Genomic DNA, 140,592 nt, shown 5'->3' on the forward strand with positions numbered 1-140,592 from the left:
TTTATTCCAAAAGTTGAGAAAAATCCTGTCATAAAGCAGCTACAACACACACAAAAAAACAAAAACATTCAGCTCAGTAAAACAAAGGTGAATGAGGAATAATGTGAATATTAGCAAAACAAAATAAAAAGACAAAAAGGTATCTCTTTGCTATTGTTATTCAGTATCAGTTTTAGATCATTTTGCATCTATTTGTGTCTGTTTTATGTTCTTTATGGTTGCTTTTACAATTTAATTATTGTTTCCATCTTTGCAGTGACTCTTAGTCTCCACTTGGTTATTTTTAGCATCTCTTTATGGCGGTTTCGCATCCTGTTGTTTTCCATGTAGTTGTAATTTGCAGGTCTTTGTAGTCCTCTGAGGTCTGTGATGATGTCATGTTTGCATCTCTTGGTTTTACATCTGTATCTGTCTCCATCTCACCCTATCCCTATTCCCAGCATCTTCTTCTGCGTGCCCTCTGCACTACACCCATGAACCTCCTCTGGGGTGTTCCTCTTTTTCTCCTGTCTTACAGCTCCACATTTAACATCATTTATCTAGTAAAGTTACCATCTTTCATCTGCACATGTCCAAACCATCTCAACCTGACCTCTCTAACTTTATCTGCTTGTTTGTTTGTTTTTGTCTCTTTACAGTTATTTTATATCTCTTTGTGGTGATTTTGCCTTTCTCTGTTCATCATTTAGCGGTTTTGCATCTATTTGATGTCTTTTTACCCCCTTGGTTCCCTTTTCATTGCACCTTTTCTCAGGTTTTGCCTTTGCGCGCCACTGGGGGCGGCACACACCCTGACAGGCTCAGCTCAGGGCGCCCAAACCCTATCCCTCGTGGTGCATTCTGGGACTTTATGTAAAGCCAACATGGCAGCCTCCTGCGCCAGAACACTCACTAAGGTCGGCTTGTCTTTTCTGGAGTCTCCAGCAGCCCGTCGGTCCGGCGCCTTCTCCTACCTGCTGGGGAATGTGGGCGCGCACGGATCCAGGAGGGCGTACGGCACCGGCGGAGCGGGGTTCCGGTCCAAACTGCTCTCCGGTGTGCGCCAAGGGGGAGGCAGGGTGCTGGGCTGCGCCTTCCTGCTGGGTGGAGGTTTGGGTTTATATCAGACTGTGAAGCTGTCCGTCCAGCAGCACCTGGCCGAGGAGGAGAGGAAGGTCAGTGAGGTAAGTGGGTGTCTTTGATCATCACCGTCTGCCTGCAGTAAGCTCACCTGCCTGAGGTGTGTGCAGCCCGGGTCACTTGTCAGACCCCAGCGGCTGCGGACATCTGCCACTTCTTCTGAATACTGCCTTTTATTGTGTTTCTACTGGAGTAGAAACACAATAAAAGCTTTCAAAATGCGCTGTTGTTTAGTTTTAAAATTAAGTTTACAGATTTGTCTGTAACGTTTTGCTTTTACTGGATCTGCTCTGTATGAACTACAGGCGGTCTGCTTTACGGTGTGTTAGTGGCTGGAGAAATGCTGTGGATCACTGCTGTCTGTGTGTCTGCAAACGTTTCCAAACTCTGGGCCTGGATCCCCTTTATCTGTACGTGCACAGCTGTAATAGCCATCAGCAATAAACCTTTGCAGTCACTGTGCTTCACAAACGTTTGCTCTTGAAGCCTTGAGGTGTTCTTGCACATGGTTATATATATATATATATGGTTATATATATATATATATATATATATATATATATATATATATATTAGTGTCGCAGAATTGTGCACCTCACCCTCCTTTCTTTCCCACACACCTGCACTGAGTAGGAGACGCTCTGTATCTCATTGTACATGTGTATAGTGATAATAAAAGGTATTCTATTCACCCACCTGCAATGTGTTGCAGGTTTAACTTAGCATTTATAAGCAGTATTATCACCTTATCAAGCACCACTAGCTTTGCATAATTCACAGTTCATAATAATCCTTATCTCATACTTGTCTCTTATGCTCCCCCTCAGTAGCTATATTCAGGTCCTGCCTCTTTAAACACCTCCTGCCCCACACCCCTTATTAAAAGCCCACTTTCTTTTGATTGGCCAGCTTCCATTAGCCTCTTGTGGAGTAGTATTAGTTCTTTCAGATCCATAGACAGTATAAAAGATGGACAGAAAAATAAGCTTGCATTCTTTTTAGCAGCCCTTTGCCAAGCTGGGGGTGGCAGCTCTTAAGTGTCCACATACTTTAGCCTCATAGCGCTCTCCTTTCCTCTGCTGCCTCCTTCCAGGCTCCAGGAGGCAGTCTGAAGCTGACCCTGTACCAGTACAAGACCTGCCCGTTTTGCAGCAAGGTGCGAGCCTTCCTGGACTACCACGGGCTGCCGTATGAGATCGTGGAGGTGAACCCGGTGATGAGGAAGGAGATTAAGTGGTCTACCTACAGAAAGGTGCCCATCCTGATGGTGGATGGTGAGGTGGTAAGACATTTGATGTCATCTTAAATCTTTGAGAGGGGGGGGCACTGTTGAGAGAACAAAGTTAAGACTTGTTATGTTTTTATCAAACATTCAGACAGATTTTAATTTCTGGCATGCCTTCATAACCCTCACTCACCACAATTTATATATTTTATATTATTTTAAGGATATTGTCTTAAAATCCCAACACTAAGAGCAGTCTGAGGACTGGGCTTCTGGCTCACAGGAGTCACTTACTCACAGAATTTGTATGACAGAAAATAAAGAAAAGCATGTCCGCAAAAAAAAGAAGAGAAACCTTTGTCCAGTCTCTAATTAAGTACCTAAAAAATGTGCCGGTTTTTCCTGTGAAACCCTTCATGTCCTGCTCTATTTCCTTTTTTTTAAATCTGCAGCAACTGAATGACTCGTCTGTCATCATCAGCTCGCTCAAGACCTATTTAGTCAACAAGTAAGTTGTGACTTCCTTCACTTGTTATTTCATGAGGAATTTTGTTTAGATTTTCTGTTAATCACTTCGAATAAAGCTCTGAGAAATAATTTGATAGTGTAAAATCTATAAAATCTCAGGTGGGAAACTCTGTGGTTCAAATACATCCCACCCTGATCAGAGCATTAAAACTAAAATGCAGAAAAAACTATTTTAAAAGTCTTGTTATTAAAAAATGTTATTATAATGTTATTATTGTACTTGATGTATGTGAAGTTTATTTCTATATTTTACTGAGAAAATATTAGAATTTAGAAAATATGCTGATTGTTATTCGACTAGTTAAATCCTTGGTCTTGTGTTCTGAGGGCAGGGTTTCTTATTTTGGTTTCCAAAGAAGTAACAATGCAATACATTTAAATAAACCTCACAGTTTGGATGCTTGGGTTAATATTTTAAGAAAAACATTTGTAAAATTTCTGTGGGGGGGTTAAGTGACCCACTGCAGCAAGTGTGTTGTTATTTAATACTAATTGTAAAAACATAATTTAATGTTTCATTCTTATTTCCTTTGGTGTGGAATACACTTGGATGTGATTTTTATCCAGCTCAGTGTTCTTGTCTTGAAATGGCATCAGTAAGCCAGTGTGGCCACAAGAGGAACTGCAGTTCCTCTTGTGGCCACATGAGGCTGGATCCAAAAGTGAGCACGTCACTATAGATGCCCCGTGTTAAATGGTCAAACTGTACACTAGAAATATATTGTCAAAAAATAGAGTGGATAGTTTCTCTCTTCATAACAGTTCTTAGTGGGGCTCATCCACCTGGATAAATGAGTTGGAGGCATCAAAAAATCTTTACCTTTGGGGTTTTTTTGCAGGAAGAAGAGCATGTCCGACATCCTTCGCTGCTACCCGGAGATGAAGTCGGTGAATGACAGGGGGAAGGAGGTGATCGAGTACAACAACAAGTACTGGCTGATGCTGAGCGAGGGCGAGACCGTCGCAGTTTACCCACAGAAGGAAATGCAGAAGTAAGCCAAGCCCTGTTTCTCACACGCAATTATTAGCGGACTCTTATTTTGAAAGGTAGCACGTGGGTGTAACCCAAAGACTGTGGAGCATTATTGCTCTCAGGCTTGTGATTGGTCAGCTGATATGAAGCCTCTACTTTTAGCAATGGGAGATTTCTGTTTTCATCATTCTAATGAAGATCTGTGTGATGAGCATCTGTTGGAAGGAAAAATCTTAAATCTGCATGAAAATGTGGTGGTGGTGGAGTTTTCTGCAAACTAAAGTCATGTGGTCTGCATCAGACCGCGACTCCATCTTTTCTGTGGATCGTAAATGTTTTCTGCTCTGATTTCAGAGAGGAGATGAAGTGGCGTCAGTGGGCTGACGACTGGCTCGTACACCTCATATCTCCCAACGTGTACCGAACCACCAACGAGGCCCTGGCCTCCTTCGACTATATCGTACGTGAGGGCAAGTTTGGTACTTTTGAAGGCTTCTTTGCCAAATATGTTGGCGCTGCGGCCATGTTTGTCATCTCCAAAAGGCTGAAAAGTCGGTATGTGGTGTTAGATAACAGGCTATCGCGTTTCTGGTAATTTTAAGGTTTTTGGGGACGTGAGGTATTAATTTTCACTCCTTTGACCCAACAGACACAATCTCCAGGACGACGTCAGGGAGGATCTCTACAAGGCTGTCAACGACTGGGTGGCAGCCATTGGCAAGAATAGGAAGTTCATGGGTGGAGATCAGCCCAACCTGGCAGACCTGGTGAGGAAACGCAGCTTAGGTCCAGCTCAGGCTTGGTCCAGGGTCCAACTTAGGCTTGTTACTAATTTAATGTACGTAAATTAGCCTGATTAAAGCTTCACCACAGACCGATAGAGATAGAAAGAGGTAGTTTTCAGGTCTGAAAAGTGAAGCCAGTGTTGAAGCAACTTAAACCTGTTTTCTGTAATGGTCAGCAGGTGCTTGAATAATACATCTTGTTCTGCAGATGTTTTAGAAAACACGCACTGATGGCCTCAAATACAAATTTTAGGTCTAGATTACTAATATTTTGTCCATGTGCCTGTTCGTTGTGTATCTCCAGCTGTTGATTTGCTCCACCTCACTTAAACTCGGCAGGTGTGATGCTGACGAGCTGAATAAGTGCTGTAACAAGTTTAATGTTGTGTGGATGAGCTGTTCTCATCTTATTTTGGCTAAAAGTTGGTTTCTGTTATCAGCGTTTCCCCTGCGGTGACTACTCCTGCTCCACGCTGCATGTTGGGGGCGGGGCCTACATACACGCTGATCCATGTTGGTTTGATTGACATTGTGAGGACATTCAATCCCATTATTGCCCTCTCAAGCCTCTTACCACTAAGCTAACCCTTAACATAACTTTAAAACTAAGTCTTAACCCCCAGAAGCGAGAGCTCGCCACAGTGTGTGATGTGTTTGCAGACCATCTATAAAGGACAGTTACAAAAATAACTTGGTTACACTCCCCCAGATGGAGGCGCTGCATTGGTGCCCAGTTTGTTCTACGTTTACAAAAAATGTGTGTACTTTCCTTTAAACATCTGTAGTTCAAAAGGATCATTTTCTTGCTGGTGTTCACATCAATGTGAGTGCCATCAAGAAAGTTACTCTTTGTATTTGTGCTTGTTTTAAAGCATAATGTTTATTGTTACTGTAAAAGTAACACTTTAATTACACAATTTTAGTATTTTTATTTTAGTTACTTTATGTAACAAAACCAGGCAGATAGCACTGGATGGAACACTTTACTGTGTGACTGACAACCATTAGCCAATGAGCATGTAGATCTACCTCACAATTCTAACATCCAATTTAAAAACACGACAAAATGGCTTCACTATGTCCATCCTTAGTATACAGTCCATTATATCCACTCCTTTATGACATCACAGAGATCCAAGAGCAGAAAAAACCCCTGAAATACGGCATTTCGACCAGTCCCTGAGCTTTTGGCTCACAGGGATTGCCTAATTATTTGAAACTCTGGTCATGTTTCATACAAGCAGCCACAATTTTAACAGTGAGTAAACTTTAGGAAAAAAGTTATTTTTAATCTTCAGGCTTTGCACCTGTGCTCTTCTGTTACAGTCAGTGTTTGGAGTCCTGAGGGTGATGGAGGGCCTGCAGGCGTTTGATGACATGATGGCGAACACCAAAGTGAAATATTGGTACAGACGCATGGAGAGCGCCACGCTCAACCACGAGGGTCTTAACGCTGAGCCTTATAAACACTGAACAGTAAAAGCTCCTGAAGGACGGCAACCAGAAGACGACCACCGCCAGTTCTTGTAGTGGTCACTCAACTTCCTGAACCTGTTAATTCTTGTGAGTGGGTTTTTAATTGACTCCATCATTAACAGAGCTGCTTTTGTGGATCAAATCTGCTCGTTTAAAGGTCTGTCATTTTTACTGGCCTCTAGTGGTGAAATAGACGAACTGCAACAACAATATCACTGAAACACTTGATCTTGTTTTGTTATTTTTAAGGAACAGAAAAGTCACATCTTCAGAGTACGGTTAAAGGAGAAATCTGCACATATTCATGCAGCTAGTCTTCTTCATCCACATATTTTTGAATTACTTTAGGTTTTTTCCATTCTCATTCATCAGGCAGTCTACAGTGTGGCTATGAACAAAATTAAACTGATTTCCAGGTCGAGACTGGTGTGTGAAGGAAAGACGTGATTGTTCCCTACGCTGGTTTGTCCTTTTGAACATAGGAATTTAGAAACTGGCTGTATAAATTATTTCTTGTAACACTGTTTATTTCTGAGCTAGAGTTTTACGCCTACTTATCTCACATGGGAAAATCTTGGAAATCAAAATCGTCTGTGCTCAGGACTGCAGAGTCTGAGGCTCGTTTCTGCAGCTTTGTGTGGAAAAACGGTTCATGTTCTCTGTATTTATTTCAGATGATTGTTCCTCTGATGCAGTGTCGGTCAAGCCATGACGAATCGATATGTTCTGCGACTGTTTGGGTAAAAAATGTACGAATAATCATCGAGCTGGCACCGAATGTGTTTAATATGCAATATTTCAGCCGCAGCTGAAGTAACTGTAATAAAAACGACTCCGTGTGCATAGATGTAAAAAGGTCAAATAAAAAAGGTAAACATGAAGGTTGTCTCTTTTTAAACCACATGTTGGTGCAGTTAATGTGTTACAGTTTTATAAAAATGTGTGTTTCTGATCTAAAACCCGCAGCACAAGGGCCGGTGTCCTGCAGGCTTTAGATCTCACCCTGGGCCAACACACCTGAATCAAATGATTAGTTCATTACCAGGCCTCTGGAGAACTTCAAGACATGTTGAGGAGACAATTTAGCCATTTAAACCAGCTGTGTTGGATCAAGGACACATCTAAAACCTGCAGGACACCGGCCATTGAGGCCTGGAGTTCCCCATCCCTGGTTTAAGGGGTAAATTAGGTTAGAGTTTAAAGGGTTAAGCCACATGCTTGAATACCAGTTTTTACTGAATTACACTTCAGTCTCACTTCATCTACTTTAGGCATTTAAAATCTTACGAAAAATTGTTTCAGGACATTTTAATGCAAATTAAAATCTTATTTGTAGCATAAGGAATTAAGGTCCTTTTAGGACCATGTCCCCCTATGAAGGCCTTCCTGGAAACCCTAAATCTTAGACTATTCCTCTGTGTCAGCACCTTCACTTTGTCTTCTGGCGTTCCTTTTGGGCTCGCCATATTGGCTTCCATCTCAACCCATCCTAGCAACCTTTTCTGTCACGTCAACCGTCTGCATGTCCTTCACTAAATCTATGAATCGTCTCTCTAGAAGGTATATCCACCATTGTTCCTCTGCACTCATCCAAACTGCCCGGCCTCCGAAATACTTATTTCTGATCCTGGTCACTCCCAGTGAAAATCTAAGCATCTTCAGCTGTGCTCAGCTCTTTTCCATAGTGCCACCATCTCCAAACTACACATGACAGCAGGTCTTGGATCTTTGTGAAGACAAACATGTCGAGCCCCCTACATGCAAAGTGGGGCAGGGAGCAGTCACTGCAGATAAAACACTGCAAACAGACAACCTTTAGCCAAAATATAAGAACAGTTCATCCAAATGACCTCAAACTTGGCAGTAAACATACTGTAACCCTCTGAAACACAGCTGCCATGTTTGAAGAGGTTCAGTTAAATGGAAGCTAAGATACAAAGACCACATCTCTCAGAGAAATAGTAAAATAACATCTACAGTTTTGATCTTGTGTGAGAAGACAAGCTGCACATTCCTTCCAGAAATCAAAGCCCCAAATTGCATTCATTCATCTTCATCAGTGCATATAAACTTCTGACAGCTGTACATTGCAAATTTGCTCAAAATGTCATGTCAGACAGTTTAAAATACACAGAACAAGCCCCAAATAATCTGATTTTAGAAGATTAAAGCAAAAAAATAATAATAATAATAATGTGACAGACTTCTACAACGCGATGAGCAAAAGCAAGAAATCCAAAAGGGAAATTTTCCACTAAGTGTTGATTGATTTTATTTCATTTAGTTTGCACATTTTCAACAACTGTAGACTGCACTAATTCTGGTACCAATACATTTGTTTATTCTTCATCACATTCAGAAAACAATCACTTTGAGTTTCACTTTACAAAACAGTCTGCGATCATTTCTGGATCAAACCTTTGGTTTCTCTCATGGACAATGATTTAAAACAACACTTCAAACCATGAATTTTTGCTCCACACAGTGAAAAAATAAATAAAAAGTCCAAATCATTTGACACAATTTGATTTGAACAGAAAATATTAAGGCTGAATAAACAGATTTCTACCTGCTCTGCTAAAACGTTGCAAGTAAGCAGCTTCTCTCTCTTCAGGATGATGAAACTTATGTTGAGAGCTGTAAACAAAACGACGACACTGGAAACCTCACTGACTTGGACGCATTAAAATCAACACGTCCTCATTTTCTCATGTTTTACTCCACTCAGAAATCAAAGCAGGCACATCTGGCCACCTGAGCAGATGACCCGAATCTGCTTCTTCAGGTCGGATGTTAACAGAGCAGCCTTTAAAGGTAATTTTTGTAATTTGCCCTCTGCGGGATCTAAACCCCTCACCACCAGGGGGCAGCATTTTACCAGCAGCGTTGCTGAAGTGTTTAGAGACGTGTGCGGCTGCTCTTTTATTTTATCCATTTCCTCTACAAGCTTTGCCTTTTGTCAGGCTGTGTTTACCTGGTTAAATAAAGGTTAAACTTACTCACTGCACCATCTGGTGGTATAAAATTGATACTGCACAGCATTAGAACCCAGCCTGAGTTTAACTTCAGCAGATCTCTCTTCATCTCTAAAATAAAGTATGATAAAGTCAAAGCAGTTCTGCTGGTAGCTTCAATTTTGGAAGGTTTTAAAGCATTTTTAAAAACAGAGGGATTTTCAAGAAGAACCTTTAAAAGCATCAATCATTTGATTTTTACTTCATCGACAAATAATTTTGTTTCACTTTCTGATTTCAGTAGCTTTTAATCCAGTTTTTATTAATCAATCTCACCACATTTTGTTCCAGTATGTCAGAGATCTGAATGATCAAATGTTGCCAGCTGCCTACACAGACTCTGCGTGAGTAAGGCGATAGACGCGTGAGCAGCAATGGTGGAAATGCACCGAAGTATCGACAAATAAGACGACATTCGCCGGTGTCTGCGCAGCTGAAACACTTTAAAACTGGTCAGTTATTTTTGTAATAGAGATTTTGCTGTTTTTGTGCCACAAAAAGGAGAAAAACAAGAAGGTAAACTATTAAAAATTATTATCTGAATCAGCAAAATAATTTAACGTGAAAGTTAAGGCTGTGAAAGCGTCTCTCTTTAGGAGGAATCACTCGACACACCTGGGAATTAAAAAAAACAAAAAAAACAAAAACACAACCCTTAAGAAAAGCTCAAGAATTTCAGCAGAAAAGCAGCCAATGAAGTTAAGGTTAAAAGTACCCCACAGGTGTCTACAGGTCTGCTTCAGGTCAGCAGAAGCAGATGTGACCTCAAAAATGTGACCTCACAAACGCAGAGGACTCGTGAGGCTTCCAGTGTGTGTCGTCAGTGTGTGACGTCAGTGTGCTCATTTAGATAAAAACTAAAACCACAGGACAACTTTTTCCCCTCTTTCCACTCACAGATGCTCTCAATTCATTTCTGCCTGACTCAGTCCTACAATGGCGTCGTCACCCAGCGCAGGTCCTCATCGGTCAAGACCTCCAGAACCCGGAGCCCAGCTGGCCTCTGGGCGGACTGATCTGTCGTCTCTGCAGCGATGTCTGAGATAAAACACAAAAACAATCATTTCAATAAAAGCATAACACTGCACTGGTACTGTGTGTAATAACAGACAGCATCTCATCATTAAGCCCCTTAAAATGTTGAGCTGATGTTTAAACTCAGCTCAGTGAGAATACAACTTAATTCCAAAGTTTTAGTCCAGCTCAGCGTCACCCAGTTCAGTTCAAATATTACAGAATTTCTCAAATCTGTGCCATTTTTGCTCCGTCTGCTTTCAAAGTCAGAGTCTCTAAAATAAGACTTGTAGCTGAAGTCAAACCTTTTCTATAGCTTCACTTTTAAGTGCTCAAGTAGATTAGGCCACCAGTCTGTAAACACTCATAATCCAGACGAGATCTACTTCACACCCGTTTCTGTAAACAGTACACCGGTTTTAATTATGTTCCCTTTTGTTTTACAATCATTATTTACCCCCCAACTGTTTTACTGTTTGCCATGCAGCACTTTGAATTGTAAATCAACTTCTTTTTGGCCTTTATTTAATTTTATTTCTGAATAATTCAGCAGTTTGAATTATAGGAGGTGCAAGAAGGAGAAAAAACCCAAGCATGGAATTACAGAGTTTTATCAGGGAAGGAAATATTTCTCTCTGGGTTTACAGCAGATCGATATTAAAGCCGTTAATCTGCAGGTTTAGTTTCAGACGCTTCCCTTTATTTGCCAGTTAAATTTCACATTTACCAAACAGCTTATTAAACTCTTACTGTTTTGTTTTTTTATATAGATTACAGTAATGAGCACTGCTGTTGTTGAAGCATTTTCTAACCATCGTGTGGTTTGTTCGCTCAGTCGCAGCTTCATGGCTGCAGACCTGTGATGACCGAAGGGCTCAGCATGGTTCTCGCTGGCAGTGCCTTGGAAAACCGCAGGGAGCCTCGGACAGCCCGTCTACCCGCAGAGAGCGTCTGTTGATGGAGGCTGTGTCCGCAGTACGAGTCAACTGGTCTGGTGGCTACTCTCATTTGTGCCGTTGTCGGTCCATCAGCTCGCCGTGGAGTAGAGTGAAGTTAAAACACGCAAAGAGCTAAAATGAGGGAACCAGTTTAGCTCACGGGGTGAGCAGGCGACCATATGCCAGAGTGGCCAGGGTGTGAATCTGACCCGAGGAACTTTACTGAATATTTTCCCTTCACTCTCGACCATCTAATATCGGCAAAAAAACATTAAAAAAAAGAAAAAGAAAAAAGAAGAAGAGCTGAAGTGAAGCAGACCATAAAAACAACGTCTCCACTGCAGATACTGTCTGCAGTTTTCAAGCTGGATGTTTATTTGATGCTTTTCCATGTTTTCCTGCCGCTCCCTTCCCTGTTGCGTTTCCCAGAGGACTGCACAGGAACGTGTTTGTGTACACTGAAAAGCCCTCTCTTTAAATAACTACAAACTGCCACCTGCTCATCTGCCTTCATCTCACAGCATCCCACCATCCTCTGCATGTCACAATACACCCATGAACCGCCTCTGTAGTCTTCCCCTTATCCTCATGCCTGGCAGCTCCATATTAAACCTCCTTTGTCAAGTATGTCCACTTTCGATCGTGGCTCAAGAGTTGGGAGGTCGCCTTATAATCTGAAGGTTGCTTGGAAAGTTTCGGTCGTTGTGTCCTTGGGCGAGACACTTCACCCGTTGCCTACTGGTGGTGGTCAGAGGGCCCGGTGGCGCCAGTGTCCGGCAGCCTCGCCTCTGTCAGTGCGCCCCAGGGCAGCTGTGGCTACAATGTAGCTTGCCATCACCAGTGTGTGAATGTGTGGATGACTGGATGTGTAAAGCACTATACAAATACAGGCCATTTACCATTTCCCTCCTCTCGGATGCAATCGTGGTACCAGAGAACTAGCAGGAGTCACTTTTCATCAGTGTTATCAATCTTTTTATTTGGAAGAGCAGAGACTGCTTGGGATTCACTCACGTACTCATAAATTCCTTTACAGTCTGCACATGTCTGTTTTAAGGATTCATTGAGCTAACATCCAAACCTTCACAACATGTCGGGGGGGGGGTCACATACCTCCAGGAACTGTTTGAGTCTGATGACTGAGCCCATCTGTCCACTGCTGGTCACCGCTTCAATCCTGCACAGGAACACTTCTAGGTTAAACCTCTCACATGACTGCTGCAGGTGAAATGTTTACTGTTAAAACGTGCTTTCTACCTGGGGAAGTATTCCTCTTTCAGTAGCAGGATGAGCTTCCAGAACTGGCTCCGATACTGGTTCATCAGAGCGTTCCCACAAACCTGAAGGAAACAACGCTCAGGAGTTATCCACAGCTGCTTTCAGCGACAAAGAAACTGAAGTTTAGATTTAGGTTTAAAGAGTTTCAGGGACTGTGGTCATTTCACCTGACACTTTTTCATGGTTCATGGGCCGGTAATGCAAGCCGCTGATTGTTTGAAGCAACAAACACACCTGATAATGTGCAGGATGTGTCCAGACTCACCTCTAGAAAGTCAAACAGCAGAGTCGCTGTGACGTCTGCCAGAGGCTCCATGTTGAGCATCTGAGCCAACCAACGCCAGCCGTGGTTCAGACCATGAGGAACGGGCTGAAACAAAAAAATAAATAACTACATTTTTGAAAAAGTGAGGGACTTTTAGACATTATAGGCAACTTTAGGTTTAGCCTTGGACAATTCATTGCCATGGTAACTAAGATGCTCCAGAGTAAGTTACGCCCAATGATTGAGACCAATCAATTCTCCTGAAAACCTCCTCGATGCACAGAAATAATATATCTTCTCTTCCCCCGTTATTTGTTTGTTTTTTCAAACTGCGTCTTTAGTCTTTCTCGTTTCCTAATAAGAATCAGGAAGAAATCTCTGCCTCCTCAGTCTGAAGTTTTGCTTGTTTGACATTATAAAAGCAGGAAGCGGGACCGTTTTTACCCCTTGTTTGGAGCTGTAGGGCCACTTCAGCTGGATGATGGCGGCGTAGAGGCGAATCATCCCGGACATCCTCTTCAAGAAACTGTCCTGACCTTCGACCCCAGAGTCGTCTACACGGTAACCAAGAATCCTCTGGTATTCATCCACGGGCGTGCCCTCCTTCATCGGAGGGTAGTGAGGGATTGCATAGGGGCATTTCTTGTGCAGGTGGGCGAGGATGAGGTCTCCCACCTGAGGGTGCAGCTCCCAGACTCCAGAAGCCACCACGGCGATGGGGAAGGCCGCTTCGTGGTGAGACGCCACTTCCTCCTCTCCTTGTTTCTACACAGCCAAAATATAAATAAATAAAAGATATTAAAAAAATAATAATTGAAAAATCACAGCTTCTTCTTGCTTATACAAATACTACAAAATATATCAAATTAACAAAGGATTACTTCACAAACAAACAAAAACAGACTTCTGTGTCGAATCATTCGTTTTGTGCGCACGCTCACCACAAACTTCTCCGCCAGTTTGTAGCTGGCGAAATCGAGACCCTGCGGATGTTGTGAGGTGGATACCGATTTCCCCCCAGACACGACCGGCCGTCCCGACAGAAGCTTGTCGATCTTGTCGAAGATTTCTCGGAGCTGCGATCCGGAGTTGCTGGCGATCTGACTGACAGGGATGGTGGCAGCTTTCTGGAGCTCCAGCTTCAGTTTCTTTGTCTGGGAGAAATTAAACCACTCGAGTCATAAACAGACAGTGAAGACGTTTCGTGTGTGTCAGCTTGTGTTTGAGCTGCTTTTTAAAAATGTTTTAATGAAAGAATTAAATGAAGTTTTCAAACTGAGATGATTTCACACCATCAGCTCCTATGATAAAGTTATTACGGCTCGAAAATGGTAGCCAAAATAATAATAATTATTATTATAATTAAAAAATAAATAACCCAACTTATTATATTATAAGTTGAGTAATTATATATTAAAAAATAAATAAATAAAAATCTATACTATTAAATCCTCCGAATGTAATTCAGTAATTTTATTACGTGTACTTTTCAGTTTTAGCATCTTTTTTTTTCCCCATTCCCATGTAAATTTTGCTATTTATTAATTCATTTTATTTATTTTTCCTTCCCTTTCAATTTAACCTCTGTGCATTTATTTATTTTTATTTTATTTATAATTTGATAAATATTTTTATTTTATTCCATTTTATTTATTTATTCAAGGACAAACAGCTCTCTAGACTTTGAACAACAGAGTGCTGTGTCCAAGGAGTGCCACAACAGGGGGCAAATAACAAATGAAAGAAATCAATTTTATGAATTCATTATACAAATATTTATGTGAACTAATTGAATTGCAACAGTATATTTTTTTACTTTCTTTTTTGTATTTATTTTGGCAGTTTTGGTCCTTGGGTAATTGGTGAGCCTATAACTCAGATAACACTCAGTGTCAAAGCTAAATTTGAATTTTTAATGACCAAATGCTGTCTTTAATACTTTTCAGCTGAGTGGGTCAGGTGGGAACCCCTCATATCAAACATGGAAACATGCTTTGAGAACAATGGAAAGAGGCCAGTCACAGAGTTATTAAAAGAGGACGAAATTTCCTTTCGATGTCCCTGAGAATTCAGTGACCTGCGGTGTTAAAACATTTCTCATTTGCACCAGTAATGATACATGAACCAGGACTGAGATCTTTAAGGTCATCACTTAAATAATTCCTAGTTCAAAGTCCAGATCCTAAAGTAAAAGCCTACACAGACACAGAAACCATCAACCAAGTCCATCATTTCATAAATTATGGATTAATGGATTCACTACTTAAAGAATTAATCTATTAAATTAAAATATTGCTGGAATGGTCTTTGTTGGGACCTTTGTAGGTAAAAACCTTTAAGAATGTCACAGTCCTTCCTCCGTCATCTCAAAGTCTTTCATCTGAATGTGAACAAACCCACCTGTCCGTCTTTTGCAGAGCTGAGCTGTTCGAAGGACTGAGCGCACCGAGAGGCCGCCTCCTGCAGATCCTTGTACCACTTCAGCGTGACGTCTTCAGCGCTGTTCTGCAACCCTGCAGGAAGAGGTTCAGTATGAAATGGTGAAAACACTCAGCAATATATCTGGATAAGGGGGGGTAAATAAATAAATTAGTCAAAATCCATACTTTGGTCTATATTTATTCTCCAAATTATTTTATGCAAACAGGATGTTTTGTTTTGTGCACAAGCTGCTGACAACACCTCCAGCTGTACAGATGCATGACGCAGCTAAGCCTTCTCCTTCATCACCTTTCCTCTGTGCCTTCTCTTTGGCCAGCTGTGCCGCCTTCTTCTCCCCCTCCTGCTTCGCCAGCAGCTCCGCCTGTTTCCTGCGCTCCTCCTCCTGCTCTTGCTCCTTCTTTTTCTTCTCTCGAACATTGGCCGCTTCCTCCTGCATCAACCGAATAAGCGCTCTCATCTCGTGCAGGGCTCGCTCTGCCACAGTCATGTCCTCCAAGCTGGGGAAGTTGCCCTGAAATAGGCAGAACACACGCATTTCATGAGTACAAGCAGAAATTAGGAGGAGCATAAACCTTAAAAATCTCGATGTAAACCGACCTCTGCAGTCTTTCGCACCACCTCCGACACCTGGGAGCACAGCTGGTTCCCTCGGGTGCTGTAGGAGCTGAGGCTGGCCGGTGGGAGGTCCGTCTTGGTCTGGGTGGAGGGCTCAAGCAGCTGGTTGAGCTGCAGGATCTCCTCCTGGATGCTGTTGAGGCTACGCAGTCTCTCCCTGCCCTCCGCCTGCCTTTGCCTCTCGAGTTCTGCCTCCCGAAGACGCTGCTGCTCTGCCTCCCTCAGCCGTAGGTTGACGAGCTGACGGACAAACAAAAAGCATGAACAGCACAGGAACGAGATAACTTTTTCTACCCCACTGAGCACAAGAAATGCCCCTGTATGTGCAGGAGATCATTACTACAGCAGACAACCAAAAATAAAGAGCATCTACTTCTCCTGCTGCAGAGCTCTGCACATCCAGCATCTCACAATCTGTTTCACACTTTGAAACATGCACAATTTTTGTAAGGTTAACAAGCAAAATTAAAGACTTCAGTAAACAACTTGACAAACAGGGGTTTAAGCTTCACGTTTCCTGAACTTTCCACGTACCGTTATTCTACGCCGCTGCTCCTCCTTCAGCTTCTCTTGACGCCCGATGCTCTCCTTCGTTCTGCAGTACAGGAAGTGGAAAACCAGACCAGGTGTTTAATCGCATGTAACATTTCAGACATTTTTAAGCATTTTAATCATTTCGAATGAGTCATGATTTCCCTTACTCTCTTTCCATCATGTCCCTCATACTCTGGTACTCCTGCCTCTGCTTCAGCTCCATGAGCTCCTCAAAGCGTTTCAGCTGCTCTGACTCGGCGCTCGCAACCGCCGCTACGAGCTTCTCCTGCATCTCCTGCCGCACCCTGAGGGCCAACTGAGTCGATAGATAGAAGACAGTCTGGTGAGACCCTTACCAAGTATATAGTACGCAGGGGTCAACATGCAAAATATATAACTCTGATCAGCAAGCCAGCAGAGGTTAGTATGAAGAAGTTTAGACCCATTTCCAGTAATGTGTAAGCGTCTAACATTACATGCTTTTCCATAAACTGTAACTGGAAATCCTGAACATATTCATATGTTTAGATTACATGTTAGTTTCTAAAAACAAAAGCTGAAAGCAAACAAACTAAAATAAATACAATAAAACAAGTTGCTACTGACAAAAATCATAAGAGTTAAAAAAAAAAAAAAACATTTGAAGTTAGGTTTGCAAATAAAATTAAATGTAAAAAAAAGATGATCACTGTTAAGCTGTTTTTCAGTAAAAAAAAAAATTAAAATAAAAAAAACACTGTCAAAAACTTGAACCTTAGCCTTTTCTCGATGCTCCTCCTGAACTTTGATGATACAGCCAGCCATCTCCATGGCTTTGGGAGACAGGAGGGAAATGGCAGGAAGTGACGTAGGACTGGAAACTCCACTGACATCTGCCTCTGGACTTTCATCCTTCACCTTATCACTAAGACTCTACAGAGCATCAGCATGAGGAAAAAACAAAGCAAAAACCATCAGGGTCAGATATTCAGTTAAATTGGAAAACTGTTTTACAACATGACACATAAGAGAGACATTGAGGACTTGCCTGTTCTCGCTCATTCTTTACAGACGCTGCTGCAGAAAATGCAGCTGTCCTGGCGCTGACATCGGCGACAGATCCGGTAGAAGAAATAGAGACTTCTGAGAGAACAGGGCTGGAGTCTCCGGATCTGGAGCCCAGGAAGGATGATGACTTCTGCAGGGGAGCCGAGCTGAGACGCTCCAATATGACACCAGCGATTGGAGACAAGCTTGGGGAGTCTTTACAACCTGCTAAAAGAGGCTACAAGAACACAAGCGGGCTTCGTTTACAGATGGTTTATACACAGAAACTGTATGCATCACTTATGTTGCCATATCCTTTCAGAAAGTAGGACTTCTTAAAGCCTGAAATGATTTTAACAAAACAAAACAAACACACTGGATTTTCCATGTAACACCTTCATGAGGAATCAGTGAGTTCATACCTCTGCTTTTATAAACATGGAGTTCAACAACAGAAATCTGTTTCAAATCACCCCTGACACTCGTCCCCTGCCTCCCCTTTCTTGTGTGCTGTCCATTTCTTTGGATGGTTTAAAGTCCTCTACCTTCACTACCTCTGCTCCTTACATCCTCACTGTTGCACCAGTCTCCTTCTCAAACACACACATTCCTTTTCCCTATATCGCCACCTACTCCCTCCTCACTAGTCTCACAATGTCATCCCTGAACCTCACAGTGTATACAGACTCTTGCCTGACCTCATCTGACAGCCTGCATGTCACCACCGCAAACAAGAAGAGCGGGATTATAGTTGACCATTGTCCACTGCCCTTGTGTGAAAATCTGGAACCGAAAATGGAATTCAGCCTCCCAAACTCGAAAAGCGCCATAAAAATCAACTTTGGTCTTTAAAAAAAAAAAAAAAAATAGAATAAAAACCTTTCAAAGAAAGTCCTACTGGTCTTTGCGAGATAGATAGATAGATAGATAGATAGATAGATAGATAGATAGATGCTTCACAGTTTATAAACGGAAGTCACGAAGTCACATTAGTTATCTGTCAAATAAAAGTAGCAATAAAAGTAGTCATTTGATGAAAATCCATAAAAGGATGTCTGAAGATTAAAAATAAAAAAAGTACGCAACTATACTACGTTATTTGCGTAAATGCCTCTTAACACTTTGTTTTCAACCACTGTTTATTGATTAGCTTCCGAGCTGACGTCTTACTGCCTGATCTAAATGATTAAATTGTCACTTTGAATAAAATCCACCCTTGTAGTGATTATTCTAAACAAGCGTAGCGTGCTAACTTTAACTAGCTACCGTTTAGCTAGCTCTAGTTGTTTTTTTTTTTAGCTACCTGGCGGCAACTCACCTCTCCCCTTTCCAACCAGAATGGGTCGAAGGAGATTTTCCCCTTTGGTGAATTTTTTAAGGCCTGTAAAGTTTCCCATCGTAGACTTTCAGAAGGCATCGCGAAACACAAAAAACTACAACTGATTAGCAGTAATGCTAGTCAAGTTTGAATCCGCCATACGGCGTTACATAAAATACAATCCGAAGAGAAACCACCGGACTTTACTAAGTTCCCATCTGGGACCTTTATATATTTATTTCTTTGCTATCTGTATAATCACACATCACAAAATGATAGAGATAACTCTATTATGCACTGTGATAATTTCTTTATTAGGTTCCCACAGTCCATTTTGCTAAGAAAGATTCCTAACTGAGTGACGTGACCCGAGGTTCACTTTCCTTTATTAAGAAAGGAAATTAGAAAACGCCTTCCTATCCGATTGTTCAGTCTGACGTCACTAGCCGTGTCTGGGTCTAAACTCCGCTGCAGCTCCATATATCAAACGATCACTATGGCATTACTGAGAGTTGAAAAACTGTCTAAAGTCCTTCATCTTTAATAAAATGATCAGCGTTCTGCTCTACCAGGTGTAACAATTGAGTTTAACATCCAGGCATCCATGAAAACGGAATTTATGACATTTAACGGAGTTAGAAGTTAGCAGGGAGTTAGCTCGCTAGCTTCTATCTAAATACAATATAGCATGACTGCGGGGTTTTGGAAACAAATTCAAACGTACAGCTCTGCTATCACTTCCAGCATAAATGAAGACAGAAAACTAAACAGCAGTGACGTTTGTAGGGTTACTGAAGTTTGGCTAGCTGGTATATAATGATGTGCTACGTGACCGCTAGCGACACAGCTATGTTAGCATAATATAAACAAGCTAACTTTTTTTCCACTCGATAAAAGTTAATGTGAGTGTTCTCGGTGGTCAGGAACAAATGTAATCGCATGGCAGGATGCTGTAAAAGGACCAAACTTCAGCCAGGAGAACAACTGAGATAATCCATCCACAATACGAGGTTAGTCATTCATATACTGCTGCATGGGCTGGGCTGTAGTTACATCCTAAGGTTTTAAAAACTGAGCTTAAATAAATGATTAGCGGTAATAAAAGCCGAGGGAGGTCAACAGTGATCACTGACTGTTTTAGGAGCTTTTTGAGATAAAATAGAAGAAAATACATAACATTAAACATGTTAACAACACAAAAGCCATATTAAACGCAGACTACTTTAGACCCGGAAGTAGGATTCGTCGCGTCATCACTGAACAACCGGATAGTTCACAGCTGAACTGCTGTAAGAAAATCTGCTTCTTTTCCAGTTGCTTCGCGTGAAGAACATAGATTTATACAAACTCTCTAAATCAAGATTATGAGCTATATTAACTGATCAAAGTATTTTCAAGGTTCAGTATAACTCAGTTTGGATTGATAAGGTCTATTCTTGCATTCGAGCCTGTAGGATTATCATGAATTAATGTTTACTGTGATGTTTGACTTCAGTCATAGAAATCCTAAACAAGGGAGAAGAAAAGGGTTTTACTGGCTCAGTACTCAGCAGGAAAACATAAGAAAATAACATGTGTTTCATTACATGCAGTCGCAGGGTTCTCTAGTAATATTTCTATAATTTCTATACGACTATCCAGTTTACTTAATCAGCATTCTACCAAGAAACAAGTTCATTTCTGCTGCTTCATAAAAATCCAAGTAGTACTGATCATAGGACTGGAAACTGAAAATAAAAATAAAAAACTTCTAGAACCAAACATCATAACCATAACAGGTATAAAACATGCTTTTTAAGGCCAAAAGAAGACTGCACTGCCGCAGACCGTTAGCAGATCAGGCCCTAGATGTTCCTTCTTTTTTAAACATCCAGTCTTTGTATTGATATGTTTCACAGACTGTTCTCGTTTATCTGACACGCATAAAACAACAGGGTAAAACATGCTGTGGTGAACTAAAACGCTGGTTTTTTAGTCCAATTTCTCTACATTGTAGTCTTACAATGTAGATATAATGTTCCAAAAGTACCTCCTAACATAAATGAAACAAGTCTGTTTTTCTTCTTTTTTTTTTACATTGACTTTAATGACACTCTGGTGTAAAATACAAAATGCTATAATATAAACCACATAATTTTTTATGTTTGTAAATCTGAAAGAATATTGTAAATCATAAAAACTCTTATTGGAGTTTCTTATCTTGGCTTTGCAGTTGCTAAGTTACTGGTAAGTTATACATAAATAAAATGTTTGGGCTACTAATAACTGAGAATTTATCCATAAATTCAAATTTATTCATTTCATACAAAACATGAAACCTTCAAGTCAAAAGCAGACCTTTAATAAATGCGGTTTATGTCCCGTACGATAGTTCGGGAGGATCACTGCTGGTCAGGCTGGATAAATTTTGCTTGTCAGCTTCCAAGCAGAGAGTCACCAAACACATTTCCGTAGGAGGTTTTGAGAAAATGGACGTAGTTCTGCAGGCTGCGGTTTGTCGAGTCCGACTGCTCCAGCCGGTCCTTCATGTTCTGCAGCTGGCTCTGGAAGCGCCGCTCCATCTGGGAAACAAAGGCAGGGATACACTTCTACATCACAACATCACCTTTTTTTCTCTGACCATCTTTGAGCATCATTATCATGTGATGTATCAGTTTCAGTACCAAAGCTGCCTTAAATCTGCCCAGATTTACTAAAGGGACAAAACCAGTGAAAGCAATAAGAGTCTCTGTGTGTCTTTGGACAAAAAAAAACAGGAGTGATGCGCACATTTACACGTGTCACAGCAACAGTAACTTCTTCAAAGCATTTATGGGTGAGGAGCTGATGGTAATTAATGAACAATGAACCAGAGTAACAGAAATATATAGAGAGAAAGTGAACAGCTGCTGTCAGCCTGCAGCAAAGTTTACAAAGACTTCCAGATTTCCAGAGTGAGAAACCGAGCTGGGAGTTTGTCTTCATGCTTTTTCTTCATCCTGAAACTCTGTGAAACAGCGAGCAGCTGAAAGGATGACTGTCTTCACGTTTATGATTGCTGAACAGGTGGTTTAATGAAGGACCGTGATTGGCTTTTTACCTGCGAAGGTTTTTATAGTGATTATAGTAACGAGCGCTGCTGCTGGAAATTTGAAAACACATTTACGTTCACAACACCTGAGCTTGCTGTCTCCGTCATGTTGCCACTTGCTGCGCGAGGCTGGAGCTCCTCAGTGAGCTGTGACGGAGGAGCTGCTGTGTTTTAAACTTTTTTTTGAAAGGCTAGTTGGCCTTAATCTTAAAATATTTTACATGAACACGTGGTCCTAACTATGTTTTTATTTGCAAATGAGCGAAACGTGAAAAGTGGCTCCCGCTCCACCTTTCTCCATGTTTGCCACAGGTTTCAAACACCTCCTCTGCTGACTGCTGTAGAAAGTTGGTGGAACTGTTGCCACTGACCCAAATGGGCCAGAAGGAGCTTTCCTGAAATACTTTTGTGCTGGCCTCTTGGTTTTATCGAAGTCTGCCTGCATATGTAGAAGCATTCAGCGGTGACTTACTTCCTCCTTGTTTCGCTGCAGTTGGCTCAGCTCCGTTTTGGCTCGGCTCAGCTGGCTCTGGAGGTCCAGGGCTTTAGACTGAGACGATCTCTCTTTGGCTAAAACCCTCTGCATGCTGTCGTCTACCTGCAGGCCGAACGTGAAAAATAAACATATGAGCACCGAAATCCTTCAGGGAAAAACTGATGATTTAGTTTCTTTGACCTTATCTTTAGTGAGTGTGTACAAACACCTAAATCAAAGCTTTAGTTTTTACCCCAGTTTAACTCAATGATCAGCAGTCAGTGTGGACGTGGACACAGCTCACACAGGAGGTGTAAACTCTGGATCATCAGTTTAATACAGAACAGAAACACCAACCAAAGTTTTGAGCCTCACCCACATTAGCAGCACTAACACTTTACTAACAGGATTAATCGCGCAAATATATAAAAAAAAGTCTGATTTAATTGACTTAAGGACAATTTTGCTCGATCACAAGTTAACACATTTGTTTCGCCATTTAAGTTAAAGATTGCCTGCTGTGTTCAGCTCTGACTGACCCACAGACCAATGAAGGAGAGATGGAAATCATTAGATTTTTTGACCACATCAATGTGAAATTAAATGTACTGATTTATATTGCCTGCAATAAGTAATGTATGTAGTAACAAAGTCGACTGACTGATTTTCTAATCTCAATTGCAGTCTAAGTTTTTACTGCTTTAATTGCAGACTTAACAGCAGTCTAAACACCTTCTGCATCACCAAGTTAATGCGTGCAAGCTGTGTGTCAGTGTTTGCACTGCAGGACTTCACTCAGTGACGTTAGTGAGATACAGATCAGCAGTGTGCATAAAACATCCATCCCTCCCTCCCAATCCGGGGACAGGTATAAAAGCTATTAAATCAAAATAAAAGAATTAGTGACACTGTGGAGCCTCCAGCTGATTTTAAACCAAAACTCCAAACGCAACCTGCTTCAGAAAAGCTTAAGTGTTCAGCACCAGTAACCATGGCAATCTCTTAACATCCTCCAGGTCACTGCTGAACACTTTAGAGTTTGGGAAGTCCAGGATCATGAGTGATGCTACCTGTCAAATCACTTCTCTTACATGCATTTCCTTTTACAGTTATTCTATTAGGAGAATTTTATTGGGTGAGGTAGATGTGAACCAAACTCCACTTCTAACCAGTTCAGCAGCATCTTGGTAGCTGTTAAGAAGTTGAAGGAGAGCCACCGTCTTGATGCTGAAACCTCTGGCTTTAAACTCATCGCAGATCGCTAACCCATTCACCCGTCTGGTGTGTGATGTTTTGTGGAACTGTGAGACCTCCGTGACTCCACGTGTCTGTACCTGTTTCTGTACGTCGTCCAGAGTTTGCTGCAGTTGTCTGGACAGGACGCTGCACTCGTGACTCTTCTCCTCCAGCTGCTGCTGGATGCTGTGGATACTGGCTTCCTTCGAAGCGAGAGATTGAGACATCTCTCTGTTTTCTGCCTTCAAGCCCTCCAGCCTCCTGCAACCAACACACAAATCTAGTGTCTCAGCTTGGAAAAGATCAGATATAATACAGATTTATCTGTATTACTGTTGTTGTGATTTGGCTCTGCAGTATATAAATAAACTTGAATTGAATAACGTCCATTAAATGCAGTTTCTCTGTGACTGTTACCTCTCGAAGTTGTACACTTTCTCCTTCAAGACGTTGTTTTCCTCCTGCAGCAGCAGGTTCCTCTGCTGAAGCGTCTCCAGCTGAGTGCCTTGCTGCTCCACCTGCAAAGGAAAACGTTTAGTGGAACATGTCAGCCATGACGGGTTCCTGGGGACACTCTGCATGGATTATATTCATCAAACTTGTTAATCTTTCCAGATTTTTAAGTATGCTGGGTCTTTTGGGTCTGAATGAAACCTCTACCTTGTGCCTGACTTCAGAGAGGGCGGAGTTATTCTCCATGTTCCTCCTCTCGCGTGCGTCAGCCTCCTGCTGGGCTTCTCGGAGCTGCTGCTCGGTCTTCCTCAATCTGTCCGGTAGAGTCTCGAGCTCTCTGAGCCGCCCCAGCAGCTCCCGCCTCACCTGCTCCTTCTCCCTGTCCAGGCTGACGTGCACGTCTAGCGCCTCCTTCTGCACCGCCTCCAGCTTCAGGCAGTACTCCTCGGACTCCAGGCGAGCCTGCTGGACCTGCAGAGAGGTTTATCACCCCGACACAGGTTCGATTTCAGCACAGAGACTTTAAAGTCATTTTTAAAAGTTATAATATGTAAGAACAAAGTACCATCTGACTTTCATGTTAAATCTGTATTTAAAGTGAGCGTATCTGTACCTTCTTCTTGTACTTCTCCACCAGGTTTTCATACTTCCTGATCGACGCTTTCAGCTGACGAGCTTCAGACTGAAGCCCTCGCTGTGTCTCCTCAGAAGACGTCAGCTGACTCTAAATGTGAGGCATGTTTATCATAAACTACACATAAATACATTTCCCTTAGACCACAGAAGCTTTGAAACAACATTAGCTGTTGGTTTTTCTTTAACAGTTTTTATTTCATATCAACCAAATCCATAGCGTGCTGCTAACTCTCCTGAACATACCTTGAGACTTTGATTGTGCAGCTTGGTGGAGGCGTTTTCGGCACTGAGATGATGCAGCTGATCCCGGAGCTCCTCCCTCTCTGTCCGACTCTTCTCCTCCGCTGACTGAAGCTGAGCGTGCAGCTCGATCACCTGACTGTGACATAGACAGGTATAAAAGGTTACTTTACTCAACAACCACAATTTTCTAAGTAACATTGTTTCAGTTTCTGGCCATAACACAGATGCTGCAGCTCCAAAGTGTCAGTAGCCTCAGTTTCAGTACCAGTTTGTGTCAAGTGACATCCTCTGGGCCTGAAAAATGGAGCCGATACAGAAGTGCCAAATAAATAAAAGTAAATAAAAAAGCGCCGGATACAAAGACGTTTTTGTTTTTTTCCGGCTTTTTCCCTCCTTTATAAAAACTGTGTGATGGGTGATTTTGTAGGGTGGGAGGGTTAGTAGTCATCTTACTGCTAGTGATTTCAAGAAGCAGAAAAAGAGACACCAGAGAGCTGATTTCCCAAGTCCAGCATGAACAGGAGGAACATAGATTATACCAGTCACAGATCCCTGTTTACCTACAGTAATGAACAACCTTAAGTGAACGATATCAGCTGCTGAGGTGCACGAGTCCGCTGCCACCTGGGCATCTCTACGGCCTCGTGCTGTGGTGGGATTTTTCGACAGGGTTACAGTAAAAAAACACAGTCAAGAGTCTGTGGTCCAACCAAATGACCCCACGCTGCCCACCACTTCCACATCCTTTTCTCCTCATTTCTTAAATTGGGTTTCCATTTAACATATGTTAAGGGAAGGAAATTCCCTGTAAAAAAAAAGTTTAAAGTCCAGTAAATGTATGCTTGTCTGATATAAGCACAGCTGGTTTCACCTGCCTTGCACACTGAAGCATCTCCAAAAGTGCTACAGACTAAGCTGCAGGGTTGTCAGTGTGTTGCCACCCCTCCCCCACCCCCGAGGTTTCTCCTTTAATCCTGGAAGGTCTCGGTGTGTCGGAGCAGCCCCTGCGGCCTGTCCTAGGATCCTCATCCCACAACATCATTCCTCCACAGACTACAGCTCCCCTGCTCTGGCTCCTCTGTGCGACCTTAGAGAGCTCTCCTCCTCATGCGACCTGTGACAAAGACATTTAAGAAACCTCTGCATCCATCTCCAGCTGGAAAGGTGAACGCAACTCCACCCTGTTTGTCAGCATTTGGCTTTTCTCTCCAAAGCCACTTCCATTTCCTCCTCCCATGGAACAGTCGGCTCTGTCACCATGGCTTTTCTGGAGGACGTGGACCAGACCAGGATATCTGGCTGATATCTGGAGGAACTGAACCAGCTCAGTGCGAGCTCAGCCGTGCCTGGGGAATCCTCCAGATATGGACCATGTGATGGCCCCGCTGCCCCCAGCTCTCTTGCTAATACTGGCTCAAAAAAAGTTCTGTTTGTTGATTCCCCAGACTGTCCCATAATTATAAAAACAACATTTCTTACATATCAAATAAGGAGACAGACATTTCTATAGTTGATAGTGAAAAAGCAGGGACTTTTTGTCATGTAATTGTTTATCTGTTACTTAATTACTTTGGTGTACTATGAAATAGAAATGGGGAGGGTTCCTTTATCAATAAGAAAAGTTGTCCAACTTATGAAAATACAGTTACAAAGTCAAAATCTATGTACTCCTTCATATTTTCCAAAGCTGTCTAGTGGGCCGGATTTGAGTCTTTGCAGGGCCGATTCTGGCCCTCAGGCCTTATGTTTGACACCCCTGCCTTACACATCTCATTGTTGTCATCTTCCAGGTCTCCAGCAAACCAGACAAAGTTGGACTTGAAATTCCTTATAAAGACATAAATTTCAAACTGACCACGGCCGCCTTAATTTTCAGGGTGACTCACATTTTGTCCGATGATGCTGGGCTACATTTATCGATTTATTTACAGAAACAAGAACTAAATGAGTGTTTCCATGAATGCACTCACTGTTTGAGAGCAGAGATTTCCTGTTCTAGCTGTCCTTTAGCCGCTGCCTCCTTGGAATGACGGAGGCACCAGTCACTGGATGTAGAGAGAGCCTGAGCCAGCTGGGACTCCTTTAAGAAAAAACAAAAACACTCACACACTTTCTTCTTTTGTTTTTGACCTTATTTATTATTTCAAGTGCTCCTCATAAACAAGTCACCTTCAATAAGGTGAACAGGTGAAAGAGAATGAACAGAGTAAGCAGGAAGTGTCTGTATGCCTGTTACAGGCTCAGTCAGACTGCTGTTCCTTCAGCAGGCAGTCCTCACCTCTGTTGCTTGCGTGTTTCACTGGAAACTTGCCACTTGGCCAAGCGGCTCTCCTTTGAATCAGATTTGCATAAACCACATGATCGGACAAGACACCGCAGAGAAAACTCATTTGCATGCAGAAGAAACCACACAGAGGTGTGACGGTCACACAAAGGAACCAACATGTTTTCTCCACCACCTTCTCCATCTATAATCTACTGCAATACCAGAAAATGATGAAATACTGTGAAAAGATTTTTAAAAATATGGATTGGAAAATAGCTTTTAGTTCATCACAGGATGTAATGTAGGTAATGTGTGACTTTAGGAAACCAGTGACCAGGTTTAATCACACGAGCTGCACATACTGACCTTTTCCTGAAGTTTGTCCGCGAGCCGCCTGGCGGCCTCCTCGGCTCGCTCTCCCTGCTCGGTGAGCAGGGCCAGACTTCTCTCCTCGGCCTCCCTCTGCTCCCTCAGAGTTTGCAGCTCCTCCTGAAGCACCTGGAGCTCCTTCTGCTGCTGCTCCTGGCTCTGATGCATCCTCTACAGAGAGAGAGAGAAGCAGGAAAGCTGGTTTAAAGAGTAATGAATGCTAAAGGGTGAGTTTAGGATTCTGAATTACCTTCACTGGCAAAGTGTGCACATCAAAAGACTCTTGTTGTTACTTATTTGACATGCACTGTTATGTGGACAATTTACAACAGATACATGAAAGAAAACATATGTTCAGAACAAGGACGAGAGAAACAAAGCAGCTAAAGTGCTGCTATAAACTTTAAAAAGATTGTGCCAGACTTACTTGTCCTGGGAAAAGCCTCTTTTGGCTTAAAGAAAGAGCTTCAGTGTCTGTTTTGTAACTGAAAGGTGTGAACACTTGTATATTTGTGGCCAGTCTAAACCCATTACTGAACCACACTCATGAAACCTGAACATGAGCGTAGTGGAGGCTTCATTGCTCCAGGTTTTAGTCACATTTCCACAGAGATCATCCATAATGAAAACTGTAGTCGCACAAGTTTCCCTTCTGTATCAGATCTGTGTGACTCAAACGTTCACAGAGCGCGTCAAGATATCTCAATCGTACAACATGTAATACATGCAGCCTCGCATGCCATGCAAAAAAAATACAGGAGCAATGCACACACTTGGCATGATAACTGAGAGTCAAAGAAATATTGTTTCATGTTCTTACACATACGTAAGTCAGCTCTTACTCACAGATTTCAAGATTATGCAGCTGTAATAAATCAGCCCTCCTCTTTCTGAGCTGTGAGATTGATCCAGAGCCTCGCATTTATCCGCACACAGTCCCAGAGGAGTTTGCCTTCATGTTAGAACATACTGATTCTCCTTCAGCTGGCGCTCACTGACCCTAACTGCTGTTTCTGGGGAGAAACATGTGCCAGTGCCTACACTCCATTATTATTTCAGTAGATTTGTTGCTCCCTCATTGGGTCAATCTTTTTTTGACCTGCTAGTTTGTGCTGTTTTCAGCAGATTGCAGATTCCTCCAGGAATTGCAATGGTCATTTGGTGTTCAGTTGGTGTTGATGTCTGGAACAGTGTAAACACTGGATGTAGTAACTTCATCCTGGGGGTACAGGTATTAAGATTAGTCATATATCCTGTTTACTGAAGTTCACAGCTAAACAGGTGGAATGAATTAGAGTTTGGAGGAAGCCACACAGTGGCTGATGGTCTGGTTGTGTTTTTACTTTTACTTTTTTATTCTTTACAACCTTCATTTTATTATATATTGTATATTCATTCAGTGTAACTTGTTTTCAGGCATTTTTAAACGTAGATGAAAATAAAGTGTTACAAGTATTTGCTATGGCACACCCCAGGTTTTGCACCAAATATGTCTTTAGATTCCTTCATGTGGCATTTTTGGCAGTTAAATTGCAGAACTTTGCACTCTCACTTGTGCATTTTTTTGCGATCGCATTAATTGCATTGACTAGTAAATGTGGCCTGAGATATCAAAAGGGTTTTTAAGTCTTTGGTTGTAGTCTATGTCTGCTTGTTCCAGTGTGTTAATGCATATGATCGCGTTCTGTGTTAACAGACCTGAATCTGAGCGGCCAGTCGGGTCTTTTCTGCCTCTGCTCGGCTCAGCTGAGACTCCAGGTGGCTGCGAGTTGACTCCAGGATTCTTGAAAGCTCCTCGGTTGTCTTCACATTGTCCTGCAATGAGAGAGGGAAGCAGAGGATGAGCGGGAGAGATCATTAAGGGTGCGCACGTCTGTCTGAGAGGTATCAGTTAGTTGTGGAAAACCTTTTCAAAGTCCAAATGCTCTGCAAGCTTTGAGGCCTCTTTCTCCTTGTGGGTGAGTTTGGCCAGAAGGCGCTGCAAAAGAAGAAACGTCTTCTCAGAAATTTTCTCTGATGTAAAATGAGGTAAAAAGCGGGTGATAATCACTCACCATGTTGTCTGCTTCACTGTCGGCCAGTCTCTTTCTCAGGGTGTCTGTCTGTTCTGACCTCACCAGTGATTCCCGCTGTGGATACAGTAAAAGTCAGGAGTGAATGAAGGCACGCTGACAGTCCCACTCCTTAATCTCCAAAAGTTGATTCTGTTCATCTGGATGTAGCGTTTTGTGGGAGTTTCGTCACTCATCCAAGTGACTTCTTCAGTCTCAGCTGACTGCAGGTTTCCCCGATCTTATAAACAGTACATTTGCATAATGACTGAAACCAGCCCACTGAAGGAACAGTGGGCTGGGAATGTTTGTCTTCTTCCTGTACCTCATGTTCACTCCACTCTCTGAGGAGCTGTCGGAGGCCGTGGTGTGTGTTATCAAACATCTCGATCTTTTCCAACAACAACTTCTGCTGCCGTTCCAGAGAAGCTGCGTGCAGTTTTGATGGCGTCTTGTCCTAAAACATAAATAAACATGCACATCCAAACATGTCCTAATCTATTCCTTCTGCCTCATTTCTTCATCCACTTGATTTATCAGTAAAATATCTTCCAGTGCAGGTTTTACCTTGGCAAAGCTGTCCATAGTTTCCTTCAAAGCTGTCAGCTGATTGGCTACAGCTACGCCGTCAATTTCTGCTTCAACGAGGGCTCTCAGGAGCACATCTGCCCCTCTGTGTTGACCTCGAGAATCTGACCTGTAAACAAAGCAGACCTGAAATATCATTGTGTGCATCAGCAGAAAGTATATTGGAGTAAAAGTTGGCCTTATTATTCTCGTTTCCTCTACTAGAGTATCGTTGCAGGAGTCACTGAAAGCTGAAACTTGTATTTCCTTGTGCTAAATCCACTTGTTCTCCTTCTCTTCCCCTGACTGCCAACACTGTGTGATTCCTCTGGTACCCAGTCCCCGTTCCAGTTGACCTGCATCAATCACACCACCTGTTTAAAGGTGCAGCAGTTATTCAGGGCACCCTTGATTCTGGGTGAGCAGCCTTCTGCTACGCCATCTTTCTCAGTGTTGTGCTGGTAACCATGCACACTGGTAGTTTATCAGGCATTTGACATACTAATCTCTACCAATACAGGTGCGTATAGTTCATTAAGTCCACAGGTGTCAAACTCCAGTCCTTGAGGGCCGGTGTAGTGAAACTTTTCCATGTGTCCCTGCTGTAACACACCTGAATAAAATTAGTAGGTCATTAGCAAGACTATAGAACTTGACTGCTGGCCCTCGAGGACTGCAGTTTGACACCGCTGGTTAAGTCCATTAAATTGTAAAATAAATAAAATTAACTAAAACACCTTAATCTACGAACATTAGCTCCCAAGAGGTAACTAACTCACTGTTAGTTCTCCTCCTTTTATTGCTTTACAAAGATATGTGTAAAAACTTGTTGCCACCCATTAAAGAGACTTCTGCAACGCAAAGATTACAGTAGAAGACTTTTGTAGTAAAAAGTTTTTTTGGCAGATTTACCAAATGAAAAAAAATCTGATTTAACTGCATATTCTTCCATTGCAGCTTTTACATTATAGGAATAGGAGAAATGGCACTCATCATCATTAATTTCATTATTCATTTTGCCTAATCATTGCTATAACATGAATTCGTTCAGCATTTGTTTCGTGCTCCTGTGAGAAGATTCAGAGAAACTGTACAACTAAACCAGTTTGGTTAAACTTCCTCTGGATATGAGGTCAGTAGTACAAATGTTTGTGTGTCAGACTGCTGAAGCTGTACGTACTTCCTCAAACGGCGAAAGCTCTCTTGCTCTCTAAGTAGGATGCTGAGGTCCTTGGACACTGCATCCAGCTCTTCCTCCTGCTCCTCTGCTTCGTTCTGATGTCTGATCCCATTTTCTGTCTGATGCCGCACTCGGCTCGTCTAATCACGACAAACAGAAATACGGTTCAGGGATCAGCCTCAAAGAAGACAGAAATAAACTGAAAACAGCTGCACCTACCAAAAGAAACAAGGTACATGTTCATCAAAGTATCCTCGACTGTGTCTTAGAAAAAATAAAATTATGTTTAATCCTCAAATTAAAGCCAAAAAGGTGGTCCTGTCTTAGGCTCTCTATGATTAATACATCCCAGTCAGTGAGGGGTTGACCAGATGTGTCTGTCATATGCAAATATTATTTAGGAGGGGAACTCCTTGCTCTCTATGATGTGCAGGGTGTTGTGGGAGTTGAAGTCTTTTAACGCCTGCTACGTTAGCCACTGTAGCAGTTGTTCTTTGTGTGATTAAGTGTTTGTGGGTTAAAATGTATCCAACTCCTTTTATTCAGCTCACTATTTTTATTTTTTCTATGTCTGTGGATATTTATGACATTTTTCTCTTGCTCTGGACATCATTTTTAAAATCCTCAAGTCCCATGGTTGTAGTTTTTTTTATGTCTTGCTTAAATTCTACTTATTTTACTTCATTTCTACTTTTTCTTGTAAATGGCCCTATGTTGTGCATATTGTGCCATCAGTGGCAGGTAGACAGCATAACAGAAAAACATCGCTCGAACATGTCAAAATAAGGAATATAAGCTCAAAGTGATATGTGAATACTCTTTGCGTGGGTAGTTCGGATGGTCCATGGTAATGGATATCAGCTACCTTTGTTAATTTGTAAATCAGCCCTGAAATGAGAGTATAGGTTCTGGTTGTAGTCTTTTTGATACTTTCGGTACATCTGTTTTGTTAAAGAAACAAACTGCTGCCAGAAAATCTTTCCTCTCCACAGATCCCAGTACATTTAACAGAGATGAACAGTAATAAGAGACCTGGCACTTGTGGGAGTCCACATCTCTTCTGCAGGACAGCCTTCCCGGAGGAATCCACGGCTTCCGGACCTTTGGTCTACCTCCGTCGCCCTTCACCTGGGCACCTTTTTCCCGACTCTTTAGAAAAGGTAAACAGATTCAGGTGAAACGCTTCAAGACTTAACGTAGCGTCCTGTTCCTCTGGAAACTCTTTGAAAGCTTGCGAAAAGGTGGGGCGAGGGCTGTCTAGAAGAAAACTAACAAATCTTTGCAGCAGAAATACGACATGTGATTAACATCAGCAGTATTTTCCCCGAATCTATAAAGTACAGTAACCTGTGGGGTTTTGCTGGGACTCCTCCTCATGTGAACATGTATAGGTGTAGTCTCCAGTACGTGGAGGTGAACCGGTGGCGGCGACGGAGGTGAATCCCGGGTTTTCATTCTCATAGACCCCGTTTGGGCACATTAATGACCCGTTAAAATAAGTATTAAAAAGCACATTTTTATCATGATACACAGTCTGCTTCCAAGATGAATCTCGGCTTCTCCCAGTAAAGAAAACGGTTGTTTGGCTTGACAAACGACCGGCCTGATGATTGGCTCGGTTGCAAGATCCCGCTTTGTGATTGGTTGAGAGGAAAGTTTTGTGCAAGCGTTGTCCGTGGTAACCATTAAAAGTAATCGTGAAGTCCACGCTGCCTTTAGGTGGTGTCGGAAAAAATCCAAATAAATTAATACCCTTCTTAAATGGTTTCACGCTTCAATTCTAATAGGAATAATCTATCTCTTAAACTTTATAAAATGAGATCAGTTGTTACATATTTATAGCAACAATGGAGCTGCAGCAGATACCTTTGTTATGACGGTTTCGGGAATTCCGTTTAAAACCATGTAACGTGAACGCAGCACAAAACCGTTATAACAAAAAAAAAACCCAGACCAAAAAAAATGAACATATTGTTAAATGCTTTACTTTTCAAATTCAGATCATGTATACTGGTGGCTTTTCTGCTAAAGTAAATAGCCGTTTTCCAGTTAAATAACACCGCAGTGCTCGACGTCTGAGATGAGCTAGAGATGAATCCACTTCCTGTTTATTTCTGTGGCACTTCCGAATCTTAAGCTAACACGTTTATACTAGCCAGCCGCTCCAAAGTCCACCAATCGAAACGATATAATAAATGTACACAAAAATTTAGTGGTCAGAGATTTATATGTTTTATCATTTGTGCTGATATCTGACAGCCAATTATTGATTCTCGCTCCATGCGCCGTGTCAGCTAAAAACAAAGCTGCTAAGAGTTTCAGTTAGCTTAGCTTGTGGTTAGCCTTCCATGTGCGCGTGGCTGCTAACAAACATGCTGGGGCAGTACGTTTTCTTTATGCTCCTGTTTTACCCCAGTGCCCACAAGCTCGGTGAAGCGTGTGTTGCGGCTGCTGCAGCGGAGGCACAGGACCGAGGAGCTAGCAGCACGGACACCCTGATCCTGTGCAGGGCTTGCGGACACGAGTTAGCACTCGGGACGGACATCCGCTCCGTGCCTAGCCGGCTGGCGCTCTCCAGCCGCAACGACACGCTGCTCGGGGGTCGAAGGGTTAACGTTCAGCTGTTTGAAAATCCCCACGGACACCGGTTTGAGGTGATCACGTTCAGAAAAGCCGACGTTACTCAGCACTGGCCGTCAGACAAGCGCTTCTCCTGGTTCCCGGGGTTCTCCTGGACCGTGGCCACCTGTCCCAGGTGTAACACTCACCTAGGTGGGTAAACCTACACATCAGGGTTATTACAGTTAACTAAACTCATGTGTGAGAAAGCTAAATCGAAACGTCGATCTACTGATCGAGGAAATAAAAACTTAAAATAAATTAGAAATAAACAACTATAATAACTCTGTTTTACGTCTTTATATGTTAGTTGTATATTTTTGTGCTTTACAGTCATATAAACAAGTTAATCCAATATATTTTAACTGTATATTAGTAGTAAAACCTTATCTAAACAGATGAAAAATTATTGTTTGCAATCTGCCAAACTATTTCCTATCTGCGTATCCTGGATAATCTTGACATTTTGAATGACCCGTTTATGAAATGTTTTATTATGCCCCAAAATGAGCGACTGAGCCATTAGCGCACCACAAAAAAAAGTTTTCCAGGGGCAGAGCAGAGGGTAGTTTTCCCATAGACTTGTAAAGGACCAGAAGTCCCGTTGAGGCCACAAGATTTACCCCCCTGGTGGCCTTTGAAAAGAATGCAGGTTTAAGGCCTTGTGTTATACCATCTGTGCCACAATCTGAAACATGAATTTGATCCCTTAGATGACTGCAACTCAGTCACATATAGAGCCCTACCTGGCCACAACTTTAGAGATATGACTAGGCCTTCTTTTAAGATGCTTGTTTTGAACAAATTTATATAGGTTAGATGTTTCCTTAGATACTCACCCCTTACTTTTTAAAGGTACGGCTGACTGCATTTGTGTGTAATGAACGTTGAGACATGCACATTTCTTTCAAGTGTGTTTTTTATCCAAGCTAAAGCACTTGAAGTTATTAAATACAGATCTGGAAAATAGTTCATTTTTAAGTCGGGATTTAGTACATCTGAATTCAGGCTTTTATGGTTAACCTGCACTGACATGTATCCCACTTCTCTGAAACACCTGAACAAGTTACATCTTGCTTTCAGGTAACTGATTTTGTCACTTTTCTCTAGGTTGGGCCTTCCAGCCAAGTGACTGGCCTGACAGGATAACAAAAAGCAAATTCAAGGAATCGGAGTACACCTTCTTGGCTTTAATCACCCATCGCCTACTAACAGAGGACTTTGCTTCCAGCCTGCTTATGACTCCAAAATCCTTCTCCAGCTGACAGACTTTACAAGTAGTTAACCCTGGTGCCTTTGCCACTACCTGAATTATATTTTCTTAAATTTGAATGCACCCACACATTTATACACAGTAAGTTTTATTATCGTAACAAAGCAAGTTGTACACCTCAAATTTAAAACAATTTCTTCCCCCCACCCCAAGCGAAAAAGGAAAAGGGGTGATTAAATGTAAATTCTGAGATAACAAGTCCATTTTTTAAACCCATGAAGCAGTGGGGGGCAAAATTTACAAGCTTGTTTTTTTTTCCATTTTGTTCTTTATTAAAAATGTCATTTCAAATCTCATGGATATCTGTAAAACAATACAATGAAAAAAAAAAAAGTCCCATAGAAATGGTGTCAAAATAACCACTCTCCCCAATATCCAACATACTCCTGCCCCACCCTGCCCTCCCTCTAAACATTACAAGTCAAAGGAATGAGCTGGTACTCATTAAGCACGTAGGGGAAAATAAGTTTTAAGGATTCAACATCCCAAATGAAAAAAAATAAAATAAAATTAAAAAAAATGAAAGAAAAAAAATATTTAGAGGTCTGCTAGCGCTAGGTCACTACACCATGGCTTTAATCAATTTACCACACAACCTTGAACAGAAGAACTTCTGTGTGAATAGTCTTCAAATCTACTTAGGATGCCGTGCTGATTCTATTTTTTAGACTTTTTTATTATCATTTTTAGATGACTTGAGGGGGATGGTACTCAAAATTCAGGGCAAAGTGCCATTTGCCTTAGATGAGTCGAGGGATAACAAAAAATGGCACCAACAAGTGAAAGAGGCTTCAGAATGGAAAATGAAGCACACACGGATTAAAAAAAGAAAAGAAAAAAAAAGTAACAAAAAATAAAATAAAACCTTTGCTCCCGAACATGAGTGGAAAAACTGAACAGGGAATAGAAGGTCGAGGGTCTTGGTAAATGGTGGTTTTCTTAGTCATCTTCTCCCTCGTCATCCTGAAAGAGCGAGACATCACGCAGTTAGCAAGTGAAGAGGGAGGGGAGGTGACCCCGCACCACTCACATCAATTTTCTCAGCTTTTAGTAGATTACCTCTCCATCTTCTCCATCATCCTCTTCATCTTCCTCGCCATCTTCATCTCCTTCCTCATCAATGTCCTCCAGACCCTCCTCATCCTCTTCATCTTCCTCACCTTCACCCTCTTCATCCTCCATATCAGGAACCTAGAGATGAGGAAATCTTAAGCATTTTCTTGCTCTGGTTCTTACATTGTTATCATTTCATGGATTGATGAAAGATGTGAGAACATTGTAATACAGACTAAACATCATAAACATACCAGGTAGTACTGCAGAGGGTTTGGCCAGATGTCATCCTTGATGACCTCCCCGAGCTCATCAGCGCCCGCGTCGGCATGATCAGTGAACCAAGTGAAGAAGCTCTCTGGTTCTTCGTGTTGCCTCTTCCTTCCTGCTTTGTTCTGTGTCTGGCTGGAGCGCTTGGTCAGGTCCTAAAAACATCAGGAGTTACCAAACAGTTTGTGACTGGTACAGGAAAAAAAATTCTCAGCACTACCCATTATCAGCACATTACATTTAAAACTAACAATGTGAGATATAAAAGTCACAAACTCACTACAATTCTGAATAAAATCTATAAACTGTAGATTTAATAGCTCTGGGTTATGAAAATAGAGTAGTCTTTAACCTGCATTACTACTTCTTTGCCAGCAGAGGGCAACTCCTTATGATCACATTTCTGACTTATCTCTGGTCTCTGTAAACACCTCACTGATGAGTCTATGGTCCCAGTTGTAGGTTTAAAGTCTTATCCAAAACAAAAAATTAACTTCATTATGTCAAACAGGAGTACTGTCAATCGTGAGTGTTTAGTCAATGAGCTTGCTCTGGCACTGATAAACATGATAGGTCAAAGTGGTGATCCACTCATTTACTTTGGTTGACAAACTGAAAGCTGTGCATACCTTTCCTGATTTCCATTTGATTTCTGTTGACTTTGAAGATGGGTCTCCGCTCTCATTCAGATGGAACTCTTTGGAAAGAACTTTGTTTTCGAAGTACGGATTTTCATCAAAATACTAAAAAAAGGAAAAAGAAAAATTAAAAATGCACCCAGGTAAGAAAACTTGCAAATGAAGGAAAAAATAATTAAAAAAAATAAAAATAGTCACTAAAGTGTTACGTGAAACCATTAAACACTTACAAAATCTATTCTGTAGCCTGACTTGATGTCTTCAAACTCCGTCACCTCCACTCGGCTCAGGTAATGAAGCGCTTCCTCATCTTCCTCCCCCAGTAGGGCTGATACTGTAGGAAGAACATATGGTTATACAGATTTAAAACTTGATTCACTGTCCACATCACTCACACTTGGCACTGTGATGCCATTTTTAAATATAGACAAATTAGAGTAATAAAATTTCTTAGATTATCTGCTTACCCTGTGGATGGTTGACAAATGTGGTGACCCAGAAGTTGGGGATTTTGGCGATCAGTTCTGACCTCTTTTGAAAGAATGGCTGACGGAGTTTGTTGTATTTCTGTTCTACTTTGAGGATCTCCTCACTTGCTTGCTCATTCAACCTGAACAAGAAAAAGAGAAGTTTAAAATTTGCACAATCCAGGTAACCAAGTGTAATGTCAACATATAGATAAATGCTATATTTATTTACATATGCGTGTCCAACAGTGGACAGTGTTGTGCCCAAACTTTATTTGCATTTTGGATTTATTGATTATTTAAAAAGGGTTTATTGTCTCATATGCTTTCAGTTTACCTTTTGGAACATCATCCAATTTAGCTCAATTCACATTCATTTGAGTTGTACTTAAAATTGAAGGAAAACCATTCAATTTAAAAGAAAAGTTTCATTTTTCTTCAATAGAAGAAAAGCCCAAACTCTGCCTTACACCAAAACAACCCAATTTACATTTCGACATATGCCTATTAAATCCCTCACTAAATTATATTTAGATGTTTAATTATATTTAATTGATATTTTACTTTATGCTCTAGTGTCATTTTCACCACAATGAACAATGCTGCCTTGCATTTCAATTTATTCAACCCTTCCACTTTAAGCTATGTCATATTTAATATTCTGGCTGTTCACTATAATAACTGCATCTTAATGCAGTTCAGTGATTATGCAGGTTTCCAGATTGTAGCATGTTAATTTAGCGACATAGTTCCTCTTTTCATCAAAACATGTAGCAAACATCACCGAGATTTCTAAAAGGCAGAAAATCTACCCCTATAAGGACACGTTTAGCTTAAAAGGTTTATTACCTGTCAATTTCATTTTGAACTTCATCAATGTGTTCAATAGCTTCTTGCTGCTCTTTCTCTGTGGGAAACAAAAAATTGTTAAAAGATTATTATATGCAAATTACACACAGCAACAGTCAAGTAGGACCTCGATTATCCATTTATTTATTTTTTACTTTTAGTCAGTCCTTCATACAAACTTATTTTACAGAGAAACTAAGTTTGCCATTATCTGAAAATTCTTTTTACACCAAATGTAATTTTATACCAACACCTACCGGAGCGCAAATAAAACCCAACTTAATTCTGCGTTAGTACAGTGTAAGTAAAGATATATGCCTGATTAAATCCCCCGGAGGTTAACGTAAGGTAAGCGGCCAATAGCTGCAGCTCTAGCGGCTCAGACACTCACCGTTTCCTGCCGGCTGCTACCTATAAGGCCGCGTGGTTTAAATGTGGGACATCTGAGTGCACACACACACACAGAGCCGCGATAACATGAGGGACCAAAACCGGGGACAGATGCCAGAATACCCCCCATTACTGTGAAACCGTCCCCCATACAGTAGAAATCCTGTGTGTTTTCGTCCACATAAAATAATTATCCGGTTCACCTGACTGCGTGACCAGTTGATTTAAATGCATCTTTAGCGGTAACAAAACACAGCGTCGTCTGCTAGCATTAGGTAACGTTACAACAACAACACACAGGCTGGCTAACTGCTAATTGAAACGGCCAACTTTAACCCTTTTAAAACAAAAAATAATTAGCTGCAACCCTTTATCGGATAGTGTGGAGTGATTTTACTCCCAAACACAGAAAAATATTCTTTCAAGATTACACACGGACACTCAGTTAGGAGCCTTCGACATCACTGGCCACGCTGATGATGCTAAATTAAGGAGCTAACATGGCCTCTCAGCACCGGTCTGAATTGAACAACAGAAGGCAAGAGAAGCGGCATGTTAGCTGCGGAGCTAGCCACCGTTAGCGCAGCGCGAATACACGCAGCAACCGCCGTGGCCAACCATGAAGAAGCTCCCGTGGCGTGATGCAAAAATCAAAGCAGTGCACAAAATAATTAGCAGGAATAATGCACAAAGTGGCAATGCAAAAATATGTTAAGAGAAGAAAGTGAAAATGGCGGTGAACAGGAGGCCGCCATTCCCCTTACCGGAGGTCTCATCCGCTCCGTCATGGTTTGAGTTCAGCTCCTTTTTACTCACTTTTGCCGCCGAGGCCGACATGTTTTCGCAAGCTGGGGTAACTTACAGACGTCTGAGAAAATATCTGGTAGCTTTGAATCCGGTTTCTCCTTAAACAGGAGAACGTTTATTCGGCGTAAAGTTCAGCGTGCAGAAGCCAACAACGTGCTGCTTTCCACACAATGTAGCTGCCGATGAGCGAGGAAGTCAGAGCAAGCGCCGCTCACGCGCTCCTTTCATTACGAACACGCCTCGCCGAATGGAGAAGACCAGCTCCGCCTCTCAAAATAGGTCTTACTACTTGGCTCCAATTTGCTGATTTACCGCCGTCTCTTCTCTTAAAATAACACCAGAAATGAGCAAAACCTGCAATTATCACTTTTATTAATGTCATATTCGATTATGAAATTAACTTGTTGTAATATGTTAGATTTACTCAGGCCAGGCCGAAGCTGCCGACTCACACTTGCGCACTTAAAAAAAAAAGCTGAATGTCAGTTGGAAGAGCCTCATTCTGGTGGTCAGTGCTAATTAGCTGTTAGGAACGATTTGACTCCAGTTCAAGTGTTTTATTTAGTTATGAATACAAAATATATTTTGGTTGAGGTTATGGCCAGAAGGTTGCTTAGTTCTCCACTGTGCTTGTAAACGAATGTATGATAATATATTTGTATTTGCTGGTTTAGTAAGGAAAAAGACAAGCTAGTTGAAGTGTAACTGCATAATTACATGTCTTAGGTTCCTATTTGCTCATCTACTGCCATATATATATATGTGTGTGTGTGTGTGTGTGTGTGTGTGTGTGTGTGTGTGTGTGTGTGTGTGTGTGTGTGTGTGTGTGTGTAATTTCAGATGATCAAATTAACCGGTCATTTGTTGTGTGTACTTCAGCCAGTGCTAAGCTTCTAACTTAAAACTAACTGTAAGTTGGAAAAAGGAACCCCTTAATGGTGATCTGTGTTAATTAACTGTTATGAATGGTTTTGACTCTAGCGCCATTTATTTTATTTAAATTTGGATTTGAATAGAGAATATATTTTAGTTAAGGTCATGCCCGGGAGCTTGATTAGTTTCCTACTGTGTTTACAAATGAAGCTATGATAAAATTTATTTGTATTTGCAGTTTTGGCAAGGGGGAAAATAAAATACAGGTAGTGGATGTAAGTAAGTAAGGTCCCTATTTACTGATCTACTGCTATCTGTTCGCTTTGAATCCCAACCAAATAAAAGTGTAAAAAACAAAAATGAATAATAGCTTAATAATATCATATTTGATCATCAAATTAACTACAGTCATCTGTTATATTTACTCAGGCTACGGTTAAGCAAACTTAAAATAAAGCTGTAAGTTGGAAGAAGGAGCTAGTCTGTGCTAATTAGTATTAGAAAATTAGCTACATTTTTAAAATTTAAATTGGAATAAGGATGATATTTTATTAAGGCTATGTCCAGTATCTTCCTTAGTTATCCACCACATTTATAAACAAATCTATGATTAAAACGTATTTGCTTGTTTAATAAGGAAACATTAAAGCTGGTAGCGGTGTACCACACCTATTAGTGTAGTCTCTTCTTCTTCTGAGCTATTTTTTGTAAATGTTTAATTTGATAAGAATAAAGAACATACTTTAGGTAAGGTTATGTCCAGTAGCTTTCTTAGTTATTCACTTTACCTATAGACAAAGCTATTAAAAAAATAAGGTTTCCATTTGCAAGTTTAAAGAGTTGATAAACAATGTACCATGTGTAACAGCCTGATTACAACACGTGTATGGTCCCAAACTGCTCATTTATTGTCATCTCCTCTACAGATCACACCGCAAATGAACAAAAACCTCCAAAGAATTAATTGTGGTCATCAATTAGGTTTATTACATCTGAATGGAAGTGGAAAGTAGAAACTTCATTCTTGTATTCTTGTTAGTTATACCCAAAGTAATTTTGTGATTTACGTATAAAAAAATCTTACAATGTAGTGATGGTTTTGTCGAGTAACTGTTGTAGTCTTCACTGTATAAGCAGGGTTTACGACTACAAACACGTTTGGTATGCATGCCAAAAAGTGTCTGTCTGCCAGAAAGTTATTGCCAATGTTTCTGTTTGTTATTTATGCCTAATACCTTTACTGATATTGGTAAATAGACTGTAGTCGACAGGATTTATGAAAGCTTTACTTATAAAATGAAGAAATTACCTGTTTAGTAAGTATATTTAATACAGAGTTATTGTACCTTCTATTGTTCTACATTATAATTAATCCAGTCCTTTTTGGCTACTTTACTTAACTTTTTAGAACTGCTATTTTATAACTTTGTGGCGCCCTCTTGGACAGATCTCTTTTGGAAAATTGATTTTTAATGTAATTTACATTTTATATTTGGATAAATAAGGCATATGAAATAGTTACTTTGCCAAAAACCTACCTTTTGATAGGAATGTTCTTTCTGGCTCAGAATGACTCATTATAATTCATGAGACATATGTTGGACAAATTATAGGCCAACAAATCATTTACAGCACTTTAAATACTCACAATCTTTTTTAAAAAAAATAAAAAAAATACTAGAAATCACCTTTTGGCATGTACACGTTTTAATGAGACAATTTCAAGCTGGTGGATGTGTAACAGCCTAATTAGGGCAAGTGTGATGGATTGTCTGTTCAAGTGTGTTATTGTGTAGCTACGTTAATTGCTTTCAATTTGACAGGCAGTAAAGTGGGAGACCACAACCACAGAGCTGTCATGCGTGACTGTTAATCCACGCTGTCAGTAAAAAACAGCCAGACAGGCTACATCATTATATCCAGGAACTCATTTCCCACCTCCTGCTATCAGTGTAGTTATTTAAGTCTCTCATCTCATTCTTGTTAGAGGAGGTTAAACAAATCTCCTAAGCACCGCAGGCTCTTCTCTGCTTTGTCCCAAAGAGAGCACCAGCAGCTCTGCTTGCCTTTTGGTTGGTGGCAGAGCAGGAACATGTGGTCATGCAACGGCCAATGCCGAGCCCTGAGAAGGCAATCGGTGCTGTCAGAGCAGCAGCAGCAGCAGCAGCAGTGCTGGCACTGGAAAGGAACTCTGCAGAAAGAAACCCATCTAAAAGAGACAGGGGAGGGGGGGTTGGATTTGATTACAGACCGGAGGATGAGGATGCAGTGGGAATGGCATGTTGTAGAGGAAGAAAGAAGAAAACAAACAAGAGGACAGGCTGTTTGATCAAGGTCTAAAGATGTAGGAGCTGCATCCCAGGAAGCAGGCAGTCAGTGTGTCTGTGAACGCACCATCACATCAGGGGACTTGTTGTGGTTCAAGGATAGTGAAGGTGGAGAGGCGCAACCTGAGAAGTCCCCTCCCGCCACTTCCACAGAGGATGACAGATTAATCCTTATTCAGCAAGGAGCGAAGAATCACCCCGAGGTGAGTGAAGTGCAAAGTCATAGTGTTTCCATCTGATCTGTGCAGGTTATTCACACTTAATCCATGTCTACTTTCGCTCTTGTTTTGGTCCAATATGTAAATGAGTTGTGTGTGTGCAACCCTCTCTCTGGTGAATTCCTCACGTTACACCACACGTTCCACTAAACTCTGTCTGTGTTCAATCAGCATGCTGCTCCAGTCCCAGCTGACCTGTCTGTGATGAAGTGAGGCTTGTTGTCTCTTGATGTGATGTTGTTATCCAGGATCAGATGTTGTCCACGGCTCAGCAGATGCTTCAGGATAGCCGCTCTAAGATTGAGCTGATCCGACTGCAGATTATAAAAGTCGCCCAGGCTGGAAGCAGCAGCAGCAGTGGTGTTGATGGTGGTGGAAACCCTAACAGCTCCACTCATGGAGGTCAGAGTGCTGGGACAAGTGAGTCCCCCTATAATACTCTGTTCTTCTACTTTATTTAAGTGTGCAAATTACCTTGAAAGAGGCGTGAAATCATCTATTATATTGCCCGTGGCCAGTCACAACAATTCTGTCAGATTTTCAAATAACTTGTCTCGTTAACCCAGAAGGAGCAACCGAGTTTCCAGTGCATGCAGATATGTGGTTTGAAAATTTAGCGCTTTAATGAAGGTTTTGCCAGAGCTTCCATTTTTTGAAAGGGGATTATCTGTTTGACTAATTTTTTCCAACAACAGATCACAATTCAAAAGCTTTTCTTGTAAGTGAAAAAGTATGCATTTTTGATCCAGAGATACTGTGACGTGAGTACTTTAACATTTCCTGCCAACAGTCTCCTGTCCCAGTTATGATGAGAGTATATTGCACTAGTGAAACTGCTCTGACAGGATTATTAGAGACAGAGTGTAAGTGTGACATTTAATTCTAAACTGGCGATACGTGCCATTTGTGAAACTCTGAAAGTAATGTTTAAAAAAAACGATTCCTGCCTGACGGAATATGAGACAAGTAACTCTATACCATGGCTCCTCAGGTCCCATTTCCTTTCTTGGACCTCTGACCTCTTTTCCTCTCATTGATTTCTTAAAATGTTATCATCTACAGCTAATAAAGGCCCTCTTTACTACAGCAGGCAGTTTCATTCACTGTATCCAAGTGTCAGCAGAATGTGTAAAAGCAAAGGCTGACTCTAGCAAATGATTTTCTCAGTCCATCCATCCATCCATCCATCCACCCATCCATGCGCCTCCTTCACCTGTTTTGATGGGAGACTGATGGATTTCCAAGCCAGTCAAGAGACATAATCAAGTCCGGTTGGATATTCCTAAAACACCTCATAGGAGACGTCCAGGAGGTATCCCTAAACATTAGCTCCTTTTGATGTGGAGGAGTAGCAGCTCTACTCTGAGACCCTACCAAACACCAGACACCCTTTGTAGAAAGCTTGTGTTCGTCATTTGAATCCGTGACCTCATTATTTTGGTCACTGCCAGCAGCTTGTGGCCATAGGTGAGGGCAGTAATATAGATCGACACCTTTGCTTTCAAATTCAGTTCCCTACAGCAGACCAGTACAGCATCTGAAATAATACAGCAGCTGCACAAATCCCCCTTTCAACCTCTATTTCCCTCCTTCCCTCAACAAGAGCCCCAAGATACTTCAACTACGCCTTCAATTAAGACAGCAACTCGTTCCCAACCCCAAGTGAGCACTCCTCACTTTTGACTGAAAACCATCACCTCAGACTCAGAGGGGCCAGAAAAAGTGTGATTCACTAAGTCACAGGCCAAACCCAGAGACCAAGACAATAATAATTCATTGACTTATGGTTGAGTTGAGACCATACATTACATTGGCATTATTGTTGCGGTAGCAACCTTTCCATTGATGTTGCTTTGGTTAAATTTATTGATACCTTTAATTCTCAAAAATATTCCTAAATATATTTCATGTTTCAGGTGACAACAACAGTCATCCGAGCCAAGTTATATTGTTAAGTAGACCTCCATATGTATCCATATTAATTAAAAATACCCTTTTACTCTTTTTTTAAAGCACTTCCTCGTCTCACTCTAGTGTATATGTCAGACATGGTGACAGCGAATGAACCAGTACAACCCCTTTGGTCATCCAGCATAAATCTACTAATAGTTAGGTACTCCTTATTCACAGTGGGTCGCCACAGCGTGCAGCTCCACTTTTTGAGTGTTGTACAGTTTATTCTATTGCACAATGATTCTCTCTGTTCAGTATTGTATTTTTTTTTTGATTGTTTACAGTTTTATTTGGTTCACTTTAATTATTTAAAATGTCTTCGATGTTTCAACCACTGTTTTAATTTGCCCATTTTTGTTACATTTTGTTATGTCTTATTATCAGTAATTAGGTCAGTCATCCGTGAAGTGTTCTGAACTGCATTTACCTCTATGCAAGGTATATAAATAAAAGAGAGAGATCTCTAGTGATCTGATGATCCCTGTCAGCAAGCATTTGGTGAGAGTGGGAAGAAAGAACTCATTTTAATAGGAAGAGAACCAGACTTGTAGGGGTGGGGGCAGGGAAACAAAAGAAAGAAGAGAGAGACAAGGACACAACACCAATTACAGGAGAGAGAAGACTCGAGTTAATGCAGTAGTGGTGTGTAAATGCATGGGCATGGTAGAATAAATGCTACCTAAGTGCATCATGGGAAGTTCTCCAACTGCCTGAGCCTATAGCAGCATAACTAATGGATGATTCAGGGTCACCGGATCCAGTTTGCAAACATCTACTTTTAGTAGCAGACTAATGAAAATTCAAAACAAAATAAAATCAATTGAATAGAACACAAGTGTAATTACTCTGCAGCTCTTGTCAGTCACTGGTTTTGATTAATTTTAAGAATTACGTTTAAACCCCCACCCCAAAAAAACAAGCAGCAAGAGAAAACAGGATTCTTTCACTTCTGGGTTTATTTAGTATGCAGTGTTCTTCTTCTTGTATCAACATAGCAACATTTGAAGGGTCTTCCCTAGCTGCGATGTTTTAATCCTTCCTTTTAGAGCTTTTCTACATTTCAAAAAAGTGTCAGCTGAATGCCAGACACATAGAAAATGTAGTGTTTTTAACTCAGTGACATTTAAGACAAAAGGGTTTACTTCTTATTTAGGAATACTGATAGCAGGTATCAAGACTCTCTCTTTCTCTTCCCTCTCAGGGATATCTCCCCTCACTGCGAGTCTCGTGGATGCTCGCTTGGTAGAGTTGCAGCACTATGTGCAGAGGGAGTCAGATGCATTGGTGCTGGCCAAAGATGTGGTGAAGGAGCTTGAAGGGATCTCATCGTTGGACCGGAAGGCCCTGGCTGAGGTAGGACTCTCAGTCACATTTATTTTAAAGTACGTCAGAGGAGAAAGGAGTTTGTTTTAAGGCATGTCTAAAAAATCTGAAGAATTTTCTAAAAAAAAAAAAAAAAGAAAGAAAGAAAGAAAAAAATTGAGACTGGCTGTACTGTGCAGCTAAAACTGCTTTTTCAGATAGAGGATGAACTGAGGGGCGGCACCAAGGTCCAGTATCAGATAAAGAAAGATGATTTTGAAGTGTGATTCATGCAAGACTATTATAGTATAGGGTAAGAAAAAACATGGGGCTGGAAATGTTAAATATTAACTTTCATGTTTGCTCTGGTTTGCGTTTAGTTGTGTTCTGAGCATCACTTTCACTGATTAGCTAATATAATAAAAACACAAAATAAAGCAAAATAAATAAAAATATAAAATCTAAAGTCTGAAAAATATATTTATGTTGGAAGTAAAGCAGCACAAACAATATCCAAAAATACTAAACAGCCTATATTTAAAAGGCCCAAACAACAATATAGTCTTTATCTTCTTTGCAGGCTCAGGCTCGGGTGCAGGAATCCTCCCAGAAACTGGGTCTTCTGCAGCTTTCCCTGGAGAAATGCCTGAAGGAAAAGAAACAGGAGCCTCTACAGCAGCCTGCAGGAGGGGGACCTCCTTCTACCCAAAACCCCACAACTGGGTGTCCCCTTTCCACCTCGCCATCCGTCTTCTCCATCAGACCTGCCTCCTTAACCGGTACCAGCACAAACTATGCTTTTTCTGAGCAGTACCTACATTTAAAAGTGTACTTTTAGAGACAGCTCTGTTTGCAAATTAATTTACTAGATCATACCTCAGATATAGGTATAGTCATGGGTCAAATGTTTCAATAATTTGACCCCAAAAATCTGTAAGAATATACATAACACAGTTTTTAGTGAAGGTTGCACAGTGCATTAAGTATGAATTAGCCTGTCAGCATTATCTAAAGCTAAAATGGACAGTGCATGAGAGGGGGGAAGGAGAGTGTGTCGGCAGGGTGGAGTGAGTGAAGACGTGTGTCAGGTGGGTTTGTGGCAGGATAGAAGCGAGCGTGAGAGGGAAGGTTTATAAGATGGTAGTGAGACCTGCTCTGATGTATGGTTTAGAGATGGTGGCACTGAGAAAAAGACACAAAGCAGAGCTGGAGGTGGCAGAGGTGAAGATATCGAGGTTTTTTATTGGGAATGACCAGGATAGACCGGATTAGAAATAATGACATCAGAGAGACTGCTGAGGATGAGCGGTTTGGAGACAAAGTTAGAGGCGGGACTGAGAGGATAAACTGGAGGATAAACTGGGCAATGGATGTTGAATGTGGAGCTTCCAGGCACCTGATGTAATAAAGGATGACATGTAGAGGTTTAACAGAGGGGATGCCAGCGAGAGGCTGAGATGTAGACAGATGATCTAAATTGCGACCCCTAAAAGGAGCAGCTGAAAGGAGGAGGAGCCTGTCATTATTAATGATGGTTTAAATACCTGAAATTGAAATCTCTCTCCATGACTACTTTAAGATTGACTATCATACACGTCACATCACCAGCAGCCTAAACCATCAATACAATTCTTGTTTATGTCAGATTCTGATCCCACCATCTACTCATACAGCAGACCAGGAAACGTTGCTCCAATCTGGTCATTCTGCTCTTATCGAATTTATCATAATCAGGTTGTTTTTAATCTTTATTATAGTCTGTTGGCCATGGTTCACTACTAAACATAATGTGGTGATCAGAAGTGGAAAATTACAATAAAATAATGTTAAAAACAAAATGCGTGCATAAATGAACCCACTCAGTCATTTGGAGATTATGAGACAGACCTGATTTTCACGTTTTAAGGGATTATTCAGCTTCTCGTTTTATTTTCTTTAGCTCCATAATAACCTCCTGCTCCTGGAAGAAACTAACAAACAAGCTTACAGAGGAAACTGAATTTCATGAAGGAACGGCTCTCTTTAAACACAAATCATTCACTTATTACAGAATCATATGTTTAATTATAGACACATTTTATGTGTTAGTACATTCAGAAGACCGGAAGATAACTGGATTTAACTAATTGCAAGTCTACTAATTAAACACTATTTTTAAGTAGTTATTCCCAGGAAATCTGTGTGAAATTATTACTGACCTTTAAAAATCAAACACCTACATCTCAAAGAAAGCTTTGTTTTTTTCCTCTCTAACACACAGCTCTTTCTAGCGGCACCATTCCTGCCCAGTGTTGGAACATGGCTAACCATACGCTGACCTCTGGCAGTGGATAATCAGACATGTAATCTGCTGGTTTTGGACAGTTCACTTGTAAGCCCATCTCTCCCTGCTGGAGACTAAAAAGGCAAAAAAAAGCCTCATGATGATGATGTAACGAGGAGACAAATCCTGGAGTTGCTCTGTATGCGGCGAGCATTCAGATCGGGTCTCACTCGGGGTTAGGGCTGAACGATTATGGAAAATAATCTAATTGCGATTTTTTGCCCCAATATTGCGATTGCGATGCGATATGCGATTATTTTTTAAGGTCTTTGTCTTCTGTATTATTAAACAAAGACAAGCAATACATCATATAGTATGGCCAATACTATATTACATTAATTTTAAACTGTTCTTTCCTGGAAGACAGACCTCTGTTATGATGACATGAGGTGATGCATGAATTGATGACTGACATTTTTATTTAACTTCTTCAATCACAACAGTATATTTGAACATACACAATAGTTTATTTTTAGCTTACAAACATCTGAGCATAAAGTGCTGACAAGGAACCCTGGTGTAAACATTAAAATGAAAGTCAGTACAATGTGCAGATTGCAGAAATATACATAAAAAAAAATCAGTGGCTTTACCACACTCAGTTTTTCGACATCTGTGAACTACTAGACAGTCATTCAATTAAAAAATAATATTAAATAAATAAAACTAATAAATAAAAAATACACACATCTTACTGATCTTTGCAGTCAGTAACATTACACATAAAGTGCAAACATAATAGCAATTGTATAAACACACACACAAACACGCCTTTAAAATTTAAAGGCGTGAAATTGGACGGTCTAGCCTTCTGAATCAGAAGGCTAGTTCTGATTAGCGTCACCGCTGTCTCGGTGGAGTTTATTAAACTCGGCCGTCTGCTTCTTGCTATCTAAAATATAACCAGACACTGGCGTAAATTCTCGACTGTCTCATACTTCTGTTTAATAAGTTTTCTGTTTGACGTTTAGTCAGCTGTGTGAAAACCAAGGAGGAACCCACCCGGGGGATTAATAAAGTTTTATTTTATCTAATCTAATAACTTTAATCTCAGCCAAACCGATTTACTCACGAACAAACAAAACACTGAAAAAAGCCCAACAATAACATTTTTAGGTTGTCTAAGTGACTTATATATTACGTTTAACCCGAGCAGCGAAACTCCGCGGTGATCTGAAAATGATGTGCCGGGAGTTGTGCCGTTCTCGGCCGCATCAGTAACCCTCGAGCTCCCAGCTAGCTGTCGAGCTGGTGGGTAGCAGACGCCTCTGAAAACGTCGAAGCACTTTTGCAAATATGGGATATCTTGATAAACCGAGCAGATATTTGATGTTTACACAACTACTTTCTCGCCTGAAAATATGTTAAAAGTTTATTTTGTGACCCAGAAAGATTAGTATGAGTAATTTTAAAACTTAGTAGCGGCCGCCATTGCTGGAAACTGGAGTTTGGCTGGGCCGCGCTATGAATTCTGGGATATGGTAGTAATTTGGACAGCCTTCGGCACGTCGCTGTGACGTAATCGGTCTACAAATGCGGCCTCAGGAGGATGCAGCCCATGAATTTGGACATGTCCAGAGTATAATCACAGCCTTTGCGGTTAGAAAATTGCACTTGATCATGTCGCGATATTATCGCAAATGCGATATATAGTTCAGCCCTACTCGGGGTGATTTTGTGCTTCACAGCTGTTAGCAGTACGGAGAAAGGGAGAAAATGAGGATGTGAATGCTCAGCGAGCAGCTCCAGACAGCGCTGATTAGAAGCATGAGAGATTTATTCATGCAGAAAAAGAAAAGGTTTTATTTTAAAAGGCTCCATTCATTTTGGTCTTAAATGCAATTCATTACTAAGGACTTGGGAAGGGGAGGCATTGTTACATAATGTAGTGATTAAGTATTTTGTGAGAATATAATCGTTTAGTGATCATTTCAGGATGTTTTTAGAATCTTAAAGTTTGTTTTGTTTTTTAAAAATGTCTTTAGGCAAACTTGAAGTCCGGCTTCTTGGATGTGAGGATTTACTGAAACCTCTGGGAGATTCAGAGCAAGAAGACCATCCAAACCCTGCAGAGACACCAGCTGCTCACAAACCAGACGGACCTCCAGGTAAGCAGACATTTTGCATTTTTAAAATGTTTCCTTGGACACGAGTGATTTCATCTTAGTTGGAACAAGGAAATAATTAAATTGACGTTTTTATGTTCATTTATAGTGCCACATTTTTGCTTTTGCACTCTACTAGGATAGCTTTGCATCATTAACAATTCAAAATAATTTTTATTTAACTTACACTGAGCCTTTGTGCAGCACTTCAGGTCATCTTCTGACTCAAACAAGCTCAAACAACATCCTAACTTCTCCAACAAGCCAACTTTCTTCTGATTGGCTGTCTCTTGCAAGCAGAAGGTTTGACAATCTGGTCACTTTTACAGTGTTTTCAAATCAAAATCAAATCAAATCAAATCACTTTTTATTGTCACATCACATGTGCAGGCACACTGGCACAGCACATGCGAGTGAAATTCTTGTGTGCGAGCCCCACAAGCAACAGAGATGTGCAAACACAACAACACAAACGAGCAAAATACAAGAATGGCCAACCTGAAACTAATAAATATATGTACAATATATAATAGTGTATGCATTTCTGGATGTGTATACTAAATATTTTCCTACGTGTGTGTGTGTGTGTGTGTGTGTGTGTGTGTGTGTGTGTGTGTATACACATTTTTACAAATTAAATAGTAAAAAAAAATAAAAAAAATAAATAAAAAATAAATAAAAATAATAATAATAATAATAATAATAATAAAATATACAAAATATACAGAGTTGAATATGTGCAAAACAAGTGGCATTTATATACAGTGTGGAGTGGAGTGCATAATGTTGAAATTCTAAATGGATTCAGTAAATGCAAACACTTTAGAGCATACTCTGCACAATAAAAGAAAGATTATTAAACAGCTTTATTAATTCCAGCTCACGTGAGATTACATTTAGCTGCATGAATAGTGTGACTCCCGGTCTCTGTTTTAAAAAGACATTTACATCAGTATGAGTGCCACAGTGTCACAGCCGAACACTGAAATCTGGTGCCGTGCTCAATGGGTTAACCTACTTTTTTGTGAAGTATGGAGTGCTTTTAAAGGTAATCTATTACAATAAGTGAGCTTATTACTTTAAATTATATCATATCCTCTGTCAAGGATGTTGAAAGGTCCTTTGTTAAATGCCCTGACATTTAGTTGTTATTTTCCTAAAATAGAAGATAAATAAACCAGCATGATTTCATAAGCTTGATCTTTTGGAAGGCGAACCGTCTGGCTCCAGTCAGATTCACATGATACTCTCAGAAAAGTACTTTTGTACCATTAAGAGTACGGTGGATAATTACTGGGAGGTACCCTCTAAGGTAGTGCTGCTGGACCATTGACAGGTGTTTCTTATTCATTAAGGTACAAAGCACCTTTATGCGTTGCAGCTGCTCAAAACCAGCCTTGAACCTTCAATGTAAAGGTACAAAAAATAATATCTAGAAAAAGTTGCGTGCAGGGGTACGCATTAATTTATTGTTTATTACTCATTCATCCATATTCTACTGCTTTGGTGGGTCCAGCAGACTAACCCCAGTTTCTGAAAATAAAAACCTTTTATAGAAAGCTCTCAGGTTGAATGTTGGATTTTCAAAATTTAAGACTTCAGTTAGTAATACAAAATTTATCAGGATGATTTAGTGTCATATTTTCAGTATAAAAGCCCCTGATTAGTTAGACAAAGTTGTCAGAATTATTAGAATTATGTTGGATTTACAAATTAAAAGCACCTAGTAAATAAAATGAACATTCATGTAAATCTTCACTGCTGTAAAAATCAAGCCTGTTCAGGACACAGCCAGTAAAACGTAAATGTTTGTCTCACCGCAGAGATCAGTGGTGTGCTCAGGCTGGACGGCAGAGTGGTCGGCCGGACGCGCTGGGCATCCGTCAGCAGGCTGAGCTGGGACCAGACGTTCTACATCCAGCTAGAGCGGGTGAGTCCCTACACACCATCAGATACTTAGTTAACCACGTTAACTGAGGAGTGGGAAAACAACAAAGTAATAGTCCATTTTTATTTCCTAGCATAAATTATGTCAATTTATCAGACTGTTGCTCATCTCTTTTGTCATAATGGGTCTCATTCAGTGAAATGTTAATACACTAAACACAAAGTGCACATTCAAAATTACCATCAGATTCATGAAACATGTTCACTAGTCATTTTTGTTCTGACCACAGAGCTCATGTTAGTGAATCAGAATCATGTTTCTCACCATCTGCAGTCTGCCACGTCACACAATCAAACATATTTACCTCAAGCTGTGGAGACGAAAGCAGTGAGGATGGTTTAAAAGAAGCCTGCACCAGTAAAACAAAAAAATTCAATCAGAATCAGATTTTGAACCAAGGAAACGGAAACAACAGGTTGGCATGAATTAAAGCAACTGGAGTTTAAGCACCAGGGGACTGTCAGAAACCTGGGCTTTGTTCCAGAAGCAGGTTTAGTGAAAAGAGTTTATTAATCCTGAGATCAGGGAAACTCTAGGTTTTCTGTTCCAGAAAGAGAATTAACGTAAACTCTGACTCAGTTACCATGTAATCTGTGTGATCTACACGTCTTTACTGTCAGGCTACAGCTGAATAATTTGATTTACAAATGAAATGTAAAATCTGCTCAAATTCCAGTGGTATATATTAAGAAGTGAATTCTGTAAAACCAGGCTTTCTTTGTGTTAGCTGGCTCGACAAAACGAAAAACCCCAGTTGAACATGGGTTATGAATGGTCTGTGTCAAACCAGGATTCTGCTTCAGGCTAAAAGGGGGCATTTCATGTTTCACATGACTTGTCTTCTGCAAAAAGGGATCGCTCTTAGATCAATCATCGCTCAAACATGCTGTAAATACAAGAATGAGTTAAGAGGAGACGCTTCCAATTTTAAACTGAAAGAAGCATAACTTACCGCGGCCACCCTTGTAAAACTGACTTTAAACTCATCGTTGCTCCCTAACCCACCAGTCTCACTCCGTAGTACACCCCTCGGCTTCATCTGTTAATGAAAATTTGGGTAAATAATGACTGGACGACGCAGAAAAAATAAAAGGCCCTACCCTTTAAATATTTGCTGCCGTGGTGAATTAAGTTACCCGAGCTCCACTAATGAGGGCTTTCTTTCATTACTCATGGCCTTAACTCAGGGTGACGATACTCAGAGTTGATTGAACTAACTCTGATCAGCATTTCTGCAATCAAAAATCTCAGGGCTACCAGTCGCAGCATTAATTAGCTCCGAGTTTCTGGAACATCATGTCAGGGCACGCTCATGTTTGGCAGCTTTTACTAAACTTTTTGATCATATCAGTTATAGTGGGAAGTTAAACTGCAGAAAAACAGAGTAGCACATATTTTCCTCTCGTTTTCCCCATGATTTAAACCGCTGCGACGGCGAGCCAGCTTTCAGCATTTGTGAGTCATTTTTCATGTTCGCTCTAATCCACACCGCCCACGTTCAAACTGGCCTTCCTGCCCATTTACTTCCCTCCCAATCATCCTGTTTCTAATTACAGAAATGAGGCGCTGTTTGAATACTGTTCAGTTGCTGTGCAGCACACTTCAAGGAAACAAGATCCATTACAATCTGTTCTTCTTGTTATGACCTTTGTCTGTGTGACATTGATGCAGATAAAAACAGCATCAGCAGCTTAGTACATGCTGTAGTAACACTTCATGTGCTGACAAGAACAATATAGCAAGCACCCAACCATATAGACTGTACAAGGGCGCTGTGCAGGTCAGAGAGTAATCAGACTACACACATGTATCGCAATGAGCAGGAATAAGAACCCACATGTAGGAGGCAGAAGTCAGAAAGCCCCAACAAATAGCATGCTTTGATGGCCAATGAAATGAAGTCCAAATGAGAACAAAATCCACAAAAGCAAAGAGGTCAGCAAAGGGCAGGCACATCAAAAGAGGGAAGATACACAGATACACAGAGTGCTGATTAGGATCAGACACAGGTGAGGACAATGAGACAGACAGACATCTATCAAAATAAAACAGGAAAGGAACAACCAACCATTTCTGAAACAAAGAAAGACTAAACATGAATGGACTAATTCGGGGGGAACAGAAGGACAATGATAAAGAAAGCTGGACTAAAGAGAAGAGGGTGGAAACAAGAAGACTAAGAAGAAACGAATAACAATAAAAGAAACCAGAAACACCCAAAGTCACTGTAAGAACATGAAAGTTAAAGAGGAGCCAAAACACACAAAACAGAAAGCTATTACCATGAAAACCTTAAAGTATAAAACTGGAACCAAAGACTGAATAAAGATAATAAACAACAAACACAGAAATCTAAAGTCCAGTCTATAAACCCCAAAACAGAAACCCAAATATGTTAATTAAGAATTCAAAACCCCAAAACAACACAAAGCCAAAGACCATGACAGTATGAAGAGGCTCCTCTCAGGGACATATGAACTGGGAGAAACAACATAAAACCAAAACACAGCCCCAAGGTCTTAACGAGTTCCTTTGGAAAGAACACAATTAATTGAAGCACACTTCTTGACTATTTTGAGTTTAGTTCAGAAGAACTGGGACAAAATAGACAAAGTCAGGAGTAGAAGGATCTTGTCAGATTCACCTTACACTGTGTGCCCTCGCCCAGCCCAGCCCTCTCTGTTTTTCACCCGGCACGGCTGCAGTAGGTAAGTGCTTCTCTGCACAGCACATTAGGCGACTTCCAGCGTAATGGATGGTCAAATGAAAAGTGGAGATGAGAGAGGGGGAATAAAAAAATAGATGCAGCTAAATGGTGAAAATACATCTCAGAGAGCAGGTCAGTCAAAAAGTCCAGTTAAAACAAATAGATTAAGCTTTTATGCATTGTTGTAGTTTAAATTCGTTGAGTGTGAATGAAGTCTTACAATACTTTGGCTGGATGCTTTACTATAAACATAACCATCTGAATGCTTATAAGACGTCGGCTGATGGTTTTGCATGTCAGTGTGGGACTGATGTGTTCCTGGTGAGCTTTTGATTGGCACTTTCAGCCTTAGCACACATTGACAACTCAGTCAGTGCGATCTTTTCTGCAGTTATGGATACAGATGCTCTGCACATCCTCTTATTTTGAGTGCAATTCTTTTGCCATGAGGAAGAAAGAGAAAATCTGATGTGGTTGCAACCTTAAATAACGCAGAGCCAGTGATGGAGTCGAGTTACCGTATTGAATTATTGTTTCACTCCACCCTTGGATGCTTCTTTACACTTCTGTGCTGCTCTGAGATTTTACTCTCAGCGAGCGCCTCATTTTGCCTCAACCATATAAGCCACGAATCCCAGCTTAAGAGATTAAAATATCACCAAATAACCATGAAGAACGAGAACAAAGGGGTCTGAAAATAATTAATAAAATTCCAAAAACCATCACAACAAGTCCAGCACCATGAAAATTATATCTAATATAATAGTTATTCAATAAATGCTTAACAATTACAGTTAAAATCTACAATCTACACATGTATAGATATGACCTTTAAAATAAAGTAGCTGATTGCCTGATGAAGGTCTTGTATTAAAATCTTGTAGATGAATACAGTTTTGTGGGCAGTGAGTAAAGCGACCCTGACGTATCTGCAGCCATAATAAGAGCTGCTTGTAGCTTCTTAAATATGCAGGAAAGGTGCTTCAGTGCTTCATTTATTATAGCAGAGGATACACTGAGCCATCATTAATGTGTTTTCCATTTCACATGATAATCTGAACCTACAACTGCAGGTAATAACCACAGATAAATTCTGAACATTACTTTGCTGTGACAACATTTTTAATGTATAAAAATCATGATATAAATAAAGATTAAGAGCTATAATTGCAGTCTTTAGGGTTATAATGGAGTTTTTCCACTTTTTTCACTCATCTTTTCACTCTATAAGCTATTTCATTCTTTCTTTCTTTTTTTTATTACAGCCTTTGTTATGTTCCTTCACGTCTTTCCTTGTTTTTGCCACTTTTTCCATGAAGTTAAAGTGACTAGTAAAATGAGTTTTTTCCTCATCTGCTGAGCCCTACTCCATGTTTCACTGGCAGGAAGCCATTAAATTCTAGTGTATCGTGGGTGCTGTTGTGCATCATGATGAACCGAACCCTCCTACCCATTACTCCAGCAGTGAACATTCTTGCGCCATAGACTAAATTGTTGTTGCAGTTCAGTCTGAGAGCAGCAGGGGTCGCCCTCTACCTACAGGTATTAGTTCATCACAGCCTGAGCTAAAGACATGCTTAGTACTGTAGATGCTTGTTTGTTTCAAGAACTTGGTTTCCAATTTGCAGTACAGTAAGAAAAAGAAGAACATCCTGAAATTAGCAAAGAACAATTAACTTTGCTGAAGATATTGTGTGACATTTTGATTTTTAAAAACATCAACGATTTATTCACTAACAGCTGCAAACAACCTTTGGCTCTATTAATTAGAAACACTCAGTTAAACTGAAATATAATAAGTAACTTTACTCCTCTCACCAATCCACAGTGAAACTTTAAAGACTCCAGCAAATACTCACAGGCTTCCTTTAATCTGATAAAAACAGCCTCACAACAATGAGTCAGTGATCACAAACATGATTGAACCTCTTCTAAAGATTCTCAATTGCAACAGAAATGAATCACAACATGTTGCTACTACCATTTCAGTCATGGTGGTGCTCACTTCCCGCTCAAACCTTCAGTCTGTGTTTTCTCTGCTGGTCCTCGCTCTGCTGGCAGTCCCGGGAGCTGGAGGTCGGTGTCTTCTGGCGGGACCAGAGGGCGATGTGTGCAGTCAAGTTCCTGCGACTGGAGGAGATGATGGAAAACCCAATCATCAACCAGGGGATAACTTTAGAGCCACAGGGCCTCCTCTACACTAAGGTACATACAACCACCTGCCTTGTGTACGGTGCAGTGGCAAAGAACAACAAAACATAGATGCACACATACAGCATAAAGAGAGCAATCGGCTTAATCATATTATACTAGATATACACCAGAAAAAGTTGTAGTAAATGCCGACATTAAGCCTGATAAGTCATCCACTAAAGTTAGCCTCAGCATCAAACCAAGTTCCTACAGGTCACATCCAGAAAGGCAGGAGATTTTAAGATTTTAAACTAAACACTAAACCTGACAGGAAGTCAATGCAAAAAGACTGGAGGCGATTAACAGATGAAAAAACAGTGGATTACAATAATCCAAGTGAGAGGAGATGAAGGCATGAACAAGCATCTCCAAATCACTTTTTCAGACTAAAGTTTAACAAGATTTACTAACTGGAAAAAACAAGAGTGGGTCAGAGACTTTTTGTGAGCATCAAACATCAAGGACTGATCAAAAATGATCCCACGGTTCCACATGTTAGAGTTTACTGTGAATGACAGGGACCCCACTAGCTGCTTGAGCACTGATGTTCTCAGGGGCAATTATTTGTCACCTAGCCTTGCACCCTGATTGCATTAAGACAGTCGATTGAGCTGGATATCCAGTTCGTGAGGTTTCAAAGAGAAGTACAGTCGAATGATCTTGGCATAAAAATGATAAGAAACTATTTCAAAACTGCTGATAATATGACCTAATGAGGATATACAGTGAATATAAAAGAGAACTTAACCAAGAAAACTGAATGATAAAGAAGCAAAATCAGACCAAAACTCACCCACCGAACCCAAAAATCAGTAAACCAGTGAGGTAAACCAAAATCACTGCCATGCTGTTTGACCTGTGGATCAAAAGCTGATGATCAGCGGTTTCAAAGGCTGATGAAAGCAAAGACTTGGAACAGTCATTCTTATCTGCAGCCATCAAAAGGTCATTGGAGACTTTAATGAGAGCTCTTTAGTGGAGTGTAACTCTCTGAAACCAGACTGAAAGAATACTGTGCATCTCCAAACCTTTTCTCTTGTTCTGGAAGGGTTATAAAAGGAGGTTTTTAGATGTGGTGGCAAGTGGTAAGTGGCAAACTTAATCTGCTCAGTCTTTTGTTAGTCATCCAGCCCTGAGAGGAGGGAAAATCAGATGCAAACGTGCTTTAAAAGTGTTCAGTGAGCTGTTTAAAGTCAATATTATTTCATTTTAACATTCTCACATTAATCCAACACACTTCAGAGTCCCATAAAGAGCTGCATGTTGACAGATTTCAGTGTGGTTGTAGGAAATCTAATATGCTCCACATTATGTTCTGATTCAACAAAGTAGAGTCTTATCGAGGAACAGAAATCTAACATTGGGTGAGCTTTGGCACCACACTCACAGCTTTGAGCCTTTCACTGTGACACTTTGCCTTTTTTCTGTCTCAAATTAATCCACACATTAATCAGATAGTGCCAACTATCACAGCCAATAAGGTGCAATATTAGCCATGCTTCTTCATCCCAGTTGGATAGAAATGCAGTTAATTTCTCAAAAGTTAAAAGAAATCTGTTTGATTTGTATTTTACAGCTTCGATTTATTGACACTGTGCTCGAACGGCAGCCAAAGCTGAGACGTCAGCGGTGCATCTTCACTAAAGAGAGAGGTACAAACACAAAAGCCCCCAAACAGATTTATTCAGACTGAATTTGTGTTTCTGCAGTGAAATGATGATTTGATTTGTTTTCTTTGTCAGGGAAGAACTTTCTCAGAGCAGCCCAGATGAACATGAACTTTGCCACTTGGGGTCATCTGATGATGAGCATCCTCCCTCGCTACAGCTCCTTCACCACATTCAGCTCATCTTTCTCTGCGACCCCTGACCTGGTGGCCAACAATGCCCCCCATGCAACTGAAAAGGAGCCTCAAACTACCACTTCACTGCCAAGGTATGAACTAATCATAAGTTCATCTCACATTGTGATAGATAGTTCTTATTGTGTATTTTAGCTTGATTTTTTTTATTTTTATGTATATAGTACTGTGAGGAGATAAAACTTTTCCAATGATAATGTCAGTAGTTTGCCTCCAGGTCCTGGCCTCTCTTAGTATTTTTTGACTGTCTACTATCTCACTACATTTTTCAACACTTGTCTCTGTGGGGCTGCAGCGAAGCTCCAGTAATCAGACTGAGCATCACTGAGGATCAGCCCTCTCCCAACATCCTCGACCAGGAAGAAAACACAGCTGGCATCATCAGTGCAGTGCACCGAACATCATCTGTGCCCACACTGCAAGAAAAACTGGTAAGTCATTAGCAATAGTTGACATGCCAGTGCATTCAGAGTTTACACATTTATATATGTAGCGAGAGACAAATTAGCTTTAGAAGAGTGAAACCGTATCCAGTAACAGATTATAAGCACTAAGAGTAAGGATCTAAAGCCACACTGGCAGCTTTGTGATGTGATAACGGCCAAAAACATAAATTTTTCTGCTGATATCACAGGTTTAAACAGCAGCTTTTAGAAGATCTAAACATGTTCTTATTGAGCTCTAATTTGCCATTGAATTTTTATTTGCAGTCCTCCGTAGAAGAAAGCGAAGATCAGCCTGTATCTGCTCTAAAGTACACACACACACACACACACACACACACACACACACGTCTTCACACACTTCACTCCACGTCCTCTTCTAAAAATTAGGAATTAAGCACCATCCTTGTTTTCTATTTTTGTTCTTTTTTTCCCAAAAGGATGCAGGTGGAAGATTTTAAGTATATCTCAGTTCTTGGCAGAGGACACTTTGGGAAGGTAACAGTTTGAAGCTTTTCTGTAAAACACTGTGACTGAGCCAAACGTCTTCTCTTGTTTGTCCTCAGCTGATCAGGGTTAGATTTGCTGTGAATGTTTTCCAGGTCCTGCTGGCAGAGTTTAAGAAGACCGGAAAATTGTATGCTGTCAAAGCTTTGAAGAAAAGAGACATTGTGACTCGTGATGAAGTGGACAGGTGAGTGGAAGGAAAGACAAGAATGCTTTAAATCTGCATGCAGGTGCACGTTACGTGATTATCAATAAGAAAGCTCAGATTATAGATCAATGGGATGCGTTTGAGTTTTGCCTTCACTCAGTGTCTGTTATGGCCTATAGATAAAGGCCCAAACTGTTTTTGTATCTAGTTTCTAATCGTGCTTTTTAATGCTGTAAAGTTGGACATTTAAACACTGGAGTCAAGGGGAATTGACTTCCTTTTGGAGCCAGCCCCAAGTGGTCATTAGTGGAACTGCAGCCATGGACGTTATTACTGAGCTTGACAAGAAAAACTCACTCTTTGCAGCTCTGAGGATAATAGCTGAGTGATGTATTTTTTTCTGCAGTCTTATGAGCGAGAAGAGGATCTTTGAGATGATCAACGCGTCCAGGCACCCGTTCCTCGTCAACCTCCACGGCTGCTTCCAGACCAGCGACCACGTCTGCTTCGTCATGGAGTATTTACCCGGCGGTGACCTCATGATCCACATCCACAATGATGTGTTTAACGAGGCTCAGACCAGGTGTGCATAAAAAGAGTAAACATACTGCCTGAGGGATTTCCAAATATTGATTTGTTTTCTTTCCCTGACAAAGAAAACAAATCAAATCAATGTATTTTTTAAGGTGTTGTTATCCAACATCTCTGATCTGTTGTTGCTATCATGTACAGGTTTTACTCAGCATGTGTCCTGCTTGGTTTAGAGTTCCTGCATCTGAATAAAATCATCTATCGGTAGGTGATAAGTGCCAAAGTGATCTCACGTTACAAGAAAACATTTGGCACCCTTCAGTTTGTGTACTCTGTGTTTTACACAGAGATCTGAAGCTGGACAACCTGTTAATGGATGCAGATGGATTTGTGAAAATCACAGACTTCGGACTTTGTAAAGAAGGTGAATCCATTCAGCACACCTGTCTGTACTCTAATTTCTGGCTCAGCACAAGTAGCAGTAGCCACATTCTTACCTTTTATACTACTACCCAAACAGAATCAGTTTTATGATTTAAACTCTCCATACTTCCATCTGAGAGGACTGAAGTGTGTGATGTATCGGCAGGGATGGGACACGGCGATCGGACCTCAACTTTCTGTGGGACTCCTGAGTTTCTTGCTCCTGAAGTCCTGACAGACGACAACTATACGCGAGCAGTGGATTGGTGGGGGATGGGCGTCCTCATCTACGAAATGCTTGTTGGAGAGGTTATTCATATATAACCTCATATTCAGTTCAGCTTTTGCTGAAAGCTTTTAATATCATAGTGATCAATGCAAAGTTCCACAGTTCATCTCAGTTAAGCCTAACTCAGCATCTTTCCGCCCTCCTGCTAGTCTCCGTTCCCTGGTGAAGATGAGGAGGTGGTGTTTGACAGCATCGTTAATGACGACGTGCAGTATCCAACCTGCATTCCTCCCAATGCTGTCGCCATCATCCAGAAGGTATTTGCCTTCATTTGACCTCTTGCGTCCTGCATTTCTCGATTATTTTTATAAGTCACACATCAAGTTGTGACAGGATTTTAATTCATTTTGGCCATTTATGAAATGTTAAGTACAATATGCATAGATAACTCTTCCATAAGGCAATAGAGACTCATTGCTTTATCTAAATGTCAACCAACCAGCTGTGCAAATAGGGCGCTATGAGCCACAAAAACCCCAGCATCTATTTTTATAGCCATTTTCCCATCTAGGCTAATAAACACACATTATCACATCAGCACCTACAGCATGTTTAGAATCACCCGTAAAAAACATCTCTTATGACTGTAAAAGGCAGCTAGAGTTCACAGAGAAAACTCACTTCATCCAGGAGTAGGGATGGGTATCGTTTAGGTTTTATCCGATACCGGTGCCAAATCGGTACTTTTGAAACGGTGCTGGTGCTTAAATGGTGCTCGAACTGGTGCTTAAAGAATGGAGAACACAAACTTTGTCCAAAAACCTCTCATGTTTTTATTTTTAGCAGTCTCTTTTTATCTGCAAAATGATAAGCACTGTCCAGCCCCACGCACGGGGCTATCCGCGCTAACTCACTAATGGAGATTTACCACACCCGCAGTAGATGTGCACGGTGTGAGGTCTCGCAGTAAGCTATCAAATACGGCGCATTTCTCGGCTTTTAAAAAAACGCTATGCGTCGCCAGGTGTTTCATCAGATTCGAGGTGTTACCTCTTTTGCACAGTATCACCTTAAAGCACTTGTTGCAGGCTGCTGAGTTTGCCTCTTTTGCTGTGAAGTACAGCCAGACTTTTGATCGCTTCGCCTTGGGCATTTTTAATCTGTAGCTCTGCTCTAAAAGAACATACGTACCTGGGCCCGCCTACTATCCTTGGAAAGGTAAAATGATTGGCTAGAATCCAAAGTGTATGACAGCTCAGGAAAAAAAAGCACAGAAAGAAAGCACCGAAATGTGCGCTGCTTTTCGGTCTGGTTACTACTGTTTATGTCAGATTATGGCACCGGATACCGGTACCCATCCCTACTCCAGGAGGTTCATATGTAGATCCTTTTTGCAATGAGGTGATCGAACTATTTTTTTGCATAACTCATATTTACTTCTGAATAATATTTCAGAAAGATTCTGGTGAAAACGTCATAATGCACCACACACTTTTTAGAACCTAATCCTAGAACCTGTAATTACTGATTTAAATTTGAGTATAAAATACGGCGAGTAATGTATTTCAACCAGAAACCTGAAAACATCCGTGTTTGTTCACAGCTGCTGAAGAGGAATCCACTAAAAAGGCTCGGAGCTGGAGAGAGGGACGCAAACGAGGTCAAAGGAGAGAAATTCTTTGAGGTATCGGATCCATATCAACTGTTTGTCTTTACTTTCTTTCCACTGAACTACTCTCCGACACGTAAACATCTAAACAATATGTAAACAAGCTGAGTAGTCGTTATAATCAGTGTCTACTACTCCTAATTCAGCCTGATGAGTGATGAAGCACTGATTAGTACTGATTAGACGGTGACTTAACCTGTGCAGACACATCAAAGCTCTATAAGCACCTCTATCTCCTAAATTATTGATTGATGAGTCAAAGTACTAAAGCTAACCTATTATTGTTGTTTTCTGCTCCATGTTTTTATTCTCTGATTCTGCTACAGTAGCTTTGCATGATTCACAGTTCAAAATAATCCTTATTTATCTCAAACTGGGCCTTGTTGCAGCCACTCCATTCACAAAGTAGTTGTTTTAGCTGTTTTTAGCATTTTTTTCTTACTGCCTCACCCTCGACAACACAAAGTTTGAACTATTTTCTTGATGACATCATACACTGCCAGGATTAGAAAAAACTGCCTGAAACTGAGGAGGTAGCATAGTCTCACAGGGATAACCTGTTTTTTTTTTAACTTTGTGGCTCTTTTGCAGACCATCGACTGGGAAGCCCTGCTAGCGAAGAAAGTAACGCCGCCCTTCCTGCCGTCGATCAAGGAGCCCACTGATGTCAGCAACTTCGACAGCGAGTTCACTCAACTCCAGCCAACCCTGTCGCCTCCCTCCAAGCCCTTCAGCCTCTCCGCCGAGCACCAGGAAGTGTTCGCGGACTTTGACTTTTGCGCCTTGCATGGGTGAAAATTAAACTGACGTGACCGCAGGGGTAAATTACAACCAGAATGTCCAGGTTAGTGTCCACACTGGCAGGTAACCCACGTTTATCATAACCACAACCCTCCTATGGCAAGCTACTTTATTTATATATTTTTAGATAAAAAGCATTAAAATGCATTAGTAGGGGTTTACAAGAACAATGACAGGACTTTTATATTTTTATATTTTGGTCTGCTGTTGTGTTAGTTGATTGGTTAATCAGTCAATCATTAAAATTGATCAGTTATGAGTCCTTTATTGAGTACAGAAGATTAGATTAGATTAGATTAGATAGAACTTTATTAATCCCTCGGGTGGGTTCCTCTGGGAAATTCGATTTCCAAAAAAGCACAGCACCGACAGAAGTTACAGAATATTATAGATATATATATATATATATATATATATATATATATATATATATATATATATATATATATATATATATATAAATACAGAGACAATATAAATAAAATATACGAAGGGGATAAATAGAATAAATAGGAATAAAAATAAAAATGAAACATTTGCAGATTATAACTACAGCTGTGAGGATTGCATTCCTTTTACCATTTAATTTCAATCCCTTTTTAAGGTCTGACTTCAGACTTGTGATTGCCAGTGGCCTGTGATTGATACCTTTTGACAGCTTAGAGATTGTAAATAAAAACTACAAAAAAACGAATGAGTAGGTTAAACGAATAGTTCAATATTTTGAGAAATAAGCGCAGCGGCTCAGACAGTGATATCAGTCGATTTCGAGACTCTGCACTTTACAGATTTGGTTGCACTTCATTTTACGCCGCACTGATGAGACTTAACGAGATGGCAGTAAGTTCAAATCGTTCCCTGTGAGTGCCAAGGCTTCCATTTGTCATCCATTCTGTTCAAATCTTCTTTGGATTGAATTTTAAGGCATGCACAAAGGGAGGAGGGTGTAAGCATGTCAGTCTCAGGATCATGTCTCTGCCTTAGAGATACAGCGAGGAGTTTAGTCATTCAGGAGCAGCTTAGAGTAGAGCCATTACTCCTCCACATGGAAAGGAGCCAGGTGAGGTGGTTTGGGAATCTGACCAAGATGCTTCTTCAACACATCCTAGTTGAGGTATTTTAGGAATGTCTAAGTAAGAGGAGACCCTGGAGCAGACCCAGGACAGGCTGGAGGGAATAAATCGCTTGGCTGGCTTAGGACTTGCCTTGCTGTCCCCCCAGAAGATCTAAAGGAAAAGGTTTAGTCTGCTGGCTGGATGGATGGATGGATGGGTGGGTGGATGGATGGATGGATGGATGGATGGATGGATGGGCGGGTAGGTGGGTGGATGGATGGATGGATGGATGGGTGGGTAGGTGGGTGGATGGATGGATGGATGGATGGATGGATGGATGGATGGATGGGTAGGTGGGTGGATGGATGTCAAATCCCTTCCAGCCTGGATGTTGTTGTGAAGTTTGTAAATGTAATATAATTATCTGATCAGATACAGGTCATAACTCTTGGATGATTATCCATGGTTGCCAATGTCCATACTCATATTTATTATTTATTTTCTCGTCTTACTAGTGTGCCATAAAATAAAGTGCGAGCATAAATCTTGCTTGATTCCAGCTCAATGAAAGTTTCCCAGCCTGTCTTGATGCTGACTCTAAATGTTTCTGCAGCTCCATCATGTTCAAACTGATCCCATGGCTAAAAACGCTGACTGTTCATGCTGTCATTGATCTGACAGCACAACAAAGATAAATAAATAACCAGGCAGCATCATTTTTTTGTGTTTCTGACTGAGCAAACAAAGTGATAGTGACCCTTTATAATCTCTGCAGAGAGCCAAAGTTTGCCCGGACCGCCAGCCTGCTCTCACCTCCTCCTGCTCGTAGTTTATTTCGGAGATCTGGTGAAAGGTTGAAACAAATCTGATAGAGACAGACACGGGATGCTTGAAGAGTCTATACCTTTATCACCTCTAGATAAATATGCTATGTGCAGATCAAAAACAGGAGGTTCAAAATATAGTTCTGAATTTACAGTAGCTAAACTCTAATAATAGATTTTCATTTAAACTGTTGAGAGAAATGCTGAACTATAAATATCCTGGCTTGTGTCAACTAAGCCCTCACATGTTGTTATTACGACTTCACCTCATGTCGCTGTTATTTCCTCTGCGACACTACACGGGTTTCTCCTTTAGCGGCTACGTCAGAGGGTTGTGCATAAAACCAGGCATGTGCAGCTGCCTGCTGTGGCGATCCTTGTGAAGTAGCTTTGTTTTACACTAAGTGGTTTTTGTAAATTTGCCTCTAATACAGCAACAATTTGGGTTCCTTCATGTTTATTTATAAATGAATGAAGTGAATAACTGTCACACACTTCCCCAACTGTTCATTCTCACTTGATCGTGCATCAGTGCCAAGCAATTACCACATGCATGAAAGACGAAATGTCTCATGTATGATGACATGATATCACAACAAGCATGATGATATCACACAGGAAAGCTACAAAGAGGAAGACCGCTTTGCGGTAACTTACACAAAAACACTGAAGAAGACTCAGATTAAATCGACAGCCTGAAAATTAACCAAAGTTTTAGAAAATGTGTTTGAGCAGCAAATAGATCCCATCGAAACTTTATTAAAATGAGTAAAAAGAACACTAGATTATTCCAAAGGAAAATCATGAGCCATCCCAAAGCCATCTGTCAAGTCCTGATTTTAACACTAAAGAAACCAAAGCTAGGAGATAATCAAAAGTAACAAATTTAGTAGTAAATGTAGGTAAAAAGCTGACTTCATATGCTATTACTTGTTCTGAGCAGCTACCTGTCCCAACACTTGTTTCTGTTCCTCTCCTGTATGCCACGGACACATTCAACCAGAGCAGGTTTACTATTGAAACTATGATCATTTACATGATAGTGAAGTTCAGATTTTGTAGTATAGAATTAATTTGGTTAAATTTCTCATCTCTGGTACTTATAAAGTTTGAAGTGGGCCTGTAAATGTGGACGTCATAATTAAACAATCATCTGATTCTGAAGGGGTCAGATGGGATTACCTCCTGGTTCTTCCTGATGCATATTTATCATAAATGTGCTTGCAGTTTGATTATGTCCACTCAGATGATAACATGGATAAACCTGGGAGCATAAAGTCATCTTCATAGCCTCTTCAGGCCTCCTGTGCGCTGGCGACAGATAGAGCTCGCTTTGTGGCCTTTGCTTATCATTTTCTTCTCCTGCAGAGGTTCAGTATGTGCTGCCGTCTCTATGCATCACTGTGACAGGCTTTGCCCACTGCCTTGACCAAACAGATGAAACAAGCTACTCTGACTTCTGGTTTAAAACCTTTTTTAAAAAAAGTGTTAATTTCAGTCCAACATGTGTGAAGTCATTCCTTTGTTACAGCAGTAGGAAGCGCATGGCACTGTGGTGAACTCGTGCACTAGAAAATCCTGTAATCACTAGCAGTATAAAAGAAGCCATAGATAATCTATTATAGCCATACTAGTGATAAAGTATCTGTATTTTGAATTTAGTGACTCATATTTAGTGAGCTCTACTGATATCAAGGCAATAAAAAATAAAAAGAGGAGGAAAAAGCCCTGATTTTGTTCATGTGCTCCTAGAAATCCTGGAATTTGCCTGCAGCTGGTGACGAGCTGGGGTTCAGATGAGGCCTGGGGCTTTAAAGTGTAACTTAACACTAAATCCATCGTTTGATCAGCAGCATTTCATATTCAGTCATGTTTACTGTACAGGTCACTGATCCGGTTTCAGAGAGATATTGACGGCCTAAGCACGAGACATCCATGAATATTGTTTTCTGGGCTAAATCTGGTCAGTGTGTTACAGGCTTAAAAAGACTGACATCCAATAAAGTGAAAGATGAAATGTCTTTTTTGGCTATTACAAAGACTTGAATTCACAGTCACAGTTACTGAGGCCAAAATCCAGTCGAATTAGGTTCAGAAGTGAGCAGCAGATTACTCTAGCAAGCTTTCAAAACTGCATACAAGCCATTAATTTGAGCAACTCGTTGACAAAATTAGAAGTTTACCCAAAGGGTGAATGGGATTTTCTCCTGATTTGTTTTTTTTTTTTTCAATAAGGAAAGTCAAAGTTACAACTTCAAACCTTCAGAGCTTCTTTATCACATTTGTATTGTAAAAAAAACAGATAATTACAAAGATACTTATTATGACACACTGAAGGGGCTTTGTGTCATGTTCAAGACTTGAGTCAGGACCTAAATGCAGCTTGCTCACCTGCTCAACCAGGTGAGCCGTAATGTGCCAAAGTGGAACTCTACTGGTGACAGCACCAGAATAAAAATTATCCAGGATTGGGAGGAAAAAGGGTTTATTTCACTGATTCTAGGCATCTTTTTAACAACTCAAGAGTTCCTATTTTACCTTACATTCACACCTGTGGTGCAGTAGTTAGAACTGTCACCTTATAGGCTGGGTTTTAAATTCAGGGTCAGTAGTTGTGCATTTCCCTGTTGATCCTGTATCTGTGGACGCCAAGTCCGAGCCCTGCAACCCTGACATGGGTAGAAAAAGAAAGATGGCTGGATGAATTCACATGCTGGGACATAAAGACTTCTAAAAAAGGCAGCTTTCCACCTTTCACATCTCAGTGCTGTTCAAGTTTTGTTTTGTTTTTTTAACTGGAGTTAAAGCCCCCAATAAAGAAAAATCTGCATCACTGCATCAACTTGGCACTGGAGGGCCTGCTTTCCCTCTCTCAAATATTGTTTTGCAGTTATTTAACCATAGCACACACCATTTTGATCATATAAAGGGATGTATTCAGGGTGTTATGTTGCTCTTTAACAGCTCTGAAGGCCACCTCTGAGCAGGACACTGAACGCTGCACTTGCTGTCAGCTAATTTAAGAAACCATAGCAGGGCAGTCAGGTGGTTTAACTGTTGTAGCACTTTAAGTTTATGCTGCTGAATATTACATGTTACTTCTGTGTCAGTACTGTATGTATTTATGTACTCTATGTATGTACGTGAATCCTGACTGGGAATGTCAGTGTGTACAGATGTACTCTATAACGATATGCATATCATCTGTGTTTTAATGTACTCTTTGTTGTCAATAAATACAAACAGAACATTACAGTTAAAACTTGGTAAAAAATGAACTTACTGACATCAGTTTACAGGCAGGTACCAAACATCAGCAGGTTTAAAGGCATTTAGTGTAAATAATGTGGGGTCACCACTCTCATCACTTAACAACAGAAACCTTCACAGCAGGGATGTCAAACTTCTCCCTTCTGTCAGCGTTACAAATTTCACACATGGACCAGATTGGAGTCTTTGCTGAGCCAATTCTGGCCCCCGGGCCTTATATTTGACAACTGTGCTTTACAGAGAGCAGTGACCAAACCTGAGTGTTTCAATCACATTTAGTGCTTATTTTTGTCTTTTATTCAACTTTTTAAAAAAAACCCAAACAACTTATGTGCCACTTGTACACTGATATTTTAAACACCACCTAACTTCAAGGCAAGAGAGCTCAGTTTGACATTCAGAAAACACTTAACATGGATCTGCTTTTCCTTCTCTTCCTCTTTCTGACTGAAGAGTCAAACATAACTGAGAGCCAAAAGCTGAGATTTCAGACTGCTCTTAATGCTCAGATTCAAACTGTTCTTCTGTTCTTTGTATATCCCTAATATATGATGATGATGCAGCGTGGTTTGCTTTGTGACTGGTGTCTGGTTTCAACAAGCAAAGACGATAGCTAGACAAAGAATAACTCTTCATTAAGTGTTCAGATGTCCTGTTTATGGGGGAAAGTGTTTAAGACGAGCCTTTGCAAACCAGTGGTCACATCACATCAACTAAATCCAACTTCTATACACAGCCTATGCTCTTTTAGCTTAGAAGCCCCGCCCACTGGGTGTTCAAACCTTCTGTTTGCAGATAACAGCCAAACAGAAGACAGTTGGTTTAAAGAGGGAGGAGTTAAAGCAGCTTGTTTCAGACAGAGAACGAACTGAGAGGCTGTACCAAAGATTATTTTGAGCCTTGAATCATGGAAGGCTAGTCTAGAATCCAAGAATAAAAATGAGCCCTTTAATGTGCCGTTAACACTAAGTGCATCTTTTGGTTCATAAAATCACAGGCAGCACTAACAAGGTGCTGAGACTGAAACAAGGTCCAACTCCAGTTATCCTTTCCATATTAAGAGATGTGCGGACTATCAGGTTCTTTTATTTATTTACGTCCGCTGACCTTCTCAAAGTGTAGCTGGAATAATCAAACGGAGCCAGTGACACACGTCAAAAACACCCCCACATGCAAACCCGTGACATCAGCTGTTGCGCATCACACGGTGAAACACCAACACTGAACGTGTGTTTCAATGTTAACTGTAAATACGGGTAAAGGGATTGTGTTAAGGCAACACTGCGCACAGATACCTCTGAGGTTTGGATTAATTTGTTACATGAAAACAAGTCCGAGTTTCCAGCCAAGAACAGGAACTGCTGGGAGCACCAGAGTGATTACAATCCTCCTGAGACGGTCTGCTGTTTCAGTCCAAAAAGTTTCCTTTTGATTTTTGTATCTGGATAAAACAATTAAAGACAAACACTTTCTCATTCTCCTGTCTTCATCTTTGTGAAAATACAAAACCAGTCAGAGATTAGTTGACTCCAGCCTCTGTGGGGTCAGACTGGATTCAACGCGTTTCTGTGGTAAACCTTCTCCCACATCACCGTCCTGCAGATGCAGAAGAAATCCCACAGGTTGCAGAGGACGCCACGGTCGAACGGATTCTCCTCGTCCTTGCAGGTCTTCAGGTATGAGATCCTGTGGCGGGACATGAACTCCCAGGTGGTGCAATTGATAGAAATCAGGTACAAGTGGGAGCCTAGCAGCACCACCACAACCACGGAGAAAATCCCGACTATGCACAACGCTGCCAGCAGAAAGCCATTCACCCTGAACCACTGCTCCCACGTAAGAGCAGGAGAAATGCCTGACCTGAAACACAAGGAAATTACACAACAGGAATAAACTTAGATCTGTTTGGCTATAACAGAAGTTCATCATAAGAAAAAAAATCTGGATTAATTCACTGGTTTGTCCCATAAAAAGTTGTTTATAAGAAAACTAAACATAATTTAGCAAGATTAAAATCATCATCAGTTTGGTTGTTCACAGAATTTGCTGATAAGCAAACAACTGAACATCATAAGCCTGTTCTCACCCTGAATACTGACTAGTAGGTATAGAATGCATGCTTCTTTTTTTAATCTTATATACAAACAAAGCAGAAGACAATGATGAAATGCAAAAAACTGCAGTTCCTCTAAAGTCCACTTGAGGCTTGCTTCAGTTTAAACAAACTGCTTGCCTTCTATGGATAGTCTGCAACCATAGTGAGGTCACCCACTGCTTCTGGATGCCATATTTTGAAACTGAAATCAAGGTTGAAGAAGTTATCAGCTTCTTGACGGTTGCAGAGCACAGCCACATATGCATCTGTTAATAACAAAATACTAGAAGCGCAACCACCAAAACTGAAGCACAAACTTTTAGTCAAATCCATTAAAAATGCTCGAAAAAGGCATCAAAAGCATAAAAACGCTCAAACTGTTCAGTTCAGAGGCCCAATGGAGAACTAGCTGCTACAGCACACCTGGATTAACTGGTGAGTTCAATAAAAATCCCATTTACTCATTACTATATTGGACGAACTTCAATTTTTAGTGTTGCCACAGAGACCGGCACACAGCAAAACAGCAACGCAGTGGTAACACAAAAAAAAAACAATGACTCTTTAAAAATGACAGCGTTGGTCACGTCACAGTGGTTATGTCCAGCGCTTATATACAGTCTATGATTTATCTTTGATGAGAAGCCTGCTGCCTGACAGGACAAAAACACTAATGGTTTCTTTTTTGGTTGATGGGGACATCGCTGTAGGCCAGAGGGAATACATGCATGTCTCAATGTTTAAACATCTGCTATAAAACTAAGCGGGATGTAGTACATTACATTACCTTGATAGAGTAATTTAAAATATTACATTTTTCACAGGGCAACACGAAATATCGGTTATGTATTTTTGAGAGTGAATGAATTAACAAAATCTGAAACAGAACATGCTACATCATCTTTGTTGTCACCAATTCTCCTGACTAAAGGCACATTTCAGATTTTATTTAGATGTATAAAAATGGGTGTTTAACAACCACGCTGCCAGCTGTTTGGCTGCCAGCTGTTTGGCTGCCAGCTGTTTGGCTGCCTGTACTCAGAAGCTTGCAAAGTGTAAACTGACATGTTTTTTTTAAATTCATTCTTCTGTGTCCAGGGCAACACTGGTTTCAATAAATGTCATGAAATATTGTTGAAAGGTTTGCCCACATTACCCCAAGTGTTTTCTTTTATGCTTTACTCAGCTGATAATCTCTGATTATTACCCAGTAAAGTTTAATTACCACAGAGCTTACTTCTGCCTCTGTGTGTGCACATAAACCTCTGCTCCACAGCGGTGCCTTTAACTGGAAACCTTAAAATGAAGACGACTTGAACTTTATAAGTGTGCTTAAGCAACCTGTCACAGATCATCCTTACACAATTTAACCACTCAGTTCAGTGATGTTCTCCAAAAGTCACAATTCTCCAAAAGTCACAAGTTACCCAATTCTTTCTAAAGATAAAGCGGCAGAGCAGAGTACACTCAGTACAAGATAAGTTTTCACTGAGTCACTGCTGGAAGGCAAATTGAGGCCACAAATATTCCCAGCAGATAAGGACATTTATCTTAGAGGCTGGAGACGGGCGGAGGCATTTAGCAGACGTACAGAGCGACGTGAAGGCCCGACAGCAGGGTGAGCAGCTGCACCAGCAGGTAGATGATGAACCAGCGGTGGTTCCTCTCTCCCACGCAGTTCTCAATCCACGGGCAGTGGTGGTCGAAGCGATGGACGCAGCGTTTACACATGTGGCAGTGCTTCGCTCTCATTGGCTGCTGCTTGACACACATGGAGAGAAAATAAAATAAAGGTGCTGTTACTAGGAAAGGTTGATCGCTCTCCACATTTTTTAGATGGTTTCTTTTGGGTAATGCAACCAAAAGAGAAAGTTAAATCCTTCTACAGCTGCACTGATTAGTTGATTAAAAGAAAATCAATCTGCAGCTCTTTCTGCAATTAAATCAGTGCTGCAAACAGACTCGCAGACAACGCCTCAGGGCCGTAAGAACATTTGTTGGGCTGTAAAAGTCCCTGATAAGGAAATAGGGGTAAGATACATGGGTGTGGCTGAGATCAACACAGAGAACATTTTTCTGCCACTGAAAAAATACAGTACAAAAGGTTTTGACTGAGCTTTGTCTGGCAAAACTTTCTTTTTCTCTTTCATGATGGAAACAAGCTTCCATACTTGAATGAACCAATGCACAGGGGGAATTTGGTTAATGCTGGCCTACAACTGAGTCTTTGCAAACTCTGACAGTGTCTGTGAGCCAGTTTGCAGGGCTTATTTAATTATAGAAGAAAAAATAAAATGAGACTTAATGTAGCAAATTTAAAAAACACAGTTTGGTTGTTAACCAAAGAAAATGACTGGACATCATAAATCTTTAAACAATGACAAAGGTGAGTCTGTGGCTCTTCTTGACTGGCAGGTGCAAAGTCTGAACTTCAAAGCAGAACATGTTTATAGCCTGGTGAAAAAAACAGTTTTAACCTTTTTAGATAATGTTTTTTATTTGTTTTTTTTATATAACTTAAACTCAGAGGTGTGGACGCTTTGATTAACAGGCGTGCCAACAAATAAAAGCTGGACAAAGCTGCGGTGACATTACCCATTCGATTTCACATTTTAAGACCTCGGCGTGTTTCATACTTGGGCAGATTTCTGGTGCACAAAGGCGTGTTAAAAGCAGAGCCAAAGCCACAGAAATGGCCTCTATTCCAACAGATACTTCTTTTTATTTACTTTTTGCTTTCCAGTAAGCTCAGCTACCATGTAGCTTCCATCGTCCCATCAAATACTTTCACGCAGTCCAACCAACAGTCAGCCTGAGGTCCTGTCCACACACACAGGTCATGTAAGTGGTGGTATTAGGCTGCTGAAAACTGAGCTTTTCATTAGCTTTTTGTCTCAGGAAAAATTAAGACTTTGTTTTGCAGTGTCACCTTTTTTGTGAGATGAGACTGTGTGTTGTCTTATTGTTTGTTAGTGATACACCTAGGCTTCTGATTGGTCAACATTCCTGTATGGTTAGAGTTATGTTACCACCTGTTGCTGTGGCACTTTTGACAGTTCATGGCCTCGTTTTGTTTTTGAGTTTTTTCTTGTGACTTGTGATGCAAAACAGTGTTGCTGTTGACGGGGTCTTATAAACAAAAGAGGAAAATTCCAGTTTTTAAGAAATCCTCGTGTACGTGTGGATGTAGCCTCAAATTCACAATATTTTGAAAGCCAAGTTTCTTTCAGGAGGAGGATGTTTGTGTCTTTGGCACCATTTTAATATCAGCTGCTTCTCCTGACATATGATGCAGAAAGACACCATTTAAACCCAACACACAGAATTTGATGAGTTGGAAATGCGGTCACGTCAAACTTGGTGAGCACTGGAATTTGGCAGCTGGCAGCAGCTGGCAGCAGCTGGTTACCTGCAGCAGGCAGTATCCACAGCGCCTCAAACGAGGGGTCGATGACTGAGGGATCATCGCCTCCATTTCTTCATTCGGACTCTGAGCGCCCTGTGTAACACAAACAGACGTCAGTCACAAGTGTTCACACGCACACAGAAACACTGCAACCTTTCAGCATTAATCACAGGTTAGTACAGGTTTTAGTCCATTTGCTGATAAGCAAATGCAGCAGAGAAAAGGCAGTTAGTGGTCACCACTATTACAAAACATTATGAAACCAACCTTTCACAAAGTGTTTTAATCCTTAAAGAAGGTCAATTAACTGCTTCTTATATAGTGCTTTTCAACTCTATTTGAGCATTCAAATAGCTTTACACAACATGTCTCATTCATCCATTCTATCTAATGTTCTCACTGACTCTGATAAACGCATCAGGAGAAACTCAGGGTCCAGTATCTTGTCCAAGGATACTTTGGCATGCAGACTGGAGCAGCCAGGGATTGAACCTTCTGCCTGCCTGCCTGCTGAGCCACAGCCAGCCCTCAAATTAGGATCTACTTTGAATTTGTAATCCAAGTCTTTTTAATTAAACTCACCTTGACAGTGTCATTGAGCACAAAGCCGGGGTCCATCAGGGAAACGGCAAAGTACAACAGCACTGACAGAACGACCAGCAAGAAGAAGAGAGCCGGCAGCAGCAGCTCTCCCTGCTCCTCACATCTCCGCAAGCCTACACACACACACACACACACACACACACGCACACACACACGTAAGAGCTAACAAAAAGTAAGATATTCTCCAAGATTTATGTAGAAATGTGGCAGCTAAATAATCTTGCCCTCCTGTGTAGAGAGAGGGCAACCCTAACAGCGGAAAGGACTTTGGGTCATAGCATACATCCACTGTTTTCATAGTATCAGCTGTTGCCTTCAGAGCGGAGGTATTCTTTGACTTGTTGCAGAACAAACAGATTTAAATTCTCACTTGTTCCTACCACTATTAATTTTTAATTATGTGATTTGTTGGGGTTTCAGGGTGTATGTGTTATCTATGCTGCTGACTACAAAGCACACTACCCCTCAGGGATAATATACTTTATTTTAATCTTGATATTGAAAATGTACAAGAGACAAAAAAACAAAACAAACAAAAAAATCTTCATATTCGTTGAGACTGTAAAGTCACAAGTTGTTAAAACAAATGGGAAATTACTTCTTTCTTCATTATAACTCTACTTGTATACAACTTAAAAAAAACCCATATTATTATATGGGTTCATATGAGTATATTAAGGCCACTGTACATCAGATATTGGATTTTATTTTTTTATTTTTATTTAAAATTTTATTATTTGAATATATATGACAAATTATTCAGTCTGGAAAGGCGTTGCATTGAAATATTTAATTTAAAAATATTTAATTATGATATGACCATTTTTAACCCCAAAAAATATATATTTATTGGAGGTTTATGTATCTATTTTTATTTAGGCTCATTTCTTGTGTTTTTAAATAAAAATATTATAATTTGTGGAGTAACTTGTAACAGCAACTGACAGATACATGTCAGGTGGTAACAACTACATAATTTCCCTTAATAAATGTAGGTAATATAAATAATAAAGATACTCGAAAATGCTCAAGTAAAATAAAAATCCTTGTAATTGGAGCCCAACTACCATTCAGCTCCATCCTGTTGCTAACGGCTAAAAGCTAGCTGGTTGCAGTCTGAGTGACTTACTAGTGTTGTGCAGGAACAGAATGACGGTTATGATCCAGGTGAGCAGTGTGTGAGCGACCCGGACCAGAAACCCGCTCCGAAACACGTTCTGCACCATATTAATAAAAGCACCTGTCACCTGTCACCGCTGCTAACGAGCCAGCTAAGAAGGTTAGCATTACCGAAATAAACACATATATATTAAATAAAGACCGAGAAACTTTTAAATATACTACAAAGCAAATGTAGAAATGTAGAAAATAATCTGGAGTCGATTACAGGCGTAAATACGCATTCAATCAAAAATAAAACAACCGACTTCTGTTTTTATGTTGTTCATTCAGTCTACTTCCTTGTTTCCCTACGGCGGCCTGTATAGGTCAAACCGTTCGAACTGACCATGCGCAAAAGGTTTTCGCAATAGTAAAATACGTCGGCTAATGTTACATTAAAGCACCGTTTATTTTAAGGAAGTCAGACTTGAATTTTGAAATGAAATTATGCCAAACTTTTTTTTAGAGAATTTGGCTATATTCCATTCAACACAGTGCAAATGGCTTGTAACTGAAAAACTAAAGGGACCAAAAATGGTCCCAGGGCCAAAGAAGGGTTAAAAAGATTAATTTCGAGTTTAAAAATCGTTTTTTCCCCATCAATAAAAATTCTTAGAAAACAGTGACGTCACTTTTTTCTCCCTTTTTGTGTGTGTAAAAAAGGTTGACACGAGCATCTGTTTCATTAACTCACAGGTAGTTTTGCGGGTAATGGCTAATCCATTTCTGTAATTAAGTGAGCGCAGAGAGTTTAGCCTGCTCTTTATCTTTGGCTGCCACCGAGAAGCTTCTAGAAACTGTCTGAAGCTTCTGGGAAGCAGCTGATTATCGGAAACTGCACAGGAAGTGTCAAGAAACGTTACTGTTAGAGGGTTAATGTGCCACACACTTACTTACAAATATGTAAGACTTAGTGGGAGGTTAAATCAACATCATTTTTATAAATTTGAGGTATTTTTTTTTTATTATATAGCACTTATTGAAGATGTTGTTATAAAACAATCTGACATATAATCAAAATGTTGTGTAAGCCACAAATCATCTTGCTGAGAGCGCCATTAAATTATCAAGTCAACAAATTTATATTAATATTAATAATATAATTATCGGGGGGGGGGGGGGGGGGGGGGGGTTGGTTTGGTGGGGTTTTTTTCCCCAGTGGTGGATATAAGTAGGTGCTTTACTTAAAAATAAAAATGCCACAAGGTTAAAGAAAAATGTCCTGTGTTAAGTAATCAAAACCGAAAGTATTCACTATGACACAATGTCTCTTTTCAAGATTTTAACTTAAGATTTGCAGCTTCCAAGTGTTTTTGTTTGCAAACAATAATAATTTGTCACATGCAAGATAAGAAAATAAAATACAGTCTTTTAATTTTGTTCCAGTGTGCACAGGGTGCCAATCCTTCTTTTCTTTTTTTCTTTCTTTTTGTTTTTGAAACATATGATAGGACAGAGAACAGGACAAAACCTGATACAGACCAGAACACTTACAAGATAACAAATACTGGTATAAACATTCAAATGAGTGTAGTCCATGCAGGTGTGTGTATTACTCTGTTCAGTGTGAAAGTCTTTTCATTTCTTCTTGTTTTACTTCCAAGGAGCCAGACTTTCTTCTATTTTTTTAGGTGCCCTTGAGCAATAGTTTTCCAAGCTTTTTGAATGCCCTGCTTTTTCTCTCATTTACAGTCCAGTACTCGTAACTGACCGTATTCAGGGAAATCATGAATATTGACCTATGAATCATTCGTGCACAAGAAAAGCAGAAGAAAATCATTGGGAACAGGTTTTATGAAGTGATGAATCCAAATCTAAAATGTTTGGTTTGAGTCAGTATGTAAGTGTCTACAGCCTCTGTCATGGTTCTGAGCTTCATTTGAAACTGTGAAGTTTGAGATGTGAAACTGGGTGGGAAAAGCATCAGATTTTCACCATGACAATGATCCCTAAAACACTGTCAGTGCAGTAAAAGCATGCCTGGATAGAAACACACCACTTAAAATATAAAGAAATTAGAAGTGGCTCAAGACTTTTGCACAACACTGCACATAATTACATTATACTTTCTGAGGAAATTGCGACAGGCCCAGTTACCACAAAAACTGCTAATTAACTTATACCGCTCCACCATCGAGAGCCTTCTGACCTACTGCTGTACTGTGGAGGACAAGAGAAAACTGTAGTGGGCAGTGAGGGCGGCAGAGTGGGCAACTGACACTTCACTAATCCCCCTCAGAGACATTTATACTGGCAGACTTCAACAGAAAGCCAGTATCATCAGCAAGGACCCCTCGCACCCTGGACACTGAAAATAAAAGGAATAAAAGAAAGGAATTACAAAGCTCTTCTTCAAAACATGAAGTTTTTCTGAAATAATCTCATAACATCAAATCCTCCAGGAAGGTTCCCAGGTGTGAAGTGACCCTGAAGAATCTGTAGCCACAATCAGAGCTAGTTAAAATCTCTAAAAAGAAAAAGAGCTTCAATGTTTCCTATATAACTGAACTGTTTGTGAAAGGAAAGCTTGTGATTCCAGATACTTTCACAAACCTTCCCAAGAAAAACTGACAAATGAGTTCAAGGAAAAGTGATTGGGAAAAGGGAGGTAGGAGGTAATATTTTGGACTAGTTGTCTGGAACCATGCAGTTATCACATCTGCCAGACACTTCAGGGTCACTTCACTCTGTAAATGTTGCTGATCGTAGCCATTGTGTGCATTTATATACCACGTAATCACTCAATTCTTGTTTTGGAAGCAATGAAAAGATCCACTTTTGGATATTACAGATGCACCACCCAGGCATGTGCAGTTTAAAAATAAGAAGCCTGTCTGCTGAGGTTCCACTTCTGTTTTCATCACATGCACGATCTGCATTAGGAAAACCCTCCAAACACCACAAATATGTAAGACTACCAAACTTCTCAGTCTGGAGGAGTTTGCCGTTTGGAGCTGAAGTGTACCCCTCAGCCTTTTTGAGCTTCAGTGTGTGAATTTCAGGGGAAAAGAAAAAAAGAGAAATGAGACAGATTTATAATTTCCATTTATTTGCATCGAAAATGGTCCATTAAAACACTAAGTCAGCATTGACAACATCATTTAGAGGCTTACTAGCTTTAATTAAAGTGCATTATGCCGTCTGTCTTTTCACTTTCTAAATACACATGCTCTTCTTTAAAATGAAGAAAGAAAAAAAAGCAGAAAAAAAAAAAAAAAAGCAGCCCTTTAACCTGAGGTGAACATTAAGTAACATTCAATTAAACAAGAATTAGGGCGACTAAACACATCAACGATCTCATTGCATCAGCAAAGTTTCTTTTCCCGCCCCGTTTTCACCATTTCAGACAACTACACGTAGTTATCAACATTAAGGCTGATTTATGTAGTTGCACATTTTGGCTCAAGATTTACTTCCCTTTCTAAATAAAACAATAAATACAGGACGGGTGGTAATAAATACTCCGGTCAGTCAGTCACTCAGTCATTCATTCAGGGGTGGAGAGAAATTCAAACTGTGTGCAAAAATCTTCCCGTCTGGGACAATCATTTCACTCCGTGCATTTTAATGCTTTATCCACCAAGATTCACTCAAAAGAGCAAAAATATTTGGTCCTTGCTTCTCATACAGTCACCGTTCAGCTTCTCTTTAAAGGTAATAGCAGCAGTCACGACATCCTGAGCTCACAGAGTCCATAACCTCCACCTCGTCGTGTCCTTTCTAGTCTTTCATCAGCTGACATTCACAGAATGAAATGGCTCCGCGAACCTCTGGAGGGGCCTGAAAGCCCCCGGGGGGATTCCTAGCATGAGCCTTGGGAGGGTGAGGGGTGGGGGACTAGGGAGCCTTATCTTGAGGTCACTCCCAGCTGTGTCTTCAGGTGCTCGTACACAACATAGCTGATGCTGACGGCAGGGATGACTTTAAGGAAGTTGGGGGCCAGGCCTCTGTAAAGCCCAGTGGGCCCCTCGTTCTGCAGGATCTGCCTGAAGAGGCTGGACATGGTCACCTGCTGTTGGCCGCCATCTACTGCAGCTGAAAGGGTTAAAAATGGACAAGCTTAGACTTGTGTTCAAATACAGTTACTATCCAGTTATTTTTAAGTTACTAAATGTATAAAACCGTCTGCTACTGATGGAGTAACAGGTCAGTATTGAGGCCTCACCTTGTGCTTGCATGCGGGTTCGGACCAGAGCCAGGGGGTAACTGGCGAGCTGACCGCAGGTACTGGACACTGTGCCGCAGGCCAGCAGGACGAACACACCGGGTTCTGTGCTGTTGGTGCCGTACTGCTGGAGGTAGGTGTTTTTTAGTGTCTATGGAGAGAAAACAAAAAGGTCAATCTACAGTCTCAGTTTGAATTTTATTTTGTAGGAGTTCTGGGGATTTCCAAACAATGTATGCTTGTGACTGCTCACCTCGTACACTGCGAGGTCAATGCCCGCATAGGGCACGATGCCCAGCATGTTGGGGACGTATCCTTTGTAAAACGCGCCGAGGCCTTCTCTTCTGAAGATCTGCTTGGCGCAGTCAGTGATGCCAGCATACTGGCCGGTCTTCCTCAGAGCGAGACGGGTTTTAAGCACCTGGAACAGATTCAGTACAGATAACGTCAGCTTTGACTGTACAGTCGCGACAGAGGCATCACAACGCTACAGGATAGATCTAATTAAAGAGATAATCACCTCCATGGGGTAGATTGTGCTCTGGGCAATCACTCCTGCCAAAGATCCTGCAACAAACCGCTCCAGGATGCTCAGAGCTTTCTTATCACTGCCGATTAAACGCTTAATCTGGAGAAGCAAGTTGAGAAAGAACAGATTAGCAAATGACATCAAGAACACTGTGCCTCGTCCATTAAACCCATCCCTTGATAAATCCATCATACCTGCTCGTAAGCCATGAACTTGAGGGCCGACTCGGGGGCAATTTTGAGGATATTCACACCATTTCCTCGCCACAAGGACCTCGTACCACCTTCTTTGATCATCTGCATGAGTCCGCTCATGATGCACATGTTGTTGGTTCGGGATCCGTAAACCTGGGGGAGGAAGAATATTGTATTTGATTAAACTACTACACTAATTATGGGATGACTTGGGCATGGTGCCATGTGGGTCATCATGTTTTTAACCAAATCTAAGCCAACTGGGTGAATATCTAATCAATAGGACAAAGTCTCCTGACGCACACCATGGGGATGATGACACATTTAGTATGGGTAGTTTGAGCTTGGATGACAGCGAGTACTATGAAGCCAAGGGTGTGACAGCGGTTTGAGAGCAGTCATTGGTCATTGCCTGGACTCTGGCCCCTTGCCGTTACACACTGTTAAACGTTAACTTGCTTGTGAGCGTTAGGTGACGGGCGCTTGAGCAATTTCAAACCATAATGGCCACAAATACTCAGAGCTAAAATCTCAGTAACGTTTAACATGTCATGCATCAGCGGACACTTTAAATGCCCGACAGCTTTAGTCATAAGACCCACAAGCGGAGAAATTTCCACAACTTCCTCTTCACAGGCCCATCATGTGCCTGCACTTGATCAACAGCTGCTTCAAGTGTATTAAGAGGTCCAAGTCGATCTTACCTGCATCGTGACTTTGAGTCGATCCAGGGGGGCAGTGCAGGTCCTCGAAACTGCTCCTGCTCCTCCACCTGCGACCAGATGTCTCCACCACATCCCAGTCTGCTTCTCCTCAATGGTGAAGTCATCGGGGACCATGAGATTCTCTCCAACATCGAATATCTGATCAGAAGATGACAGGAATGGTCAGATATAGAGAGCAAAAAACCCCTAGTAGAGGTTTTAGTCATTTTGTCTCGGCAACTAACAGAAATTACTCTCATTATGGAAACATACATGAAGAGATTACAAAGGACAGAGTGGAGGTTAGTTTCACATGGACCACTCTTGAACATTTTGGAACAGGACCCATTTTGTGTCAAGCTTCTATTCTTAACCAACATGTGGTAAAAATCCTTTGTGTTAACATCTGAACATTTCTCTCATGTGGGCCACATGATGGTGAGCTCATGTGTGACTGCAGGTTAAATGTGTAAGCATCCCCCCACCAGCACAGCAAATGTCAGAACACGGGGATTGTTTTCAAAGGAAGACATGTTGAGAATATAGGTCAGGGATCTGTTTAAAACCTCTAGCTTTCCCCCCTTTAAAAGAAAAAACAAAACAAACCTCAAGCATTTTGCCTTCTTATTCTCTCTCTGGGACTCTTATGGAGATAAAACTGTGCAGGTTGACATCTGACCTGACTTTCTGCAGTCTGAAATGATCCAGCACTTTACATCTCTGCTCAGCCTGAGGCCGGCTTGTGCCGCCAGGCGAGTCTGCTAGTCTCATTAGCTCTAAAATAACTTGTTCTGCCCCTGAGATCAGAATGTGTTCCTCCGGGAGCTGTGCTATATTACATCTCCAGTCTGCACCTGCTCTGACCGCTGCTGCTGCTCTCCTTTACATAACAGCACCGAGACAAATCCTTCCAACATAATCCTGCAGGAAAGAGCCCAATTCCTTTCATGGCCTAAGAGCTTAATTGCTGACGCATGGTTTGTGCTCATGGCCTTTCTGGGAATTTGCTCTTTAATTGACCCACTCAACAGGAGGGTGTAAGAACTTTTGCCTTTGCTATGTTATTGTTATCGCATATGATGATAAAGTTATCAACCAAGAATAGCTAAAAGTAGGACATGTGAAAGGTTATGCAAGAGCAGAATTTTCTACTTCTCTTTCATAAAGTTAATTTTGGCACATTAATGATTTGTCTCTAGTTTTAGGCTCTGAAGGTCAAAGCAGCAGATTTGTTCCCTTTTTTGGGCAAAACTTTTGGTTTCAGTGTGAAGTACTAACCGTGGAGTGTTTCCAGTAAAGGATGATCTCAGGAATGTTCTCCGTCTTCTCCACCATGGCATACTTGCTCCAGTCTTTACTGCCGATTGTTATCATGCCGTTCTTATCCATGCTTTAAAATAAATAAATGTATAAAATGATGAGACATTGTTTCCTTAAAATAAATAAATAAATAAATCAAAATCTAAAATCCCAAAGATTAAAAAGATATATACATATATTTTTTTTTTTACCTCTTAAGGACTTTCTCCGCATGTTGCAGAGAAATATGCACACCAAGGTCACGGAGCGACTGCATGAACTCTTTAGGGTCAACGCGGCCTTTAAAAGGAAGCAAAGACACGTTGTGAGAAAATGCGTCCTTCACACTTAAAGCTGCGGAAATGACACAAAGTGAAATTCGAAACCACTCGAGGAGTTTCGTGTGAAACAAAGAGCATGACTCTATCTCCTGCCACATACCTGCATTCTTCCTGTCGAGACTCTTCACCACAAGCTTCAGGTCTTTCTCGTAGTCTTGTAGATAGTGAACAAACTCCTCAAAGTCCAGCTGTCCGTCCGAGTTGTTTTCTTCCCTTTTTAATGTTTTCTGTGAAGAAGAAATAAAACCAGAGTCAGACAAGACGGCAGAATTTGAATAATCTGATTTACTGATGCCAATCCAGTGAGTCAGCTTCATGGAGGAGTAGAAGGTGACATTTAGCAATGGTATGCAGTAGTCATCTCCCCTGAGAGTTTAACAATGTCTTATGAAACAAGTACAGCAAGTTTGAAATGTACCTTGTAACTGATGCCTCCCAAATGATTAGACAAGTGACCATAAACCAGCCCTGGAGACCCACTGGCGCATTAAAGGTGTCCCCTCAGCTTGATTTTTATTACCCAAAGGGCAGCTATGACCATTTGCCAGGCCACAAGCCTCTTGGCTTTCTTGAATGACATCTATTTCTCCTGGGCCTATTAGGGTATTAGGTAATAACACCCTTGTCCATCTTCACCCTCAACTGCAGGCTGACCCAGCCAACTGCTTTAATCCATGTCTAGGTTGAAACCTGCAGGGCTAAAATAAGACCGGGATATACTGCTATCATTGACTGATACCGCCTGACCTGCTGCCCAGACCGCCTGTAGGCATATGACTGAACCCGATACCCCATCTGCAGATATTTGCAGCTTGCACCCTACTCCCTGCAGGAGTGCATCAGTGTGACTTAAAGCACAGCTAAAAGGGCCATTTTGTGCCAGTTCATGAAGCCTGAGATGCCAAAGACAAACTGCTGCAGACTTTAAGTCTTTGCATAACCTTAAAACACGTTTAAAAACACAATTATGAGCAAATCCTAATGAGCCCCAGCCTCTTGACCCCCCAAAAAGGCCCATAGATAAAATGTACTGGATAAGGCACTGGGCACCTTTTAAAACTTGAAATAATGACAGATTTTTTTTTAGAGTGGTTTCTAAACCTTTTCTTCCCAATAATTTAATTTGTGTTGACAGATGCATTTAAAACAATCACATTGTCATGAAATCGTGAAATTAAAACATGAAAAGTCAGTGGTGGGTCAGCATTCCTAGGATTACAGATGCACCACGAGTCATAGCTATATGGGATCTGCCTGCCCCAAAACCATCAGTTTCAGAGTAGTAAAAGACCTCAAGGACATCAGGGAGAAACGCATGACCTAGAAACGGGAACAGCTAATTAAACAACTTTTGTACTTATGCACACGATTTACTTTTTCTCAGTTACATATAGCGAATGATACCGGCTTCTAGCTGCCCTCTTTCAGTGTAAGCGCATGGCCGGAATTCCTTTTTAGGGTGGATTTTCCCCATGTAAGCTGAATGGCAGTCTTTTTCAGCCCGAACCGGCTCGGTTAAGTTTTAAAGTTTGCAGTAACAGGCTTAAATCAACAAATATTGATTACTTTTCAATGTCATTTAGGTTAAATACAGATGTTACGTTAAAGTTGCAGCAAAAATGCCCGGAATCTTCTCGTGAATTTTCTCGAAACCGGTCTTTTTTGCGGCCTAGTCGTAGGCTTTTACTACTGCGCGCTAATCTTTCCGGTCGCCGGAGTGAACGGATTTGTGGCGCTCAGACTAATCAATGTTACGAACTAGGTTATTCTGACTGTGTTAGTTAACTTATTTCCTACCTTTCGCCATCGTTGGTAGGCTGAAAACTCTTGGGACGGCAGGAACACGCTGAGTTTGTTAAAAAGAGACTTCAACTCAGATGGAAGTCCGTTAGACTCGAAATATTCCACTTCAATCGGGTCCGAGTTAGACACGGGGACGTAAAGGCACAGGCCGAGCATCTTTGGTAAATTAAAACTTCAATAAATAAATAAATATCACAAAGTTGCATCTGCCCTGTCCGGGACAATACTGAATGCCGGTAAGGAAGGACCGGCTACTAAAGAATGTCAGAAGTCCACGCCTCTTCCAGAATAGCTACGTAATTGGTCCGTCCCTCGTCAATGAAGACAAAACGTCATTTTTACTACGGACGAATAACTGAGGCCGCCCATTGATGGGCTGGACTCGGTCCCGCCTTTTCCTTTCTTTTTTTTGTGTGCGAGTGAGCGAAGGAAATTGACCAATCCTGTGGCCGGTTTAGTCTGCAATTTGAAATATTAACCAATCCTGTTTTTCCTTCCATTGGAAACTGGCGGCCACGGGGTTTACATTACGGCCTATGTGCAAGAAGCTCCGCAGAACGTCTACATAAAATAAAATAAAATTTGAAGCAACTAATTATTATATGACCACTTAATAGATTTTAATTCAATATAATAATTAACAAAAACATAAATAAATCTTTATTGATTGAAAATATAATAACAACAGAAAATCCACAAGTAGAATATTAAATTATTATAATAAGAAGAAAAGTATCTCTTTATTTGTACAGAATATTTTAAAAATTATTTTAAAAAAAATATGAAGAATGAATGATAAAGAAGAATTCAAGGTAGGTAGTTTAATAATTTTAAGGAGAATATTTATTACATTTTATTGTACGCTGAATAGATTAGATATGTATTGTCAAGAGTATTCAAATTTACATTTTGTTTCAATCACATGCACAGTATGGTAGTTTTTGCCACATTTTCTTCTATTGTATTTGACATATTTCTTGTGTAAGTGGTCCATTAACTATGTGACCTGAGTATTTCCATTCTGTGCTACAATACATAAACATAACTACAACAATGGGGAAACTTTTTTACTGTACTGCATTGCATATATATTACAGTTTTAGCTATGTTTTTAGCACTGAGATTTTATGTAGCTCAATTAAAATGTTTGTCAGGGGTTTCCAGCCCCCACGAAAAAACCATGACAGGACAAAAACACTTGTTTTTGCTCCTTATCACAGATGCTGATTACCTGTTTACAGCTCCACTGAGGAGGCCACAGCTTTGTTTTGCTTCTTTCATTCACAAACAATGGTCTCATGACCCCCCAGACTTATCTTATATACCCTTTGCAGGAGGCCTGACTTCTATAGGCTGCAAACAAATGGATTAAACTCCATACACAAAGTAAATTGGCTGTATCTCCAGCAACTCCAAAGGTAGAAAGCTTTTTAGAGATTGCTGCATATTAACTAAACTTTATTGGTACTTTTACTTTACTGGAGAGTCTGAGTATCTCTCCACTATTGAAACCCTGTGTCTGCAACTCATCCCCTCACATGATGTTCCCTGCAAAAAGTATTGCATCACTTTGTTTGGCTTGTGGTTGGGTTTTCTTTTGGGGGGGGGGGGGGGGGGGGGGGTTGTCCTCTGAGGCAGGCAAGCTGCTGGCCCATGAAGGCTGGACAAAATGAATCACAACAAGGACGAGCGCCAAAAGCCAAAAAAGGAGCTGAAGTAAAGCCAAGAGTGACCTGCTGAGCCCTTGAGGATGAGGCAGTCAGCTGATTCTGAATTTCAACAAACACACACACACACACACACACACACACACACACACACTGACACACTCCTCTGCATGTGTCTAAACTGTCAGGCAGTGGAAAGGTCTCAGTTTTGATGGAGACAGCTTTCCACTGTATTTTACAGTTTTTTCTGATTGCTTAAGCACATTTTTTGTAACTATTGGCTAATTTTGCAAAACTCTTCACACAAATAAGAAAACCTGTCACCCAATCATCAAAACATTGTAGTTCTCTTGCAAAAGCAAACACAGCTAGATTAACTCTTCACACCTTCGTAAAAATGGTGTTTCCGTATCAAACAGTACACACAAGCCATCATCTACTAAGCACACAATGCGCCAACTGCACACCGATGGTATGAATACAAAACACATCTGGCGTTTGCCTTCCCTGTGCACAAGGTAGGCTATGTCAGTTTGAGCTCATACTTCTGTCATAGATCCATAAGCATAGAGGGATCCAAACTTCAAGTACTGGTGTTTGGTCAAACACATCAAAACAAACACAAGTGTTTATTTCCAAGTATAGGATTATTTGCAATCGCCATAATGACTATATGGGTTACGTGGTCTGCAGTGAACATGCTTCCTCTGCCCCCTCCTCGTCTTCCTCTTGCTCCTCCTTGTCCTTGTCGTCCTCTTCATCCTACTTCTTCACCTCCACGTCCTCTTCCTCGGCCTCCTCTACTTCTCACTCTTTCTGCTCCCACCATTGTACTCCGCACACACAGCTTACCTGTATTATAGTGCTTAGGCTGATTGCAAAGTGAACGAATTATCTAAGAAAGTTTTCACATGTGAAAGTGTGCCAGACAGTTGGCAAATTAGTGTTAATGATAGCCATACATGTGTATACTTTTGCTAGGAGTGTGTTGGAAATTTGGAAATTGAGTGTTGTGCAGTGAATTGTGCCTACAGTCTTGCAAAGTGTGTGTTACAAAATTGCAAACTGAGTGCAAAGCAGTTTTTGTGCTTTTAGTTTTGCACACTCAGTGAGTGGTTTTGCTATAAGTCTGAATAGTTTTAGAGATTGTGCTACAGGAATCACAGTTAGTGTTTAGGCATTCGGTAAAAACTGTAAGCCGGGTTAAGTTTGACCTCTGCCTACGTGAGTGTTTACTAAAGTCTTTCTCTTATAATACTTCTGGCTGGGATTTGGAATGACTCTGCAGGCAAATATGTTGCTATAAATAGTGTACATAGTATTTTCTTGTGTCTTTGGCCAGTTGTATTTGTTTGTCCGCACTAACTGGGGGTGGGGGCGTGGGGGTATTTGTCCGCAAAAGTCTGGTTCCGTTGGGGTTCCCACTGTCTTCAAGTGCTTGCTAACAGGGCATTGTCTGATTATTGGGACTTTTTCTACAATGCTGTATAGTGTCCTGCTGTTGCTATACAACATACTGAAATTAAACTCCCAGCTTAAAAATCAGCATCCTTCTATCTGAGACAGTGTATTTTATAGAGCATATGAAGACTGCCAAGTTACGTATAGTTGTTTACTTTAAATGTGTGCAGCACTCAGAGGTTGAGTCTCTTAACCTAATGAGTGTACCAAAGAAAAGAAGCAAGGTTAATTTTAAGTTAAAAGCATTTTGTACAACAATAGTTGTTCATATAAATAATTTTATATGAAACTCAGAAAAACATCACAATACGAATGGCCTAAATTTTCCTTTAGAAGGCTAAAGTACTTCTACACAGTATTTACATTATGAGACAGAAATCAAAGTTTGTATTGATGGCAACACGACTAAATTAAGGATAAGACGTTAAACAGTCCCAGTCTTTGCTTCTACACTCAGAAAAATAAAGGTGCCAACTGGAACCAAAAGTGGTTCTTTAGACTGATGCCATAGAAGAACCTTTTTTGGTGCCACAAAGAACCTTTCAAACAATGGTTCTTTGAAGAACCATTTCTTTCAGTGGTTCATTGAAGAACCTTTAAAGGTGCCCCAAAGAACCATCAAGAAATGGTTCTTTGGGGCACCTTTAATGGTTTTTCAATGAACCTTTTTAAAAATGGTTCTTTAAAGAACCATTTTTAAAAAGGTCCTTCAAATGGTTCTTTAAAAGAACCATTTTAAAGAACCTTTTTTGAGTGGTTCTTTAAAAAACCATTTTAAATCTTTCAAAATAAAATGCATCATAAATTGAATTTGAGTAGGGTAAAAATAAATACGAGCACAGCATAGACATATATTAATGGTTTATTGTCATTTTGTAGTTACCAAAAGACAAAAAGGCATTTTAACCCTCAGCACAACATCACTACTAATACATGTCACATATTAGTGTTTTAAACAGTAATAATTAAATATATTTGCTATACTATAAATAAATATATATAAATACTATAGCTACAGATAACACAACAATACATTTATTGTTTAATTAATAAAACATCAGAAAGTGATAAAACACATTAGAAATAGCAATAGCTTCATAACAGACCAATAAATCAACACATTTTCATCAGCAGATGTTTGCATGTTCAGTAAAAATATTTCAACAACAAGTTTATGATTAAAATGATCAATGAACTTTAGCATTACGCTATGTAATGTACGTTTCATGTTGTACTCATGGTCTTTTGTTAGTCCAGTTTAGGATAATGTCTCTGACGTATGTTTCATATCAAATACAGGGAGTGCAGAATTATTAGGCAAATGAGTATTTTGTCCACATCATCCTCTTCATGCATGTTGTCTTACTCCAAGCTGTATAGGCTCTAGGGCTGCCACGATTAGTCGACTAGTCACGATTATGTCGACTATTAAAATCGTCGACGACTAATTTAATAGTCGACGCATCGTTTGAAGCTTTGTAAGATCACAAAGGACGCAGGAATGAGTAGTAGGATTTAAGAGTGTAATAACGGACTGAAACAGAAGATGGCAGCACTGCATGTACAAAGGATGCCAGCTGCCGTTAAACCCCGAAGAAGAAGAAGCTGTGTCCCAGAATTCATAGCGCAGCCCAGCATAGTTGTCAACAATGGCGGCAGCTAGTTAGTTTTAACTTTACTCTTATTATTCTTTCTGGGTCACAAAATAAACGTTTAACATATTTTCAGGCGAGAATGTAGCTGTGTAAACCTCAAATATCTGCTCAGTTTATCAAGACACCACATATTTTCAAAAGCGCTCCGACGTTTTCGGAGACGTCTGTTACCCACTAGCTCGTTAGCTAGGCGGGGGCAAGGCTAACTAGAGCCGTGAGAACACCGGACTCCCGGCAAATCGTTTTCAAACCCACCGCCGTCTTTCGCTAGTCAGGTTAAACATATATATGAGTCACTTAGATAACTTAAAAATGTTATTGTTTGGCTTTCTTTAGTATTTTATTTGTTCCTGAGTAAATCTGTTTGGCTGAGATTAAAGTTATAGTTTTTGCACAGCTAAAACTGTCAAGCAGACAGCTGATTATCAGAAGTGTGAGACGCTGGAGAATATACTCCGGTGTCCTGTTATATTTTAGAAAGCAAGGAGTTTATTAAACTTCACCGAAACAATCTGCAAATTTCATTAAAAATTAATAAACTACCATCTTGTCTTTATTTTTAGTTAGCACAAACACTTCAAGCTGTAAGCTAATGATAGTTATATAAGACCAGATGCTGCTGGTGCAATAAGCTGTACGCTGTACGTCCAATGGATGATGATCTGATTAGTCGACTAATCGCAAAAATAATCGGTGATTAGTCGACTATCAAAATAATCGTTTGTGGCAGCCCTAATAGGCTCGAAAGCCTACTACCAATTAAGCATATTAGGTGATGTGCATCTCTGTAATGAGAAGGGGTGTGGTCTAATGACATCAACACCCTATATCAGGTGTGCATAATTATTAGGCAACGTCCTTTCCTTTGGCAAAATGGGTCAAAAGAAGGACTTGACAGGCACAGAAAAGTCAAAAATAGTGAGATATCTTGCAGAGGGATGCAGCAGTCTCAAAATTGCAAAGCTTCTGAAGCGTGATCATCGAACAATCAAGCGTTTCATTCAAAATAGTCAACAGGGTCGCAAGAAGCGTGTGGAAAAACCAAGGCGCAAAATAACTGCCCATGAACTGAGAAAAGTCAAGCGTGCAGCTGCCAAGATGCCACTTGCCACCAGTTTGGCCATATTTCAGAGCTGCAACATCACTGGAATGCCCAAAAGCACAAGGTGTGCAATACTCAGAGACATGGCCAAGGTAAGAAAGGCTGAAAGACAACCACCACTGAACAAGACACACAAGCTGAAACGTCAAGACTGGGCCAAGAAATATCTCAAGACTGATTTTTCTAAGGTTTTATGGACTGATGAAATGAGAGTGAGTCTTGATGGGCCAGATGGATGGGCCCGTGGCTGGATTGGTAAAGGGCAGAGAGCTCCAGTCCGACTCAGACGCCAGCGAGGTGGAGTACTGGTTTGGGCTGGTATCATCAAAGATGAGCTTGTGGGGCCTTTTCGGGTTGAGGATGGAGTCAAGCTCAACTCCCAGTCCTACTGCCAGTTTCTGGAAGACACCTTCTTCAAGCAGTGGTACAGGAAGAAGTCTGCATCCTTCAAGAAAAACATGATTTTCATGCAGGACAATGCTCCATCACACGCGTCCAAGTACTCCACAGCGTGGCTGGCAAGAAAGGGTATAAAAGAAGAAAAACTAATGACATGGCCACCTTGTTCACCTGATCTGAACCCCATTGAGAACCTGTGGTCCATCATCAAATGTGAGATTTACAAGGAGGGAAAACAGTACACCTCTCTGAACAGTGTCTGGGAGGCTGTGGTTGCTGCTGCACGCAATGTTGATGGTGAACAGATCAAAACACTGACAGAATCCATGGATGGCAGGCTTTTGAGTGTCCTTGCAAAGAAAGGTGGCTATATTGGTCGCTGATTTGTTTTTGTTTTGTTTTTGAATGTCAGAAACGTATATTTGTGAATGTGGAGATGTTATATTGGTTTCACTGGTAAAAATAAATAATTGAAATGGGTGTATATTTGTTTTTTGTTAAGTTGCCTAATAATTATGCACAGTAATAGTCACCTGCACACACAGATATCCCCCTAAAATAGCTAAAACTAAAATCAAACTAAAAACTACTTCCAAAAACATTCAGCTTTGATATTAATGAGTTTTTTTGGGTTCATTGAGAACATGGTTGTTGTTCAATAATAAAATTATTCCTCAAAAATACAACTTGCCTAATAATTCTGCACTCCCTGTATATGTCATATCAAAACAAGCCCACACCTGCAGTTGTTTCAGTTTTTCACTGGTGTTTCCTGTCAGCTGGTCAACCTCACATCCATATCAGCCAACCAAATGACAAGTTCCTCCCTTTGTGCTTCAAATCCCTCCCACTCTGAGACAAGGAGCTGAAAGAGATAGAGAAAAGAGTCAATTATAAAGAAGAGAAAAGTGAAACCCTCCTCAGAAGGTCTGACTCGCATACCTGCAGTTGACCTGTGATGGACTCCAGTTTGGCGTTCACGTCATCCCTCGCCGATGCCAACAGCCGAGTCTGCAGGGTGCCCTGGAAGAGCTCAGTTAATGTTCGACTCCTCCTGGTCAGGCTCTCCAGCTGGATGAGCCGAGGTCTCCACTCTCGCCGCTGCCTCTGAACACAGAAACACAAATTGCATCTGAAGCAGGAGGTGCAGATTTTTTTTGCTATTCTTTTCTAAATCCAGGCTAGATCACGTGGAGGTATTTGGAAAACTTTTTTAGCCAGCGGACAACTGTTGTCTTGCAGAAAGTCAAATCAAACATATGCGATACACAATCAATTCACAAGAACACATAAAAAAATAAGTCCAGTTCTTGCCTGATTTCAAGTGAAATCTGCATCAAAACAGGGTGACAGAAGTAAAACGAGAGCACAAAGCCTCACTTTTTACAAGCCTGCTATTACAGTTCTCCTCTATGCAGACGACTTTCCTGTTTTCAAGGCACAACTTGGATCTGCTGTACGAATCTTATGGATACACACTAAATGAAACAATAGTGTGCATGACTCCAGATTCTGATCCCTCATCCTAATATGGTCCCAACATAGCAACAGCAAGAAAGCAAATGTTGAGGCTTCAAAATACAAAGTCCATAAACCAATGGCTGACATGGGTTTTATCATAAGGGTGATAAATATACAGATTTCAGTCTGTCTTAGAGATTTGATGTTCATTTACCTGCAGATGCACTATACGTACCTGCTCCATGGTTTTTCACAACATTTTGCACATCACTATTTAATACAGGAAGTAGGTGAACTAAAACAAGTCATCGTTCTTTGTGAGAGGACCATATTAATGAAACCAACCTCAATGACATCATAGGGATCCCTAAAGATGCTCCTGCTGCTTTTCTTCCTCCTCATCCTAAGCTTCCTACTCCTTGTCCTCGCCTTCCATCCAATTGTAATTCAACCTAATTGTGTTTCTCCCCCTCCTCTTCCTCATTTTGTTGGAGCTGTGAACACAATTAATGTGAATCTGGATTAATTTGTGCAAACAAGAAAAATCTACAGCTTTTTGGTCAGAGGTGCTCTTGTGATTTAAGCCGGGTAGAGTAGATTTATGTGTTGATGCTACCTGCTTCAGCTCTGGCTGCTGAGTGATATTTACACCCTGGCTGGATTACAAACTTTAACCATGTGCTCAACTTTGGCCCAGTGCTGATACCTCTTGTTAGTATAACGACCTCTTCTTAGCTTGTATGTATGATGTATGATGGTGGATAAATGAAATATACAAAAAAATTAACTATATTACAAAAGAACATCTACCTTGGAAACATCAAATGACTGGAGCATAACTTGTCAACTAGTCCGAAACTAAGTTATGCAGGAACAGTCAAAGACACACCTTCTCATGTCACATTTCTATTCATTTCTATATAATTCGATTAGACAATAAAGAGTTATCTAATCTAATTATTCATTCAAAACACTTATGCATAGCTGTATTTTATACAGCTCATACAGAATTCAAAGTACAGGTTCATGTGAGTATTTAATGTACGGCTCAGATCTACAGAATTTCAGAGTTTCTAGAGCAGACACAGAGCTCACGTCATAACAGGCTTCAGGCGCCATTTTAGTGACTTTAACAATATATTAAATTTTAATTTCGGTCTAGCTGACATTAGGTTATGTACGCAGCACGCAATTGAACCACATATTTTAGAAGCCAAAGGTTCAAATTAGCTGGGAGCAGCTTCACTTAATTATAACAGTGGTTTTGTTAGGAAAACAGTTGGATACTAAATTGCGCTGACCTCAACGGCTAACGTATCTAGCTAATCGCTACTGTTAGCACAACATTAACAGCAAGCTACAATGACGAGTAACAAAAACAAAACAGTAATAAGGTTTTAATGAAAATGTTTTACCTTTTCTAACAGTCCCAGAATCCACAGCTTCAAAGTCCGGCAGGTACTGAAGACTGTTATCCGTTTCGCTGTCACCGTCCGTGAGTTTTTTTTCCCGAAGGTCAAGGCCCGCCGCTCGCACACTCTGTCTGCGCATGCGCATCCCAACGACTAACCCCCTCCGTCCGCTCCCGGGAGGTTATAGTATGACGTGTTCTCTCTCTCTCCCTGTCATGTATTTGGCTCGAAACACATATTAACAAATTGATCAGTGATGAACAACTACTCAGATCATTTACCTAAGCAGTGTGCTTTGTCAAAACGAAGTCTGTGTCCATTACACTGACATTCTGTTCTGCAGTTGTTATTTACTTGTATTTTATAATTTGACTTTACATACTGCTGGGTGGTTTGTAAAGTTTATTATTATCATTATGCTATATTTTCAAAAATATATAATAATCTCAAAAGTAATGCCTTGGAGTAGAAAATAGTAATGCTTTATTAAAATTTAAAACTAAAGTACAGTATTTGAATGTGTGTATTGTGTCTATTGTTTGCAATTATTTCTAACTTTTATTTGAATATTCAGTTTCCTACCATCTTCTCTTAAAGGGTAATTGCCAGGTATCCCGCCCTTCCCCTTCGCACACACATGCACACAAAGAAAACACACAGTATAATTCACAGCCTCATTATAGTGAATAAATATTTATGCCATTTACACCATCAAACTTAGATTTGATAAAGAACCTTTTGTTCTTTAAAGAACCATTTGTAATAGCTGAAGAACCATCCACAAAATAAAAAGGTTCTTTGACGTATGATGGTTCTTTAAAGAACCATGAAGACATCTGAAGAACCATTTAAGAACCATAATTTTTCTGAGTGTACTCTTCCAGAACTCTGTCTTACACGGAAAAATCACGCACAAATTAACAAATGAAACAATTATGCACAACCAGTTTAGGTTATGAATGCTTATGAGGAAATTGCACCTACGTCCAGAAAGGATGGCTGCAGCTGCACGAGCCTTAAACATCTAATATTAGCAGCGGGTAGTCACAGGAACGTCAAGCTGCCCAGAGATGTTCCCGCAGCCTTTAACTTTACCCTGCTTGGCATTTCTGTACTTTCTCCTCTGTGTCAGTGTGATACAAGAGAAGCCTGGGATACTCCCTACCAAGAGATATCACACATTTTGTCCAGGCCACCTCAGAAGATCTTTGCAGAGTAAATAAGCTTTTTTTCTCTCCACTTTTTTTGGTTTGAATCTGTGACACACCAAAGGTACCAGGGCATGTATCACAACATCGCTTAAGAAGACTCTCCTGACTTTTCAAGCAACACTAAGCTCCAGCGCCCCCACATGCTTTTTTCAGCTTGATAAAGACAATAAAAAGATACTTTATATTTATTTGAATTACATTGTTTCAGTTCAACGTCTTTTTTTTAGGGCAGTAGTGACGGAATTGAAAATTCCAATGGTGCTCTAGCAAAAGTACAGACTCATGGGACTGTTAATGTTCAACTTTGAACCTTTAATTTAACGATGGTGTGATCTCTGATACATTAGCTGTTTTTAGACTTTGATTCTTGTGGATGCGTGACATGGTCTCCAGTCTTTGTGTGGCAGTGAACCGTGTAAACAAAGTATTACGATTCCCATTAGTCAATGTTCTTGTTCAGTTTTTGATCAAATATTAATAAAACCAGTGTCTGTGTGCTGCATGAGACACAGGAAGTCAATTAAAAACCTTGTGTACAAGTACTCTTAGTTTCCTAGTGACATATAAGGAGTTTATTCATTATACAATTTGCTGGACTGAAACCGCAACAACCACTTTTAACTTAATTAGAATTAGAAGTTAGTTTTATTTTGACATGTGATATTAAACTCATCTGGCTTAATCCACTTAAGTTGAAGCAGCAACATATACATATGTTTTAAAATGAAAGCAAATGTCTCTACACAGAGGATGCTGTATGGCAGTCGTCTTGTTCATGTTGCTACAGCCTTAATTATAAGTAAAATAAAAGCTTAAAAATTAACTGGAAAAGTTGTAGGGACAATTACCCATAGTCCCGATTGCAAAATGAATGAGGAGAAACAACCCTTAACTCCATATTTGGAGACAACAGATGCTTAAATATATAATTTTTGTCCTGTCATTGCCAAGATTTGGAAGAACAATATTTGAAAGCCAGAAGTCACATTTTCTGATACCATAGGGTTGGGGTTATTTCTCAGACCCCACAGGGTAACTGTGAGGGTATCAACAATAATGGCTATGCCTGTATGACAAAATAATAAACAGCAGTAACAACAGCACTGGTGGTAAGAGCAACAATAACAATATGAGGCTTTAATGCACGCATGTAACTCTGAGGTTCATGAACACGTCAGTAAAAGTTCACTAGAAGCATAAACACGTTAACGTGGCCACTGTCGTTGGATGCCCTGCGTCACACAGCAGCAGGTAAAGACAAACAGGACTCAGCAGGAGCACTTTAACCCGCACGGCTGCACAAACAGTCCGTATCTGACAGCAACAGGTGACAAGTGAGGGGGTGTTTAATCATGAGTAACTGGGAAACGTCACAGGGGGACAACATGATAATCTGTTGTTGCCTTCCTTGGAAAAGGCTTTTTATGTTGCATTGTTACTGATCGTTATCATCTGCGATTCACATTCCCATTAAGTCACAAGATTTACGACCTAATTTCAAACACAGAGGAAACATCTTGTCCTTTACAAATCACCTGGTACATAGCAGGTCTTAAAATTGTGTAAATTCAACCTCGGATGAACAAACCTCGTAACATATTACACCGCGTCATTATTCTATTTAACAAAACTTAAGCAAAAATGCAGAAACGGCGTGTGAAAAATAAAGTACACCCCATGATTCAAAACTTGCAGCACCACTGTTCATAGTAAAATGTGAAGGAATTGTTTTCTTAACACTTTATTAGTTTTATGTGTCACTTTGGAAGATTTTTGATCCACTCTTCTTTTCCTGCCACAGAATTTCAGTCAGGTCTGGACTTCAATCATTCTGTTGCAGATTTGTTGGTGTGTTTGTGATCACTGTCCTGTTGCATGAGCAGACAGATGGCTGCACATTTGGCCAATTTGCTGTTTATTTATTTTTGACAAACATTATGCTGTGGATTATAGCCACACATCTTCACTGTGGTTTCATCTGTCCAAAGGACATTGTTCCAAAAAGATCTTGTAGTTTATTCAAATGCTATCAGCCCTTTAGAGAGAAGAGGCTTTCTCCTGGAAACCCTTCGAAACAAACCTTAGAAAAAGTTTTTAAAAAGCCATCATTCTTCAGTCTTTTTTCTTTAACTGTACTGTCAGGAACCTTAACATTTAACATGCTAACTGAGGCCTGTAGAGTCTAAGACGTAGCGTTGTGGGGTTTTTTGGGTTGGTTTTTTTTTCAGTTTTTCGGAGCATTACACAATTTGACTTCAGGGTCAGTTTGCTGGGATGTCCACTCCTGGGAAGATTAACAGCTGTCTTAAATGTTTTCCACTGTAGAAAGATAAACTTAGCCTCAGAACCCTTCTTTCAGATCACTGCTGATGTCATTCAATTCAGTTCCCTTTATATTGTAAAATAAAGACCTGGCAATAATACAGAGAAAATAGAGAAAACCCCATATGAGCAAGCACTTTTGTGACAGTGGGAAGGAAAAACTCCCTTTTAACAGGAAGAAACCCAAGCAACCACGAGTAAGCCTGCAGTCTGAAAGCAAAGTGCTCTGTTGGGGTGATGTGCTCTCTTTCTAGATCCTCTCAGTACTCTTGCGGCAGCATTTTGGATCAGCTGAAGACTTTAGGAAGTTTTCTAGGACATCCTCCTCAGCATTGAGTTAACACACATCTGAATGCTTCAGACCTGCAGCCTGTCCTGTTATGCTTTTATAGAGTTGGTCACGCTTCCTGATGAGCATTTAATCAAATGCTTTAGGACAGGTGTGGGCAACTCCAGGCCTCGAATGCCGGTGTCCTGTAGGTTTTAGATCTCACCCTGGGTCAGCACACCTGAATCAAATGATTAGTTCATTGCCAGGCCTCTGGAGAACTTCAAGACATGTCGAGGAGGTAATTTAGCCATTTGAATCAGCTGTGTTTATCTAAAACCTGCAGGACACCGGCCCTCGGGGCCTGGAGTTGCCCACCCCTGCTTTAGGACTATAAGCACCTCACTTCTATTTACCCTCTTAATTCCTGTTGAAGCAGTCAGAATGGACAGGTTTTCAGAGCTTCTGCCTTTGGCCTGGTGTGATATGTCATGTGTTCATCTGAGGTTGCATTTATCCAATTTTAACACTTGCTAAGGACCAGATATTTTTTTTAAATGACCATTTACTGATACATAAAACGTCAGATGTGACAGGACATTAAAAACACAAAAAGAACATGGAAATCACATCAGCTCTAGTACCTTAAACCCTTCAATAATGCACCGTGGTATCTGTCACTCTGCAAACAACACCAACAGTTTGTTAGTGTGACCCCAGCCTGACCTCAGGACACCATCTTCTAAGACTGTCTCGATGTTTCATCTTAAAATCTGGAGGTAGCCATGATAACATGAACCATTTACTGCTTGGGAACATAAATGTAGATTTTTGACTGTTGACAAACAGTTACTGTGAGGTCCAGGTATTTTACTTTATTTCAGTAAGCTCCCTAAAGTCTACCACGAGGTAAATCAGCTGCACACATACACGGATTTAATAGAGAACTTTAAATACAGGCTGAATTTCTTCCAGATCTGTGCTGCCCTCTGTTGGCTGACTGTTTACTGACTCTTCTCATAGATGCACACGTTTCTTCGTGGCATACATTAAACAGCCTGTTTAATGTCAACATATCCTGTTTAAAACAGGATATGTTGACCTGCAGCCTGAAGTGCGCCCATGCAGACACATTAGCAGGCAAGTAAGTCCTGACTTTGATATGACACATCTTCAAATAAACCGAAAACAACAACCCAACAAATCTTTGTGCGAACTTTATTGAAACCTCCTACGACCTGGCGTTCACATATCAGCCTAATCAGCCCAAATATCAAGGAGAAATTAAAAATGCATGCCGAGGAAGAGGAGGTTAAACTTGGTCAACTTTATTTAAACTTTCCAAAGGTTTTAGAGAGTACGGATTAAATAAATAAATCAGTGAGCTGTAAAAATGATTCATGATGTCATCAAGTTTTCTTCTTTTGGTCACAGTGTCTGAAGGAAAAATGCAGAACTAAGGTGAAAAAGGGGAAAGACTGCGTAAATTTTATTTCCAAAATATTAATGTATTTCTAAAAAGAAAAGTTTTGATCCCTGGATGTTCATGGTTCAGTGGTTATTATTAGGTTTTTGCCACTTACAGCTAAATCTGCAAAATCTGCTTAAAGTGAAGTCTGAGCAGCGGTGCTGTGAACCCATCCAACCAAAGGAATTTATAAAAATTTATAAAACCCAGATGGGTTATGAAATCACTGAAAATAATGAAACAAATTAAGTTGCACAAATCTATTTTTTTTAAATGTATTGATTTTTTAAATGTAAAAATAAATTAATATTTATATAAATTTATTTATTCTTTCTTTATTAATGTGTGCTATTTGCAGGTTTGGGGGAAATATTATCAGGTACTTTCAATCCATGTAAAATTATCAGGTGCTAACTGGTGTATAACTAATAAAAACAGACACAAGGAAAAAAAATGCAACTTATATTTAACAAATTCAATTTGAATTCATTAAAATCTTCCGCGTAAAGTTGGTAAGTTTTGAGTTTTTGGATTCCAAGTCCCTGAAGGTAGCATCACTGTGGCGGTTTGTACCGCACGGTGGCGCTGTTTCACGTTGAACGCTACAGCATGACTGGCATGAATGAAAGTCCAAAAACTTTAGGCAAGTTCATCAGCTTGAACCAGTGTAGCACCGGAAGTGCCATGACTCACCTTTAAAAAGTCTTCCACAGATAAAATGTTTCGTGTTCAAGCGCCCAAATAAATCTATTACATCTATATTCGTTTCACTTTATATCAGTTATATATTTTTTTAAAGCAGAAACCACAAACCTAGCTAGTTAGTGTTTGAATAGTATCTTGATTAAGTTTGAACATCTGAATGAGTGTTGTGAATTTATTATAATGTAAAATTGTTATTAGCAATCACATGAATTCATTTTTAAAATTGCACATAAATTTGCAAGTTTTATAGTTTTTTTTTAAATTAAAAATCACTTTAAAACATTTCTGAAAAACCATCAATCATCTATTTCATTACAACAACAAGACAACATTATTCGGCTTATTTTTAAGTAAACTTTAATCTCTGCTTTTTCATTGTACTTTCCTTAACTGTCACTCACACAAGTTGAACAATTAGAGCTGTTATTAATGTATAATTATTTGTTTAAATGATTAGTCAGTGGTTCAGTTACTGAGTAATTTTTTTCTTTTTCTTTTTCCAATTTATGAACACTTTAAAAAAAAATCTTAATATTAAACATTAATTCCAGTAGAATGTTTCTTTTGATAATCACAAATGTATTTATTTATTTTATTTACATGTTAATATCTGTATCAAATAATACGATAAAAAAAATACTTATTTTATCTTAAGTTTGTATATAGTTTGGCTGCCGACAGAAAAAGAAATTAATGCATCTTTGCCTGACAAACATGGTTTAGACTTTATTCTGAAAGGTAAAAACCGGATATTCCGCAGCATACTCTCGTCAGCTTGATGCTGCTAGCTGTAGGTTCCTCCTCTCCGTACTCAAAAGAGAAAAGCAAGCTGAAATGTCTTTTTTCGTCATTCCGTGTTGTTGAACCGCGGCTGGTGAAAGCCAGAGGACCCAAAATGTCCCCAGGTGGGTTTTTTCATTACTTTTAACCAAACACCTCAAGTTTTTTTCCCCACTTTTACGGACATCTTTGAACGAAACGCTTAATTTGTTTTCAGATATCTGCGGTGAATCACGTCCTGAACAAGAGTTCTAATGAAAACACACTGAAAACACCAAGTCGGCACGTTTACTTTAGCACAGCCTTGTTTTTTACCGTTTACCGTGTTTTCCCCCGTTATTTTTGATAGCTTTGAGAGTCTTTTAAACTATGGCGTTCTTCGTGAAAAAGAAGAAATTCAAGTTTCAGACCCATCTTACCCTGGAGGAGCTCACCGCGGTGCCTTTTGTCAACGGCGTCCTCTTCTGCAAGCTCCGGCTGCTGGATGGAGATTTTGTCGCTACTTCTTCCAGGTAAATACTCCTGAAAACAACCTTAAACGTTTCTTCACACATGCAAAACATTGTTTAAAGTACCATGTTGTGGTCTCATACAGTTTGGAAGCAGTTACGGGAGGTTAAAGTGCATCTGTAGACTAAAGTGCATCTGTACATCTGAGCTTGCAATTACTGCAGTGTGTCTAAAATGTATGCAGGGTATATTAGTATATTATTTAGTACAGATACGGTGGTTGATTTTTGGGATAAAGATGCAAAAGTTTGCATCTTAGCAGTCTCTGTTATTCCCTGTGTTGTTTTTAAACCTGTTTCTGCTCTGTTTGTGTTGCACCAGCTCGCTCCATGAGTCAGATTTAAACGCTGGGTGTTGCCATGTTAAGTGGTCTATCTGTGTATCTGCATTGGCACCTCTGCTGCACTGGGCTGCCAGACTAAACACAGCAGCAGCACCTCTAAAACCAGCTCATACTGGTCAGATAATCTTGGTGTACCAGCTCTTTCAGCTGTGTCGGGGATGAGACGGGGAAGATAACTCTGATTTCTGGGCTTTTCATCTTCTCATTTGCGTCACATAACTTCAGATTTTCTTCTTCTGACCTTGATAACGTTCATAACTTTCATCTGTTTTTCCTTCCTCGTTCCTGATTTTCTAGATGAGATCAGGCGAAGGACACACAAGGTCTTTGCTTCAGTGTTTCACACTTGTTGGAGGTTGAATGGATACAGTGACTGTCTGAAGTCAGTTTAAGACCCTCCTGCTTCTCTCTCCTTCTTACAGACTGGCTTACTGAACTGACCTCATTGTGTAAAACAATATGAGGCACTACGCTGTTAGTCAGCTAAGAATCAGAATCAGAATACTTTATTGATCCCTGGGGGAAATTATTTTTTGTTACAGTGCTCCATTTTAAACCAACATTAAGACAAGACAGACAATACGCTAACTAAGAATAGTACAATATATACATATATATACATACATACATACATACATAAGTCACTTATAAATAAATATTTGGAAAAGAAACATGTGTAGTTGTAGCAGCAAACAGTGTGTTAAGTGGATGCGTTGTACAGGGAGATGGCCACAGGCAGGAATGATTTCCTGTGTCGTTCAGTGGTGCTTTTCGGTAATCTCAGTCTCTCACTGAACGAGCTCCTGTGACTGACTTTATTGTGCTTTATTTATTTATAAGTGCTTTATTGGCGGAGGATCTCTGAAGTGCTTTTAACCTGTTTATCAGATCCAACGATGAGACCACAATTTTCCAGATCTGCTTTCCTATTTCACTGGTTGAAATACTCTGCCTCTTTTTCTTCTATTACTGGGATGTTTCCTCACCCTGTTTGGACCTCATGTACATACAGGCCTGCTGAACTTCAAATCCCACAGCTGACACATGTGTATGTGGGGTGGGAGGGGGGGGTTCCTGTGCGTACTTAAAAAGCAGGTCATCCTCTTCATCTACCCACTCAGCCTCCCTGTTTGCACGTAGCATCACTGCAGACTGAGTGTGTGAGAGGGGCTCACAGAGGGGAAAGTAAACACACAGACAGATCGGGATCATCTTGATCAGGTTTCTTGTCTGCAGATGTTTCCGTTTTCTTACCTTTCATCAGTGTGGCGGGGAAAGCGGTTTGGGACTTCTGTGAGGAGCAGATAATCTCACGGAGGGAGCAAACCTCTGCGGTCAGAGCCCAAAACCTAGTTACTTTGGAGAACATGTTAGTAAATTCAATTACAACACATTTAAAAACAACAGACAGTGACAGCAAGTGATCAAAACATAAGAACATTTTTATTCATTTCTCATGATTTAAACAGCAACTCCCACTGATTTCAAATCTTAAGGGTGGCCTGGCCAAGGCAGTAGCCATACGAGCTTTAAAAAAAACATGAAAATGCAACAAATAAAACATGAAATAAAAGATCTCTAATGTGATATACTATATACAAATACACACAACAAAACACTAGTGGTTTCACCAGAAAAAAACATCAACGTCTCCTGATGATGCTTTTAAAATCATTTGTAGATATAATTTCCTCACCCAGGTCATTTCTAAAATAAGTCCTCAATAGTAACGCTGTGGGAATCTTTAGTTAGATCAATAAAATCAGATTTATGGCCATCTGCATAGGTGTACTGAGTTTGATTGTATTAAATATTGAAACAGAAAAAGTTTAGGTTATCTGGTAAATGGCAGTGATATTATAGTGCTTTTAATTTAACGTTAATGGTGCTCTTAACCTAACACTCAAGAACTTGGAGTCCAGTGGATGCATAAGGGGGAACTGTACGGTTCAGCATCTTGGCCAATGATACTTGAACATGAGACTAGAGGAGTCGCGGATCAAACCACTGAACTTCTGATTGGTAGACAAGCCACTCTACCTTCTGAGACAGCTTTATTGAGCCTCAAATTTGAGAAACGCTTGTGCAAAAGCTGATGAAACTGGAAACGTGATGTATAACAAGAAGCAAAAGCTACTCTAGTGGAATCCACTGACTTTTGCCAGTTTTGTGTTGTAATATAAACACAGAGGTCTCTGAGGTTCAGGGAGATCCATTGTTTTTATTTTCTGCCTTCAGAGGATTGCAGCTCTCACTAAAATGTTTATCTGTCAAACTAAAGCTCCCCTCTGATGAGGGAAAAAGCGAACTAAATGCCTCCCCTTTCCCTTTCTCTCGGCTCATGTCCCCTGGAGCAAGGACGGCAATGTCTGAGCCCTCTGTGCCCTCAGAGGTCACTCTCATCTCGGGTGGTTATATAACAGCTCAGTCCTTCCCTGGGATCAGTTATCATCTCTGTGACTGAAAACAAGGGCTCTCTCAGAGGAGGGGACAACAACCGTGGCACAGGGAGGCTCCCTCCACGGCGGACATTAGATTAGGGTTATGTCATAGATCTGACAAGCCCGGTCTTTGTATGCAAGGCCCCGCCTTGTTGAAGGTTGGGGACAGTTGGGGTGGGATTAACAGCGAACGTGTCCAGGGGACTGCGCTGTTGGAAGCACAGAGGGGATCACATGCTGCAAATGTGACTGTCTAGCTCTCAGAGCAGCGTGTCAGGGCTTTTTATTTAGTACAATTGGAAACTTTTTACTGAAGCCATAAAATACTCTAGAAAGTGTTTACTGAGGTAAATGGGTAACCAGAGCAGTCGCCCTCCTGTCTATGTGTCATCACTGTTTTAGCCGATGCTAGCTTGCAACCAACCAACGCTCTCCTTTGGAAACATGAGCCGAGAAACAAAGTGTTAACTGTGGGTTTTTTTTTTTTTTTTTTTTTACTGTGCAAAATCAGACTCGCTCAAGGCTGAGGTTTTTTTTTTTTTGTATTTTTTTTTGAGGGGGGTTGTGTGGCGTCTTTAAATGTTGTATTTTGTCTGAAGAGCAGTGACGGATGACACTAACTGGGGTTATCAAGTCAATTTCCACACTAGAAAAGACAAACATAATATATTTGGAGTCTTGTAGGCGGTGCTTCCCTGCTGGGGTGGTATTAAAGGCGACTGAGTACTATGAAGAAAAATTTATTATATCATGGATTTTAAATCTCATCTGGTGGTAAAAGACTGCCCTGTGGTTTCAAATATCTGTGCGGTTTGTTAATGCTGTTATGGTGGCTTTTACATTAGTCTGAATGACCACAGCAGTGCCTTGCAGGTGGATGTTGCTCAGGTTTAAGCAAAGGGTTTAACTTTTCTGCTTAATAACCTTGTGTTTTCTCCAGAGCCCCCCTAATGTCTGCATACCTGCTGTGTAACACATTGGAGCAACTGAAACTAATAAAGGAGTGTTTTTGCAGGGGTTACTCTCAGTCTGAACTCTCTCTAATGCCACAAAGTGGGTTAATGTGTATACCAAAATATTAAATTGGTAATTATTTTTAACGGGTGCAGTAATTGTTGCCAGCTTTGTGGTTGTTTCGGGACTTACTTGGATAGTTTCAGTTTGGAGATATGTAGCTGCACCCTCCCTGGAGCAAACTGTGCAGAGCTTAGAAGAAAATTGTGAATCACTTCAAGACTTTGCATTGTCTAAGGAGACTGTTAAACATGAGCTTTAAAGTCTAGCTATTGGTGGAATAACTTGGACCCCCCCCCCGCTTGGTTGAACTAGTCTGTTCAGAGATGTATCACAGTGATATAACACATAAACTCGTCATGCATGCACGGACTTATTAGAAACTGAGCTAGAAACGGCTTGAAAGAGTTCAGGGAAACAGAAAACAGAGTTGTACTTTAGTTATAACCTTTTTTGGGAGTTTAGCGTTCTGCATTTATCTTTGTATCGAGGGGTAATTACACTGCAACGAGTATATTTTTATAAAAGTAATACAGTAAATCCCTTTCAGATTGTTTTGCTAATCGAGTGAAACGTTCCTCCAGTTGTCCTGCCTTCATGTAGATCCCAAAAAGGAATGTGCAATCAGCCCCAAGAAGCCCGTAATCACCCAATCCCTTTTTTCCTCTTATAAATCTTTCCAAATGGTTTTGTATTGAAAACCAACAAAGACTCGTTCGAATTTGATTTTTCTTTGGTGCTCACTTTTTTAGGCCATGTGAATATAAAGAAGGCTAAAGATTACTCAAAGTATTTTTTAGAAAGTATAGCTATCTGGGAGGTTATCAGCATTCGAGAGTGTCCACTGCGTCGAGTGTGTTGGACTGCTTGTGGAGAATGTGTTTTCACTCTGTAGAGCTATAGAAACCAGATGGTCTCCGTCTTGATTTGGCAGAAGAACATGCTGCAGGAGTTTGCAGGCTTTATCAGCTCTGATTCTTACGGTTCAAAGTTTACATTTTGGACATTCAAGCTGATTCTTTTAATCCATGCTGCTCCTGATATTTCACCACTGCCTGACACCAGTGTGAAAACACAAACACATCAGCCCTTGATGTATTTCTCTGGCCCTGCTGTGACCATTCCTGATAGATAAGCAGCAGGAGATGGAGAGTGTTTCTGTGTTTCTAAGAAAAACACAGGACTTCTGCAGCGATTTGAGACTCTGAAGAAAGTGTGATCACTTTTTATGACTGCATAGTTATGCCAGTTGTACCTGGCCGACTTTTCCCTGGATCTTGTTCTTATTAAGAATAAAATCTTGTTTTTGTTTTAAGTTTAATTTACACTTCTGTGTTCAGTCTGTATAGCGCCTATGGTATAGCCTGTGCAACAGGCAACACAGTTAGCCAGCATTTTCATTTGAGCTAAGTGCCAGTGTTGCAACTGGTCCGCTTCTTATTCAGTCATTCCAGAAGGAGGAAATGACATGTAGTTACATTTCTGCACGGAAATTGTGTTGTAAATTAGATTTAACAAACATCTATAAATCCAACTCAATGTGACTAATGTAATTGTTAGCTTTGACTGGATGCTCACAGGCCAGAGCTCTTGGAAGATGTAAAGCAGAGGGACAATTATGAATTGTCATAGAAGTACTGTGTGTGTGTGTATATTCATGGCACTTTGGTGTAGTAACAATATGGACTTCCCTCTGCTCTCTGTCCCTGTGTGGGGGGGGACATATGGGACTAACATTAACATGTCCTAATAACAAATAAAAGTCCTAATGTGACCACTAATACTTTGGATTATGTTCGCACTGATTTACTCACTTGCACTTCAGTGTATCTTGCTGGCTCAGTATTGTGTTGCGCTGCCAGCAGTACTTCCAGGATGTAGTTCTTAGGATGTTGAAGTATCATGATCCGTTGGGTGGAGATGGCAGTTTCCGGGCAGTAGTTGTCGCACATCACCGACACTACTGCTGACTAATCCAACATATAATGATGAGTACATCAAAGGCATTGTAGCCCGCTTTAACTGTATAAATAGTTTATATCAGTAAAGAGAATCCAAAGTAGACTTCAGTGATGAATCTGTTCTCTTAGTCACAAACATCTCTGTTAATGTGTGCCACCCTACTTCTTCTGCACTCCGTGCTTTAATGTTTTATTTCTTCTACACAGTTTATAAAACTGTATCACGGGGCATTTAGTCATTCTTTGTATCTGTAAAGTTTTGGCTCGAGCGAAAGCAGCTGCAGGGGAGTTCAGTGGAAACGCAAGCAGGAAACCATCCAGCCACCTCTGTTTTAAACCACTTTTGGCAAATTCCCACCAAAATGTACCTGCACTGCTTTAATGCACAAGTGTGCAACCATGATGAATATTGGAGCCCCTTATTTTGTTAAGTCTACAGATGTGTGCCACGTGACAGAGAGAAGGGAACGTCCAAAACAAAAAATAAAACGTAAGGAAGACATCCAGAGAGGAGCGGGTTTGCGAGGAGAGTTGAGAAATACGACTGGGACGTGGCGCTCCTCAACAGCTGTTTCCTGTTTTCCTCTCACTTTTCCAGCGGTTAGCGCTTTGCTGGGATGTGAGGGGAGGCGCGTGGGGTGTGGCGGGGGGGTTTTTGGATGTTGGTGGTCTGGTATCTGACCAGGTAATCAACGTGAACTTCCTCCATACAAGGGCTTTCCTGTTGTGAAACTGATTGTTAGGGATTGCAACTGTAGAGCTGACCTTTTTCATTATCACACATGTGTGACAGCAGAGCTTCACAAAAGTTGACTGCAACCAACAAGAGACGAGAAAGTCGACTTTATCAATAGTCAGAATGACTCCAGTGTTAGGTTAAGGCCCCGAAGAGGCTCGTTGATTTGATTTCCCTTGTGGGTTTAAGATTCCAGAGCCCAGACTGTGGTGTTTAGCCGCATATAAACCCGCTGATGATTGCATCCAAATTACAGCCAAATTATTATGACATTAAAATGTAAGAACTATCAGTTTGGTTTGCTTTTTTACTCCTAAACTGACAAATAGTGAAAGGAAAAATAGCCGTCAGTTTTACAGAATGCATAACTCTTCTCTGTCTTATAATTGTTTTAAGCTTTAGGTTTAGGATGTTAGTTGGACATTACAAAAAGAAGGTTGATTTTCCAGGTGGTGTTTGACCTAAACAGTTACAGATACAGGTGAATGCAGTGGTATGCTGACATTTGCCGTTCTTTTCCTGAAAAAAGCTTACCGTTTAGTCCAGCTCAAGGTTATGTGAATAAAAGTGATACTTTTGGGTGGTGAGGTTTGCCTAGAAGAATGAAGAGGTACTTGCACTGTCTTCATCCTACACTGGTGCTAGTCTTCTGGGTTCTCTGTTGTATTTTGTTTTGCTTCCATCTGCAAGGGGCGGTTGGGGTCATGGTGAAAACTGTAGCCGGCAGGAACAGGAGTTTGCCCTTGCAAGATAGGGGTCATGGTCAAAACCATCCGCTAATCCTGCTTCCATGTCTCCCACCATTTTTGCCTCGTTTTCATTAAATAGATTGGTTTAAATCTTAATTATAGAAATACATGATATGATGGTTCTATAGTTAATTTGTATTTGTGTTAAATAATGTTTTCAGTATTGAGCAAAATGAGTAGGACTGATGTAACAAATTTCCCACGTGTGGGACTAATAAAGGTTATCTTATTTGCTGTAACTGAGCATGTTGTACTTCACTGTAACCAGGGCCAAACTACCTATGAATTTGACATTTAATTGATAAACTTCCCATTTAAACATATTATTTTCCAAGAAATACTGAATCATCAAAGGGTTCCACATGTGAGCTGTTTAATTACTACCTTTGAAGTCTACGTTACCATTTGCTCTACTCATTTCCCCTCAGTTCCCTTCACTGTCTGAAACGAGCCGTTTTAGATCCCCCCCCTTTAAGGCCACCCTCCCTGTAAGCTGACTTTCTTCTGATTGGCAGAGGGGAGATGAACATATTTGGGACGTCCCCTCATACAGAGCCAATAGTAGGACAGAATAGTCTGTTTAGAGTTGTTTTAAGCTTTAGGTTTTGGCTCACAGGGATTATTTGTACATGCGCTGACCTTGTTATGTGAAACTTTGGTCGTGTTTAATTTGAACATAATGACAAATAATAAAGAAAAATAGAAAAATGAGCCGCTGGACTAACACTGACACATTTACACTGATGATGATCAGTAGGTGTATTTAAAAAAAATAAAAATAAAATACACGATAAAAAAGTTAAAGCAGCTGGAGGAAGTAACTTTTGTTCTCGAATGGTTGTTAAAAGGGTGATGGCGTCAGCGAGGATCGACCCTGTGGCTTTCTGACTCCTCGCCCGTTCCTGTCCCCGTCCGTGGACTCTGCAGGATCCGTCTGCTTCCTCAGCACTCTGCCGTCTGGCTGTTTATCTGAGCGCTCGATACGACCCGACCGGGGTCCTGCCTGAATGTTTGTGTTTCTTGTGCGGCCGCGGGCCCCCGGAGCCACGCAGCCGGGATGAGCGATAAGGATCCCGCTCTGCCGACATGTTGAGTCATCACATGTGAGGTCCGGTGGAGGGGCAACTCAAATCACAGGCCACAAGTTTATATCTCAGTCTTGCAGGCTGAGTTTAGTGTGTAATCACAACTTTAATGATTGTTAGTGGAGAGATTGTCTTTGCTCTAGGGGTCATTTAGGCTCAGTTTTCCCACATTACAAGAGAACTGAACGTCTGAAGAGCAGGAACATGAACTCCAGTAATCTAGCCATGTCAGTTTTAATAATGTTTTTTGGCAGCTCAGAGAAGGTCGGAACAAAACTGATTCCAGTTCCTGTAACTTTAGCTCACCGTGATGGATTTATTTTTCATCATGTAAGGGTTTCCGAACAGCAGTAGCAGATGTGATTCGTAGATTCTGGTGCTTGAACCCCTGAGACACCACAAAACTGTTTGTCAGAGATGAAGCAGACTGTAAATAAATAGTCAAAATTTAAGGAAACTGTCCAAGATGACTTTCTGTGTTAACATTTTAAAAGAAGTTGGCGTTTTAGAAAATGCTTTCACCTGAAAAAGATCAGCGTTCTGCTCAAGACAGGCTGGATTAACACAGTTGCACACAAACATAAGAAAAGATATGTAAACTTGTGTAACATTGACAAGATTGTATAGAGCTGTCTTAGCCCACCACAGATAACAAAAATAACACCAAATAAATGATAAATAGTTCCTAATAAAGACAACAGAACAGGGGGTGCTGCTGAAAAGGGTTAAAACTGTGCATCGCAGCCTAGTTTCCGCCGATGTCCACCAGTAATGAGCCAGTCCTCACAGACTTCCACCAGCACAACAGTACAAGCTGTGGTTTATTTATTTATTTTCTTTATAAGTTGCACGTTTTAAATCTGTTTCCTGTAGTTCATTTGTAAACTGAAAAATTAAGTTATTTTTCATGTCGAGGCGTTCCTGTCTCACCCTTTTTCTCATGCTGTGTTTCCGGTTTTTGTCTCCACTGTATCTCCTCAAAAATACTCTGAAGAGTTACTTCATATCCTTTATTTGCTCTTCTTAGTTTTAACCTCGTTTCCTATGTCCTCTTCCTGTCCTCCTGTGCTTTTGTCACTCAGTTTGCAGATCTTATGCTTTACTAATACTTCCCAGTCTAGCCAGGATGTTACCGTTTTATTTAATCTGTTGGTCTTCTTTGGTTTTGGTTTCATTATTTGACTTCAAACCTGTTCTCCTGTACGAAAACCTAACTGTGTTTTCAGTTTGATCGATGGTAAATTAAATGTGGATAGTGATGCTCGTTGTAGAAGTTTGACAGCTTGTTTTCAGCTGCTGGAAAATATGCTTGGATCAGAGCAGATTTCTTTTATAAATACTCGTGATTTGGTTCAAACGTACCGGATGATGAAAGGGTTGCCTGCAGGACAAGCGCTTGGAAGAGGACAGGCACAGTCACGGCCTCCGTTTAGTTTTTTTTTTTTTTCCTCACAGGCGGTTTCATGTCCTCTGTTTATGTGAGCTCTGTCCGGCTGTGGTGAGAGCAGTTTCAGCATCTGTCTTCTGTCTCTGCAGCCTGTTTTTACTGAGCTGCAATCGCAGCACAGCGCAGAAATGCTGCTCCCATGAAGTCTTTCATTTTTGGGGGGTAAACCAAGTGTTTTTGAAGCCTCTAAAACAGTTTATATAAGTTTTATTTTAGTAAGTGAAAATGTTTAATCTGTGTCCTTTGTGATGTGTGATAGTGCACATACTTGGTAAGAAAGAATGTATTCTTTACAACATTCTGATGTCTGTCAGAAAAAATAAGTCCTTTTTTGGCTCATGGTTAAACTTGAAGGTTTTGTTAAATCCTACTTACAAACAAATGGGATCAAAATATATTGGTAAAGTTTTAACCCACATACTGTCTCACATAACAGATTATGGATTAGGATGAAGACAGCTGATAGCTGTAACATCTTTCAACAGCTTAAATGTTTGTTTGTTTTTTGACAGTTTCAGTATCAAACTCTTTCTTTTTGTTTTGTTCTATATAAATGTTCATATAAGGTGAACAACAAAGCAGCAGCTGTTTGTAGGTATTTCAGTATAGCTTTAATAACAACTTGTATTTGTAGGTTTGCAGCAGTTTTGAAATTTACTGCAAGCTGTGATCAGAAGGAGTTGAAATGACGCAAAAGCTCAGGTGACGGTGCTTTCTCCCTGTCATTGTGTTTAGTGTGTTACTTCTTTTGAGGCTGTCACTGCACTTATGGTAACCGAACATGTTGTCATCAACCACATTGATGTCGTTTTACATCACTTGTCTCTCCACGAGTGACTAAGTGAGTGAGGAGCAGTAAAAGGAGGTGCACTCAGACTGAAAGTGTGACTAACGGTGTGAATATCATCAGCAGTAGACTGACTCTCTAACTGACCAGAAATGAGATTCGTCCAAATAAATTGAATGAACAACTACAAAGTCAGTTTATTCTGACTTTGAACGACTGTTTTTCTTTTCCACCAACACAATGCTGGACTTTCCACTAGAGAAAGTGGGATGTTGGTGCCAGAAAGCTGCTGCTGGCACAAAATTAACTGCGTGCATCACAGGTATTCTGTCTTCTCTGATTCTTTTATGTATTTTAATGTTTTAATGCTCCAGCCAGTTCTGCCTTGTTAGCCTTTGGGAACCATCCAACATTCTGATAAGCTGCAGAGCCACACCTTAACAGGAATCTGTATATTTTTCCAGTTTTCTTTTCTCACCATATATTTATTTTATAAGCACAAAGAGTTTGAAGTTTGAAGCTGGGTTTTTGTTCATACAAAATCCTGTATTTGCAGCTGACTCTTTTTCCCAACTTCTTCCAGCTGAGGTGAATCAAACCCCCTGATACAACACGTTGACCTTTTCCTTTTAGGTCAGTGTTGAGTGACAGGGGCAGCCTTTGCAGATTTTAATTTCAGGGCTCATGTGCGAGCTGTACGTAGACCTCAGTCTTAATAAATGTCTGGGTCAGATCAGAATTGAAACGAGGCGGCTGCTGGATGGGGATTTGGAGTGTTTCCTTTGGTTTTGTTCCAAGGTTGTTTTCGTTACAGACAGCCGAGGCACATGTAAAGAGCAGAAGCCAGAGCTGGTGTGAGCAGAGCCAGAAAGCACTCTGTTAAAACCTCTTCTGCAGAATTTGGGGTAATGGGGGAGAAACTCACGGCAGCCTCCTCCTGCATTAAAGGAAAAGTGTGAGAGTGAAAACAGGGAACAGAAGAGAGTCAAAGGCAGCAGGTGAGATTAGAAACAAACACCTTGTAAAAATGTACCAGGGTGAAGCCGAGTGTTGGTGTGAGCTGCTCCTCCGCCTCCTCCTCCTCCAAGCTGCTGGGAAAGCGGTCGGTGGATTTGAGTGAGAGGTTTCCATGGAGCCTGAACAAAGCCATCTGGACTGAGGAATGTGGTTTGGGAACGCTCCACCTTACACACTGACTGACCAAAAGCGTGGGGGTCCTGATAAGTGTGTGTGTGTGTGTGTGTGTGTGTGTGTTCTTGTGTTTTGACTCTTCTTGGAACCTCACTCGTTTCCAGGGATAGAGAGATTAAAACATTTTACCTTCCTTCACCTCTTTATATGGCCTGTTTGGGAATTAGACTTTGGTGAAGGGTTAAAGTTTTAGGAGGGGGTTGTGCATGTAGTAAGTTACAATAGATTCTCTTGTCATTTGTTTAGAAGTTAAAAACTCAAATTTTGATTTTAATAAAAGCAACAAACTTTCTTTGGATAAGCCAGCACATGATGTCTGATTATTTTAGCTCCATAAAGCCGTAAACAACAGGTTTTATATGTGAGTAATACTGCCTCTTCTTTGTAATAGACTTCCAGGCTAATAAATACAATAACAAGGAATAAATAATTTAAATGTAGCCAAAGAACACCGTTTAGGGCAATAAAAAACATAGAGGCAAAAATGTAAACTGTTTAGTACTTTTAATTCTTAAATTATCTTAAACAGAAAACACATATTACATGCTTTTATATATGCAAGTGTGATCTGTTCATTCCCCTGTAGTAGGATGAGTTGCTGTTAAAAGACAAGAGCTCTGAATAATATGACTAAAATGTACTCAGAATAGTATTTAATTCATTGTAAACGTGCAAACGTGTAACTGGCTCAGCTGTTTAACATTTGCTAACTGTGAGAAAAAGAATTAAAAGAAGAAGGAAAAACAAGATGATAGTGGTACAAATCACACAACACATTGTGGAGAGCTATGAATAAAGATGAAGGGGGGATGGGAGTGTGAGGAGCAGCTGCTGCTAACTATAGACACTGTGCGTGTCATTTGAGACAGCTCGACCTCATGTACACTGAAGTGGCTGAAATTAAAAGTAAAAAAAAAGATTTTTAACTGAACTCCTGATCTGACTGTCTGACTGGTCCAGAGCAATGTTTTTAGGCCAGTTTTCCATAAATTTGTGTATTAGTGTTTTCTTAAAGAGTGCAAGCAAATTCATTATGCATATTCATGGGCTACACATGATGAATCCTTTTGATTTTAATTTAACATGTAAGTGACCCAAGTGTAGAAGTGGAAGACTAAAGGTGGCATGTTTGTTCTCCCCTATGAAGTTTTTTCAAAGTAAGTTATGTTTGATGCAAAAACATCTGCTAAGCATGGACTATAAAAGATGGGCGTAGCTTCTGGTCTGAAAAGTGAATCCCGTGCACAAATGCTTTAAAGCTGCACTTTTCTTAATGGCCACCAGGGGCTGATACCCATTGTTGGTAAAAGACCAGTCCTGTACAGGTCTGTGGGAATAACGGCCTTCATATGAGACCTTAGTAAATACCTGATGAGTTTATGTGGTCAATCACTCGTTTGAAATGATGGTGAAGTATATTTTTTAAAACAGGATTATTCGGGCTAATGATTTGTGATTAACAAGTTTTTAGCCAATGAGCATTCGGTTTTCCAGTTGGATCTATCCGGCAAGATGGCGAGAAAGCTCATCTTGACAGTTTTAAACTTGACTTCACAAACCAGCAGAGCACATGAGAGTAGCTGCGCTTTGGGTAAATTCAGAAAAGTAATCACTGATTTTTCTGGAGTTAATTATGCCTAATGGAAATGTTGCAAAAAACCTAATTGACGACAACACAGACATCCATTTGTTCGTCCATCAATCCATCCACCTGTCCAGCCATCTGTCTATGCATCATCTCCATTATCTTATCTGAGGTCTGGTTGCGGTGGTAGCAGGCTAAGCAGATTATACCAGACATCCTTCTTCGCGCTCAGCCTTTCCAGTTCCTCCAAGGGGATTCTAAGGTGTTCCCATGGTAGTAGACCCAGATGTCAACCCAGCAGGTTCTGGGTCTTCCCCAGGGTCTCTTCCAGTTGGATGTGCCTGGTCTCCTAACCAGATCATCAAACTTCCTCAACTAGCTCCTTTCGTTTCATAGAAGCAGCAGCTCTACTCTAAAGATCCCTCTGGATATCTGAGCTCCTCATCCTACCGCTAATGCTGAGCCCAGCCACCCAGCAAAGGAAGCAAAGCTGCTTGTGTTCACAGACTTATTCTCGGTAATTCAGAAGTTGACTCGATGAGCTGAGCGTGTAGGGATCATCTACAAAGTGTAACAGGAAAAACTAAGATACTTCAAACACACATCACTGGTCTTCTGTTGGTTTTGCTACTTTAGTGTTGGAATAAAGACTTTTTCGAGTCACTTTTGTACTGTTTCATGAATATCCTGCAGCTTAATTCATTTTCTTTTTTGTTGTATTGGTTTTCTGTGTTGAGCAGTCACTGGGAGTTGTTTGAGTGTAAATGTTCCTCTGTACAGTTCGAGGGTGCTGTGTGGGATTGGTGAGGAAACACTTGGTGTATTGTCACACTAACTTTTAAATCCAAAGGAGCTGTAATAGAAATTGAGCTCATTAGTGCTGATCACGAAGCCCGCCGTGTCTGTGATTTATATGTGGTGGGATTAAGGAGGCGTCACGCAGTTTAAGTGACTCCAGAAACATTTGGCTGTCCATTTAATCTATTCCTTCTCAGCATGCTGTTACAGACTTTCCAAAATGAGCTGTTTGCCATTTAGAAGGAGAAAAACATGACTTTTTTTTCATCTCATTTCACTCCTGATTGACAGAACATTTACACAAATTATGGGGCTTTTCAGCAGGATGGTATTTAACAGAAATGTTTGGCTGACAAGATGATGGTGATTCACAGTAAAGTGTAGATTCTCATAACTTCACAATAATAAATACTAACCTTTACGTAGTGTTTTCGTCCCCCCATAATGAGCATGCCCTATAGTATTTTAGAGATTTAAGAACAACTTGAAACATCCTGACTTTGGCTTTTTTTGGATGTCTCTCCTTTAGCACCAAACATTTATATTTAGGTGCAAATAACACACTGCTACTCGCAACGAAACACTGCTGGCACATCTCAGTAAATTTTAACTCAAATACCAAAAAAAAAAGACGTTTATCAACAAAAAAGACATTTTCTTACCTCATTTTTGGTGGAGGTAAGAAAAGACAACCTGTGAAAACACCTAAAAGTTTTACAAGTTTAGACACGTTCAACCTAAAGGAAACTGCTTGCTTTAAGCAGAGCCATTCTACTTCCTACTGATCCCATTGTACAGCGGTTGGCTGAATTGAAGCCTAGCTAAAATACATATTTGATTGCATGCAAAATGTGGAAGTAAACAAAACATTTCTTACAGAGAGGCCAATTTAGCCATATAAGCTAGCTTTCTGCTAATTAATGCTGGTTGGTCATCTAAGGTTTTACAGGGTGTTCTTCCTTGACGGTACCCATTTACAAGCAATAACTTGAAGTCAGAAGCATAATCACTCCACAGCAGAAACTTCCATGTGTGCTTAGGAAACATCTGGATTTAGTAGTTTATCACGAGGTGTTAAATTAAAATGACAGATGATATAAAGTGTTTTATCGTACTGTGATCTCCCCAATATTAACAGAAAGATGTTTCACTACAATTGAAACCCACAGAGAGAGAACAAAGAAATGTTCATGTTGTCAAACCCTTGGTTAAATGATCAAAATTATAATTTTTTTAACCCATGAAATGTAATCCGACAATGTTCCTGCTCATTCTGCAGAATGTGTGTCTTTTCTAAAAACTCCAAGTCCACAGAGTGTATGTTCACGGTTATATTTAAAGTTCTTTATTGTAACTTATGGTGTGTTTATATTAATAAACATTAACTCAGGGCTGGCTTCAAACGTTTGGCACTATGTCAAAAAAGGCGTATTATGTGAAATCAGTCATCTGTGTCAGAATGCTTCACTGACTCATGTTTCAGGGTGTTTGCTTTAATAACGGTAGATGACTAGTGACTGTCAAAGCCGGACTGGAGATTCTGTTTGTTTGCTCAGTACATGTATAAGAATTGTTATAAATGACACACAAAAGATGATGAGAGCAAACCTGTGGAAGAATCTGTAACAGCCCCCAAAAAGAAATCCGAAGCAAAACTTTTTTTATTTGGGGCAAAATCTGCAAACTTTAAGCATTAAAAAAAATAAATAAATAAAAGATTTACTGGTGATTCTGTACATGTGTTGTTGGTGTCCTCGAGGCCACTGAAACTGAAGCTAAATTGGTAATCAAAATCAAAATAACTTCCCAGAGAGGGATGCAAGTGGTGAGACTTGCTTATAGAAAGACTTTGGCTTTATTCCTCAGTGGTTCTTGTGCTGGCATCACAATAACTGGGAATGATGGCCATGTCATTCCTGAAAATAGAACCATTTCTGGGAATTTTCCTATTCTAGAAGCTCAAACATTACAGAACATGCTCATTATGGGGAGAGATTGCTTTGACATTTGGGAATGCGGGTGCACAATGGTTAGCTTTCAGTCATTTTTTTTTTAAATAACCAACTAATGGATACAACTTTGACAGTCAGTGACTCTAAATTTGAATAAGAGTTTTAACTAAAACTTTTATTCTTTGCTTTAGACTTCGCTTATGACTACATTTCAGTGGCGCTGGAGGTGGTTAGTTCAGTAGCCCCAGTGCTTCCTGACTTCCTGGTGGCTAGCCTGACCCCAGATAAGCTTGTCCTGAGGTCAAATGTACTTTACCTTCTCTGTCTTGGACTCCACCTGCTAACCAGAACCTTCAGTAAGTGTTAAACTGGTTTTTGTGCTGTTCCACTGAGGAGACTGAGACTCTAGAGAAGAATAACGAGTGCTAGCGTCAGTCTAAGCCCACAGAGTTTGAGTTCACTTTGAGAATCGGCTGATTTGTTTGAATCTTGCAGCTAAAATGTTTGCAGATGCAAGCATCGTCCAAGCTGCCAATGCCACAAATGAAATCTGATTCTGTGGGAAACACTTAAATTGGATAGATTTCCACGAACATTTCCACATGCTTAAAAGATCCTGCTGCAATGTCCAAATACCAGGAAGGCTAATGACATTACCATTAGCTACAATAGTGGTATGCTAAAATGCGCTTGCTTATTTTAACAGCTTATGTTTTATATTTATTAGAAATAAATAAAACATGAGCTCTAAAATAGAAACAAAAAAGATCTTGATGTCACACCGGACTGCAGAAAATCCAATTTTGATGGGAATTTCATCTTACCAACACGTTACACATCAAGTGCTTTATTTGATTACGAACTCCAAAGATCTGGATGCACATTTTCCCATCAGCTGCTGTTGTGGCGTCTCTAGGACACTTCTCAGGAATTTGTTTTCAGGAACAAACAGATCACTGAGCCGGTCTGTTTTTACACCTATTGTTCTGTTCCCACACGTTAACCAGGATGCATGGGTACTTAAAGGTTTTTCACAAGCCAGTCTGGGTTTTCACAGAAGTCTCGTCACCATTGTAAACCACTTCCTTGATGGGTTTCTTGTCAGTCAGACAGGTGGGAAAATCAACATTGTAGGTCGACGATGTGGGGTTTGTGTGAGAGGCCGAGACAATCGTAAACGTTTTTGAAATGAAAAATTGTAATCGGTGTCAGAAGCCCTGGGAGCCGACTCTGCCCTGCAGTTAGTTTTGGAAAAACTGGATCATGACATGCTTTCTCAGCACAGCTCTGATGAATCTGATCCTCAGTGGACACACTGGTCATGAGGCTGTGAGACGGGTATGACAGGACTGGAAAAAATGTGACGTTCTGAAGGCAGAGAATATAGCGATGTTTGTTTTGACCTTAAATTGAGATTGGGAAAATATTCTGCTTTTAATTTAGGTCTGTGTATAAATACAGACTTTATGTTTGTGCAATCTGGCATCGTTTTCAAGTGAGGAGTATGAAGAAATGCAAAGGCACTGCAAAATGTAATGAAGCCTGTTTTTCTGTCTTACAGAGAGGAGGTTCACAATCACTGTGTGCGCTGGAGGAAGAGGTTTACCTTTGTGTCCAAAATGAGCGCCAACCCCCACACTGGAGTTCTGGACCCGTCTGTCTGCAGGGTGTCAGTCAGGAAGGTACGCCTGTCAAAGTGGCCTCGTCAGCTCTGGGGACAAACTTTGGGTTCCTAAGCTGCTCAAAAAGATGAAGGGAACACTCGATCGCAGCAAAACACAAAGTCAGTTAAACTTCAGGGAGATCAGCCTGTCCAGTTAGAAATAATTCAATTCAAAATGTATTTGTATAGCACATTTAAAAACAACAGAGTTGACCAAAGTGCTTCACTGTTGGTTAAAAACAAGAGAAAACAATAGAGAAACGAATACAGATAAATAAGAAGACGGTGAATTAACAATAAAAACATAAAACAGGCCTGATGGTGCTCATACTGAACTCGAATTTAAAGCCAAAGTAAAAAATTGAGTTTTAAGACTCGATTTAAAAGACTGAATAGACTCTGAAGTACGAATCTCCTCTGGCAGATTATTCCAGAGTCTGGGTGCTGCTATTGCGAAGGCCCGATCTCTATGCTTCAATCGAGACCTTGGTTGTGCTAAGAGCATCTGGCGAGATGATCTCAGTGCTCTTTTGGGGTCATACATGTGGAGGAGTTTGTTTAAAAAAACAAAAAAACAAAACAAAAACTAGGCGCCATATTATTTAAAACTTTAAAAGTAAGTAAAAGAATCTTAAAGTCAATACGATATTTTACAGGGAGCCAGTGTAAATTTGCTAAAACTGGAGTGATGTGTTCATACATTTTAACACCTGTTAAAAGACGTGCAGCGGCATTTTGGACGAACTGCAAGCTATGAAGAGATGAGTGTTGAAGACCTAATTAGAGAGAATTGCAGTATTCCAGTCTAGAGGTGATGGAGGCATGGATAAGTGTTTCTAGGTCTCTTGGAGGAAGATAAGGCTTAGCTTTGGCAATTTCACGCAACTGATAAAAACTTGTTTTCACAACTGTAAACTATTATGAATCCATTTCAGCTGGTTTGGTGCAGAGGATGTAGACAACAGGTTTGCTGGAGAAGCAGCAACAGGGCAACTCCTTAAAAGCAACCCCTCTAACCCCTCCTGGCGGATTTAATTATTTATTTATTTATTTATTTAAATTAAAACTACAGCCTGAGATGGTACCTGCACAGAGAGGGCCAGTTGGTGATGTACCAGTGCAAACTGGGTTTTGGCATTAAAAACAGTAATTTTGGTATTTACACTGTACTGATAAAATTGTTTATAAGAATTGTGTAGAGATTTTTTGCAACTGACCATTTTGCATGTGTATATCTGGGAGTTCCAAGTGTAGGGAGGAAAATGTTGAAATCAAGCATGCAAATTTATTTTCTAACATTTGCAACATGCAATTTACTGCTAATTGTGCTGATAATTAACACAGATAAAAACAAAAAAACAGGTTTTATTTTTTGTGCTTGATATTCAAATGAACTGAGTGTGCCTGTGTTTAGAAAAAAGCGCAAATTTTGTTAATCACTAGTAAAAGTAACCACATCTATGAGCTCTGAGGATTGGACTTGCATCCTATTTTCCCTGTTCAGAAAATTTGGCTCATAGTCAGTCTCCTCCAGGATGGTACGTTCATATATGTCATGGCATTTATGTCTGAAGTTTTGGTTCCTACCAAAGAGGTTTTGCTGTTCCAATGGAAAACCCTGAACAAAAAACAAAAAAATTCACTAGGACTGATGAAAATCTCTGTAATTCCTTTTAAAAATTGTTTAAGTAGGCTTTAATATACAAGAGCTTATCATTTTTCTTCTTTCTGCTAAGAAAATGATGGAAAATGATACCAAAAGACATCAGACCATAGTCTTGTAAATAGGGACCTTTTCTGATTTGTGATATATGTTAAGTCTTTTAAACATTAAACCTTAAGTCTTTTCAGTGTAGCTGGTGTAGCCACCGCCACAGAAATGCAGGCTTGATGCTAATTCTCCCATGTGAATGCCACCTCAGCGGCTCACTGAGCTACACCGGAGCCATGTGTGTGCCCTCAGCCTTTAATTTCATCCATCTTTTAGGAGCCCTGTAATCAGAAGGATGCTGTAATATGAAGTTGAATCATTCAGTTCATTACAGTCTTCCTGTTTTCCCTGCAGGAACTCAAAGGAGGAAAGGCGTACACTAAGGTAAGAGCTCCTCACCTCTCACATTCATAAACACATACAGTTACAGATGAGCGGTTTCATGTAAATATTAGCATTCCCTGAAGTGTTTGGCCAGCATTCCATCAGCCGGACATGAAAATGAATCATATTCCCATCACATTTGCCCAGAATCTGCAGAAACATCCTGTTAGCGTCTTCCTATCCTTAACCGTAACTGTAACCGTAAAAGCTCCGAACAAATGAGTAGCGTCTCGTAAATGTAACTCCAAGGTCAAACCCCCTCGTGCACATAAACTTTTGTTGATCCCTGGACGTTGCTGCCCGACAGGAACCGTTTCCTCTGCATTCGCCTCGTTCTTGATTTAGATTTCCTTCAGTTAAATATACCTCGCTTCCCTCCTTAGAAGACGGCTTCCTTAAACACACACCTAAGAAAACAGGACCTACCCCAAAGAATCTGGGAACACTTTTCTTGAGAGGGCTATAAAAATAACATCGTTTCCACCTGGCAAAAAGCTCTGTGGTCTGATTTTGAGATAAAGGTCATGCAGACCCTTTCTTATCAGTGTGATCAGTGGCTGTCTTTAAATCCCTGATTGACATCTACAACCAGTTCATCAGCATTAAAACATTTACTGATAAGAAGTGGAGGAAGAGGTCTTTCATCAAGTGGTTTAGGGTGAAAAAAGCAGGATTATTGAAGGAGTATTAAAAGGGATTAAAGGATCTGCCTTATGGCTTGTAAACAGGGCTGCTGTACATAAGAAAAATAAGATCCTGAGATGGAAATGTTAAATTGTGTGGTTTGATAGCTGGTGGAAGCAAATCATAACCAATAAAGATTATTTTATAAATCAGTTTATAAAGATTTCATGGTTTTAATCTTACTGGCTCAATGTTGTGCTCACGTGAATGTAGTAATGTCGGAAATCTGCGAATATTTGCTCCCGAATTGGTGATTGCAAATTGGATGAGAGGTAGGCTGCTTAAAGAGTTTACCATAAAGCTGTGAATGAAGGTGGTTTGTAGTCTAAGGTGCTTTGAGTGGTCAGTAAGATTAGAAAAACACTATAAATGTCAGTCCATGTCTTGTTCAGCTCATTTCCAGGTCCTTATTTCCATTCTTGCACTCTACTAGAGTAGCTTTGCATGATTTCAAGTTCAAAATAATCCTTATCTCATACCAGATTAAACAGACCTATTAAATCCTCTCACTTTCATGCAACTTTTTTCTGATGAACTGCTTTGCGCACGCAAAAGGAATAATGTGCAGGTGGATGGGGCTTCTGTGCTCTTAAGATGACCATATTAGGGATATCCCCTCCATGATATCATAAGGCCAAGAGTAGAAAAACACGTCAGAAACGAAGCTCTTAAGCAGTGTTTGGCTCACGAGGACCTCAAAAATTGGTCATATTTAATGAGAATTAACCACTGAACATTAAATATATAAAAGAAAAACTCATCTGTCGAGTAGCATAAACAGAAAGTGCCACACTTATTTACTAATGTTTATGACCATGCAACAAGTGGATTGCTTTTAACCTAAATGTTTAATGTTTATCTGTTGTAAATCTGCCATCCTAAAAAGGAGTAAGACATCTGAAACAGTTGGGCTTTGAAGTGGTTTGACAGATAATTATAAAGGAAAGAAATGGATGTTTAAAGTCTGCAGAGGACATTTAAAAGAAAGACTGTAGTTTCTACAACAGAGAACCAGTGAAAGTGAAGATTAATCAAACTAAAACTGATAAGATAAACTGATGTTATGAAACTATGTAACATCAGTACAATAAAAAAAAAAAGGATACTTAAAACAACTTTCAAAATGCAGGTTTCACTCTCAGTCTGGGTTGATGTCTGTAAAGACTGACTTGTGGTTTTTGCACTCTGTCATCTGCTTCACACTTCAAACGCTTGTGACGATAACTGCGTAAAATTACTTGGCTTGCTAAATGATGGGTGTCTCAGAAATCTGCTTTACCTCGAACGTGTGCCAAAAATAAAGACCGGGGAAGGCCTCCATTAGAGCAGCTTGAATTAACTCTGTTCAAACTTCTCTTCACGCCCAGCTGGGCTTCACAGACCTCAACATGGCGGAGTTCGCAGGTTCGGGCTCCACCGTGCGCTGCTGTCTGCTGGAGGGATATGACACGAAGAACACACGGCAGGACAACTCCATACTGAAGGCAAGGAGATGAGCACTGAAATAGGAATAATGGATGTTTATTAAGAAGTGAACAGACTGGACAGACAGAGAATGAGGAGGAAGTTGTCCCCTCTTTTATTTAAAGCTGAGTTGTGATGAGATCTGCCTCCTTCCAGGACCAGTGTCATGTCTTTTTCACCTTCATTGTGTTTGTGTTTTATGATGATAGTGTGGTGCTGAAATACTCAAAAAAACCTGCTGCATTAAAAGGAGACTAGCTGGTACCTGGTTGGACATCCTTAACAGCCTTAATTCAACAGTGTGCTGGAAAAATTCCCCAAAGCTTTTGGTCCATGTTGACATGACAGCATCACACAGCTGCTGCAGATTTGTCAGCTGCACATCCAAGATGTAAATCCTGTGTTATAACACATTATAAAGGTGTTCTATTGAGATCTGAAGGCCATTTGGGTTCAGTGAGCTCACTGGTGTGTTCAAGAAACCAATTTGAGGCGATCATGCAGTGGTCATAAGGGGGATGGACACGATCAGCAAAAATACTCAGGGAGGTTAAAATGATGCTCAGTTGGTACTAAGGGTCCTAAAGTGTACCAAGAAAATAGAATTTATTTCTCAATCTGTGAAATTATTAGGTTTTTATGCGTTTTTTTTTTTTTCTTCAATAACTGTTTAGTGTCCTTGACAAAAAAATAAATTTAAAAAAACAGGCGTCGTTTTAGGCTTCAAGAAATGTTTCTCTTTTTAATTGAAATTGTTTTTGTATAAACACAATGGAAATGAGCACAGCTTACGATGAAGCTGAGTCACTTCATTGACTTTGTGGATGATGGAGGCTGGGAAGTTCAGGAACTCTATGGCGCCACCCAGTGACCATGAACACAAACCACTCTGTGAAGCAAAACAGTCACGAGTCTTTTTGTCATCTCGAGTTTCTGGAAGACTTTGTGTTGCGCAGATGTTTGTGACTCACACGTCACAGATGGGATTAATGGGAACTACTCCAGGCTTTTCCAGTTGATGCTCATTACTTCTTAAGAAAACGGTCTTTTCAGTTTAGTCACGTTACATCTCGGCATGAGCGTAAGATGGACATTTTTGGGAGGTTTCAGCCACTGGGTTAGGGTCTGACTTCACTTTGAAACTGAAAGGAAAATGAAAAATGAAGTAAAGATAACAATGTGTTGAACAAGTGAAATAAAATAAAATCTGCCAGCTTTAGGTTACGTTACAACAGTGGAATGAAAAGGTTTACATGTGTACAGTTTGGGTAGCGCCGATAATTATTTTCACACCGCCTTAGTTAACAAGCGCCTGTATCGACAAAACCATTTGAACCATTTTCCTTTGAGTGATGTGTGAATAACTTTATACTGTATAAGTTGTAGGTTTGTGTTCCTGGTTGGGTAAAATATATTCATGCATGTTTTAATTCAGAGGTCTGAGGTGGTAGAGAGAAGGCAAAGTCTTTTTCCCGGTGAAATTACTGTTGTCGTTTCTGAGGTACATATTAACTTAGTCTGAATATGAGTTTTTTCCTTGTATTAATTATTTTTATTAATTTATCTGATCATTTAGGTGGTTCCAGTGAGTTATTAAGTTTGATTTAGATTTAATGATGGATTTAAGTAAGGTAATTGGAAGCAATTAAAACAGGTAATTAAGTTGTGGAAGCATCTTCATTTTAACTGTGGATAAAGGGCTAATCTGGAAGTTTTCATATTTAGGTTGTGAGTAGGTATAACTCGAAGTCTTGTAGTTTCAGCTGAGTAATGCCAGAGAAGCTGGTTTTGTCAGGCATGCTGCTTGTTTGGATGTTCGATATTGTTTCCTTCATGGTTTTGTTTTCTTGAATTTTTCGATGTAGTTATGCATGCATTTAAGACTTGATAGGAGTTTTTTTTTTTATTTTGTTATGTAGTGCTCCAAGTAAGTCCAGTTTTTTATTTATCGATGCAAGAACACTGACTTCGATATCTGTTGTCAGGTCGCTGGTGTCGGTGGATGATGTCGTCTTGCCTCTGTGAGGTTTCGGCATCTCCTGTTGCGTTGTGGATTTATCCATATTATCCATCGTGAACTGGTAGTAATGATTATCAGAAACTTAGATGAAAGATTTAAAGGTATTGAAAAGTGTCATGAAAAGGTTTGTTTACCCTGAGTGGATGTGTGTGGCCATGATGAATCTGATGAATGAATCCATGATGAATCTTGTGACAAAAGTAGATTATTCTTTAGTTAGGGCTTTAAAGTACTTTTTTTGTTTGTTTGTTTGTTTCATTGTCTGAAATCAATTTCCTGTTTGAGATGTCCTTCAAATGACAGAGTTTTAAAAAAATGCTCTTTTAATTTTTTCCCCAAAAGGTGATCATTGGGATGACCCTCCTGTCAGGAGATCCGTGCTTTAAAACGTGAGTAATCCTCAGTGTGAGATGTAAGATGTCACAATGAATTCTCAAAAGATGTGCTAATGATTAAAACTGATAAATAAATATGTGATTAGCTGTGCATGCAGGGCTCAGGCATCCTCTAGGTTGCTAGGGAAAAATGTGCTGCAGCAAAAACCTTGCGATTGGTTTGACTGGTGTCAGATTTACGTAGTTGCCTGCAGTTTGCATGGAAGATGATGACTTGTCTGCAAACACTACTTGCTGGGCAGTAGTAGTGACACTGTGAAAAGAGTGGCACAAACTGGAAACGGGAACGCTTGCCTCCAAAATAAAAGCTGCACCTTTGGAAACATTGTGGTTGCCGTGATAAGGCACAACTTTTACTGTGAAGGCGAACATACTCCAGACCACAGATAATAGTTTTTAAAGTGTTTTTTATTGTGGGGGATTTTAGTTACTCTTTGGAAGTCTTGAAGATTTCTGTTTATTTTTTCTTTATGTAATATTTGTGAAAGTAAAAAAACAAACAGACAGACTATACATTTCCAGCTTAACAAACAATATTTTCTACAGTATTGCATAGCAGTAAAACCTTTTGCGCAATCCACTGGTATTTAATATGTTACTGGTATTTAAAGTTCATTTCAACCAGATTCCTTAGTGCTTATAACTTTGTGCTGTTCTGTCCTTTGTTGCCAAAATGACTCAGTTTTTCCTCCCTCAATAAAACAAATCTTATCTGAGCGTGCCAAGCTAAGCAGAACTGCACCTCTGTCCCCATTTAGTCTGTCCCAGGCTGATAAGCTGTGTATCTTTTCTCTTTTCCTTTTTTTTACCCTGCAGACCTCAAAGCACAGCAAAGTCCATCTCCATCCCAGGACAGGAGCACACCCTGCAGCTGGACTGCAAGGGGGAGGGCACTGCTGAGCCTGGACCGCCGGGAGGGGTTTCCCTGGGCCGAGGCTCCAAACATCGGCCTTCCATCATCAGCTCAGGTACACAACGTGTGCTACGAAGAAATAGGACTGAAACTGAGCATCTGTAGCAGGCTGAAGCCTAAACCTTGGGCATGTTTTATATGACCTTTCATCATTTTAACAGGTTTAGTATGACAGAAAAATAAGGAAAAGCACAATATGTCTGAGAGGAAGAGACTGGTAATACAAAGAGCAAATATGTAAATGATCAGTATATTACACTTGGAAGGTGAAAGGTGTACTTTACTGTTTATCTTGAGTTTTAGGGAGATATTTGGAAGGATTTGAATTTGATGAGCAGATTTTCTTTGGATTCTGAATCAATAAAATGGTTTTACACCCCCACAGCTGTTTTCCAGGTGCAGTGAAGTTTAAGTCAGAAGAGATTTGAGTTGAATCCACGGACAGATTTCTCTTCATCATGTGTTCTTGAAATTGGACTCCAATCTTTTAGATCTCGGCCCAACTTTCCTAAATCTCAGCCAGATGTTTTGCTTGGAGCCAGAAATTCCCAGAGTTAATTTTCTTTGTATGGGAAAACTAGCCGACTGCGTTTAGGATTTTAGGTTTGAATTAAACTAAAAAAAAAGAAACCTGTTTTCGTTTCAGACTTGGAAGGCTGAGTTTGTTAACCTTTTCCATGCAAAGAAAACGTGCAGATCCTCAACCACAAGCCGTAAATATATAGATGGTTAGATTTCTGCTGCGAAAGTGAAAAGACTGCATTATGTCTGCTCTTTACAGACATTTTTACCAATTATTATCACGTATGAGGTGGTAACAGTGGTGCTTTTTTCTTCTTTGTGTACCTTCAGGACTCCTGGAGGAATCTGAGGTGAATCCGTCGGTTCCCGCAGAAGCTTTCCAGTCTGGTCACTCTCGTAACTCCAGCTATGCCAGCCAGCACAGCAAAATCTCAGGTACACAATCTCAGGTCTCACACGGATGTTTCATCCATGACGGGGTGAGCATGATTTTAACACCGCTGCTGTTTAACATCTGACACTGATGTCCTCACGGCCTTCTGCAGGATACAGCACGGAGCACTCCTGTTCCTCCAGCCTGTCGGACCTCACGCATCGCAGAAATACCTCGACAGGAAGCAGCACCTCCGGGGGCTTGTGCTTCACGGTTGACACCCCCCCAGATGGGGACAAGGACGCTGGACGTCCGGAGAGACCCCCTCGACCCCCACGACCAGTTTTACCCCCAAATAGGCCTCCGAGGTACACACAGAGTACGCTTGGTCGTGTGATTGGTAGCCTAGTTCTGTTCAAACTACACAATCTTCATTCTTCACTGTGTTTCAGGAGGAAGCAGGACTCGGTGGAGAGTCACCCCTCCTGGGTGAACGACACTCGCATGGATGCCGACGACATCGTGGAGAAAATCGTCCAAAGCCAGAACTTTGCAGACATCAGCCACACTGAAGGTACAAAAAAGAAAAGATCAAAAACATGCTGCTTAGTACAATAATTTTTCAGAGAATATACAGTTTACTTATTTCCGGAGTGTTTTCAAAAAGTTTACCGGGTGCTGAACGCAGATTCACGCTTTACCGGCAATTTGTAGTCTGTGTAAAGCTGATGTGAATTTGTGGGAAATGATGTCATCACCAGCCGTAGCTGCAGACTGTAACTCTTCAGTAAGGCCTCATTTGTTTACAGTGAATCTCTTCATATGAAGCTCTCACAGTTAATTTGACAGCAGCTCATTGATGCCTAAAAGCAGAAAAAGGCAGCTGCTGCACCATCTTTGGCCCGAGCGCTTCTTCAGTTTTCCGACTCTGTGCTCCGTCACCTTCTCTTCGCTGTGCCTTCTGGTTTCCATCAGCTGGCCTTAACTCAGTTTCTGTGTTTCTGGACTTTCAGACAGCAACCTGCGCCTGTTCGTCAGCAGAGACGGAACCACGGCGCTCAGCGGCATCAGGCTTGGAAATAGGTGAGGAGCTCTGCTGTCTTTGTTTTTGGTTTATTTCTCACTTCCCAGAACTTGAGTTTCAGTATTGGAGTGCAGGAGCTGCATGAAGTCTAGTCGGTTTCCAAAAATACTGGAAAATCACAGCAATGTAATAATTTACATACCGTAAATCTCCCTCTGAGGACCCAACTTTGAAATATGAATTTAAAGCCCTGTCATCCTCTTCCCCTTGTTTCACCATCTCTATGTCACTCTCCCTCTTATGAGAAGCTCAAATAGGCTCCTATGATTTGGTGGCTTCTTCCTTTTTCTAAGAGTTATGGCTGTAATTCACAGCAGTTATGGAGCACTAGAACTCATTCAGTTAAATGTCAGGTAAATCGGTCTGTCCAGTCGAGAAGCATAAACTATTGTGAGTCCTTTTCAGCTGCTGTATGAAAATGATAACTTCCAGTTATAGTACACTGTGCTGTTCTGAGCTCAGGTCCCACTAGAGGATGCTCGACTCCTCATGAAGTCTGATTATGACAGTCTGCTTAGAAACATGCATGAGTCACTCACTGGAGGTCCTTCTGTAGGGCTCTGGCTCCCCCAGCTCCTCGTTGCACAAAGGAGCAGATAGCAGTTCTACTACTGGGTCGATGGCGTTGCCAGCTCTTCTTGTGTAACAGCCCCTCTCCTAGTATCGCCGTAATACTTTTGAAACTGTGCTTTGATGGAGCAAACCTTCTCGGGGCTGCAGGTCCTGTCTCAAGCTGTGATGAGGTGATAAGCACACTAACAAAAAGCAAAACTATAGAACAATCAGTGAGGAGGGATGAGGAGAGAGAAATGGATTCACTGTGGTTTATGCTTCCTGACTATGTAGATTGATTTCCCTGAAGTGGTTTTACTGTGATGATCCAGTGTTCCCTCAATTATTTTTAGGAGGGTTTTTTTGCTTTTTTCAACAAAACTGATTATTATGAAGATAAAAGTTTTTAATAACTCGCAAGAACAGAATCAGCATTACGGTTGGACCAGAGAGAGAGGAGGTCAAACATGGATCATAGAAACATTAAATCATAAAGTGCAAGTATAAGACGAGGGCTAAATTACTGCTAGTGTGAACCAGCACATCCGTTCTCCATTTAGAAGCATATATCATGCATCTGAATGTGAAACATGCACAGTTCAGTCCTATAGTCCACTTTCTTTTTTAATCCGTTTTCATGTCTGTTTTCACTGTTTAATGTGGAGAAACGGTAAACTCTGAAACTGAATTCTGCTTGCTATTGCTAACTCTGATTCTGTGTTTGGATCCCTGCAGGGTGCCTGCTGGTGGCTACGAGCCCGTGGTGATCGAGAGCCATTAAACCGAGCAGCAGGAGAGGCGACACGTGGACCAGCACGTGCATCAGCTTGACTTTTTTTTTTTTTTTTCTCCTGGAGCTTCAGCTGGTCTGACGCCGTGAGAGGAAAACCTCATCAGTGTGCACTTTATGTGAAGTTTGTGGCAGCGCTCGTGCTGCGCTCCGTTAAGCTGTTTCTGTGACGTTTAAAAGGCGGCAAAAATGCACAAAAACGTTTCTCCTGAGCTGCTGCTGTGACACAGTAACAGCAGGTTTTATAGATTAAAAAATATTTCAAGCATTGAGCTGATTATTAAGCTTTGTAATAAATATACACTAATCCAATGTGTTTTTAGCTTCAGAGCTGCCAAAATTCCTTTAAAATGCACGTTTAAGATGGCAGTAATCGATTGAACACTAACTGGATGCAGTACGTACTGAAAACTTTCATGTACTACATGCATGAAAATACGTACTGCTGCCTTTAAATACCTCTCAGATCGCAGTAAGAAGGGCAGGGAAGGGCGCCTTTGTTAAAAAAGAATTATGGAAAGGTTTCCATCTCCAGAAGTCCTCATCTGAGGCTCAGCAGCCAAGCAGGATAACTCTCTGCGCATAAATGATTAAAAAGTGCCCAATTCTGAAGCATCTGATCTCCCATTGAAGGCACCAAATCAACACTGAATGTGATCCAGATGTTTAAAAAAAAACAACACTGAGCAGAAACTTCTTGTTTTAGTTTGAAGTCGTGTCCTGTTGATCAGGGAAATCACTACAACCACTCTGTGCCTGTAAAGTTTCTCTTAAATGACCCTAAAGCACGATGAAAACTGTTAAGTCCGAGTGCTGGTGAAGAGAGAACTGTTTGTTTGTTTGTTTGTTTGTTTGTTTGTTTGTTTGTTTGTTTGTTTGAGGGGTTACTCACTTCAGCATGCTTAAGTTTCAAGCTGCACTTTTGCTCACTCACATCGACGATCAGTTAGTTAATTCTCTCCTCAGAAAAACACTAGCTCCATGCAGTAAACTAGCGATGGCCTTTTGCTGCGAAAGCCTCTGTCGCCCCGTGGTGGAGGGTGCAGGGTGCTTTGTTTAACAGCAGATCAGCAGAGTTTCTGTGTTGCCAACCAGCGGGCTGGTTTAAGCTTCTTTTAAAGAAAGGTTTCAGCTGCTCTACAAAGTTTTCCACCTCAGGATGGAAAATAGATTTCTATCCTAAAGAAAGAGTCTTAAAATCTTATTTTTCTTTTGTAAAACAATCAAAAAAGCTGATAATGCTGTGAATTGCATAAAAGTTGTGCCTTGTATGTTTACTAAACTCATGGCTGAGTTAAAACAGGTCATTTTGCTGAAGAATAAAATATATTTTTCTTTATTAAATGTGTAAAAATATAATGGAAATACATAGATTTCTCATAGATAACCAGCCTGGAGAAATTCAGACAGTGATAAAGGATCTTATCTTTTCAGTGTTGTGCTCTTTTATATACATTTTAACCAGTTTCTTTAAGAGAGCTTTCAGTTACTCAAAAGTAAAATAGATTTTTGTTTATCTGATTAACAGGAATGTGAAAAAACATTTTTTTGTGTGAAGAAGAGCAGGACAGTTAAACCGGCCTTTTTTGTTTGTTTGTTTGTTTGTTGTCTTTAAATAATTTGTTCGCCCCTTATTGTATTTTAAAGATTAGAGACTCAACAGTTTTAGATTAAATTACTGATAAGAAATCATTTTTAGTGTTTAGGTTTGGAGTTTGTAAAGGCATCCTGATGGGCTCTGAGAAGCTGTTTAGAGACGCCGTAGCTGCAGAGGTTTAAGAATTTATAGTAAAATGAAACCGAGAAAAACAACAAATTGCTCTCCATGTTTACTATTTTAAAAGGTAAGATTTTAAGACTCTTTATCAGTGAACTTGTTATCTTTTTTCCTGTTCTGCTTCACATTATGCTCATTATAGATTTTATTATAGTTTATTAATCACACAGTTAGTTATTCTCACATTTGGGGATGAACCACTTTAGTCAGAGTTTAGGGTCACCAGAGCCTCTTGATTTAGTTTAAAGCCTTTATTTATATGGTTTTGGTTCTGTTTGGAGGTTTGTCATAAGCTATGCACACAACTCGCCTCCCTGTGCTTTTGTTTTTTTCTTTTAGCAAATTCTTCTATTATAACGAAACTAGTGTAACCTAAATTTGTAGAGATTGAGTTGGAAATTTATTTCCAAACACACAATAGTTACAATGATTCTTTATTTTTTTTTGTATATTTCTTTTAAAAGATGACTTCTAAACAATAAAAAGCTAACCCGAGTTTGTCGTTGTGTTTTTCATTATCTTAATATGATATAATATGATATATATAATATAATAAAACAGAGTCACAAGGATGCTTAACAGAAAGAGCCGTCCGTTTTCTGTTATTAGTATTTTTCACCAAATCTTAGACATTTGTTAAGGTCTACCTCACTGAAACTACATGAACCACAGCTGTAAAGTTACAGCAGTTCATAGCATCGTTACTAGAATGGTTTAAATGTTTTTATACTGACTCTATAATCTGCTGCAAAGTCTCTTCTGTATTGAAAATGCAGCTACTAGAACACCTGCTCATGCAGAGTCATAAGAGGAAAAACTGGCAGTCACTTTTTAGCAAAACACGAGCAACTCTACACCTCTGGTCCGATCCGTGGTCTCCTCAAAGCTCAACAGATCACAACATTTGATGTTTTTATCTTCTGGTCCAACATTTTCAGAACTTCAGAGCTTTCATTGGTCGATTTGCTTGAAAACGTAGACAATAAATTAGATGTAATATCAATAACAGCATGTGGATACATTTCCAGGATCATCCTACTATATATAATCCAAATTATGGAATGAAAATACTCCTTCAATATTGGGCCAAATTATTTAAGTGCAATCCTCCAACTCCACCAGCAGAGAGCGCTCTACACAACCGTATCAGCTCTTCGCTCAGCTGGTAAATAAACGGAGGGAAATAATCGCCACTTGCTTCTGCATTAGACTTCAAATGCATTTGCCAGAGTTATCATATTTTAAAGATCTGACTGTATTGTATTATCATCCTCTCTACTCTTAAGATCAGGCTTCAGTCGTTTCTTTTTAACAAGCGTATAGTAAAAGTTTGACTTATAGGTTTAAATTCAATCCCTAAATTTGACCCTTACATGCTCTTTTGGTCAAATGTGACAGCAGCAAAAATAATTTAAATATCATTTTTCAGCCTGAAATTTAATTAATTTTTATAAAGTGGCCCAAAATGCACAATTAAAAAAAAAAAACAAAGAAAAAAAGTTTAATACTGTTATATAGCTGGCACAATTTTCTGTAAATTGAGGCATGATGGTGGTTTTAGAGAACTTTCGGGAATGATGACACTTGGACATGAGCACATAAGGAACAGAACATACAGGGGTCAAAGGGCACCTTGAGAGATGGTTGCTGAGTTAGAAATAGGGCAGCAGAGTGCTACAGTGGTTCATACGATCAGCTCAAGGATTCTGGTTCCAATCCTGGCAGGAGAGTTTCTGTGTGGATGTTTGAACCACTTCAGAGTACCTGAAGTGGGTTTCCTCCAGTTTCCTCCCACAACCCAGAAACAAGCATGTTAAGTTAACAGGTAACTTGAAACTGGGAGGGAGTCTAAGTGGGCAGTAAAACTAGGAAAGCGCAATATAAAAGCAAATACATTACATTTACAACTGCAAGCTTAAGTCCCCATAATAAAAAAATTGAACCTCTGACAAATTAAAATCACTTTATTCTGAGTTAATAGATAACGAAAGGGAGTTGGGGGAAGTCATAAGATCATAAATGTGCTTGATCTGCCATTTCAGTGAGAGTGGGAACCCACACATAAACCCACATAAAGTTTCCTGCCACAGACTGGCCGACAATAAGCATGTTTTGTGCTCTGTGAATTAATATTCATATTTATGATGAAAAACAGGACATGCTCTCATGTGAACATGAACTATTCCTGCGCTCTGAAACATTAATCAGGATCAATTGTTCATTTATTAATTTCAGGCTATGTATACACTATAAATGATTCTCTAGACACTTGCAGTCTAGAAAGTTGACCCAAACCATAAACTTTGAGCAGTATGTAAGCGTTATTTTACCCTAATTCTTTGAGTTATTCTTTGGGGGGGGGGGAAGTTTTCATTTTGGGAAAGTTTTTTTTTTTTTTTTTAATTGTTGTTCAGTTTCAGTTTAGCTGATTAGTTTCAGCACTAGTTTAGTCTTTAACTCAGGGGCGGTGTGTCCGTGTGAGATTTATAGTTGTTAGATTTGGTATTACTACACAAACACAACAGTTCGTGACACGTAGACATCACGGCCTTATTAAACACGTGCCTCCTGATAAATGTAAGGTCAACAAATTCCCCTATCATCCCACAGTGGTGGGGATATGGAAAATATTATTATGTGGAAGGGGAGTTACTTCATAATATCTCCCCAGCATCACAGAGCGCTCGTGTATGCAGCAGAGGAAGGGCTCAGCTGATTGGTGTGTTTCTGTTTTTTTTTTTGTTTTTTTTTTATCTTATAATGTCTTTACACAATAAATCACCATTAATGAAGACCAACAAATAGAGTCGTGGTAAAAAGAAAGTACAGCCTCTTTACATTCTAAGGTTTTGTGCATCAGAATCAGAATCAGAATACTTTATTGATCCCTGGGGGAAATTATTTTTTTTTTGTTACAGTGCTCCATTTTAAACCAACATTAAGACAAGACAGACAATACACTAACTAAGAATAGTACAATATATACATATATATACATACATACATACATAAGTCACTTATAAATAAATATTTGGAAAAGAAGCAGTCGTGCAAAATACTGAGCACATCATTAATGTTTCTGGAGGAATCAACAAGATAAGAATCAGCCCGGTGCTGCTAATCAAATGAACTTGATTAACTGATTATAAACATGTGTGAACGCCTCTGTAGAAGCAGATGTTTTTGTGGTTTGCATGTTTGGAGCGCTCAGATGTGTGTTATCACAATGCTGAGGAGCAGCAGCTGTTTCCGTCTGGGAAGGTTACTGAAGTCCTTTCCCAAACCATTAGAAGTCGATCGTTCTACAGTGAAGAAAATTATTCACAAGTGGAAAAATATTCAAGACAGCTGCCACAGCCTGAACTGTGCTCAGATGCAGCTTTGCAAACCTGAGCCGCACTGTTATGTTTAGCTCTTCTAAACAAGCTTTCTTCTAATCCACCGGTGTGGAAATCCAGGCCTCAAAGGACGATGTCCTGCAGGTTTTAGATGTTTTCTTGATCCATCACAGCTGATTCAAATGGCTAAATGACCTCCTCAGCATGTCTTGAAGTTCTCCACAGGCCTGGTAATGAGCCAATCATGTGATTCAGGTGTGTTGACCCAGGGTGAGATCTAAAACCTGCAGGACACCGGCCCTTGAAGCCTGGAGTTCCCCACCCCTAATTGGACGGTCATGAACGTTAACATTCAGCAGGGGTCCCCAATCTCAGTCCACGAGGGCCGGTGTCCCTTCAGGTTTTAGATCTCACCCTGGGTCAACACACCTGAATCACATGATTAGCTCATTACCAGGCCTCTGGAGAACTTCAAGACATGTTGAGAAGGTAATTTATCCATTTAAATCAGCTGTGATGGATCAAGGACACATCTAAAACCTGCAGGGACACCGGCCCTCGTGGACTGAGATTGGGGACCCCTGATATTCAGCATGCTCGCTGAGGCCTGCAGAGTTTGGGGTTGTTTGTTGCAGTTTCTCTGAACATTGCAGAGTCTGACTTTGCGGCGAATTTGCTGGGACGTCCACTGTTGTGTTAAGGACATTTATTGTCTTTTGAATTTTTAGTTTTAAACCATTTTCACTGTGTTGAGTGGATTAAAGCCAAATTTGTCAAAGAATTTTTTTTTTACTTTTTTTGTTTAATTGTGGTGTAAATTCATTAAATTAGCCTAAAATGGCTAAGCTACAGCAATGCATCCACCTTTATCCCTTTGGACAAAAATTGTCCCATTGAAACCCTTTATAAACGCTATTTTTCACGCCAGAAAAAATACGGTCAAAGGGAAAGTCAGGTCTCCAGCTTAGGTTTTGTTTTGGACTACAGGCCTTAGAGTTGTAATTTTTTTATTTGTCCACCGGGTGGCGCCCTTGCTTCACATTTGACCTCTGCTGGAAAACAGCGGGCTGCTTGGACAGACCTGCCGGAAATGACGCCTCTTTTCCGGCGTGCAGCAGCGGATTCGCCCGCTGATCGTGCGGACCAGTTTTTGGTCCCTAGGACCATGAGAGGGTGCATTTTTTTTTTTAGTCAACAGGAAATGACGTATTTGTTGTCACGTGGTATCGGACGTGTGGGCTGGAAAAAGCAGTCCCCGGTGATCGTGCCCCGGTGATCGTCGCGACTTACCCCGGCAACATGCACTTATTTCGGCCTAGAGGAGGAGCATTTGCCGCCTGGAGACCATTTTCTGGTCCTGAAAAAAAAAAAAAAAGGCGATCGAAATGACTGTTTGTGCCAATCTTTAGTCCATCTAAAGGCCTAATTATAATAACAATCAAATATTACTTCAAATGTTTTTTTGGGAAAATATTTAGTTTTTTAGTTTTTTTTTTAGTTTTTTTGTGATTTAAAGGGTTAAAACAACGAAAATATAATTAAAACTTTATATGAATATTTCAGGGAGAAGTAGTTTTAAAAGACTGACCAATTTAAAGTTAAAAAAAAAAATTAATATTTAATATTTTTATTGCACTTTTTGGGCGTGGTCGATAGTGTGCATTTTATGAAATGCGCTCCTGGAAAAAAAATAAAAGGCGATCGAAATGACTCTTGGTGCCAATCTTTAGTCCATCTAAAGGCCTAATTATAATAACAATCAAATATTACTTCAAATGTTTTTTTTGGAAAATATTTAGTTTTTTTGTTTTTTGGGGCTAAAAAAACAGGGCGCTCATGTAATGAAACTGGGATTTAAAGGGTTAAAACAACGAAAATATTATTAAAACTTTATATGAATATTTCAGGGAGAAGTAGTTTTAAAAGACTGACCAATTTAAAGTGAAAAAAAATATGAATATATAAAGTTTTTATAGCACTTTTTGAGGAATGGACATTTATTGTCCTTAGGCACAAAGGTGGATGCATTTTTAAGGTACCTCCAAGGGTTAAGAAAGACAGTTTTTCACATGACTTGCACCTTAGCACCCTCATATCTAAATATGATCACGTTAGCAAAAATCCAACATTACGGCATCCAAAACGTTAATGCTGTAAATTCAGAGTTGAGCGACAGGCTGGTGACATCACAGCGGCTACATCTTAGGTGGGATTCCCTCATCGCCTTCAGTTTGGCAACACAAGAACTTTTCAACTTTTGCGAAATATCGAGTCTCGTCCTCGTTTCTTACCTAATACTGACGAGCTTACTACGATGCACAGTCAGCACTTTCGCCATCTTTCCTTCATAGCTTTGCAATAACTTTGCAAAAACTTTATTTACAGAGGGCTTTTCCAGTCTCACCCCAGTGCATAAACATGCAGCACCTTTTGATTCTGTAATCTTGAATTGCAGCGCACACATCAAATATGACAGTCAGCAAAACGAGTGCCCGGACTTTATTCTTTTCAGTTCTGCTCAGAAACAGTGTTTTTTCTTTCATTTACTGATACAGAGAAGATGTGTGGTTAACACCTCGAAGCGTCGTAGGCATTAGCTACAGTTTATGAGCTCAAACCTCACAGTTCTGGTCTAAATGGCATTAACAGATAGAGAGTTTCCTGTAGCTGGGGAATCAAGAATCCCACGTGTTAACTGCACGATAGAGATGGCAGTAAGTGACAGTTACTGTGAAATAGGATGTGGGACCTTTTATGGTTGCATGTCTACCCAGATGAATAGCTAAGCCGAAGAGCTTAGTTTGTTTCCAAGTGGAAAGTGAAAAGGCGTAAGGTCTGAGACTCTAAGGTGGAACTTTTTTTCATGTCAACATAAACAAACAGAACATAGTCAGAAACGTGTACATATGTTCAAACCAGCAATGAAAAGAGCAGGAAGTGGAATAACCATGGAAGTGTGGGCAGGCTGCAGGAGGGGGGGGGGGGGGGGGGGGGGTCTGAAGTTTCCATTATCGTCTCAGAATGATAAAAATGAGTCACGGTGACCATCACCCCCTTCAAACTTCAAATGTGAATCTTTCAAGGTTGAGGCTGCACACATGAGTAAATCCGTGGTCGGCCTGATGGTGGGTTATTTGTGGGTTTTGTGGTATTCAGGAATTTGGATTCTTAGTTCGAGTTTGCTGTTATTGTGGTGTCTAAATTTGGCTCTTGTGTTCACACCTTCATTATACGCTCGTAAAAAGCACTCGATCATCACAGTATACGCAAAGTCAGGCGTTCTTCAGGGATATTAGTCTGTCCAATAAAGAAGCAAAAACCACTGAATCCATTTCAGTTGCTTTTCAAATCGAACAGACAGCAGGTGCACTGGAGAGACGACAGCAAGACAACCATCCACAGAGGGGATGTTTTGCAGGCCGCAGACCTTATTCCTTTTATTGTTTTTGCTTGTGTTATTGTTTCTGCCTCTAGCCTGAGATGCTAATCCACTCTTCAGGTTGCACAGATAGTCCAACTCCTCTTCCAGGATACACGCTGTCATGCATCCGAACCAACCCTTCCTGTGACATGCTGTCAAGGAAGGGTTGCTGTGTCTGCCGGCACACTCTCAGTGGTGCGGAGGAGAAGCTATGAGACACAAGGAGAGCTACACAGGACCACAGAAGGACATCAAGAAAGCAGCAGGACTCATATCTGCAAGAAAGAACAGGAGGAGTTGGACAAAACGACCTCCTGCATGTTTATGACCAACATGTCAAAATCAAACAGGATGAAGGTCTGGCATCCTTTAGCAGGACCTGCGTCACTGGAAAACACCCGAACTGGCAGATCCACCTCTGGTACCCTGGTCTCTTCACAGATAATGGGAACAGAATATCCCACAGTTTCTCCAGACTTGTATCGGTTTTAAATGCATGCTTAGCTGGTTTCACTGTTGTAGTTTTGCTTTTGAGTTCTTGGTGTTTAATTTACTTAGGTTTCTTTTCTGGGTTCCCTTTGTATTTCCCTGTGTTTCTGTTCCTCCCTCTGTCCCATCTTTCTGTCTCTCTGTTTACTCTGCGTCTTTCGGATCGCTTCCTATTTTACTTTACTAACGACTAAAGTAGTTTTATTTTGCATCTGTCTTCCCAATTCCTTGATTGTGCTCACCCGTGATATTATTTGTAACTCTTCAGTGTACAAATAACCTGTTTATACATGTATATAGACGTTTTAGTTAGCGGTTCTGAAAATTACCTAAATGGACCCTCAGATGAAGAATAAATGACATAATACACTTTACCATTATTTATTTAACAAAAGCATTCGAGATAGCTGCTGATCTTCCCAGGAGTAGATGTCCCAGCAACTTCACCTCAAGCTCAGACTGTGCAATGATCAGAGAAACTACAAACCCCCACCAAGAGCTACATCTCAAATCAGAAGTAACTAGATGAGGCTAATAGACAAATATGTGCATATGAACCGAGGTCTTTGTTTCTGTGATAAAAATGGTTCCAAATATCAAGGACACTGTGATGGCTTGATTTCAGAGATATTAATCTCTGTCTCTCCTCCACAGCATGTCTTTTATCCTGTCTTCCTTTTCTCACCCCAACCGGTCGCAGCAGATGGCCCCGCCCCTCCCTGAGCCTGGTTCTGAAGGAGGTTTCTTCCTGTTAAAAGGGAGTTTTTCCTTCCCACTGTCGCCAAAGTGCTTGCTCATAGGGGGTCATATGATTGTTGTTGTTTTTTTCTCTGTATGTATCATTGTAGGGTCTACCTTACAATATAAAGCACCTTGAGGGAACTGTTGTTGTGATTTGGCGCTGTACAAATAAAATTGAATTGCTCTCTCACCAGCACACACATCCAGCTCCAGTGTCAGCTGTGTTTGTTGAGGGAAGTACAGGTTTATACAGTTAGGTCTATAAGACTATAACAATGACAAGTTTTGT

The 140,592-nt window shown here is 40.4% G+C and overlaps 10 protein-coding genes across 17 annotated transcripts; 4 read left to right on the forward strand and 6 right to left on the reverse strand.

Annotated features, from left to right (window-relative positions):
- Positions 1–832: 832 nt before the first annotated feature.
- On the forward strand, positions 833–6,977 carry ptges2 (prostaglandin E synthase 2). 2 transcript variants are annotated; one of them, XM_085426412.1, is made up of 7 exons: positions 833–1,163; positions 2,213–2,401; positions 2,797–2,852; positions 3,712–3,864; positions 4,200–4,400; positions 4,495–4,612; positions 5,957–6,977. In XM_085426412.1, the coding sequence occupies exons 1-7, from the start codon at positions 864–866 to the stop codon at positions 6,101–6,103; spliced, it is 1,164 nt and encodes a 387-aa protein (XP_085282538.1). In that variant the 5' UTR covers positions 833–863; the 3' UTR covers positions 6,104–6,977. The 2 variants fall into 2 exon arrangements, with proteins under 2 accessions (XP_085282538.1, XP_085282539.1); XM_085426413.1 differs by having other exon boundaries at positions 833–1,154.
- Positions 6,978–8,746: 1,769 nt separating this feature from the next.
- gle1 (GLE1 RNA export mediator) lies at positions 8,747–18,873 on the reverse strand. The gene is made up of 14 exons (XM_085426420.1): positions 18,551–18,873; positions 17,234–17,470; positions 16,960–17,118; positions 16,374–16,522; positions 16,207–16,267; positions 15,655–15,912; positions 15,346–15,568; positions 15,016–15,128; positions 13,557–13,769; positions 13,060–13,380; positions 12,616–12,720; positions 12,330–12,412; positions 12,186–12,249; positions 8,747–10,158 (listed from the first exon to the last, which is right to left on the reverse strand). Exons 1-14 carry the CDS (start codon positions 18,647–18,649, stop codon positions 10,090–10,092), a joined length of 2,154 nt encoding a protein of 717 aa, XP_085282546.1. The 5' UTR covers positions 18,650–18,873; the 3' UTR covers positions 8,747–10,089.
- A 439-nt stretch (positions 18,874–19,312) lies between these two features.
- On the reverse strand, positions 19,313–32,698 carry LOC146658023 (outer dense fiber protein 2-like). The gene is made up of 17 exons (XM_085426419.1): positions 32,444–32,698; positions 32,129–32,245; positions 31,097–31,236; positions 29,917–30,046; positions 29,675–29,806; positions 29,353–29,427; positions 29,205–29,276; positions 28,997–29,113; positions 27,296–27,469; positions 26,634–26,743; positions 24,664–24,799; positions 24,398–24,508; positions 23,992–24,255; positions 23,749–23,849; positions 23,430–23,592; positions 22,093–22,218; positions 19,313–21,111 (listed from the first exon to the last, which is right to left on the reverse strand). The coding sequence occupies exons 1-17, from the start codon at positions 32,555–32,557 to the stop codon at positions 20,965–20,967; spliced, it is 2,229 nt and encodes a 742-aa protein (XP_085282545.1). The 5' UTR covers positions 32,558–32,698; the 3' UTR covers positions 19,313–20,964.
- Positions 32,699–32,848: 150 nt separating this feature from the next.
- Positions 32,849–35,400, forward strand: LOC146658024 (uncharacterized). The gene is made up of 2 exons (XM_085426423.1): positions 32,849–33,868; positions 34,826–35,400. Exons 1-2 carry the CDS (start codon positions 33,445–33,447, stop codon positions 34,978–34,980), a joined length of 579 nt encoding a protein of 192 aa, XP_085282549.1. The 5' UTR covers positions 32,849–33,444; the 3' UTR covers positions 34,981–35,400.
- Positions 35,060–39,649, reverse strand: seta (SET nuclear proto-oncogene a). Its single transcript, XM_085426421.1, has 8 exons — positions 39,420–39,649; positions 38,266–38,323; positions 37,417–37,559; positions 37,180–37,283; positions 36,941–37,054; positions 36,296–36,466; positions 36,048–36,179; positions 35,060–35,951 (listed from the first exon to the last, which is right to left on the reverse strand). Exons 1-8 carry the CDS (start codon positions 39,490–39,492, stop codon positions 35,928–35,930), a joined length of 819 nt encoding a protein of 272 aa, XP_085282547.1. The 5' UTR covers positions 39,493–39,649; the 3' UTR covers positions 35,060–35,927.
- A 213-nt stretch (positions 39,650–39,862) lies between these two features.
- On the forward strand, positions 39,863–68,914 carry LOC146658026 (serine/threonine-protein kinase N2-like). 4 transcript variants are annotated; one of them, XM_085426417.1, is made up of 21 exons: positions 39,863–42,865; positions 43,052–43,300; positions 46,035–46,186; positions 46,716–46,914; positions 50,444–50,566; positions 52,387–52,493; positions 57,280–57,423; positions 58,988–59,063; positions 59,154–59,346; positions 59,568–59,703; positions 59,983–60,026; positions 60,156–60,213; positions 60,318–60,409; positions 60,777–60,953; positions 61,103–61,165; positions 61,249–61,325; positions 61,491–61,633; positions 61,763–61,870; positions 63,157–63,237; positions 63,814–64,066; positions 67,655–68,914. In XM_085426417.1, the coding sequence occupies exons 2-20, from the start codon at positions 43,135–43,137 to the stop codon at positions 64,015–64,017; spliced, it is 2,343 nt and encodes a 780-aa protein (XP_085282543.1). In that variant the 5' UTR covers positions 39,863–42,865; positions 43,052–43,134; the 3' UTR covers positions 64,018–64,066; positions 67,655–68,914. The 4 variants fall into 4 exon arrangements, with proteins under 4 accessions (XP_085282543.1, XP_085282540.1, XP_085282544.1 ...); XM_085426414.1 differs by lacking the exon at positions 67,655–68,914 and having other exon boundaries at positions 63,814–64,423; XM_085426418.1 differs by lacking the exon at positions 67,655–68,914 and having other exon boundaries at positions 43,052–43,282; positions 63,814–64,423.
- Positions 68,915–69,096: 182 nt separating this feature from the next.
- zdhhc12a (zDHHC palmitoyltransferase 12a) lies at positions 69,097–76,750 on the reverse strand. The gene is made up of 5 exons (XM_085426422.1): positions 76,406–76,750; positions 75,256–75,389; positions 74,677–74,766; positions 72,859–73,025; positions 69,097–71,032 (listed from the first exon to the last, which is right to left on the reverse strand). Exons 1-5 carry the CDS (start codon positions 76,500–76,502, stop codon positions 70,717–70,719), a joined length of 804 nt encoding a protein of 267 aa, XP_085282548.1. The 5' UTR covers positions 76,503–76,750; the 3' UTR covers positions 69,097–70,716.
- Positions 76,751–79,621: 2,871 nt separating this feature from the next.
- slc25a25a (solute carrier family 25 member 25a) lies at positions 79,622–85,711 on the reverse strand. Its single transcript, XM_085426424.1, has 10 exons — positions 85,467–85,711; positions 83,770–83,896; positions 83,541–83,628; positions 83,308–83,419; positions 82,030–82,188; positions 81,326–81,478; positions 81,123–81,230; positions 80,856–81,023; positions 80,603–80,753; positions 79,622–80,472 (listed from the first exon to the last, which is right to left on the reverse strand). The coding sequence occupies exons 1-10, from the start codon at positions 85,626–85,628 to the stop codon at positions 80,285–80,287; spliced, it is 1,416 nt and encodes a 471-aa protein (XP_085282550.1). The 5' UTR covers positions 85,629–85,711; the 3' UTR covers positions 79,622–80,284.
- A 3,721-nt stretch (positions 85,712–89,432) lies between these two features.
- On the reverse strand, positions 89,433–94,745 carry LOC146658029 (uncharacterized). 2 transcript variants are annotated; one of them, XM_085427095.1, is made up of 4 exons: positions 94,633–94,745; positions 93,563–93,711; positions 92,699–92,863; positions 89,433–92,621 (listed from the first exon to the last, which is right to left on the reverse strand). In XM_085427095.1, exons 2-4 carry the CDS (start codon positions 93,617–93,619, stop codon positions 92,532–92,534), a joined length of 312 nt encoding a protein of 103 aa, XP_085283221.1. In that variant the 5' UTR covers positions 93,620–93,711; positions 94,633–94,745; the 3' UTR covers positions 89,433–92,531. The 2 variants fall into 2 exon arrangements, with proteins under 2 accessions (XP_085283221.1, XP_085283220.1); XM_085427094.1 differs by lacking the exon at positions 94,633–94,745 and having other exon boundaries at positions 93,563–94,011.
- A 6,646-nt stretch (positions 94,746–101,391) lies between these two features.
- Positions 101,392–130,560, forward strand: eeig1a (estrogen-induced osteoclastogenesis regulator 1a). Of its 3 annotated transcripts, none has more exons than XM_085426426.1 (11): positions 101,392–101,508; positions 101,601–101,895; positions 119,544–119,664; positions 121,711–121,740; positions 123,792–123,908; positions 126,251–126,297; positions 127,120–127,271; positions 128,069–128,173; positions 128,284–128,685; positions 129,125–129,194; positions 130,483–130,560. In XM_085426426.1, the coding sequence occupies exons 2-11, from the start codon at positions 101,753–101,755 to the stop codon at positions 130,526–130,528; spliced, it is 1,233 nt and encodes a 410-aa protein (XP_085282552.1). In that variant the 5' UTR covers positions 101,392–101,508; positions 101,601–101,752; the 3' UTR covers positions 130,529–130,560. The 3 variants fall into 3 exon arrangements, with proteins under 3 accessions (XP_085282552.1, XP_085282553.1, XP_085282551.1); XM_085426427.1 differs by having other exon boundaries at positions 101,410–101,895; positions 128,284–128,479; positions 128,564–128,685; XM_085426425.1 differs by having other exon boundaries at positions 101,410–101,895.
- Positions 130,561–140,592: the final 10,032 nt, after the last annotated feature.

This window comes from Rhamphochromis longiceps, linkage group LG12, assembly GCF_057381845.1.
Source record: "Rhamphochromis longiceps isolate RC_006_pf linkage group LG12, R_longiceps_female_GT1.1, whole genome shotgun sequence".
Classification (NCBI taxonomy): domain Eukaryota; kingdom Metazoa; phylum Chordata; class Actinopteri; order Cichliformes; family Cichlidae; genus Rhamphochromis; species Rhamphochromis longiceps.

Bases quoted from the DNA above. Each gene is read 5' to 3' on its own strand.
- ptges2 (XM_085426412.1), top strand. From the start codon at position 864: ATGGCAGCCTCCTGCGCCAGAACACTCACTAAGGTCGGCTTGTCTTTT. The intron at 3,865-4,199 runs GTAAGCCAAGCC...CTCTGATTTCAG, and splicing joins CCACAGAAGGAAATGCAGAA to AGAGGAGATGAAGTGGCGTC. The intron at 4,401-4,494 runs GTATGTGGTGTT...TTGACCCAACAG, and splicing joins TCCAAAAGGCTGAAAAGTCG to ACACAATCTCCAGGACGACG.
- gle1 (XM_085426420.1), bottom strand. From the start codon at position 18,649: ATGCCTTCTGAAAGTCTACGATGGGAAACTTTACAGGCCTTAAAAAAT. The intron at 17,119-17,233 runs GCAAGTCCTCAA...GATGCTCTGTAG, and splicing joins TAAAGAATGAGCGAGAACAG to AGTCTTAGTGATAAGGTGAA. The intron at 10,159-12,185 runs GTATGTGACCCC...GTTTTATCTCAG, and splicing joins GACTCAAACAGTTCCTGGAG to ACATCGCTGCAGAGACGACA.
- LOC146658023 (XM_085426419.1), bottom strand. From the start codon at position 32,557: ATGAGAATGAAAACCCGGGATTCACCTCCGTCGCCGCCACCGGTTCAC. The intron at 29,114-29,204 runs GTTTTCCACAAC...CTCTCATTGCAG, and splicing joins AGCATTTGGACTTTGAAAAG to GACAATGTGAAGACAACCGA. The intron at 22,219-23,429 runs GTACAGACACGT...TTCGGCCTGCAG, and splicing joins TGGACGACGTACAGAAACAG to GTAGACGACAGCATGCAGAG.
- LOC146658024 (XM_085426423.1), top strand. From the start codon at position 33,445: ATGTGCGCGTGGCTGCTAACAAACATGCTGGGGCAGTACGTTTTCTTT. The intron at 33,869-34,825 runs GTGGGTAAACCT...ACTTTTCTCTAG, and splicing joins CAGGTGTAACACTCACCTAG to GTTGGGCCTTCCAGCCAAGT.
- seta (XM_085426421.1), bottom strand. From the start codon at position 39,492: ATGTCGGCCTCGGCGGCAAAAGTGAGTAAAAAGGAGCTGAACTCAAAC. The intron at 37,560-38,265 runs GTAATAAACCTT...TTTCTTGTTCAG, and splicing joins GTTCAAAATGAAATTGACAG to GTTGAATGAGCAAGCAAGTG. The intron at 36,467-36,940 runs GTATGCACAGCT...TGATGTTTTTAG, and splicing joins TCAAATGGAAATCAGGAAAG to GACCTGACCAAGCGCTCCAG.
- LOC146658026 (XM_085426417.1), top strand. From the start codon at position 43,135: ATGTTGTCCACGGCTCAGCAGATGCTTCAGGATAGCCGCTCTAAGATT. The intron at 57,424-58,987 runs GTACATACAACC...TGTATTTTACAG, and splicing joins AGGGCCTCCTCTACACTAAG to CTTCGATTTATTGACACTGT. The intron at 60,954-61,102 runs GTGTGCATAAAA...TATCATGTACAG, and splicing joins TTTAACGAGGCTCAGACCAG to GTTTTACTCAGCATGTGTCC.
- zdhhc12a (XM_085426422.1), bottom strand. From the start codon at position 76,502: ATGGTGCAGAACGTGTTTCGGAGCGGGTTTCTGGTCCGGGTCGCTCAC. The intron at 75,390-76,405 runs GTAAGTCACTCA...GTGTGTGTGTAG, and splicing joins TCTGTTCCTGCACAACACTA to GCTTGCGGAGATGTGAGGAG. The intron at 74,767-75,255 runs GTGAGTTTAATT...TGTGTTACACAG, and splicing joins TGCTCAATGACACTGTCAAG to GGCGCTCAGAGTCCGAATGA.
- slc25a25a (XM_085426424.1), bottom strand. From the start codon at position 85,628: ATGCTCGGCCTGTGCCTTTACGTCCCCGTGTCTAACTCGGACCCGATT. The intron at 83,629-83,769 runs GTATGTGGCAGG...TTCCTTTTAAAG, and splicing joins TCTCGACAGGAAGAATGCAG to GCCGCGTTGACCCTAAAGAG. The intron at 83,420-83,540 runs GTAAAAAAAAAA...TTTATTTTAAAG, and splicing joins GCGGAGAAAGTCCTTAAGAG to CATGGATAAGAACGGCATGA.
- LOC146658029 (XM_085427095.1), bottom strand. From the start codon at position 93,619: ATGAGGAGGAAGAAAAGCAGCAGGAGCATCTTTAGGGATCCCTATGAT. The intron at 92,864-93,562 runs GTTGGTTTCATT...TTCTGTGTTCAG, and splicing joins ATCCCTATGATGTCATTGAG to AGGCAGCGGCGAGAGTGGAG. The intron at 92,622-92,698 runs GTATGCGAGTCA...TATCTCTTTCAG, and splicing joins CCATCACAGGTCAACTGCAG to CTCCTTGTCTCAGAGTGGGA.
- eeig1a (XM_085426426.1), top strand. From the start codon at position 101,753: ATGGCGTTCTTCGTGAAAAAGAAGAAATTCAAGTTTCAGACCCATCTT. The intron at 121,741-123,791 runs GTAAGAGCTCCT...CTTCACGCCCAG, and splicing joins GAGGAAAGGCGTACACTAAG to CTGGGCTTCACAGACCTCAA. The intron at 128,174-128,283 runs GTACACAATCTC...GGCCTTCTGCAG, and splicing joins CCAGCACAGCAAAATCTCAG to GATACAGCACGGAGCACTCC.